The sequence below is a fragment of the Rattus rattus genome, chromosome 7, assembly GCF_011064425.1.
Source record: "Rattus rattus isolate New Zealand chromosome 7, Rrattus_CSIRO_v1, whole genome shotgun sequence".
In the NCBI taxonomy this organism is placed as follows: Eukaryota; Metazoa; Chordata; class Mammalia; order Rodentia; family Muridae; genus Rattus; species Rattus rattus.
This window is the reverse complement of record NC_046160.1, coordinates 95874871-95976166: the sequence shown is the minus strand read 5'-3', so window position 1 is coordinate 95976166 and position 101296 is coordinate 95874871. Positions and strand designations below refer to the sequence as shown.

The following is a 101296-nucleotide window of genomic DNA, read 5'->3' as shown; positions in this document are numbered from 1 at the left end:
GGGAGCCACCCAATGAGGCCTCAGCTATCCTCAGGAGACGGACAGCCGCTGCGGGCCAATGGGAGGACGGAGTGGCTGTGGAGGCGGGTCCATCCCGGAGGCCCTGCCCCCGGGTCCGCAGGGCTGGGGCGGAGCCAGATTCGCGTCAGGTGGTCCCGGGCGTGCGGGAGGCGGGGCGCACGGGGCGGGGCGGGGAGGGAGCGGCCAGCGGGCGGCGGGCACGGGCGGCACGAGCAGGTGGGAGCCGCCGAGGGGCGAGGCCGCCCGCGGGGGCGCCAGGCGGCGGGCACTGCACCGCGCCCCTGTCCACGGTGCGCGCTCGCGGTGCGCACCGGGCGTCCTCGACTCTCGCGCGCCTAGCCTGCTCCGGCCCTACCTGCGGCGGCCGTCCGGGGCGCGGAGCCCCCAGCGCTGCCGAGCCGCATGAACAATAGGCGGCGGCGGCTCCCGCGGGCGGCCGCCCCGCACCCTATGGACCGGCCGCTCCATGGAGTCCTCCAGATCGCTTCTCGGCTGCCTGGCGAGCGCCGCTGCGGCCCCGCCGGGGGAGGATGCCACGGGTGCTGGGGCCGAAGAGGAGGAAGACGAAGAGGAGGCGGCGGCCGAGCTGGGATCTCATGCCACGCTGCCCTACTGGACCGCTGTGTTCGAGTACGAGGCGGCAGGCGAGGACGAGCTGACCCTGCGGCTGGGCGATGTGGTAGAGGTGCTGTCCAAGGACTCGCAGGTGTCCGGCGATGAGGGCTGGTGGACCGGACAGCTGAACCAGCGGGTGGGCATCTTCCCCAGCAACTACGTGACCCCGCGCAGCGCCTTCTCCAGCCGCTGCCAGGCGGGCACGGAGGACCCCAGCTGCTACCCGCCCATTCAGCGTAAGAAGGCGGGCACCGGTGCTCGGTGGGGACGGGAGGGTGAGGCCTAAGGGTGGGCGAGGAGCAGTCCCGGGTGGAGAGCGACTGGCCCGGGCATGGGTGGGCACCGGGACTACAGGGACTTTAGCTGGTGCTACCCAGAAGCTCTAGAGTCGCAGGCCCTGCCTGGAACACTGGGCTTCTTCACCTTCATCTGACTCGCGCAAGTAGCAACTCTTGAAACCCTAACCCGAGTCTCCTTACGTCCCAACCCCTTCCTCTCCCTCCTGTTCCCCTCCAGATCTAGAAGGGTTTTGGAGAGCAGGTGGTTACTGTCATCAGTAACCTTAGTTCCCTAATCAAGGACCCGGCGGACCTTTTCTGTCGCTTGTCTCCGCCTCTTAAAGGTATGTGTCCAGAGAGAAGTGGAGGTGTCTCCCGCCTGCCTGGGCAGGTTCACAAGTCCCGGAAGCATGTGTGAACTCAAGAGTCAGGTGCCTTTGAAATCTCGTGTTGATTTCTCGGGTTCTCATACTGTATCTCAAAGTTGTACCTGAGCAGTCTCGCCGAAGAATATGTTAGGAAAGGTGTGTAGGTGGGGGAGGGGGCAAAGTTATGAGTGGAGAAATGATTAGCGGGAGAAAGTATGTCTGTCCCTCGTGGGAGTTCAGGATCAGCAGGTACAGTGGCTAAGTCCTTGTCCCTTACAGTCATACTGTTCACACAACACATTTTTTTTCCACCCTAGATCCTTGCCTATATTTGGCATTGGCCAAATCTCAGGGGGGCCAGAACCAGGGTTCCCTCCCAGGCTCTTTCTCCCTGTGTCCTGGTTTTCACCAATTTCCCAGGAACCCTTTGTTCCATGCTCCTAAAGAAATGTTTTTCTCGTTTTTTTTTTTTTTTTTTGAGTTAAATTGCCATTGTAATTACTTAATCGCTTGTATATTCTTGGTTGTTGTAGAAGATGGGAGTCTCTCCAAGTGCAGTTGATAGCATTTAAGAGTTTCTGTAACTCCAGTTAGAAGGCCCTCATACTATATACGGTAATAGTTTATTTCTCGTCTTATGTACTTTGCATCCTACTTGATTAAAATAAGAAGCCATTACAAACGGCTGACTTTGAGTGTTTAGTTTTAAATTTTCGTCTGTGATAGTTATTTGTTACTTTTACATGAACAATTATGTTATTTTAAGATGATTTTGAAATACAACGACAGCTTCTTTTTTTTCTTCTTTGACCTTTGGGCTTTTGACTGCCAAGTTATTCAGGTCTTTAGTTCCCCTTACATATGTTCCCTTTCATTTGAGGTGTCTTGTTTTTATACATTTTGATGTTTATAATACCCAGAAATGGCAAATCACTTTAGATTGCTTTTGAGTGCTACATATTTTGGGCAATGCTGGTGAGACAGAGAGCAACGGAAGGCCCTGGCATGGTGTTTGGAATTGGCATTGGAGATGAGTTTGACCATGAGTTGAAAGACATGAATAATCTGATATATTAGGAAACATGGTGTGTTTGCTTAGTTTTGGTTTTCTGAGAAAAGGTTTCTCCATTTTAGCGCTGGCTGACCTGGAACTCACTCTGTAGACCAGGTTAGCCTCAAGCTGAGAGATGTACCTGCCTCCGACTTCCGAGCGCTGGGGTTAAAGGTGTGCACCACTACCTGGCCACAGCATCCTCCAGATGAGAGTGGGTGGAATTCTGCGATGCTGTTCTTAGGGGCAGCTACAAGTTACATGATGTTCGTGAGCAGCCTCTGTAGTTTCCTCAGCATCTTGTGCTCCTGACTGTCATAGCAGTCAGGAGCCAACATGACTTAGGTTAAAAGAACTTTTCCACTGAGTGTCAGTCATGTCAGCAGTGTGCTTCATTCAGAGCTGAATCTCCATGATGTGGCCAGGACTTGCCTGTTAGATGTCAGTACCTTGGGTAGTGTGGACTCCTGACTCTGGATCCCAGATGGGGGGACCTTGTGCTTGTGGGGAGAACGCGCTGGAGGGGCTTGGCGTTGAAAGCTCTGGTGAGTTTCTAACTTCAGTTTCCTTGTAACTGGCGTTATTCCACAGAGTTCACAAAGCTCAGGTCTAAAGCTCGCTCCTGTAGTTTCCTAGTTGGAAATAGTTGGTGAGCGGTGGCTGCTAGGGACCAAGGGATAAAGGGATTAGAAGGATGGTAGGAGCTCAGACTAGTTAAGTAAACACAGAATTTCAGCCAGCGCTCTGAAAGACAGGAGTCTTGTACCTGCTTGAGTTTGTGTGACTCAGAAAATAAAGATGATTGACAAACCTTGCCTCCCAGGACTTGGAGTAGTAAGGCCACTGACACTTCCCCAGAGCTGCCCTTTTGAACTTCCCCTCTGGGGCTTGCAACTGTGATAGGTTCAGAGCTGCGAATGGAATACCTAAGTCTAGTCAAGCAGGGAGATTCAGGCTTGGGTTTACAGAAGGTTTTGCATCAAGCTTTATTCAGAACAGAAAGGAAAACTTTTATCAAAGAAAAAAAATACTCTTTTATTTTATATTTTTTATTTACATTTAGAATGCTATTCCCTTTCCCAGTTTCCTATCCATAAACCCCATATCCCATCTCCCTTTCCCCTACTTCTATGAGGGTGCTCCCCCACCCATCCACTCACCCCTTCCACCTCCCCGCCCTGACAGTCCCCTACACTGGGGCATCGAACCTTGGCAGGACCAAGGGCTTCTTCTCCCATTAATACCCAACAAGGCCATCCTCTGCTACATATGTAGCTGGAGCCATGGGTCTGTCCATGTGTACTCTTTGGATGGTGGTTTAGTCTCTGGGAGCTCTGGTTGGTTGATATTGTTGTTCTTATCGGGTTGCAAACCCCTTTAGCTCCTTCAATCCTTTCTCTAACTCCGCCAATGGGGACCCCGGTCTCAGTTCAATGGTTGTCTGCGAGCATCCGCCTCTGTATTTGTCAGGCTCTGGCAGAGCCTCTTAGGAGACAGCTATATCAGGCTCCTGTCGGCACGCACTTCTTGGCATCAGCAATATTGGGTTTCATGGTTGCATATGGGATGGATCCCCAGGTTGGATGTCCTTTCCTTCAGTCTTTGCTCCAAACTTTGTATCAGTATTTTCTCCTGTGAATAGAAAAAAATATACTCTTGGTACCTAAGCCATTTTACATTCTGCTTTAAAGCCCCCACTGTAGGTACCAGGAGTTGGCTGTCCATGGATGACAAATCTAACCTGGGTGCTCTCTCATCCTTGGTTTCATCTTTGTAATACAAGGTGAAAAATGTAAAACCCCAGTTAGTCACCCATGGAGGCACATAACTCTTAACATGTTTCTTCTACTCTAGTGTTAGTCTGTGTGCTACACAGAATTAATGTCACTTAATTTACATTTGTTTTTCCTGAATTCCCTACAAATGTAAGGAAGTATTTTTAGATATGCCTAAGTCTTCTGTGTTTGTGTGTACACATGTTTGTGCATATTCATATATATGAATGGTGTATGCACATGTGTTTGTGCATATTCATATATACATGAATGGTGTGTGTACACATGTTTGCATATTCATATACATGAATGGTGTGTGTACATGTGTTTCTGCTTCTTCATATATATGAATGGTGTGTGTACACGTTTTTTGTGCATATTCATATATATGAATGGTGTGTACATGTGTTTGTACATATTCATATATACATGAATGGTGTGTGTACACGTGTTTGTGCATATTCATATATATGAATGGTATGTGTACATGTGTTTGTGCATATTCATATATACATGAATGGTGTGCGTACATGTGTTTTTGCTTCTTCATATATACATGAATGGTGTGTTTACATTTGTTTGTGCATATTCATATATATGAATGGTATGTGTGTTGTACTTATTCATATATGTATGAATAGTGTACATAGTTTGTGCAGATGCATGCATTCATGCATGGAGGGTGCTGGCTGTCCTCTGCCCTATTACCTTGAGAAGGTCTGTCTCACTGAACCTGGAGGATTTTCAGCAAGACTGGAAGGTCCCAGTGACCCTCCCATCTCTGTCCCCAACCCTAGCACTGAAGTTATAGGGCTTTTGGCCATGTTAGACTTTTCCTGTGGGTTCTGGGGATCTAAACTCAGATCCTTAGGTGTGCAAGGCAAGCTCTCTTTTGCACTGAACCATCTCCCTAGCCTAGGGGTTTATTAGTTGACTTTTCTTTTTAGAACAGGAACTCAGTGTGTAGCCCAAGCTGCTGTTGAACTGATAATCCTCCTGTGTCTACCTCCTGAGTGCTGGGATTGTAGCAGCATATCACACATCCGGGTCTTTATATAACACTTTGAATGGACAAAGTATATCATTCCCTTGCCCCCAAACCCTTGGGATGGGCCTTGGTATATAGTTGTATGCTCCAAACATACACTCTGGAGGAAATAACATCTTGACTCCAACATAAGGTCTTGTTGTTGATATTCCTGGAAATAGTCTACCACAGAAACATTTTCAAAAAATGCATGCAAGTTGACCTGATTCTTGCTTAAATCCAGGTCTTGATTGGAGCAGAGGAGGACAGGAGAGCTGTATGCTTTCTGCAGCCGAACGTCTAGTTCCTGGAAGCCCATCTGAAGGACTTCTTAGCAGGCAGAGAGAAAAGAAGTCGTTGCTCCCCCTTCCAAGTTGTTCTGTGTGTTGTAAAGCTATGTTCTATGCTTTTCTTGTAGACCAGCTTCTGTTTCTTAACTTAGCAGGGAAAAGCTGAGATCATAGCTTCTACACCAAGACAAGTCACCACTTTCCCTTGCGTTCCAAGCATTTGTCTCTGGACAACTGCTGATGAAGGAGCTGTTCTTTTCAGCACCGGAGACCAGCGTCTACAAACTCAGGCAGTTAGGTAAACGCTGGACACCTACTATGTGTTGACCACTATGCTTCAGAGCTGAGAAACAGAGAGTGAGTATAAGAGAAATATTATAGTTAAATAATTGTTGCAGAAGTAGAGTGATCAGTACAATTCATTGAAGAGTCACAGAGCTTTTCATCTCTGTAAGGGCTGGTAGGAAAACATAAGAACATTCATTGCCTCCAAAGACCAAGTAGACCTGTATTTTTCAAAGGGGTTTCTAAATCCTCTTCACTGTAGGCATGTTTCCTCATTCATGTGGATGACATCAGGCAAAAGTTAGTAATTAGTCAGGATTCATTTTTAGGACTCAGAAACATTGAAGCTATTTTAAGTAAGAAATGGATTCAGCACAGGAAATTGGGTGCTTACAGAATTGTTGGCTTGGAGAAGAGGCTCTTATGGGGAGCGCTCTGGGCAATGCCGAGCCGAGCCACCGAGAAGTTGGCGTTGTTGTCACAGAGGAGGCTCGGCATTGGAGCTGCTGCTGAAGATGGCAGCTTCAGGAACATCCTGTTTTGTCTGCAGCCTGGAGAACAGGCACCCACTTCACCGTGGAGCTTTCATTTGCACAGCCTCAGAGCTGTGACTGGACACTGGCGTGCTGCTGCAGACAGCTGTACTTGCCAGGAGAGGCAGCCAGAAAATATTTCCATCTCTATTTTGCAAATCTTGTGTGACCCTTTGCCAGAAGGGATCCTGGGATTTGTGGTTTCTTAGCTTTCAAGCCTCTCTGGTACCAAAAGGTGAGGTGCTAGAAGGGTGGGTGCTATTGGGATGGGCGCTGACTGCTATTCTCCAGCTTCTCCCATGTCCTTTGTTCTTGAGGAGGATCCCCCTCCCCAAGAGACAATAGCTTTACCCCTTCTTTATTTCATCGTATCAGGGACTAAAAGCCAGGACTTTGCAGATACTAAATGTGTGCTTTGCCTGCTGTCCTTTGAGCTGCGCTACATCCTCAAGGGGTTAATCAGCCTCATGGGACTCTGGGGTCAAGGTAGGCTCTGCTTCTTGCGTATATGAAGAGCGTTTACCTGAGTTTTCCTGAGAGTTTCTTTGGCACAGATCAACAGTTGCATTGTGTAATACAAATGAAGACCAGACCTGGAGAAGACCGGAAGTGCTATAGTGAAGCAAGAACACATGTGTGATGCCCATCAGCCTCAGCATCTAGATGAAGATAGGGCGGATGTGGCTGGCTTGGAAGGAAGGGCAGCCATCCAGTTTGCTCTTGCCAAAATCTTTGTTTTCTTAGGCTTGCCCGCCCGCCTTCCTTCCTTCCTTCCTTCCTTCCTTCCTTCCTTCCTTCCTTCCTTCCTTCTTTTTGCTCTTTCTTTTCCTGATAGAGTGTGTTATTCTCTCTTCCAGAAGTCCTACCCACTCCTTTTAAACAGACCTAACTTTGTTTATGCCTTACTGAGGTATTTTCCTTTTGCTGGTCACCCAGTAAATATTAGGCACAGTGAGCACTATGGTGACAGACAGAATCTCCATCCTGTGGTTGTCATGGTGTCACAGGTGATAGGCAGTGAATAAGTGATAACCTTTATCAGTCTTGGAGTTAGCTGCAAAGGCATTCGATAGGAGCTTGCCCTCATTTGGTCTTGAGGTTAGGAGAAATTTCTCTATGAAATTGGCTTTAAGTCTAATCAGTGAAAAGAAAATAGAGAACAGGGCTAGACATAGGAGTCAGCACTGTGCTCAGTTCTTAACATCCTGGCTAGCCTGGGAGTTAGAGTCACTGGTAGCCACTGTCATCTGGGAATGCTTTTTGCAAATGCTGCTGAAGGTGTACCAGCTACCTCAGGCTCAGAGTCTAGCTCTCAGAAGCAGAGTGAATGGCGGAGGTGACTGCCAGGACTTGACCTGAGGTACTGAGGTAAACCAGAGTGAGATGTTCCTACAAGGCTCCTTTCCTCCACTTCTCGGGAACCAGACCCCGATAGAACCAGGTCCTGGAAGTCTTTCACAAAGTCCTTCCCATGTTAGGTACCTCTGAACCCGTGCAGACCTGGATCACTGTAAGAGTCTTCTTAGTGGTTCTTTCTTTTGAGACAGGGTCTCCATTTAGACCAGGCTGGCCTCAGACTTGTTTTGGAGCTTAGGTTGATCTTGACATGATTCTCCTGTCTCCATCTCCCTAGTGTAGTATTATTGGCATACACCACCATACTGTTTTATAAAGTGCCATGGATTAAACCCTGAGCTTCATGCATGCTAGGCTTTACTGACTGAGCTGCCTCCCAGTTCCTTAGTAGCTCTGTGCTTCAGACCAGCAGTTCTCAACCTACGCGTCTTGACCCCTTTGGGGTTGAATGACCTTTCACAGTGGTTACATATCAGAAATGCTGCATATCAGGTAGTTGCATTACAATTCATAACTAGCAAAATTACAGTTATGAAGTAGCAATGAAAATAATTTTATGATTCAAGGTTAGCCCAACATGGGGAACTGAATTAGAGCGTCATAGCATTGGGAAGGCTGAGAACCAGTGCTCTGGACTTTCTTTCCATCATATTCTGCATGGCTGTTAGAGTTGGTGTCCTTTCTAAGCCACAAAACTCCTCTTCTAAAGGGTGCATAAATGGCCCCTATTGCTTCTAGAGTAACTTTAAGCCCTTCAGAATTGCTCTAAACTTACTGCCCTTTGGTCCTCCCAACAAGGCTCGAGTCTTACCTCTTATCCTGTACGTGCAGTCCAGCTGCTGTGGACTTGCTGATGCCTTTCCCGTGCCCTTCCTTCTCTCTGCCTAGATTGCCCTTTCCCACATCCCTTTCATTGTCAGATAAGATTCCTCTCTCCTCTTCTTTAGGGCCCTTCTCATGTGTCTGTTTTCCACTCACCCCTCCCCATCCCATTGAGGGAGTTAGTACCCTCATTTATCCGCTGACCATACACATTTCTACAGAAGCTGTTTGCAAACCAGACTGTAGCCACTGTGTGTGCTTACCCTGCGTTGTTGTCTGTCACCACCAAGAGCAAATGAACCCAGGCAATTTTCAGAAAAGGTTGTCCCAGAATTCCCTTGAATTAAAGTGGGGTAGCCTTGGTACAAGATTCTATCGATAATCCAAGTAGGATCACTTTATAGACCCATCGAGCGTCTGCTATTGGCCACTCACTAAGAGTAAATGCACGTGAAGTTAACCACCGTCTCTACTGCTTAGGGAGTTTACTTTTGTAGTGGGGAGACAGGGAGGTCTCGTTTACTGACCACGGCTGTGTTTGCCCATCCAGTAGAAGCGTGCTTAGGTGTATGGCATCCCAAGTATACGGCTGACTCTGTCTTCCTCTTTCAGTGTTGGAGATTGATTTTGCGGAGCTAACCCTGGAGGAGATCATCGGCATTGGAGGCTTTGGGAAAGTCTATCGTGCTTTCTGGGTAGGTGATGAGGTGGCCGTGAAAGCAGCTCGCCACGACCCTGATGAGGACATCAGCCAGACCATAGAGAATGTTCGCCAAGAGGCCAAGCTCTTTGCCATGCTGAAACACCCGAACATCATTGCCCTCAGAGGGGTGTGCCTGAAGGAACCCAACCTCTGCTTGGTCATGGAGTTCGCTCGTGGAGGGCCTTTGAACAGAGTGTTGTCTGGGAAGAGGGTTCCCCCGGACATCCTGGTGAACTGGGCCGTGCAGATCGCCAGAGGGATGAACTACCTACATGATGAGGCGATCGTGCCCGTCATCCACCGAGACCTTAAGTCCAGCAACAGTGAGTATGGAGAGCTGGGCTGGGGAGAACAGCACAGCCTCAGTCTGAGGCTTTGTAAGGGTAGGCCTGGGTTTCCTGGAGCCTCGCATCAAAGCATTTGACCATTGTTGAGTGGCGATGTGGACAAAGAGGAATGAGACACTTGGGCAGTTTGGGGTAACTGTGGTCTGATAGCAGCAGGCAGAGTTGTCAGTGTTTGAGTCTCAGATTTATTTCCTACGTGTAAGCACCAAGCAGATACCGCCTTTCTGGAGCAGCCAAGAAGGCAGGCCTCTTGTTTTACCCCCATACCTCAGCTCACTGGAAATGGAGGATCGGGAGAAGGACTGTGTGTTTAACTGAGACCCCGTGGAGAGTGTGACCTGCCTAGTGTTTTAGGCCTCCTGTTAGCCCAGGGGTGCTATTAATGAATTCTGTAACTAGTGTGTAATTGCAGGGAACAGAGAAGTAACTGTGTATTAACTACATGGGATCCATAAACTTGGCTGTGAAGTGGGTGTTAGGTATAATTAAGTGATAAGTTGGTAGAGACTCCAGTCTTGCACATGGGCTGGCAGGACAGCTAGGAATATGCTTCCTGGTGCTCTGGCTTGTCCAAACTGACTGCAGAGGGGACCCAAGTGACCGGTAGTGTGTACTTAAGATATTTTGAGGACCCAGAGAGAAGGGTATTTCAGGTGAAGGACTTTGGGGTGGTGGTGACTTAGGCCCTTGGGTCTACTCTCTGTATATGTCTGCTTTGAGCCCAGAAGTTCTTCAGACTTTGATTTTATCTGTGCTGTTCCTAACATGGCTTATTTTTCTGTGGGTGCCTTTGTGAGTCTACAATTTGTAGTTGTAGAAAATGCAAAAGAAGTGAGGCACAAGCATTTTTTATTCTTTCCTTAGTGAGAATGGGTATTTCTTTATTTCTTATCTTTGTTTGTTTGTTGTTGTTGTTGTTGTTGTTGTTTTGTTTTTTCCTTTTCTTTTTTTTTTTGGAGTTGGGAACCGAACCCAGGGCCTTGCGCTTGCTAGGCAAGCGCTCTACCACTGAACTAAATTCCCAACCCCTGTTTGTTTGTTTTGAGAGAGGGTTTCTCTTCTCTGTGTAGCCCTGACTGTCCTGGGACTTGCTTTGTAGACCAGGTTGATCTCAAGATCTACCTACCTTTTCCTTCAGAGTGCTGGCATTAAAGGATGTGCACCACTGCTTAGCTGACGACAGGTGTGTCGTTTGGCCTATCCTACCAGACATTTAAGAAGCGTGTGTGCATGTGTGTGTGTATATATAAAAATGAATCTATCTCTATGTGGATATAGATGGCTAGATTACACTTTGCAATAGCTTTAAAATGACCTTTATTTCCTTTATCCCTTTGGTCTGTACTCTCTTCTCCCTTAATAATAGAAAACTTTTTTTCTGAGGATATGAATAATTAGGTATAGACTTCAGCAGTGAGTGTGAAGATTTGAGTTAGATTTGAAATGAGGTAAAATCTCATTTCCCCCCTTCTCTTTGCTGTGATTTTATGTTTTTATCATCTTGTCGCCAAAATTTTGTTCTTTAAATACATTAACTGAATTGAAACTTTCGGTGACTGGATTCAGCCCAGAGCTTGCTTTGTGTGGTGGGATAAGAGGCAGCAGATGCACTGGTAGAAACTGAAGTCTCTCTAGCCTTTCTTACATCCTTACCATTCAGAGAGAGCTAGGCAGGGCCCAGTCATGTTATGGAATTTGGCCCACTGAGGAATCTGGGACAGGATAATGGAAGTGTAGAAGTTTACAATTTCTTTGGTCAAGTTTAAACTTTGACCACAATCTGAAGCGAGACATAGAAGGTTTTACCTTCTATAAGGTGAAAACAGCCTCTTGTGAAGAAGACCTTGCCTTGCTAAGTCGTGCTGTTTGTAGGAGAGGGCAGAGTTTGCATGCCTCTTTCCAGAAGCCAGGGTTCTAGTTCTGTCAGCCCTTGAAAGCAGAGACCTGTGGGAAGGCGTGGGCTTCTCGTAGGAGTATTTTAAAGGACTTTGTCGAGACAGAACATGGTATCTCCCTGTTGGTGCCAATGTCTGAATAGGCTGCAGATCTTACATGTGAGCAGGGGTCATGTGTGTGGTGTTTGCCTGGGATTGGGATGCAGCCAATGGCACCATCCTTGTCTCCTGTTGCCATCCTTGCAGAAATGGGATGCCACCATTTCACCCATTGTCCCCATCTTAGGAGCTGTGACGTCTTGTTTTGTAGACATGGGGCACTCTTTTGTTTTCTTTGTTAGGGTTTACAGAGCATTAGATTTTTGGCATGGTCACATGAGGGCAGGATACCAGAAAGTCTATGTTAGTTGAGTTTGAACTACTCAAGAGCAGCATGGCTGTCTGTGGTAGCCATCAACCACACTGTTATGAAGTCTCAGGAAAAGGTGGCTGGTTAGATGTTTTATTATCTCGGTCACCTGCGTCAGTCATTTGCTGTTCCTGGCAGCGGGATGTGTCTGGGGTACAGTATTCCTTGTTAGTATGCAACTGCCATTGGGTGGAGGTTGAACTCTGAATGCAGCAACTCAGAGAGACCCTCACCTGCCTTTGAAAAGGGGATTCAGGGCAGCTGCGCAGTGCGTCCAGAGCTCCAGGCTCCTAGTTCTTGTTGGTATCATTCCAGCACCTGGCTTCCATCCTCACTGGCTGCTTCTGGTCCAAGATGGCCATGAAGGGCACCCATTATTTGATTCACAAGCCTGAAGGAGGAGGAAAAGCGGAAGCACAGAAATCTGCCTCCCCCAGCTGAGTCCATGCCCAGTAGCTTCCCAGAGGCCCCTTTAAAACCCACTTTCTTACATTAATTGGCCAGAATGTGCTAGCTGAAGAAGGGGCTTGGAAAGAGAAAGGTTGCCCACTAATAATCAGGGTCTGTTAGCACAGATGAGCATAGGTTATAGAAGAAGCATCCAGCAGCCTTCTCTGTGGAGGCTTTGTAGAGGGAAAAACCCTTATCTTAGATTTTAGTATCACAGTCAAGGAAGTTAGCCAGGCCCTGAGATGGAGGACAAACATCTTTTAAAATTAATGTCTTGTGCTTCTTGTACTTGTAAAAAGTCACTGCCTATAAACGTGGGTCTGTGTCACTGGAGAGGAGACCAGCTACTTGTTACCAGAGGCACTGGAGAATGATGATCTGTTGAAGGAAGTCTTATCTTTTTTGGGTAGGTAGATGGATGTGAAGATTTTGTGTGGTAGGTGGTTTGGCATGAAGGTGTTGAACAAAGTCACAGTTGACCAGTTCCATAAAATGTCAGGGTGTGGCTGGTGAGGTGACCTAGCGGGTAGTGGCACCTGCTACAAAACTTGATGACCTGAGTTCAAGTCCTGGGACCCACGTGGTGAAAGGAGAGAACTGACTCCCAGAGGAGACAGACAGACAGACAGACACACACACACCCCACAGAGGCACAGAGACAAAGACAGAGACACACATGAACTCAGGATGTGTGTGTGGCCTGAGTTGCAAGAGAAGCAGCCAGTCAAATTACACAATGCAAACAGGGCTAATGGTACGAAGGGTTTGGTAAGTAATTCAAAGTCCATGCACACACACACACACACACACACACACACACACACCCTGTGTTCATGTGTGTTTCGTACCACTTCTCTTAAGGCTCACAAGTTAAGGGAGCTGAAGAGTCTTCTTACAGCTTGGGACCTCAACAGCTGTCTATTTCATGGCCTCACACCCGAGTGTACCCGGGCTAGACATTGGCCAAAGTCTCTGCCTGGATTTGTGTAGGACTTTGCATGGCTGACAGTTTGCTGACCCACCCACCACAGCTGACTCCAGCATTTTGTTCCTGTACTTCTGATAGGTAACATTCCTGCCTGTGGATGGAGCAGGTAAGACACAGGCATCCTGGATAGGGTCAGTGTGGCCTCACACTTGCCTGGAAGATGAAGACTCCCCTTAAATGCCTGGTAACGGTAGCACATGCCTTTATTCCAGCACTTGGTGGGCAGAAGCAGGTGGATCTCTGAGTTCAAGGCTAACCTGCTCTACTAGAGAGAGTTCTAGAACAGCCAAAGCTACACAGAGAAACCCTGTCTTGAAACAAACAAACAAACAAACAAAGCAGAATCCTTGTAGGAGAGTCACTAAGAAACCATACAGCCTTGCAGAGTGGATATGGGATTCAGCGAAGGATCATGTGCAGAACCAGCCCCTCCTCTTTCTCGGGAGGTAGGCAGACACCCCTTGTATAGGGTGTTTGCTTCCAGAATGGATATACATGCAGGCAAGATAGCTCAGCATGAAATGTTCTTGCGACCCACACCTAACCTGAGTTCTGCCATGTGAAGGTGGAAAATGAGAAGCAACTCTGTGCGCTTTGCCTTTGCTCTCTCTATGCATAGGTGGTGTGCACACGAGTGTGCACCCACACATACACATACCGTATACATGCAAGTACATAATAATGAAGTCTTAAACAAAACCAAAGAACACACGTGCACTAAGACGCCCCAGGCCTGATCTCTCTCAGGCCTTCTAACTGGGGTTCATCACTACACTCAACCCCCTCTTAAGGAGTCAGAAAATACCAGATTTTTATGATTTTATTGGGAAAAAGTATACAAATAGTAACAAAACTTAGGCTTATCTTTTGGTCTCAGGAGGCTGTACTGAAGTTTAGCTAGTGGCTCCTAGGCATGTTCCAGAGCACTGTGTTTGGTTGATGGGAGGTACTTGCCGCAGCCAAAATATGTATGCACTCGAGTAAAGCTGAGTGAGGCAGGTAAGAAGCCGGATGACCGCGACTGCTGGAGAAAGCAGTGTGGCCAGTGGCCTGCCTTGCAGGGGTGCTGGTTTTCCCTTTCCCAGTCCTTCCTGGCTCTCCTCTACAGAGCTGCCTGCTTACCTGCTCACCTGCTTACAGTCCCTCCAGCCTCCCTCCCTGTCTCTCTCTTTTGCTTTGGTAGCTCTGGAGACTGAACCCAGGGCCATGGGTAGCACTTTACCACTGAGCGACACCCGTAGGCCCTGGCTTTCTTCTGTGTTAGGAGTATGGCAGCAAGCCGGAACATAGGCTTAGGCTCTGCCCTAAGGAGTTTCATGTGGGGTCGGAGAGAAGGACCTTGATTAAACCAAACTCACACAAAAGTTTAAAGTCAAAGCTAGTGGGGACAAGAAGGTTGGTGGGGACATTAGTAGAATGGGAAAGATGATCAAGGTCGAGGCCTCACGAGGGGCATTGTGGGATTTTCTGGGGCTCTTTTGCAGGAAAGTAGTCTGAGGAGAAAAGCAGTTGGTGCCTAGAAAGTGGGGTGAGAAGGTTCTGGAAGGAGAGACCTCCACACCCATGTGAGACTGTAGCTTGGCAAGGCAATCGGTGCCATTGGCAATCCCTTTGGATTCTTTTACCTCAGTTCTTAACTGTGACCAACAGAGCTGAGGACCTACGGGGCCTCAGTGGGGACATTGAACTCTTGGGACCCTCGCCTCTGTTTCTCTAGAACCCTACTTGCCTTCCTCTTCTGCTTTCGTCCTTCAGAGGCTTAGCAGGTGTCACAGTGGGGCAGGGGGTAGTTTTAGTCGTTGGGCATCATTTAGGCACCAGTAAAGCCTGCATTGGAGGTGAGGCAGGAGGTTGCCTTGTAAGGAGGATGGTGGGAAGGATTTCTGGGCTTCAGTCGGAGACTCTGATGTCAGGTGAATCTTAAAAGCCTTTTCCTTGCCCCTCTGTCTTCAAATTTAAGCTGCCACTGCCCTGAGAGGTAAAGATACTATTTCCAGTCCCATCCCTATATTCTCTAGAAATAGAACAAGCAGTGACCGCCATTTTCAGATGACCTATGGGCTTGTCATCGCTCAAGGTCAAGATTGATTATAAGAAAAGAGCCTGCTTGACCCTTTCTCCTCTTTCCTTCACATCTCCTGGGTAGTTTTCAATCCTCAACTTGGTGCTTCAGCTTATTCTCTCTGTGATGTAGTTCACTGTTGCTTGTGGACACAAAGCCATGAGATCATCAGTCTGGTGCAATCAGAAAAATATAGCCACTTCCATAGGCCCAGAGATCTTTACACAGAGTCCCCAGTGGGACCCTGGAAGTGGTTTTCATGTAGAACTACACTCGGTTCCTCTCAGTTAAGATTGTTAACATAGGGCCTCTCTACTCTGGAACCTGTGCAGTTTTAGGGCGAGAAGGTTTAGGTTTTATTAATACAAGTATAGAGATGGTCACAAGTGCTCATCATTAGAGCGACCTTAAACTGGGCATCTGTTTTAGAGGTGGCCTGGGATGGTGGAGGAATGTGAGGGCCAGTTGCACCCTTGAGCTGACAGGCTAGGTTGAGTGCACCTTGCCATGCACCTGGAGACCCCAGCTCCTCCTCTGTGAAATGAGAGGTTTGGGTAAGACAGGGCTGAGGTCCTGCCCCGGAGTAGAGCGAATGTCGATGTCGTTGGGAGCAGGTAGTGACCTGCATCCACAGCAGACGCAGTATGTGCAGATTCGCCTGTTTCAGGGCTCCTAGCAGGGTCTGGGTCCCCTGAAAGAGACCCTTTGCTGGATGGCTTAATGGAGAAAGAGTTGACAGGGGCTTGCACATGCTCCTCTGTCCCCAATGCTTCTCAGGCTGTGACAGATGGCATTGCTGGGACAGAAGATGCTCTGGTCACATGGATCATGATGGGATTTATACCAGACCAAGGACAGTTGTCACCCTGAGCAGGGCACAGTTAGTTCACTGCCACTTCTGTCCTTGGAGCTAAGCAAGGCCTTCGGTGGCTCGGTTGGCCCTTGCTTTGATTTACGTTTGCCTCGTGCACTCTGAGTCAGCACAGCCTCCTCGCGTGGACTCAGGACCATATGCACGCTTTACTTGTGCTTTCCCGTGTTCTCGTCACCGTAGTGTCCGGAGGGCCTGGGGCCCTGTGCGGGGCACCGTGTGAGTGACAGGAATTAGATGTACTGTCAGCTGACTTGTAGCTTCCTTCCTTTTCCTACCTCCCCAGGTTTTACTCTTTGTGGGAGGTCGGAGGTTCCGATGGAAAGAACAACGGCTTTGGGGTCAGATAGATTTGGAATTGTCTTGATTGATTTTTTTTTTTTTTTTTGGTCAGCTTGACACAAGCCAGGGCTGTCTGAGAAGAGGGGACGTCAATTTAGAAAATGCCTCCAACAGATTGGCCTCTAGGCACATCTGTGGGCATTTTCTTGATTAATGACTGATGTGGGAGGGTCCAAACCACTGTGAGTGGTGCCACCCTGGGCAGGTGGCCCTGGGTTATTAAGAAAGCAGGTTGAGTGAACTGAGTATAGAGCAAGGCCTAAGTACTGCTCCTCCGTGGTCTCAGCCTCAGCTCCTGCCTTCAGGTCCCTGCTGAAGTTCCTGCTCTAAGTTCTCTTGAGGATGGACTGTGACTGGATTCGTAGCAAACAAACCCCTTTCTCCCCAAGTTACTTTTGGCTTTGATGTTTATCACAGCGACATAAAACAAATGAGGACGGAACAAACGCTTTCACATACGAACTAATGCTGTCTGGGAATTGTACCTATAAACTGTGGGCAACATAGAAGACAGTAGCCATGTGGAACAGGGTGACTGAACCAGGCACAGACATCATGTTCAGTAAATTCCTCCCCCCCCCAAAAAAAAAAGTAGAAACTCACCCACATCGGTGATCATTTAGGCTGGCCCAGGCTGTAGTTGGACCCAGGATGTAGTTTCACTGTCATACAGGCACAAGCAGGTTTGTTTCCTCAGAAGCTGCATGAAGTGCTAGATCTCACCACTTCCCGGCGATGGTCTTCTTGGGGAAGAGCCCTATGATTCTTGTTTCTTCTGGACTCAGCCTTAACCTGAGTTCTTGGTCACTCAGGTCTTGTCTGTTAGGACTGTAGTTGGTCTGATGGAGTGAGACGGCTGGCAGTTTCTGACTCTGCTGGAACCCCATCTGATGATTAACGTACTTTCACTCCAGGACAAAGGCAGGGGTCTCTCTCCCCTGCCCCCCTCCTTGGCTGCTGCAGTCTGCTGTGAGGTCACATGTACAGTGGGTTCTACAGTCCCTTAAGACTTGGAAGTCACCAGGGCAGGCTAAGCTCTGTTTCTTTCACTGTTTTTGTGGTTTATTCTAGAAGAGAGGCTAGTGTGTTTGGCTGTTTCCTTCCCTGTGTGTAACAGCTCTGTGTCATACAGTGCTCCCCAGGTCTGTGGTGCACTGTAGCTACTAGCTGCCCCAGAAATGGTCATGGTTTTAAGCACTACAGAGTCCAGGCCTCTGTTTTCCCATGTGTGCTCCATACAGGGAAATCCTTCAAACCTGATGTCTTTTTAGAGCCCCGTGTTAGGCTGTGAACCCCCCTTTCCTGTGGAGATGACTCATGAGCTGTAGCTGAGTCTGACTTTGTGTCCCCTCTGGCTCTGCTCGCTGAGGACCTTGTATGGAGGACATAGTCTGTGTGCCTTTGTTTTTGCAAATGTGAACTAGGGATAATTATAACGTCACCTGTCTAATTGCACAGGATGGGGTGAGCATTAGAAGGGACTGCCTAGGTGAGCTCATGGCAGTGCCTGACACCCCGTGAGCTCTGGCTCTCCTCCTGTGGACCATTAGGCCTGCCTTCAGCTGTGACCTCAGCTGTGACCTCAGCTGTGACCTCAGCTGTGACCTCTGCTTCACAGCATTTCCATCTCACTTCATGTTGGTGCCTTTGGAATTTTGTCTTGGACTTGGACTCTATTCTGTGCTTTGGTGTGCTCTCTCCAAGACAGCACAAAAATTGACAAGCAAAGAAATCAGTCACTATCCAGCCTAAACCCCAAGTTTACTTCTAAGAAATAAATTGGAGTAAAAATTTCTCTCTCTTTTTGATATTTTTTTCTATGAAAATGTAAGAATTTCAATAGGATTTTTTCTATTATCTTCGTTATTTTCTTCTTTTAAGAATTTTCTAATCCAAATTGTTGACAACAAATGCATTTCTGGCTCTCCTCTTCTTCTTTCCCCTTCCCTAGTATTGTGTATATTATGTAGCAATTGGCACATAGCCATCCTGGTGTTTAGCATCGTTAATCCTTAAGAAATCTTACTCCCACCTCTTTCCATAGTTCCTTTCTATCTAACTATGTCTGTCTGTCTGCCTGTCTGCCTGCCTGCCTGTCTGTCTGCTGTCTGGCTCCCTCCCTTTCTCCCCCTTTTTCTTCCTTACTTCATTTCCCTGTCCCTTTCCCCCCACCCCCCATAGTCTCTGTAGTCCTGGCTAGCCTGGAACTTACTATGTAGACCAGGCTGGCCTTGAACTCAGACATTTCCCAGCCTCAGCCTCCTGAGTGCTGGGATTAAAAGCTTGACACTGTGCCTGCCTTGCCTTTGCCTTTGGTTTCCTTTCCATAAACTTTTTGGGAGCCTGGGACTCTGAGGAAGGTGTTTCTTGGATTGCCTTGCGTAGTCACAAGCCTTAGTGTTTGCCTCTTGTCTTGCCCACAGGGCAGGATTGTTCACACATCCCTCAGAGCCATCTAGGCAGCAGGGCACCTTCAATGGCTAATCCTAATAACCGTCATCGGTGGGTCTTTGTGATGGTTTGCAAGTGAATGTGCCACAAAGCAACGGAACAGCCGAAAGTGTCCATGGGAATCCAGTGGGCAGACCCGACTGTCTGCCTCTTTACACGCAGTTCCCCTATTCCTGTATGCATGCCTCATCTCCTGTCAAGTCACAGCATACTTGCTGCCTGGATATTCAGTTGTCGGTTTCTGCATCCTGCTAATTGTAGGAGGAAGACGAAATGAACTGTGGGTAGGAAATAGTGATAAGTCTTCGTTTTCAGTCATTCTCGTGTTTATTGGTATGAGTAGTTTATAGAGCTTCTCAGCTGTGATCAGAAGCTGAGTGACACAGTCATTCAGGTGGTGTTTCTTAGTCCCATGGTGACACTTTAAATTCTTCTAATTAATTGTTCGTGTGAGTGTGTGTGTGTGTGTGTGTGTGTGCGCGTGCGTGCACGTGTATTTTTCATTTTTCCTGCACACATGGCTACCTGTGCCTGCCTTGCCTTGTCCAGGAACTGGACCCAGATGTTTGTGAGCCTTTGGGAAACTGAACCTGAGTCCTGTGCAAGAGCAATAGGGCTTTTCACCGCTGGGCTTCTCCCCAGCCCCACTCTTTCAGTCCTTATGTTGCCTAGAGCACAGCTAGGTCCAAAGCGTTGCTGCTGACGGTGGGAAGAGGAATCAGGAAGGGTGAGCCTCATACGGCCAAGGTCAGTGTGGGGACTAAAGTGTGTGGGTTGGGAACACAGAGGTCAGCGCCTTCTTTACTGCGCTCTGTGGAAGGGTCAGATGCTCATTGCTCTTGTGGGTAGAACGATTTTTATGAAAAAAGGTTTTAATTGTTCAGACCGTAGACTCCTGGCTCCTGTACATAGGGACAGGAGTGCAGGGGTAGAGGAGTGATTGTCTCAGCTGTCTCACATCCCCTTCTGCCCAGGCCCCTTGCCCCAGGTCTGGCCAAAAGCACAATAGTGAATCTCAGTTTCCATTTCTCCTGGACCAAAGTTGCTTTTACATATGGCTCTCCAAAAGCTGGGCTAATGTTTCTGGTTACCATGCTACTTCTGTCCTTACTTTATTAGGCTTTTGTTTTCACTTGAGTTTGTGTTGTAGTTTTGTTTTTTATTTAGTCCAAGATAGGTTTCAGATAATTGTTTATGGAGTTAAAAAAAAAAACAAAACCTGAAAAGTAATGTAAACACTGAATGGAGTTTGGCCACCTTTCTTAGAGACTGGGGTCATGGGAGCAGTGTCTTCTCAGACCAGTGTGGCTGTGCCTCAGGGAGGAGAGCCAGCCGATGCCCTGCAGTGCCCACTCGTGTTTGGATTAATGCCGTGAGAGAAAACTTTGACTTCAGCATTCATTCCTAATGCTTCCATTTGGGCTGTTGCTGTTGTATCTGGGACCATGAGGTCTGAAGGTGGCAGAGGTGCCTGGGTGGGTGGGTGGGGTACTCCTGTAGTTCAGAGACCCCCAAGACAGGTTTAAATTCCAGGTCAAACGACATCATACTGGATTCTGGGTCAAAGATGTGTCCTGCAACTACAAAGCCTCCTACTGCACCTTACCCCAGAGCATAATGAACTCCATCCAGGCATGAAAGAGCTCCGGACTCAGGCTCTGACATTGTCTTGCTGTCTGCTCTTAGGCAAAGCATTCAAAGCCCTGAGCTCAGTTTTCTCTAATCTAAAACGAGGAAACTGCCGTCAGTCTCAGTGTGGGTACCTCAGGTAGATACTGTGTCACGTAAGAATATTTTGTTGTTGCTGTTGCTTTGCAATGTGGCCCCGGGTCGCCCAGGCTGATCTGGGACTCACTAGGCTGCTGAGGATGGCCTGGGCTCTGCCTCTGCCTCAAGTACTGAGATCTCATGCATGTGCCACCACACCTGACTGATGAGGTGAAATCCTAAAGAACCAAATACAGAATATGCTTATTCCTCACCTTGATCTCTCAACTATCCTGCTTAATGTTGTCTGTGTGATGGTAAGTTGAGGGAAATGGGCATAGTGTCACATTTGAAGGAAACACCTCTGGGGAAACCTGCCTCTGCAGTAGGAGTCCCACTGACACCCTCTCCGTGTGTCAGGTCTCTTCCCTTTTTGCCAACTGCTGTGAAGAGGTAAAGGCAAACTAGTCTTATTATTAACTGTAATTAGAAGGTCTCCAATGGCACCCATCGGTCAGCCATTTCTCAGGCTTACCTGGCTCAGTTCATGGTGAGAATCTTGGCCTCCATGCTCTGCAACTTTTGAACTTCTATGGTGGAAGAAAAGGTGACGGGGCAGTGACTAGGGACAGTCCTGTGAAATTGGCGAGGCAGAGGCTCTGCATGCATGACTGTGCATGTCTGGGCTTTGAACCCAGGGCCTCACGGGTACTGTGTCCATAGCCAGCCCCAGAGACAGTCTTTTAAGAAGGACTTTGAGTTGACAGTGAAGGACACTGAATGGGATTTAAAGGGATCATTGGAAGCTGTGCTGCCCTGGATGCTGAGGAAAAATGAGAGTCAGGCAAACTTAGTTTAAAATGTCTTCCCTTTCCTCCTGACTGGACACAGCTCTGCCCTGGGGTTCTTCCGTGTGAGTTTTTAATTTAGGTGAGACCAGGCTGTACAGGCTATGAATCTGGCCAACCACAGGTTCCTTGTAAGCCTTTTGGTGCTTTATTTGGTGTGTAGTGTGTTGGAGAAGAGGCTGAAGAGTAAAGGTGTCCCTTCTTGGGGAAAAAGGGGACGTCATGCACCTTCTTTTTCAGTTAATTACATTTATTTGTTGACAGTTTTATACACATATGTAAAGTGTTCTGATTACTGTCTTTTCCCAATATTTTTATTCCCCACCCATCACTATCTAGATTCATATCTTGTTTTTTTGTTTTTGTTTTGTTTTGTTTATTTTGTGACCCATTGATTTTAACCAGGACTGTGTTAAAATCCACTTGGAACTATGCCTCAGTGGTAGGGACACAACTGAAGACAGTAAATGCCCATATCCCAGAATCTGTTCTTAGCCAATAGTGTATCCTTAAGGGGATAAGTTTCTAGAGCTCCTCCTGGACCCATTCCTGACTGTTGGTGAGCCCAGTCTGGTGCAGACCCAATGAAACAACTAGAGATGGTGTCAGTTCACAATTGCCCAGAAGATGGAGTCTCACCGCCCTTCTCATATCTTCTAGCTCTTTCGATTCTGTTTGTCTGCCGTCTCTTCTGCAGTGTTCCCTAGCCTTAGAAGGGATGGTGTAAATGTCTTGCTTAGGACTGAGCAGTCACCATTGACTGGTGAGCTCCTCGAGCAGCTGTGTCTTTGCAGTCCCTGTAAGTCTTTTGGAAAGAAGGGTTTACTGCTTAAGGCTGAGAGTAACTCTTGTCTGGGAGCATACATAGCTGGTAGGCAGTTCTTGTTTGTTTGTTTGTTTTATACTGCATTTACAAATCTAAGCATGGGTTTACAACCCACAGCTAGGCCTTAAATCCAGTCAGAGAGGGAATGGTTATGCTAAGAATGCTGGTTGGCAGAGTTGTTCAGTTGGGTACACTTCGCTGTCTGTTTGCTGCTGTCGTTGGTAAGGTTCATAGCTGGTCTGACTGGTGATACCTTTTCTCTCTCAGCAACCTGCTGATATCTTCTGCCACTATGACAGCCAGCCAGCAGGAAGAAGCTTCTGTGCCTTCTAGCTTGGCTTCCTTATCCTTATAATTAAGGTGTATAGGTCTGAGGCAATAGGATCTAATTGTCTAGTCTTGATGGTAACCAAGAGGGGTGGCAGGAGTCTCTAAGACTTCTTCAGCCATACCTGGAACTGAAATTTTTGTTTAATTATCAATGGCTTATAGAAGCAGCATTATTAATAGAACTTTTCAGGGTATCTGTGTGTGTGTGTGTGTGTGTGTGTGTGTGTGTGTGTGTGTGTGTGTGCGTGTGTGTGTGTATCTTTTGAAATTGGGTTATAAGATATTACATTTTGCTAAATTAAATATTTATCATTCCCCTCTCCCTGTTCTTCCTCCAGCTTCTCTCATGCCCTACCTCAAATTTTTGACCTCATATATACATGCACACACATATGCATACACCTATAAATATATAAATAAAGCCTGCTGAGTCTGATTAGTGTTGCTTGCATGTGTATTTCATGGATGACCACTTGGTATTGGATAACCAACTAGGGGCCTCATCCTTGGAAAAACTAATTCATTCATTCATTCTCTCTCTCTCTCTCTCTCTCTCTCTCTCTCTCTCTCTCTCTCTCTTTCTCCTCCCTCTCCCCCTCTCCCCCACACACACACACACACACACACACACACACACACACACACACACACACACACACAGAACAGTCACTGGTTGCCTATAGTTCTTTTGTTTAGAATGGAAGTCTGTGAGGTTTCCTCTTTCCACATTGGCATGTCCATTGGTGTGGTCTTTGGGTCTTGTTTAGGCAGCCATATTGTTTAGATATTAAAGGTACAACTTCCCTGTTCTGCCAGATTGCCTCTCTCTCTCTCTCTCTTTCTTTCTTTCTTTCTTTCTTTCTTTCTTTCTTTCTTTCTTTCTTTCTTTCTTCCTTCCTTCCTTCCTTCCTTTTCCTTCCTTTCTCTCTCTCTCTCTCTCTCTCTCTCTCTCTCTCTTTCTTTCTTTCTTTCTTTCATGTATATGAGTACACTGTAGCTGTCTTCAGACACACCAGAAGAGGGCATCGGATCCCATTACAGATGGTTGTGAGCCATTATGTGTTTGCTGGGATTTGAACTCAGGACCTCAGGAAGAGCAGTCAGTGCTCTTAACCACTGAGCCTTCCCTGTTATTTCCAGGAGACATAGACTCACAGCAGATTTCTTGGTCCTCTGTCTCTTACAATCTTCCTACCTCTTTTTCCTAGATATCCTTGAGCTTCAGGTGCCGGTGTTGTGTTGTATCACCAGGTCCGGGCACCCCATGGCCAGTGAGTTTGATCTTTATGCTCTGAGCAGTTGTGGGTTCCTGAAATGTTCTCCATAAACTGTAAAGAAAACCTTCTTGATGACTGGTTGAGAGCTTTCCTTGCCCATGAGCGTAGGATAGATATGGAGATTGCAGTTCTAAATCATACTGGGTTAGTAAAGTGGTAACAGGAGGTTCTCCTCAAAGACCCATGACCTCACTAGCCCCCGGGTAGTAAACCAGGTTTTTAGTACCAGGCATGATGTATTTCCCTTTTATTGAGTGGGTTTTAAATCCAGTTAACTTCTGTTAGCTACTAACAAGTTAAGGGTTCCACTACTGCACCCTAGGAATCTCTTGTGGTTTTTTTTTTTTGTTGTTGTTGTTCTTTTTTTTGGAGCTGGGGACCGAACCCAGGGCCTTGCGCTTCCTAGGCAAGCGCTCTACCACTGAGCTAAATCCCCAACCCCCTTAGGAATCTCTTAATGCTGCTATTGTTCCCCGTACCCCTTAGATACTCACTCTTTCTTTCTTTCTTTCTTTCTTTCTTTCTTTCTTTCTTTCTTTCTTTCTTTCTTTCTTTCTCTCTTTCTTTTCTTTCTGGTTTTTGTTTGTTTTGTTTTTTTGTTTTGTTTTTTTGTTTTTTTGACTTTCCTCCATGACTCATCTCCTTACTACTAAAAGAAATATTTTAAGATCCTTCTTTTCACCTGAGAGTTTGTTTGTGGACAGGGAGTAAGAACATTAGAACATTTCCTTAGCAGTTTTGAGTCTGTTTGTTAAGCCTAGCTGCATTCCCACATGGAGTAAAACATAGACTATCCTCTTCTGCCCTGGATACTCTACCTAAAGAATCAGTATGATTTTGAGTTTGCCTAACATGCTAGTTGGACATTTTGGTTACTTGTGGTAGGGCTCCAATAAGGAAGCAGATTGCTCCTCTGGAGCTGGGCTAAGCCATCACACTCAGTGCCTATCCTGCCCACACCCAGGGACTGCCTCTTGGGAAACAGGGCTTGTCATAGAGATGTCATGGAGATTCCACAGCATAATGTGAAGGACAGTGAGTGAGGAAAGCTTGCGGCTGGTCTCCCTGCTCTTGGACAGAGAGGATAAGGAGGATTCGTAGGAAAGCTTACTCTGTGTGCTACAAACTTCCACAGCCATTAAAGACACACAGTGGTTCAGAATGGTACCTCCCAGTGTTTTGAACCTTTGGATCTGGGCCTCCTTGCTCCTGAGGTCTGTGGTATCTGTGGTATATGGCACCGCTTCCACAGCCTTCAGATCCTTTCTCTTCTCCATCTCCTGGATGATGTGCAGGTGACAGCCTGGAGCGTTTGCCTTGTGTGTGAGCTATGGTTCTTAACCAGTTTGGTTACCTGACAAGTCTTCATGAACAAGGGGTGTGCTTGCTATTGTGTTGCTATTGTAGGAAATATAGTGTGTCACCTGTCATCTGCATAGGCATTCCTTCCTCCCACTCTTTCTGTCCTCTGGAGGCAGACTGGGTCAACACACCCAGACACCCAGACAACTATGTGGCACAGAACAAAATAGTTTTCTAAAGGCGTATAGCTTTACAGTCGGCAGGAGGAGAATTCAAAGCAAGGCCTTGGTTGGGGAATTAGGTCTTAAAAAATGGGATGAGATTTAGGTGCTATTGGTAATAGGGAGGGTGGGTAACAGGGACAGGGGCTTGGCCCAACCGTGGCATTCATTGATGTTATGCTGCAAAACAGGACATTCCCAAACATGAAACATTGAGCGAGAACATATACTTCCACATAGGTAAGTTTTTTATGTAGACATCTTGTCTTCATGTAGCCCATTTCAGTGCTGTGGGTTTTGTATCAAGTAGTCTGGCCTTGGACGAAATCCTCAACGTCTGAACCCTTTTTTTCTGTAATGAGGACAGCCCAGCATTAGCTGGTCAGCTCAGCATTGTAACGAGGAGTGAGTGAAGTTGTGGGTGTAAGTTATTAACGTAATACCTGACACCAAGCAAATGCTCCTTTACCACAGATTTTGTTTCGAGGAGTAGCTGCTTCTCTAGCAGCAGCAGACAGAACTAAATTTTCAGTCGTCGTCTACTGTTTTCATTACCATTGCCAGCCAGCCGGAGTGAGGGCCGTTTATTATGTTTGCTGGGCCCTGGGTCAGAGATTTGTAAGGCTCAGTAGAATGTCTTGTCCCTACGTCCTTGACTTTAGCTGCAAAGACTTAGAGTGAGGCCACAGGTAGAGAAACTGTTCCCTGTCAGTGTGGGGCCTCGGCCAGGAGGTTTTGAAGGCTAGGATCATGGCCGTGGCCTTCTCAAGGCCTTCATCTTCTATGGCAGCTCAAGGTTGTAAGCAAAAGTACTCACAGACAAGGTAGAGACTGCACCGTCTTCTCTGGACAGAACTTAGAAGCTGTGAACCATTTCTATGGACTCCATGGTTATGAGGAGAGTCCAGCCCTCAGCAGAAGTGCTGAAGTCATACTGGAGAGAAGCACAGGCGGTGGGGAACTCGGGTGAGCATGAACGTGCACTCTTCTGTGCTCACCAAGGAAGCAGAGCTTGGAGTTGCAAGATCTTGGGGAGTCTGTGCATCAGCCACACTGTGTGTCATCGTGCCAGGAAAGAGGAACATGCTGACAAAACCACGGGGGTCCAGTTTGCTTCCTCTTTCATAGTTATTCTTATCCTGTTTATAGCTGGGTGTGTCAGGTCTGAAAGAGTAGGGCTGCCCCTCCTCAGTCCGAGCCAGGAGCGTGGGAGAAGGAAGCAGGGCAGGAAGGTGTGTGAGGTGATTCTTTCCCTCCATTAAGACAGCGGCTGCTGGGAGCCCTGCTCCTTCTCCCCACTAGTGATGTCTGTGTCTAGCTGGGCTCACAGTGCAAGCCTCAGCTGTGTTGTCTGGACTTAATTTACACAGAATAGCAATGACTGTAGATGTCTAAACTGACATCTTTTGGAGCAGTTATATTTTAGGATGAGAGGGAGGGAGGGAGGAGATCCATGCTGGGAGACAGAGCTGGGGAGCTGACTGAGCTGGGAGACCGGGAGCTGGCACTGCTTTTCTGTTTGGATCACAAGCAGCTTCTTCTCAGCAGGGTGGGAGCCACAGGAAGGGCTACAGTGGCCAAGGAGATGAAAGTAAAGCCCCCACGGGAAACCGGGGCTGGCCAGAGCCACTTTTCAGAGCTGATGAATTTCAACCTATAAATACATCAGTTCCCCATGCTGTCTCCTGCCCTCCAGCTCAGTAAGGCTGTGAAAATCCACACTACGCTGTTGAGTCGGGCGGCAAGCCCAGGTGTGGCACGTGATGAAGGTGCACTCTTTCTTCATTTCTCATGCTCGGTCCACACGTGTATGCTCTCCATGGCACATGCCAGACCTGAGTTGGGAGCTGTGGATGAAAAAAATGCAATAAAAGGGGAAGGACATGACTACTCCTAAAGTATGGAGGAGATTTGCATTGTAGACACAGGGAGAAAGCAGACAGACACAAGAGTCTAGGCTGAACTTGGCCAGCAGACTGAACCAGACCATGAGAAGAGAGAGGAGCCACCAACCAAGAGGGGCAACCTGGGGCCATGAGGCCAAGAAGGCTGCATAGCTAAAATGGCCGGGTTACACAGGGATCAGATTAAGGGAAGGAAGTGGAAACCCAGCTCCTGGGAGGGAGAGGTTTAGGATGGGGGTGGGAGGGGGTGAGGGGGTGGGATCAGAAGTGCTGGGAGAGCCACAAATACTGAGGGATGCTGGGAAAGCTGGGCAGCATCAGCTTTGACACATTAATAGGCACCTGAGCCATTGGTCCTAGGTTTCTAACAGGATGGAAGGATGGAGTAAGGAAATCTGTTTTTTGTGAATGGTGTATAAATGGATGGCATGACTGCTCCATGGCTCTAAGGGAAGGTTTTATTGTAGACAAGAGAGGAGGGGGAGGGAGGGAGGGAGGGGGAGGGAGGAGAGAGAGAGAGAGAGAGAGAGAGAGAGAGAGAGAGAGAGAGAATGAATGAATATTTGTCACTACTCTCTAGAGGCCCCCCCTGTCCTAGGTTAGAGTCACTGGGTAAGACAATATTTTAGAAAAGAGAACAGGTAATTTGATGGTGATTTGTCATGGGTGGAAGGCAGTGGATCTTGATGGGAAAGGGTAGTGAGATAGGAATTGACAAAGCCACGGGACCTTAGAGGTCAGTAGGGAATGAGCGATGGGTCAGTCTTGTAGCCTGTCGACTGAAGAACTGATGGGAGAAGATTGTGGAAGTCAAGATGGAGGAGGTCCTGGATTGACAATGTATGTTTTGATCCTTAGCTGTGTTGGGCCTGCAGGTTGCACATTCCCATCATGAGAGTAACCTTCTCGGGGGTGGGGGTGAGGAAGCAGGCCTTCTGCACGGTTCCTTCTTATGCTTGCATCTGTGAGCATCTTAGACTTGGCAGCCAGTACAACACTGACGTGTTGATGGTTTGCCTAGTTTGCCAGGTAGAGCATGTTGTGTAGGTTTTCTGGATCTGGTATACTACTCACAGCAGACTCAAACCTTCTCCGATGGTTTCACGCCTGGCGTTGAGAACCTTGTTTGTCCTGCCCATCAGCACTGTTCTAACTCTCAAGCAAACGTCTTGTCTTGACCCTAGTGCTTTTAACGTTTTTTTTTTTTTAAAGATTTATTTATTTATTATATAAGTACACTGTAGCTGTTCAGACACACCAGAAGAGAGCATCAGATCTCACTACAGATGGTTGTGAGCCACCATGTGGTTGCTGGGATTTGAACTCAGGACCTTTGGAAGAGCAGTCAGTGCTCTTAACCACTGAGCCATCTCTCCAGCCCCTTTTAACATATTCTTGTCCTGAATTGTGCCTGGATGGCTGGAGAAATGTCTGCCAGTGAGCATTTTCCACCACCCCTGGGCAGACTTATGAGATTCACAAACACTTGCTTTTAACCCAGGTATGAAAGGCTGGCACGGAAGGTATTCAAGTACTTTGCTTTTACGCTCACACCCTCAGAGTTCCGGTAGAAGGGTCTTTGCCCTCAGGAGCAGAATTAGGGTCAGTAATAACTTTGTTTCTCTGTTAATTCTCTCCCTTTCTAAACACAAGTTTTCTTTCTTCACCACATCAATGAGAATCACCTGTCACCTGGACAGTGCCATGCAGAAAGCCACCTGCAGGGATGGTGTGTCCAGCAGGGTTGTGAGCACTCGTTTGTTTAATCCCAAACTTCAGGTTTAGAGGAGGTTTCTGCCCAGTTTTATGTAACCCGAGACTGCCCTACGAGAATGAGAGGGTCCCAGTGCTGTAGATAAGCAGCGGGTATTGTAGAGGCGAACTGCTCAGTGACTGACCTGTGATGAGGAGCTTTGTAGGGCTCTAGGGAAGCACAGCCGCGGTGCAGAGTAACACCAGGCCTGGCTCTCCCTAGAGGTGAAAAAGACTTCACTTTGAGTCCCGGCTTTCTCGTGGGCTGCTATGCAGCCTGCAGGGATACCAGAAAGTGTGGGTCAGGCACCATGTACAGGAGTGCTTCTAGTGTACCTGGGATTCAGAAGCTGTGCAAGACAGTAGCCACTGCTCTCATCGAGTGACTTAAAGCTTGGCGTTAGTATAGCTACATGTGAAATGCGATGCGTTAGGCTGTGTGGGTAAACATAGTGGACTCCATCACACAGAGCTCTCCAGGGTACGCATCTCACAGTACGTCTTTCAGATGCTTTATCCACGACAGAAGACAGACAGAATAGTCAGAATTTAAACTGAACTATTTATTTTTACATTCTCCTCTTTTATTATAATGTAGTTATAATTAGTATTAAATTGCTGACTATTGTGTGAATGAGTGTGTGTGTGTGTGTGTAAGTGTGTGTGTGCATGTGTGTGTGTGAGAATGAGTGAGTGTGAGTGTGAGTGTGTATGTGAGTGTGTGTGTGTGAGTGTGTGTGTGTGTGTCTTTTCTGGGTTTGTATGTGCACATGCATATCACGGTGCACACGTGTGTGTCAGAGGCTAACCTCAGGTGTTAGTCCTCCCTTCCACCATATTTGAGATAGAGTCTCTTGTCAGCTGGCCTGTGAGCTCCTAGGGATCCTCCTGGCTCTCCTCCCATCTTCCCCAGGAGCCCTGGGATTACACATGCTTGCTCCATGCGCCTTCCCTTGGCACGGCTTCTGGGGGTTCAGACTCAGACACTCTTACTTTCAAGGCAAGTGCATTCACTCATGGAGCCATTCCCTCAGCCCCTATGTCTTTTGCACATAATTTTTGTTGTTGCTTAGTTGGGGTTAAACTTAGGGCCCGTGCACACTAACAAGTGCTGTACTACTGAGATGCGTGTCTAATTTTGAGTAGCACACGGGTAATGATGGTAAAAAGACAAAGCAAGTCACTGTTGCTTAGGTATCTGTTTCACATTAATAACATAATTAATTAAATGTAAAGTTTAATATTGCAACGTCTCTTTAAGGCCAAACAGAACTGTAGCTAGACACAGTGGCATGTACTGTATTCCCAGCTACTTGGGTGTCTGAGGCAGGAGGATGTCAAGAGCTGAGGAGTTAAAGGCTAGCTAGTGTTCACTGGTTGACAGTAAATGGCCTCCAAAAAGCATGACAGAGACTGAGCAGATCGATTCCTGCCTGTAGTCCCAGTACTTAAGAGGCAGAAGCAGAAGTATCAGGAGATCAAGGCCATCCTTGGCTCATAGTGTGAGGTGACGGCCAGCCAGGGACACATTGGGTTTCTTTTTAAACCAAAACCAAAACCAAAACACACTAACAAACGAGAAACGAGGAAAGTAAGAAAGAACTAAACCATGTATGTGGCTTATAAGAGATAGCGAAGGTCTCAGGCTCTCTCTTGCTAGGGAAACATCTTCCTTTTCAACTCACAGGGCGTAGCATGGTGCCTGATTCACTTGGACTTTCAGTATACAGACGTTTTTATACAAAAAGGTTTATACCAAAACTTATTATAGATTGTGACATAATACTTTAAAAATATACACTGAAGCATATGTTTCCAGTTGGTTCACTTCACAGCAGCACAGAGGGCTCTGCGTGTCTCTACTAAGATTTCGTTTGCCAGGATGTTGCTTTTGCTTAGACGTGGAACTTTAATCCACATATGCTGTGCTTTGAATGTGAAATGTCCCTCGCAGGCTCGTGTGTCCGAACAGTCAGGCCTCAGCTGCGGTGCTGTTTGGGGAGGCTCTGAAGCCTTTCGGACACTGAGTGTAGATGGCAGGCACTGGACCACAGGGTGGGGTTAGAGATATGTAACCTGGGCCCGGTTCCTGCCTATGCTCTGTTCTTCCTGAGTGCTGTTCCCGTGGACGCCATGTCTTGTACTCCCGCGGTCATGGACTGCTTCCCCTGAGCCAGGAGCCAGAGTAGACCTTCCCCATGACGTTGTTTCTGTCCAGTGTCCTGCCACCGCAGTGAGAACAGCCATGACCCAGAACGTTAGTCTCGAGAAATGAAGTCGTAAATGATGAGCCTCACTGTTTAGGTCAAGCCCCCTAGAATTGACTTGCTGAGGGATGTGGGAGAGTTTGAAGTTGTCGATGCAGATGCCATGGAGCTCTGTAAGCAGAGCTTAACGGGCTGTTCCGGTGGAAGGTCCGAAGAGCAGAGTTTCTATAGAAATGCAGACAGCAGGCCGGTCCCATGTTTTAGAGGGGGAAAGACTACTTTTGTGGTTAGTGTTTTTGTCAACTTGGCACAAACTTGAGCTATCTGAGAAGAGGGAATGTCAGTTGAGAAAATGCCTCCATCAAATTAGTTGGTAGAGGGCTTGGTCCTCTGTGGGTGGTGTCACCCAGGGGCAAGTGGTCCTGGATTGTGTAAGGAAGCAGGTTGAGCAAGCCATGAGAAGCAATCCAGTAAGCAGCACACCTCCATGGTCTCTGTTTCATGCCTCTATGGTCCTGTCTTGAGCTCCTGCCCTACTTGTCCTTCCTGAGGGACTGTGAACTGTAAGGTGAAGTAAGCCCTTCTTCCACTTGTTGTCTTTGGTTGTGGCGTTTGTCACCACGGTAGAAACCTAACAGGGTTGGTGCAGCATCTCTGTTCTACTCATGACTCTGCGGGCTCTGGGGTGTGGCCCTGGCCCAGTGGTCCTAGATTGCTGTCACTTTCCCCTCCCAGGCCACACAGTGTAGGGGTGAGTAAAGACCAAGGGCCAAGGGCCCTCAGCTGCATGGCATGGCTAGTTAACTGCTGGTTAACACCCATAGTTAACTGGCTTCCCTTGGACCGACTGCATCATGCTGTAAGTCACCATGCCCTTCTGGAGGTGTGCATCAGTGGTTCCTGTCACTGTGCGGGGAGAGAAAACAACTGTGGTGACCAGCAGAGGTCACAGATGTTTAGGCTCTTCCTGACATTAATCCAGGCACTCATGATAGGCTGCCAGACTGCTAGCGCCTCAGTGCGTTTCTGCTTTGATCTCAGTTTGGCTTCTCTCACCGACAGTGCTGACTCCAGCCTTCTGCTTTAACCCTCACTTTGAGCTCACTCTCAGTTGTTAGCACTGCTGGAGTTGGAGGCATAGGGACACCTGTGGACAGGAAAGGCAACAGGCAGGTAGTTGCCTCAGGGGCTGTGATATGCTACTGAATGGCTGTATGTGTCTACAGAAAGTGTGGACATTTCTCCTGGTTTTCACATGTGCATAGCTGGTGGTGTATCAGTGGACTGTGAGCTCCCTGTAACTGTTCTCTTACGGGCTGGGCATGGCAGCGGCACACACGTTTAATCCCAACACTTGGGACACAGGCAGGCAGAGATCTGTGAGTTCCAGGATGGCCAGGGCTGCACAGAGAAACCCTGTCTCCAAAACCCAAAACCACCACCACCACCACCACCACCACCACCACCAACAACAACAACAACAAAAGAGTGTCCTATTAGGGCCGCACACTTTACCATGGTAACCTGGAGCCTTGACTGAGAACTCTGTTATGTCTGGCTTCTGCTTTTCCTGTGGACCAGCCTGTGTGAATTCCAGGCTCCATTTTTGAAAGTAGGCTTAGTAATACACCTGCCTTCCTGTTCATTGAGAGGATTAAAGATGATGATAGGTGTAAATCACTTAGTGCAGAACCTGGCACTGAGGCCCCATAACCCTTAGCTGGGCTGTTTTCTCTTCTAAGTCATTGTACACTCTAAGTTTAAGTAGCATCATAAAGACATTTTTTTCTAAACAGAAAGGACATAATGTAAAAAGTTAGAAACCATTAGTATAGCTTCTTCAGTGCCTGAGGAGATTTAAAAGAAGTATTTCATGATACTCTGATTGTGTTGACTCAGTCAAGAACACTTTTATCCAGTACCCTGTCTGTGGTCCATGCTGGAGAGGCCATTACACTTCAGCTCTGCTCCATCTGAGACCCAGGGAAAGATCATTGCATCGAGCACTCTTGGCTTTGTTCTTATCTGTTTGTCTGTCTGTTCCAAGAAGGGGTGGACCCTTAGTGCCCAAAGACTCCATTTTCTCCACCCCCGCCCCCCAGGTCTGGATGCTTGTGGGGAAGCCTGGCTTTGCTGGCTATGCAGGTGGGACTCGGTGAGACTCTGCTGACATGAACTGGACTAGGGCCTCAGCCGCTGCTGGCCTCTCCCTGCTGTGCTCAGGCAGGACCACACCTCTGCTGGAGCCTGGAGTCAGGGAGTCTAGGCAGTGAATCATTTGCCCAGTAAGCAAGTCTGCTCTCTCTTGGCCATGCCTAAAGGGATAGAGTGGGCAGAGGGCCAGGACCGGGAGAGGCTGGGGGATGTGCCCTGGCTGTACTGTTGTGCCTGGTGGTGGGCCCTGGCCAGGCTCTCTTGTTGGGCTTTTGCTGAGTCAGTGCAGACAGGTCGCTCCATGTTAGCAGCTGCGCTGTGGGTACTCACGGCTTTGGGGTGTGGCTGGTGCTCTAGCTTACCCCTCTTCTTCCTTTGGAGACTTTGTGGTGCAGGAATGAAATGTCTCAGATGTCAACTTGGGTGCCCTAAAGGCTGCAGAGGTGAGGGCATGGGCTTTTTGCTTTTCCTCCAGCATAGAGTCACTGATACTCCCAGCCCACCCCCAACTCATCTTTACCCTTGAGTTTTGGATTTTATCTTTCTTACCTCAAGACAGTTGGCAGAGCTTGACTGAGTCCTGGGAGACTGATGAAGCTTTTAGGGAATTTTAGGGAATTTAGACTTTGAGAAATGGAGTCTTGGAGAGAATTTTGCAGGGGGAACTAGGACCCACATCCTGGTTCATGTCTGTCACTGTTTTCTTTTTCTACCTTGCTATGCTCAGAGACTGTTCTCCTGTAGGTAGAAGGGGCATTGATGCTGTGAAGGGTCCTCCTTCCTCCTTCTCTCTCTCCCTCTCCCTCCCTCTCCTTTCCTGCCCCTCCCTCTCCCTCTCTCTTCCCTTCTTCCTCTTCCTGTGGCAGACATGAGCCCACATGAGGAAAATGGCATCGTGGATCCTCTTCTGCCTCTTCAGGTACCAGCTCACAGCTCTCCTTTCTTCTGTAACACTGCCATTCCCACCATTCATTATTTTGAAGGAAATCACCAACGTCCTGGCAGTGCACGTGTAAGCATTTCCGCGTGTACATTTAAACTTGAGTAGTGCACATCTGAACACAAGCACAGCTTCGTGCTGAATCACAGCGGGTGCACCCGACTCAGCAAGAGAGGCCACAGCGCAGGCCAAGAAGCCCTCCAGGAAAAGGGAAGCGGCAGAGAACAGACAGGAGCAGGAGCAGCTGCCCAGGAGCTTGGACTTCTCACCTCAGAACAAAGGAGAAAATGAGGAAGAGGCTTAGAGCTTAGAAAACCATGACAGGCAGAAGACACCGAGCATTGATTGGCTCAGGAGACAGGCCACAGAGCTCATCAAGGAAGAGCAAAGAGTATGAAAAGAGTAACTGAGGGAAGAGAAGGAATTGGAGACGCCATTGAGAGGACTTAGACCTGGAAGGGGCCTGCCAGGAAGACTGATGGCCAGAGCTTGAGCTCCAGGACCAACATGGAAGGAGAGAGCTGAGTCCTGCAGCTGACCTTTAACTTGCACTTGCATGCTGTAGCAAGAGTACATCTGCACACGCTTACGCACATGCACACACATGCACACACACACATGCACACACTGAGCACATTTACACACATGCACACACACGTGCACACGCATGCACACACATGCACACACATACATGCGCACACACATGCACACACTGAGCACATCTGCACACACACACACACACACACACACACACACAAATACAAATTTTTATTTTTTTAAAACTGGGAGAGCTACTCCATGAAGCCCATTACAAAGTAATAGGTTGTAATCTCTGGGGTGTGAGGCCTGACTATCATAAGTAGGGCTAAGAGCAGGAGTTGAAAAGTTGTAGCTCAGTTTCAGGGCTGTGACGTGAGGATGCACTGCAGTCCACTCTGTCCACTGCAGTAAGCACTGTGCCCTCCCCACTGTGGTGGACTGAGGTGGATCCTCTGAAATAGAGAACATGAATAAGTTTTTCTTCCATAGGTGGGTTCTGTCAGGTATCATGGCCACAGGGTGCCAAAGTAACCGGTGCAGACATTCTAGGCCAAATCTCCAAATTATCCCTTCTGTAGCCCACAGCACCATGGATGTCAGTCACTGGGGAACCCCGTCTGAGGTGTTACTTTCTCTGACTCTGCTCCCCTCTGCATAATTATTCCCAATATTTTTTAAAATTAACATTTTTAAAACATAGTCCGAGACAGTGCACAGGTAGACCTCAGTCAATAACTGGCGAGGCAGGAAGGAGTTCTTGCCAAGGCCCTGTGCATGGCTCCTGGAGCAGGTGTCACGGATTCTAGAAGAGAGCGAGGGTTTTACCTTCCAGGGGTTGGCCTCTGTGGCATCCTAGAGAAGAAGATAGACACGTATGTGCTCCAGCAGGAAGTGTGCAGATGTGTGAGCAGTTGGATTGTGTGCAGTGGGGTTGGCGCTGAGGAAGAACTAGCAGTGGGGCAGCAGAGAGGACGAGCTAATGGGCTACAGCACTGAGGAAACCGGGTTGAGCCTGAAAGCCAGAATGTCTTCCTGGGTCTGGATCACTTAGCACCGAGAGGGAAAGCAAGACTGTGTGGTGAGGGATGTGGACTCTGTGCCCGTCCCCTTTACATCTCTTTGACATGGATAGAACAGGGACTGTCATCCTCCTACTTCTTAGAGACAACTAAAGGACTCCAAAAGATGACGTCAGCTAGCAGCCAAGTTCAGTCACACAGTATTTGATCCAAACCGAGCCGCTGTGCTTCTGTGTAGTGTACAGCAGGAATATTATTAGCCATGAAAAGGAATGTGGTACTAATAAAAGCTATAACGTGACAAACCTGGAAACATGAAGGGAAGCGAATCAAATCTCATATTGTAGCATTTTATTTTATGACATATTAACCATGGGGTCAAAGCAGGTTGGGCTTAGGGCCTGGGAGAAGAGAAGAGTGGGGGGATATTGCTTAGTGGTTACAGGACTTCCTTTGGGGTAATGCAAATGGCCCGGAACAGGTAGAGGTGGTCTACTGGATGTTAGCTGTACACACTTGATCGTTTCATAGTTCGTCTCAACTAACTCGAGCATAGCCGCAAAGGAAAGGAAAGCTCTGTGCTGGGTAGATCAGGACTTCAGGGCACCATGGTCTGCTTCTGCCTGCTGGGGTGGTGGCTGGTTTCAGGTGATAGTCCCTCTTTGTTGGTGAGGGTTGGTCTCTAGTCGTGGAGTGCACAAGGGGCAAGGGCGGCTGAGTCTGGGGTGGGTGGGTCAGTGGTGAGCGGGTGAGCCCGACCTGTAGTTGGCTGTCTCTCTGTGCAGACAGACAGTCCGTGGCTGATTCTTACCCTGTCAGCCTTGCATCTGGTTTAAGTATCCACTGACTAATATGAAACGTCATCTCTCTCCTGGTTGCACCCTATCCCAGCCACCTAGGCCTTTGGGTGAATGGATCCCACTCAGTGTCTATTTAGGGAGACACTCCCTGCCTCTGGAGTGGGATGGGCAATTTCCTTAGTGCTATTTGCCTGACTCTTTGAATGCTGTCCTGTTGTTTCTGCCTCTGAAGATTCTGGAAGGGTTTTTGTTGTTGTTTGTTTGTTTGTTTGTTTGTTTGTTTTTGTCACTAGATAGAGAGGGAGGGTTTTTTTTCTTCTCTTGTTTTGTATCTGCTCAGGCACCTGGGTAGGGAAGCTAGGATGGGGAGGGATGTGTCTAGAGTAGAGAGGGTGTGGAGGAGGAGGGAGGGTTATCCCATTAGGTCTATGGCGGGGTTGTTTGCTTTCAGACTCCATCTCAGAAGCCACTGATAATCCTGGGGCACATCCCTTCAGCATGTGACAGTTCAGTGGATGTGAGCAGGAGTGGAGAGAAGGGGTGTGGCTGTGTCGTGAAGCTCCTGGTCTTTCACTGCAGAGGGTCTTTGCTGTCAGGGTCTGCGGTGTAAGACATTCTATGTCAGGTAGGTACATGGATAGTGGGAAGCCTCTAGGTTTTCCTGGCACAAAGGACTAAGAGTTAACTTGTATCGTTTTTACTGTTTTCCTGGACCTAGCTGAATCCCTTTTCCCATTTAATTGCTACACTGTTTGTAGCAGGTTTCTTACAGGGGTAAAGAGGGAACCTTCCTTCTTGCTCTGAGTCTCATTAACACAGCTTCAGGCAAGGCTGTGTCCGGCTAGCACAAAGCCTTTGAACCATGCCACTTGGGATAATGGGTGTCCTGCATTTATCTGACAGCTTCTTAATTCTCCACTCAGCAAAGTCCTGTGGTTTATAGTATGGCATCTTAGTCAGCGAGGTTTGGGGGTGACTTTTAGCCAGATTATTTTCCACTAGGTTACATTTATGGCTGTGACCACCATATGGGTGTTGAGGCCACCACGGCTGCCATCCTAGGGGAGGCAGTGCTTTGGAGTCATCTCTACAGCAGCTCCTTTTCCTTGACCATGCTCACCGAGGATATCATGAGTGTGTGCACATGTGTGTCTTTGATCTCCCCCATCCCCAGCTTGTCAGCCATTTATCAGGCTAGGGGACTTGCCTGCATTATGATAAAATCTTGAGAGCACACAGACAGGCTTTCTTAAGAATGCTAGTGGCTCTGGGTGTGGTGGCACACACCTTTAATCTCAGCACTTGGGAGGCAGAGGCCGGTCTCTGGGAGTTCCAGGCCACCCAGTCTAGGAGTCGAGTCCAGCCAGAGAAACCCTATCTGGGAAAAACAAAACAAAAATAAAAGGATGTCAGTGGTGTCCAACCCACACAGCATATGGGCCTTGTGTGTCTCTTAGGTGGCCATGAATGATCTCCAACATATATATATATATATATATATATATATATATATATATATATATATATATATATGAAAGCTCAGTTGTATGGTTCTTGAACGGAACTCTGTAGATGTCAGTGTCATGGTGTCAGAAGGTGGGTAGGATGTACCTGTAAGAGGGTCACAGAGCTGGCAGACAGTAAGCATTTTGATGATCCAGAATGTATCTCCAGTCCCTGTGATCTGGGGCGGGGGGGAGGTAAACCTTGCTGTGCTTTGATGCAGGAAGCCCAGGTGGCCGCTCCTCAGAAGGGCAAGCATAGCTCACAGTTTCTGTCACCCTGCAGTAGAAAAGCTGGCTCACATCAGCTGCCTGGAGTCCAGCCCTGCATTGTGACACCAAGGAGGCAGTGCAAGCTGCGTACCCTGCATCCCACATGTGTGGGACCAGAAGAGTTCACCGTTATAGACTTGACCTCTGAATAGTTTCTGGATAGGGATGTTGGGCCTGGATATCTACCTTGTTAGGGGCATTGCAGAGACTTGAGATGATGCCAACAAAGATACGTGCTGCAGAATAAACACGGTGGTGGAGGTGGTGGTGGAGGTGGTGGAGGTGGAGGTGGTGGTGGAGGTGGTGGTGGTGGTGGTGGGGGTGGTGGAGGTGGTGGTGGTGGTGGTGGTGGTGGTGGTGGTGGTGGTGGTGGTGGTGGTGGTGGGGGTGGTGGTGGGGGTGGGGGTGGTGGTGGTGGTGGTGGGGGTGGTGGTGGTGGTGGTGGTGGTGGCGGTGGTGGTGGTGGTGGTGGTGGTGGTGATGGTGGTGGTGATGGTGGTGATGGTGGTGGTGGTGGTGGTGGTGGTGATGATGGTGGTGAGGTGAAATTGTGTTTCTGCCATCAGTGCGCTGTGGCAGATCCTGCAGGAGATGGCGGGTGGATGCGAGGCCCTGTGACTACTGCTTATCTGGTTTCCTCTGTATGATTTCCTTCACTCAGTACTGATCCTGCAGAAAGTGGAGAATGGTGACCTGAGTAACAAGACTCTGAAGATCACTGACTTCGGGCTGGCGCGGGAATGGCACCGGACCACCAAGATGAGTGCGGCGGGGACATACGCTTGGATGGCGCCTGAAGTCATCCGTGCTTCCATGTTTTCCAAGGGCAGCGATGTGTGGAGGTGAGGTGCAGCATCAAGTTCCCAGGCCTGTTTTCCTGGTACATTTCAGGACTTAGAACTGAGGTTACAGGACCCACGGCACTCCAAGTAGGTCTGTGTGACCTCTCAGAGCACTCTCCTGATTTCCGTATTGCTAGGGGATGCTGTGGTAACTGCAGGCACTTCATGGTTCCTTAGAAAAGCTACTTCCACCTCTGACCTGCAGGGTGGGGAATCACCCTACTTCAAGCAGCAGCTTGATGGCTCAGAGGCTGGGTTTCAAGGGCTGCTGCTGCCACCCCCTGGGAGGACTTACCCAGTGTCCTCCCTATAAACACGCGAGCTAATGGGTACCCTCTGTGCAGTCTTTTTCTTGATTATTTGGAGATTTTCCTTTCCAGTTACCTGGTTACCAGGCTCTGTGTGCTGGATATTTATCTAGGAGAGGGAATAGATGGGTTCTCAGGTGGCCCTATGAACTGTGAAGTTACAGACCAGATACAGCCAGCTGTCTCTACTAGAAGGATTAGTCCACGAGGTCACAAGGACATAGATCTAAAAAAAAAAAAAAAAAAAAAAAACCATCTTGCTATTGAAGGAAGATGAGCAACTGTAGGATAGACTTTGTCCTGTCTGAAGGACAGCAGTGATGCTTCACATAAAGAAGAGGTCATCAGTGCACCTCAGTCCAAGATCAGAGCTTCCTGGCATGTGGCAGAGTGTGTGTGCATGTCCCTGTGTGCACATGTGCGTGGGCATGCGTGCGTCTGTGTGTTTCTTTAGTTGTGTGTTTTCTTTAAGTTAACTTTGTTGAGGTACTATTCACATATCATAAAGCACACCCTTTACAGTATGTAAATCAGAACTTTTTAGCATCTATAAAACTGCCCTTAGGACTGGGATGTGGCTCAGTGGGTAGAGTACCTGCCTGTGTGCACAGGACCCTGGATGCAGAAAATTAGGTGTGATGGTGTGGGTATGTCATCCTGGTATTCAAGACGTGGAGGCAGGAGGATCAGAGGTTCAGCTGGTCAAGGCCAGCCTGGATTACATGAGACCCTGTCTCACAGAAACAAAAACAAAGCCCAGGAAAACCTAACCAAACGTCAGTAAATTAGTGAGTGAGTGAGCACCACTCACCACATTTATTGGCTACCGCGCTGCTGTGACATGTTTCCACACACCGGAGGGCTGAAAGAGATAGAGCTTTACACTTTCACAGCTCTGGAGGCCAAAAGTGGGAAATAGGTACAAGCAGGGCCCCATCAGGAAGATCCTAGAGGAGACCCAGTCCACATAATCTAAATTCTAGAACACCAGCAGGTATCTTTAGAGCCGTCATTGACCCACTGCAAGCACTATTTCTACAGGACTTTCCTAACCTCAGAGAAAGCTCGTGCCTCATGCTTGTCACTCCCAGCCTGACCTTCTCTGCCTCTGGATCAGCTGCTCATTGCTGTCACGGCAGTGGAGCCCCTGGACCGACGCCTGTCCCTCTGTCCCTCGTGTCTTACATGTCACAGAATGTTGACAGGCCCATCCATATTGTGGCTTCAGTAGAAATTCATTCTTTGATGGCTTTTTAGTATTCCGTGCTACAGGCAGGCCATGAGTGCTTAGTCAGCCGTTCGCTGTGTGATGGCGAGCGGTCTTCACTTCGGGGAATGTTAGGAATAAGACTGCTGTGGGCATGGACACACAGATTCTTTTGTGACCATACATTTCATTCACTTGGGCACGTACCTTAATTGCATGAAGTCAAGCAACTGAGTATATGTGTAGCTTTTGAGGCCCGGGAAACTGTTCTGGTGACTGATGCTCCGTGTAAATTCTCTTGGCCCAAGACTAACTCCAGTATCCCGTTCACCGCTTGCACTGTTGTCTTAGTCACAGCCATGCTTGTCTGTGAAGCAGGGTTTCACTGGATTGTTAATCCGCACTTCCTGAATAACTGTTCACCACAAAGTGCAAGTCTCCCTAGGAGATGTGTCTGTTCAACTCTTTTGCCAATTAAAAGCTGGATAGTTTTTAAGTTTTAAAATATTTCAATATTACATAGAAATTTAATAGTGATTTAAAAATATTTTCCACTCTGTGTTTTGGATAATTCTCAGTGGCATTCTTTGAACTCCTCGTGGTTTTGGTTTTCTCCTGTCACCTGACTTTTGATGTCATCCTAAGAATGCCTGGGCTGTGAAGTCTTAGCTCTGTTTCTGTCTAAGAATTGTGTAATATTGGTTCTCAGCCTTGGGTTTCTGATCCATGTTGATTTGATTTTCCATATGGTGTGATGCAGAGACCAACCTTTTCATTTCCATGTCTGCTCCTTTGTATTGGGACCATGCACTGAAGAGACTCTTCTCTCCCCATTGAAACACTCGGTGATCTCTGCCTGAAACAGCTCGTGAGGAATGCGAGGGTTTATTCTGGGTTCCCAGTTCTCTGTTAACATGTCTGTGTCTGCACACAAGGCAACGTCACCCTCTCTTGATTAATATGCAGCTTTGTAGTGAATCTCGATGTTAGGATAGGAGAGTCCTCCAATTTTGCCTTTTTAAAGTTGTTCTGACCCTGCTGGGTCCTCTGCCACTCTTCATGTCCTAACATCAGTTTGTTAGTTTTGCAAAATGAGCAACTGCGACTTTTTTTCTTGTTTTAAAACTGGTTTCACACACTCAGGCTGGCTTCAGACTCGACATACCAGCCAGGGTGCTTTTGACCTACTGGTCCTCCTGCTTTTGTGTCCCCCAAGTACTGGAATTATAGGTGCCACCATCTAGGATGACACTTAAGATTTTCAGAAGAATTGTGCTCACTCTGAATTATTCTGTGTGTGTGGACATTGTAGTATCTGTGTTTTCCAACCCATAAATGTGAGATACTCTTATTCATTTAATCTCCTTCAGTGTTGGCTTGTCTATACACCTCCCACCATGTTGGGTGCAGGATGAAGTAGCTGCGGGGAATACGTTTTCCTCCGTGTACAGTGTTTGACCTGACAGCCCATTACAGCTGACCCTTGCAGTGTCCTGCCATACACCAGTGAGGCTGATGCTAATTAGGCCTTGTTTGATATATTAATTAACCTGGTATCACTATGAAACCAACTGATGCGGACACTTACATAAAAGAACTGTATTTCTGCTTCAAGGAGTAGTCCAGGCGGCCCAAGCTGGCAGAATGGCCGTGAGACCCAGGTTCTCCAGGTTCCCTCGTTGTCCTTGTCCCAGTGGTTTAATGTGAGCTGCAGTTACTTGTGCATTACAGTGTGCGGGGAAGGAGACCAGGCCTTCTCGTGCCCACAGCTGCCCTTTGCTTTGGAGACCGTCTGCACACATGCTGCACACATGCTGCACACATGCTGCACACATGCTGCACACAGCGTCTCTGTCCCATGGTCTGCACTTGCCTGTATCCACTTGGCCCTGAGGAGACGCCAAGTGTGGCGTTAGCTACTGTGTGTCCAGCTAAAAGCTCTCGGAAATAGGGAGACAGTGACTGGGAGAGATATCCCTGCCCCACGCCTTAGTCACAGCCACCGGCACTCTTTCGGCTTCCTGACCTCTCCTCAGGTCTCGGTTCTCGCAGGTTCTGTTCTTTGCTTGTGCCGGTGATAGGATGTGTATAGAATCTTACCAGGATCCACGCCTGTTCTTAGTAGGAAGGGAGTGTGAACACCTAGTTTAGGGTGCTGCAGGGCTTTTCTTCAATGGGGGAATAGATGAAACTCTTCCAGCTTTTACTGAATACCCTGTTACAAGTCTAGTGTTTTGTTCTAAAATCACAGCTGTTAAAAACCAGTTGTAGGAGCTGAGGTGAGAGGCAGCTGACGAAATCACTCAGTTCCCTCACAGGGACCGCTTGTTACACAGTCTACCAGTGTCTTAGTGAGGGTCACTACTGTGGTGTTGAAACACCATGACCAAGGCAACTTGGGAGGAAAGGGTTTACTTGGCTTAAGCTCCCACATCACTGTTCACCACTGAAGGAAGTCAGGGCAGGAACTCAAACAGGGCAGGAACCTGGAGGCAGGAGCTGAGGCAGAGGTCATGGAGGAGTGTTGCTTCCTGGCCTGGCTTGCTCAGTCCCTTCCTTAAAGAACCCAGAACCACCCACTCCAGGATGGCACCACCCACAATGGGCTGGGGCCTCCCCAGTCAGTCACTAATTAAGAAATGTTCTGCAGCTTACTTACAGCTGCATCCTATGGAGGCCTTTCCTCAACTGAGGCTCCTCCCTTCAGATGACTCTGGCTTGTGTCAAGTTGACACAAAACCATCCAGCACGATTAGTGACTCTCTAGCTCCCATTGTTCCCGGTGAGGCTGGAGAGAGACGCTCAGTGGTTAAGAGTGCACATTGCTCCTGCCAAAGATCCAACTGTAGTTTGCAGCATCAACGGTGGGCAACTTACAGCCCAGTAACTAACTGGGTCTGATGCTGCCCTGCACTCTGGAGGCACCTTCCCCTGTAATTCAACAAATGAAGTAGGAATTCTTTTAAATAATGAAATTGTCCCTAGGACTTAAGCCCCTTGTCCCAATTTGGTTGATGACTGCTTGAAAACATAATGTGCCTGCCTTTTCCCAGCATTCTTAGCTCTTATGATGTGAGATTTTCTTGAAGACATGGTTTACTGACTTTTTTATGTGGGCCCTCACACATCTCCATTAAAGCACACTTTGGCTCCAAAAGATCTCTCCTCTTTACCAGAGGAAAACACCCATTCCTCACTGTTTGTACGCTCACACACTGGAGACATATGGGCAGCCGTGCACCCCTGCCCCTGTGCTTTAGACAGCCTCTTTTAGAATGATTGGCTCACTATGGCTCAGATCCAGCAGGGGTTCCAGGGAGGGTAGCCACACGAGTAGGAACTTATAGAAAGCTGGTCCTAGACTGATTTGTTACTCCTTTACTCCAGTAAGCGCCATTTATTGAAGCTTTACTGTAAGGCATGCACAGGCCTCAGTCCTCCTCCTCATTTCTTCCTCCTCTTCCTCCTCCTTCTCAACTCTTAAGTCTCTAGGTGGAGCAGATCACAGATGGCACAAGAAGCCCAATGTGGCCGAGCTTCCCTCACTGATGTCCTGGAGGTAGAGCCCTGACTTCTCCCTCTTGCAGGAGGCCTGAGACATCTTCACAGGCCTAGTGGGAAACCATCAGAGAAGGGATGCCAGGGCTGAGATACTGATCATCATTGCCTAGAAGGAGCACGGGGTCTGTGGGACCACTAGGCATTGTACTTAACACAGTCAACTGAGGATGGAGTAGCTCTAACCTAGGAGTCTGGCTGCGGTTGCCAAGGGCTCTTTGAGTGGCTTGGTAAAAACTTCCAGGTGTGACTGATGTCTAGGTAGATCCCAATCAAGGTTTGGTAGAAGCATAGTTTCTCTTTATTTCCCACCCTGTCCTCTTCCTCCTTCAGTCACTCTCCCTGCTGGGCGTGGAAGCCACAGCCACAGACACAGCCTGTGTATGCTAGGCAGATACTTCACCGCGGAACCACATGCTCAACTCTAATGGTGTCATTTTGGCAGCGTTCAGGGATTATGGTAGCACGCTTAGTGTAGCCTCTAGGAGCATCTAACCAAGTGTGCACTGACCACATATGCACTCACTCCCACAGCGGCCCATCAACTTGTGCCTTTTTCCTCCGAGAGTTTCAAACATGAATGCTGTAGCTACATCCTTTCTATCCCTCCCTCTCCTTGTTCAACTCCTCCCGTGTCCCTCCTGCTCCCTCTCAAATTTATGACCTTTATTAAAGTTATTATTGGCTTTTGCACACCATCTGCTGAGTTCATTAGTGTGGCTTATATGTGCATGTGTTAGGGCTGACCACTGGGCCAGGAGAACCTATCTGGGGACTCATCCCTGAAGAAAACCAGTTTCCCCTCATTTGGCAGACTTTGATTGACTGCAGTTCTTCATCTAGGAGTGGGGTCCAGGAGGCTCTCTCCATCTACTCAGGCACATCAACTGGTGTCACTATGCAGGTCTTGGAAGCAGCCATATTGTTGGGACGTCACAGTGTGGTTTCCCTGTCATGTCTAGAACACACTAGCAGCAGGGTTCCTGGTCCCTTGACTTAGAGTTTTCCTACCTCCTTCTTCACAGTCTCCTAGGAGTCTTAGATGCAGGATTCTATTGGGGTGCACGTGGGGTTGGACATTCCACAGTCACTACTCTTCATTTCTGTAATAATCTCCACCTATTGCGAAGACAGATTCTTTGATGACAGTCGAGAGCTGCGGTTATCCGTCTATGGACACCCACTAACCCGAGTGAGAGGCCCCGAGGACGTGAGGACCAAAAGCTGTATCACTCTCTTTAGGAACGAGCAACTTGACTGCACGGCAGAGTTACCAAGTATCAGATGTTCTCACCAGCTACCAACTAAAATCCAGCTCCCAGAGAGACAAGACAAGTCCTACAGCTGGCATGCCCTGTCAAGATTCATAAAGAAAGTGACAGCATCTAGACGCCTTAATAGACTAAAGCTAGGATGGCCGGGTTGCCCCCAAGGGGCCATTTGTAGGCCCCCAAGCCCAAGGCCCTGCACACAGGCTGGCGCAGTGTTTGGAGTCAGCTGGGTAATTGGGAGTGTACTTGAGGCAGACTACGTCTTTACGTGCTGACCCTTAGCCTCAGAGCTCCGGCTCCTCTTTCCCATTGTGACAGGAATTAGCTCAAAGACTGCTAGCTCTTCCCTCTCTGGTCTGCTTTAGGGTTCCTTCTTTGTGCTTTAATATGTCTGTCGTGGCTCATTCTGTCTTGCCTTTTCTGTGCCTCTCACTAATTTCTGTGTGGAGGATTTATGTCTTTTACCCCGTTTTCCAGTGTCCAGAGCTTGGGGTTTATATAGACCACCAAACCCAGCCAAGTCTCCACTCTCTGTACTTGCCAAGAGCTGCTCATACCTGCCTACATCCTTGTGTGGGTTCAGGATGATGCTGTAAAATGTTGCACTCCCTGCATATGCCAAGTGTCCTGAGGGGTCTGAGGGTGGTGGTGAATGCCTTTAATCTCAGCACTCAGGAAGCAGAGGCAGGTGAATTCTTGAATTTGAGGCCAGCCTGGTCTGCAGAGCAAGATCCAGGAAAAACAAGGGCTGTACAGAGACAACAAAGAAACATGAGATAACAGTGCGATAGGTTTGGCAGAGGAGCACAGAGGCAGAGTATGTGCCTAGCGTGTACAGAAACCTAGGTTTAGTCTGCAGCATTGTGAAAATACAAATATGTGCTGGCACAAACCATAACCCAGAAGATTGCAGCAGGATGGGACTTTGAAGCAGCCTGGGCAACATAGCAAGGCCCTTTAAACAAACAAGCTATCCTGATAAATACATTACTATTATTTTGCCTTTAAAAACATTTTAAATTAAGATTAATTATTTTAGTGTGTGTGTGTGTATGTGTGTGTGTGTGTGTGTGTGTACGCGCGCGCGCGCACGCACTTGTCTGGATATATGTATATGTGTGTACCACATATATGTATATGTGCATGCCTGGTGCCCACAGAGGTGAGAAGTGGGTGTCGGATCCCTGGGAACCAGAGCTACAGTTTCAGAGTCCTCTGCAAGAGTAACACGTGCTCATAGCCACTGAGAAGTCCTTCCAGGTCCCCTCCTCCATCATCACCACCACCGTCTCCATCATCACCGTCTAATTAATATGGCCTGGATACTGCTGAGGGTGTTACAATAAATTTGAGATCTGTGTGCCTTCCTTCTGGGCGTTCAGAGCTTTATGTTTTCTTGGCCTAACTTATTTCTGGAAGGATAGAACGCCATGTGGTTCTTCCTGGTTTTGATTGCAGATCCATAGACGAATTCTTCCATTAAGCTTTGTGCTTCATATTTCCTGACTCGTAGGAGATGAGGAATTGTTTTTATGAACTTGGTAGGTGGGGAGACACAGAGGTTCTCAGAGCAAATGTGCTGCTCTTCTTTGCTGACCCAGTCTACCCTGTGGTACTTCCCCCACAGCTGGACAAAGGCCTCCGTGGAGGTCCAACTTGTACCATCTAGAGTCAGAAATGTATTTAACCTAGCAGACACTTAAAGAAAACCTTTGCAGGAGCAAAACCAATGTTGAGTAGATGCTCACTGTTTTCTTCTAAAGCAAAAAATAAAATGTATCTGTGACAAAAATCTTTCTAAAAATAGAAAGATTCTGTTTCGGAGAGTCTCTTCTATGGTCTCATTTCATTCACTATTAGCCATGATGGTGCGCCTATCACCCTAGCTTTAGGGAGGCTGGGACGGGGATTAGGAGGTCCAGGCCAAGGCTAAGCTACAGAGTGAGACCTTGTTTTAAAACAAGAAAATTGCTGTGGTCCCTGAGTACTTATTTCCTCTCCTAAAGGCTCATTGGACTTCAGGATAACTTGTGAGACTAATGGTGTTGCTCTCCACAGAGGAGAGATTAGAGGCTCAGAGCAATGTAGCGATTTGCCCCTGGATTCATGGTAGGGCCTAATGTGACAGGAGTGAGGCCAGATGTACCCAGCTCCAGAGCCTTGGCTTTTGCCTAGTAGGCATTGTAGCTCCCCTCTACACCAACGTGTCCATTTCATTAGTTTTTTTTCTATGGTTGGAAGATGGAGCTACTTTGGTGAGGTAGTCACTGTTGTTTCTTACAGTTTCTGTCCTGCTTCTCTCTCCAGCTATGGAGTACTGCTTTGGGAACTGTTGACTGGCGAGGTGCCCTTCCGGGGCATTGATGGCTTAGCAGTGGCTTATGGTGTGGCAATGAACAAGCTCGCCCTCCCTATCCCTTCTACCTGTCCAGAGCCTTTTGCCAAACTCATGGAAGGTAAGTAACTCCTGGCCTGAGGAAGGCTGGTGGCTGTTAACCTTCACACAGCACCTGGCCAGTGTCATGAGATCTGCTGTAGGGAAAGGAGATGAAGTGTTAGCCGCCCAGGGGAAGAGTTGGGAGAGCTGTTTCTAGACAGTGGCCACACCCTGCTAAAGCAGGTTCCTTTTCGCAGTGACTACAGAAATTCGTAACTGAAACCTGCTACCTTGCATTCCAGAGTCGTATTGTGTAATACCAAATAAGCCATCGTGGCCACTCTTCCCACTCCTGAGAACCTCGTGCAGAGCTGAGGCTGTGGGGGAGGAAAGGGACTCTAAAGTCACTGAGTCAAAAACATGATTTTGTGAGAAATGCAGTTAGGCAAAGTGAACATGGAAAGCGCCTACTGTGTGGTGGGGGCTGATAGGCTCACTCTCCCTGACTCGCCCTGATGTTCTCCTTTGCCTTCTCCCATTGAGGTGTGGGGATGGCAGCTTGTGCACATGTAGGAATTTGGGGCACTCACCCATGGTCCACTTGAACCATACGTTGTAAGCTGGCAGCAGTGACAAACACCGGAAGCTGCATCCTCGCTTTCCTCGTGCACGCTCAACAGTGTACGGGACAGTGTGTTTGACTTCCGGTTTCCCCTCTTCATGGTTATGATGGCAGATGGTATGCTTTCCTGCTGGAGGTTCCCTAAATTCAGGACTCTGTTTTCTAGAAGGAGAAATTGAGGCTATTTCCTGGTTGAGGGGAGCATGCAGCACCACGAGGCTTCAGTTCACCTGTACCTGCTCACGCTTCCTCTTTCTTCTCGTTTCCATCCAGACTGCTGGAATCCTGACCCCCACTCACGTCCATCTTTCTCTAGTATCCTGGACCAGCTAACGACTATAGAAGAGTCTGGTTTCTTTGAGATGCCCAAGGACTCCTTCCACTGCCTGCAGGATGACTGGAAACATGAGATTCAGGAGATGTTTGACCAACTCAGGGCCAAAGAAAAGGTAGAGAGGAGGGGACGGCAGGTGCTGGCAGAGACGCTTCACTGGGGTGGGTGTCTGGATTTAGGGTGCCAACCTGACACCATTGCCTCCTTGTGGTCTGCTTGATGTCTGCACCACAGGATAGGAGCCAGAAGCTGGCATTTTCATGATTTTATGGAAAGTGTTCTGAACTCAAATCATCTGGGGAGTTCAGCACCTCTTGCTTTTTAGAGTCGGCTTTTGGACTTGGTAGTCATTCCCCAGTGGCCCTCTCTTTTTCTGTGTTATGACCCTAGCAGTCAGTGTCCACACAAATGAAACCAATTATGTACAATTGTCTGCCCTGAGTGTCTGGGCAGGGCCAAAGCTGGGGGCCTGAGATGTGGTCATGTAGTCTTGATTAAATTCTTTTTTCTCTTCTCACTCTGTACTATAGAAATTTGGGGGATTAATAGTAGTGTGATAGCCAGGTGTGGTGGCACACACCCATAATCTCGGCCCTCAGGAGACTGAGGAAGGAGGGTTGCAAGTTTGAGGCCAGGGCTATAAAGTGATTTCAAGACTAGCCTGGGCTACAGTGTGAAATCCTTCCTCAAAGGGTTAAATGAATAAGTAAATAGCAATGACATAATAATAAAATCTAAAATTGTATATGATCCATTGCTGCTTTTTTGTTTCCACTTGAAAAGTGTAATGAAGCCTTTGGTCCTGCTAGTATGGCAGCATGTGGGGCCGGTATGATTGTTCCCATCTCACAGCTGAGGGCCAAGGGTGACCATTTTCATGGAGCTAGGAAGGGTGGAAGCAGGATCTTGAGCCTGGGCCATCAGGTTCTAAGCTCTTTCTGCAGTGCCCCTACACTAATGGTTTAAAATTAATTTCTGAATCTAATTAAAAGAGATGAGTCCCCTTTGTAGCATGGTTGATCCTAAGCTGTTGGGAAGTTATTGATGTGCTGTAGTGGCTGGGGTAGCAGGGTGGGAGGCTAACGGTGGGTCTCTAGAGGTCCCTCTGGGAGAGCAATTGACAGCATTGCATCACTGCTGCTCTTCCAGCTAGGAGGACCTCTACTGTGGCTGGCTTTTGTAAGGTTGCTAAGTCACCGACTCCCGGCCACCTTTCTTTCAGTCATAATGTAATTTATAAATTACACAAGGAAAAATGAAAATGGAATCTTGTCAATAAGTAGTTATAGTAAGCCACCCCCCCCCTTATAGTTTTGCTTTTTGTGGTTTGACTTAACCACTGTCAACCACAGTCCAAAAATATTAACTGGAACATTGAAGGAGTGGACGGTTTCCTGTTTTAAAGTGCATTCTGTTCTAAGCATCATGAGACAGTCTTGCTCTGCCCTTCCTGGGGACAGCCATCGTCCTCATTCTTGCACAGTACCCAAGCCACACAGTATTGATCTTGGGTTTCTCTTCGGCTGTTGTGATATGGCAGCTCTGTTCAAGTAACCCTTATTTTATCTAATAAGTGTTCCAAAGGACAAGAGTAGTAATGCTGGTGACTTTACTGTAGTATATTATCATACTATATATTAACATACTATATATTAATCTCTTATGATGTCTAAAAGTAGATTAAATTTTATGATTGAGGTATTTTAGAGGAAGATACATAACACACAGAGAGTTCAGAGGAATCCTGGTTTCAAACATTCCCTGTTGGTCTTGGACGTACTCCCCAGGGATAAGGAGGCTCCGCTCTTGTGGGAGGAGTCCACCTGCGTCTCCAGGTTTGCTCATGGCGTTTGTCTCTCTAACTGTATTTGCAGTATGGTTGTGTTACACTTTCCTTTCACCCGGTGCTGGACATCCTCTCTCCCCTGGGCACCACAGGAGAGCTCTCCAGTTTGTCTCCTTTCTGCACTGAGACCCACCCTTCTCTCTGCTGCCTCCTGTATGTAGGAGCTTCGAACCTGGGAAGAGGAGCTGACCCGGGCTGCGCTCCAGCAGAAGAATCAGGAGGAGCTGCTTCGGCGTAGGGAGCAGGAGCTGGCTGAGCGGGAGATCGACATCCTGGAACGAGAGCTCAACATCATCATCCACCAGCTGTGCCAGGAAAAGCCCCGGGTGAAGAAGCGCAAGGGCAAGTTCAGGAAGAGCCGCCTGAAGCTCAAGGACGGCAACCGCATCAGCCTCCCCTCGGGTCAGTAGCAGGGAAGGAGCAGGGGCCGCTGTGGCAGCGTTGGTGGGAGTCAGACTGTGCTGGGACACACGGGCCATGTTGGGATGGGCCGTCCTGCTCAGTGGATGCCAGACTTTCTGGGACACTGTCATTGGAGAAGGATGTGTGTCACTGGGGTGGGGGACGCTCAGGTGTTCCTAGGTGAGAAGTCTTAATCCTGAGGAGAGATCTGTCTCGTTTCTATCACAGTTCTAATACTGGGTTAATAAGTAAACATTCCTATATAAGATTCACATACAGCCTCTCAGGAGCACATTGGCTTCATAAAGGTAAATTTTCAGTACTGTTACCTGGGGGAAATGTAAAGAAATAAGAACCTGATTTAGAACCCAGGTGGAGTGTGATGTGCCCAAGGGCACAGGTGAGGATTCCTATAGAAAACAAAGTTCTCTGTGTTCTGAATCTATAAGGCCTTGGGAAGCAAGCTTAGTAGAATGTAAGGACATGAAGTAGAGTGGCTGTGGGTGACCTTTAAACCTTGGGACGATGGCTTAGGCACTGGCAAGGGAATTGAGTCATCAAATCATGAGAATGTGCTCCTGGGAGTGAGCCCTGCTGTCCTTGTCACATCTGATTTGATTGATGTTGTTTGGTTGTGGTTTTGTTTTTTGCAAGTAGCGTGGTGCCTTTAGGTACTTGTGGAGCACCTAGGCTTCACCAGGACACCTCTGTGCATGCACTAGCAACAGGTGTGAAGCTCTGCTTCCATCGCAGGGAGAGGTTAGTGCAGTGGGGAGAGCTCAGTGCCTCTAACAGATGAGGAGGAGGCTGAAACGCAGAGCTCAAGAGCTGAGCGATTCATGTTCTTCATGCTGTATACAAACTACCTTTAAGGTGTGTGAGAAGTGGGGTCGCTCCCCCATTTCTGTTGAGTCCTCCTGTTTCTGTCACGACCTTTCTTAATACACCTGCAATTTGTGAGGAGCATTGAATACTCTTATTTGGTACCTAAAAAGTACACGCATTGCGACAGATCATCTGAAACATGATTTCAAGTAACGTTTCCTAGAATAATCCACCAAGTGGCATGCACTAGAAAGCAGCTTTCAGGGTGTAATTGTATACCTGTGTCCACTACATAGAGAGCATTATGAAGGCTGCTGTCTGTGCATTCATCTTGTCATGTGTCCCTTTGGGAAAAAGAGGTAGCTCTGGAGAAAACAAAGTTGTTCAGGAGATGAAGGCCAACCCCTCAGGCCTGCCAGGAGACATCAGAGTTCTTAAATGAATTTGACTGTGTGGTAACCCTGATGCACACGTTTTTCTCTCCCCAAGCAGATTTCCAGCACAAATTCACGGTGCAGGCCTCCCCCACCATGGATAAAAGGAAGAGTTTGATCAGCAACCGATCGAGTCCTCCTGCAAGCCCCACCATCATCCCTCGCCTTCGAGCCATTCAGTGTGAGACAGTTTCCAAAACTGAGGCCAGACATATTAGGGACACTGGTCCCCTGCTCTGCTCAGCCATTGACTAATCCAGGCTTGTTCCAGCTGTAACTTCTGCCACCTTCCCTGACAGTGTGCACACACATGCATGTACATTAGCAGACCCTCAGCCTTCCTGCTCTTTGTCCTGTTGTTCACTTCTGTGCTGTTTCCGCCACCTTTAACACGCAGTCAGACATCAGCACAGGGGCTGTGGGTATGGGGAACTCTTTAGGGAATTGCAAAGCAATTGGAAACTGGAGTGAAAGAGATACAGCTTGGTGTCCACCTGAGGACCACCATACTGTCTGCCCTACTGGGCACCACTGCTTTTCTTCCATCTGCACATCCGAAGCCGGGGCTTTCCAAAGCCAAGGTCTTAAGGAAACTTGTCAAAGCTTTATGTAGGCCAAACCCGGACTTGTTTTATTTTTACTGTAGTAATTACTTTACATAAACATGCGTGTGTGTCTCTGTGTGTGTATGTCTATGTATGTGTGTGTGTCTGTGTGTGTGTGTCTGTGTGTGCATGTGTGTATGTCTGTGTGTGTGAGTGTATGTATGTGCAGCATGTGTGTGCGTCTCTGTGTGCATGTGTGTATATGTCTGTATGTGTGTGTATGTATGTGTATGTCAGTGTGTGTGTGTGTGTCTGTGTGTCTGTGTGTCTGTGTGTGTGTGTGAGTGTATGTATGTGTGTATGTGTGTGTGTGTGTGTGTGTGTGTGTGTGTCTCATGTGTGTATGTGTGTGTGTGTGTGTGTGTGTGTGTGTGTGTGTGTGTGTGTGTGTCTGTGTGTGCATGTGTGTATATGTCTGTGTGTGTGTGTTTGTGTGTGTGTGTGTGTCTGTGTGTGTGTCTCTCTGTGTGTGTGTGTCTATGTATGTGTATGTGTGTATGTGTGTCTGTGTGTATGTATGTGTGTGTGTGTATGTGTGTGTGTGTGCATGTGTGTGTGTATGTATGTGTGTGTATGTATGTGTGTTTGTTTGTGTGTATGCGTGTGTGCGTCTGTGTGTGCATGTGTGTATAGTCTGTGTGTGTGGGGGGAGGGGTCTGTCTACCATTTTTAGAGATACTTATCTTACTCAACCTTTGCTATCCACAGTGACACCAGGTGAAAGTAGTAAAACCTGGGGCCGGAGCTCAGTTGTTCCAAAAGAGGAAGGGGAAGAAGAGGAGAAGAGGGCCCCAAAGAAGAAAGGCCGGACGTGGGGACCGGGGACGCTTGGGCAGAAGGAGCTCACGTCAGGAGATGAAGGGTAAGAGGCAGATGATGTGAATGTCTTCTCGCAGACTGGCACACTGTTTTAAAATATGACAGGATATACTTTTGTTTCTCTCGTTTATTTAATGTTTGGAACAGTATAAGGGTTCTGTTTTATTTTTTAAGACAGGCTACCCAAACTCTGTTCAAGCTCTCCATCCTCCTGCCTCTGCCTGCTGAGTGCTGGAATCATGGATGTGCACTACTGCCTCTAAGCTTCCTGACCTTTCTAGAGACTTGTCCAGTCTCCTGGACCCTGGGTTTCCTGTAGGGCAGGAATTGTCAAGTTCTTTCTATGAAAGACCAGATAACATTTTAGGTTTCTGGGTCTTCATGGTGACCAAGAAATAGAAAAGCTGCCCCAGACTCTGAGTGACATAAGTGAATGAGCTCATGTGTCTGTGTCCCACTCAAACCTCACAGGTTGCAGGCAGGATTGGATCCAGTCTGCGGCTTTGCTGCCCCCTGCAGGTGTTCTCAAAGCTGCAAAGGTCCAAAGAGGATGGGGATGGAGGACGCTGGGCTAAGTGAGCTAAGGTCTGAGTCTTCCTCATAAAACATCTGTTCAGAGGAAAGGGAGGAAGAGCAGGGTCAGAAAGGGCTTTACCCTGAAACCGAGGCAGGCACAGTACCTCAGCCCTGGCACTGCCCTGGAATGTACTGTGCCCCACTGGCCTGCCTTGCTACTCTCCCACTAACCACACGTTAGTGCCCTTCTAGGCAGAGGGTCTTGGTGACTTAGCTGTGCCGCGTCCTCATTTGTAGGCTGGAGGCCCAGGAGCAAATTCTCTGCATCTCCGTTCTCCGTAGGCTGGGCCCCTGATGTCGCACACAGGGTCTTGGACAGGGATTTAGCTCATGTTTTCTCAACTACAAAATGGGCGTAAGACTCGTACCTCGCTTAGGGGCTGGCTGAATTGCTCCTGTGAAGTGCAGCACTTAGCTGTCACGGTGGACGCTCGTCATTGTCAGCTGGGTGATGGGCCCGGCCTTCCACGCCATCTCCTTAATTCCCGCCCTGTGGACATCATGGCGTGTGTTCCTTCTAGATGCTTCCTGCTGTTCTGAGTGTGCAAATAGCAGTTCCAGCGCTGTTTTCAGGGACTCCATTGCTCTCTGAGGGGCCTCCGACCTGCCAAACTGCCTTTGGTAACTTCTGAGTACGAACGTTTATGTTCAAACTCTCTATTCTTCATGCCTGAGCTTAACGGAGACAAATACCAGTTAGAGTTATAAAAAAAAATGGATGTATACGAACTGGCCAAATGACCAAGTAGCTTTAAATAGTAAATGCACACTCGTAGGACGAGCTGTCTGCTCTGTGTGAGTGCAGCTCTTACGTCCTTCGGGATCAGCAAACCTACAGAACTCAGGAGACTCGAGCAAGGATAAGAACCTTGCAGTCTGCCCTTTATGACTCAGGAACCCAGTCACCCTGAATCGCTGGCTACTTCTGACATTCGTATACATTTTAAGGTTAACCAGGCTAGCTGTGGCTTCTGGTACTTAATTTTTTTAAACTACTTTTTCAGTGAATATACAGTGATGGTTTCATTGCAGCTCTCACAGTATAGATCATTATAGTTTTTCTTCCTTCCTTCCTCCCTCTCTCCCTCCCTCCCCTCCCCCTCCCTCCCTCCCCCACTTTTCTCTCATGACCTCTTTCTGCAGGTCCTTCCTCTCCTCAAAGAGGATTCTAATGATTTTGTTGCTTCTGCTTCACTTAAAGGTTTCTGTTTGTTTGTTTTGTTCTTGTCTTGGTAGTAAATTAACCTTCTTCTTACACTACAGAATGTTAACTTTGTACTTTTCTTTCTTCTTACATAGATCTGTCCTTGCAGACTTTTGAGACAATTAAGAAGCACATGGCTTGGTGTTTCATTATTCTCAATTCTCATTGAAGAAATCAAAGTGTATTCTAACAAGCTTGAGTCCAGGCATCTTTGATGTCAGGAATGTTAGAGATCTCTCCACAATAATATTACTAATTCTAGTGCCTATTGACTGAAGAAAGCTTATAAGGGCAAACCCTTGAATTCAGTACAGTGAATCCCTGTCTCCCACCATCAGACAGTACATATCTGTAGGAGCAGCAGCTCACTGCTGGCAGCTTGGGTGTTACTCACAGCCCCTTTGGCCCTTACAGTGGAAGGGCCTGGGCCTGAAACAGCTCCAACATGGCAGTCTTTTCTGGGGGTGGGTTTGCTGATTGGACAGGCAGAGCACAGCTGGCCACCTCGCTGGTCTAGCCTGGGCAGTTTGAGTATGGGAGAGGGTGAGCTGGCTGTGCTCTCTGCTGCATATTGCTGATTCTCTTTATCCATTGAAGATCCCCTCAGAGACGGGAAAAAGCTAATGGCTTAAGTACCCCATCAGAGTCTCCACACTTCCACTTGGGGTGAGTCTGCTCTCCACACATCCACAGCTGTACTGATAGCTTCCATTCCCTGTCCTCATTCCTCATCGCTGCAAGTGAGAGCTGGTTATTTTTTTTAAGAGCAGGGCACCTTGGGAAAATTGCCCTGTCGACCCACCCCAGTTGCTGGGCTGCTCCTTGCACATCGTGTCTAGAGAAGGCCCTGTGTAGTTTATCCTCGAGCACTGGCTTTGATTTGCTAATCTGGGCTTCCTCAGGCCCAGCACTCTAGGGGAACAGTGCAGTGGGGAGCCCCAGGCTGTGGTGGTGACCACTTCTCTCTAGCTCTGTGTCCTGTGCTTCAGTTCACCAGTGTTTCTGCCGCACAGTTCTGAGGCTTAGGAGAAAGGTGAGCCTTCTCTCTCCCTCTGGTGGCTTCAGACCCCGAGAGAGTAGGCTTTAGGTGTATGCGTCTTTAGCATTAAAAATCAAGAGTCCTCTCTGGCTGATGTGCTAGGTTTTCAATGCCACCATATCATGCAGATTCTTCAGCACTCCCTTTACTGCCCTCTAGGGGAAAGACCAGAGCGTCCAGACCCTTTGTAAGGGAGCCGAAGGGGCCTGTTCTGTCTCTGGAGAGTTACTATCAGGCCTGCCAAGTGAGCTGATAGCCGGGATTTGAAATCAAGCCTCCGTCCTTTGTCTCCATGCCCAGACAAACGGAGGCTTGAGCACTGTGTAGTGTTTCCCATAGAGGGCTACCCCACGTGAATCGTGGGTGCAGCTTTCTTGCTTGATTTTTTTTATTTTTTCCTTTTGAAGAGTGAATGGCTTTGGAAGCTTAAGCATGCGAGATAGAAGCTTGGAAGGAGAAGCTGAGAGACATTATGAGTGGAGTGGCCGGGGCCATTTCTGCTGGTTCATCTGCCCCATGCTTGCCTTGCACTGCAGGTGTCTGCATTGAAATACTTGTGATGTTCTGAGTGTGTTGTGTTTGGTTCCTATGGGGCGATTGCCTTTCCCTTAAGAATGACTCAGACCAGACCTTCCAAAGGCTCAGTCCTTACTTTCTGTCTGCTTGCCCGCCCGCCCGCTCACTCGCTCTTTCCATGATTCCATAGCATGTGAGGGCTGGGTTAAACCACCGCTTTTCATCTCCTAGAGCATGTGCACTTGTCTGTGAACTAGAAGGGCTCAGGAAGAGTTGTCTGACCCCCAAGGATTTCAGTGTGATTAAGTCGATGAACACTTTCTGAACGCCTATGGAGGCTGCACGGGAAATGGCCAGTGCTGACGAGTCTCCTCCCCCTTCCTTCAGCCTCAAGTCCTTGGTAGACGGATACAAGCAGTGGTCATCCAGTGCCCCCAACCTGGGGAAGGGCCCGAGGAGTAGCCCTGCCCTGCCCGGGTTCACCAGCCTTATGGAGATAGGTAAGTATAGCATTTGTCTTGGTCTTCTTCCGCTTTCCTTAGACAGTTAATTCTTGGCCAGACTTCCGGCATTGTTTAAGGACTCCTAATACTATTATCCATAGGGTTTGTCTCATTTTTGTTCTCAACTCTGGTCCTCTCCTTTGTCCTCTCCATTTTATCAGGTTTCCCTAAACCCCAGTCTCCGTGTATTGTGGCCGTGGAATCTGTCTTTTGCCTCGGCCCCGAGATTCCAGCAATAATCTCCTGGGGCAGTGTACAAGGATGAGGACTTGAACCGGACATATTTCCCCTTTCCTAGCCCTTCGAATGTTACTATGGCTACTGAATGGTGGCCCCCTTTCCTAGCCCTTCGAATGTTACTATGGCTACTGAATGGTGGCCGAACTCTCGAGAAGATTTTCTTTGTAGATTTCCAAGTCCTAATAGGCCCATCAATAGAACAGATTGGCCTCCAAACACGTGGAGTTTTCTGATTTCTTGTGAAGACCAACCTTAAGACGTTTTGCTAAGAATCATGCTAGAAATCCAAAGCCTTTCTAGTTTTATTAGGAAAAAATAAATAAATGTACAAAAATGTTAGAAATGTTTCTAGTTCTAGTTCTAGGAACTCATTCTGCATGTTCTTGTGAGTGTTCCGAGTGGGCGAAAGGTATTGCCCAGTGGCAGCATACTTGCCTAGCGGCCATGAGGTCGGCACAGCATTATACACACACTCAGCAGAGTCCCTAAAGGAGGCAGTGAATTAGCTGATACTCTTTTTTTGCAAGTAGAGAACTGGGCTCTGGAATGCGGGTGGATTTCCCATGTTGGTCTCAGTTGCGTGTAACAGGACAGTCCGCATTGGCTCAGTGTCCACTTTTAAGTCCTGCTTCTCTGACACTGAGCTGGGGAAGGACCAGCCCCTTCACTCCTTTTCTCTGCCATTTCTCTTGTTTTCCACAGAGGATGAGGATAGTGAAGGCCCAGGAAGCGGAGAGAATCATCTACAGCATTCACCCAACCAGTCCTACCTCTGTATCCCATTTCCTCGTGGGGAGGATGGGGATGGCCCCTCCAGTGATGGAATTCACGAGGAACCCACCCCAGTCAACTCAGCTACCAGTACCCCTCAGCTGACGCCAACCAACAGCCTCAAGCGCAGCGGGACCCACCACCGGCGCTGCGAGGTCGCTCTGCTCGGATGTGGAGCTGTTCTGGCAGCCACAGGCCTGGGGTTTGACTTGCTGGAAGCTGGCAAGTGCCAGTTGCTTCCCCCAGAGGAACCTGAGCCACCAGCCCGGGAGGAGAAGAAGAGGCGAGAGGGTCTTTTCCAAAGGGCCAGTCGCCCTCGTCGGAGTACCAGCCCGCCCTCCCGAAAGCTCTTTAAGAAGGAAGAGCCGATGACGTTGCTAGGAGACCCCTCTGCCTCCTTGACACTGCTGTCTCTCTCCTCCATCTCTGAATGCAACTCTACTCGCTCCCTACTGCGCTCTGACAGTGATGAGATCGTGGTGTATGAAATGCCAGTCAGCCCAGTTGAAGCTCCACCCCTAACCCAGTGCACCCAGAACCCCCTGGTTAATGTCCGAGTGGAGCGCTTCAAGAGAGACCCCAACCAGTCCCTGACTCCCACCCACGTCACCCTCACAGCCCCCACGCAGCCTAGTGGTCACAGGCGGACTCCTTCTGATGGGGCACTTAAACCAGCAGCAGCGCCCCCGGCCCTGGGCAGCAGAAGCCCCTCCAGCAATGGAGTGAGCCCCGGTCCTGGAGCAGGTGAGTTCTGGCCACTTCCCCTCTGTCCTCGCTCCTTATGTGACCCCAGAGTAAAGATGTTTGTAGGTGGCTCATTTTCTCTCCTTTACTTCTGGATTTGAGTAAGCCCCATTGCTTCTTCTCTTGCTCAACCATGAAAGGAATGTGCTATGGAATTGTCAGGGTGCCCAGAGCTGGCTGACTTCTCTCTGCCCTGTGCCATGGGCATCTTCTCCTGACTTGAAAGGAGACAGGCTGCTTAGGAAGAGACAGAGGAGGCAGACAAGGGCTTCAATGGTGTGCTGAAACCCTGCTCTGGGGCAGGGCGGAGGTTCTTGTTCCCTATAGATGCTGTAGCCACAATGGAGGAGTCTTCACACACCTAGGAAGGGTGTTTTCTGCCACATACTTGGGCTCCTGCCATTACAGCATTAGTTCAGACACACACCTAAGGTCAGCTGCCACCCATCCATCACAATCCCTGTCACTAGTTCCTGAGTCACTCCTGCCCCTTCACAGCTGGAGACATGTCTGGTAGGTGGCTGTCCACGTGTATGGTGTATGAACTTGTCTTTAGCAGTTGACCTTAGAAACTCTTGTGAATGGGCACTTTCACCTTAGGACTTCCCTGCCCCCATTCTTGCTCCCTAAAAGACCCAAGTCTGGCTAAGAAACACCCCCTACTTAGTCCAGCGAGAGAGCAAAGGTTCTCTCACCCTTTCAATGATATCGTCGTGTGCGTGCGTGCGTGCGTGCGTGCGTGCGTGCGTGCGTGCGTGCGTGCGTGTGTGTGTGTGAGACGGTTGTTTCCCGCCTTTGTGTGAGCCTCCTGTAGGTTTCTCTGTTATACGGGGTGTGACCTTTAATGGAGTGGAGGCACGTGAATCATCTTTACGTTTTGCTGCCTAGCTCGTTTCCTGCCATGTGACTGTGAGGTAGATGACACTGAACACAGTCATTCCCTTAAATCGGTCAGCAAACTGTTCTGGGAAAGGACAGAATGGTAAATGTTTTGGGTTTTGTGAGTTAAGTAACCTTTTCTTTTTCTTTTTTCTTTTTCTTTCTTTCTTTTCTTTTCCTTTTTCTTTCTTCTTTTTCTCATTTTTTCTTTTTGTAACTAGTCATACTGCTATACTGCTGAAGATACAAAGCAACTACAGAGTGTATCAAAAATGCGTCTCAGTTAAACTTTATTTACAAACATAAGGGACCATCTTGTGGGTCCTTTCCCAACATCTGCCTTAAATTAGTTTATTATGCACGTGACCCCCCAATATGTTAACCATTACTTGACCCAAGGCCACTTTGTTTCACCACTGAACCTTCAGCAGCTCCCAGCACACTACCTGACATGGTGTGTTCTGTAAACATTTGTTTCATTCCTTTTGTCCCAGTGCCTAAGCGTGTGGAAGTATGGGGAAGGTGCATATCTCAGCTGGAAACAATGGCACTGTCATCTGATGTCTTTCCTTTTGTCTTCTGACCAGGCATGTTGAAGACCCCCAGTCCCAGCCGAGACCCAGGCGAATTCCCCCGTCTCCCTGACCCCAACGTGGTCTTTCCCCCAACTCCGAGGCGCTGGAACACACAGCGAGACTCGACCTTAGAGAGACCCAAGACGCTGGAGTTTCTGCCTCGGCCACGTCCTTCTGCCAACCGGCAGCGGCTGGACCCTTGGTGGTTTGTGTCCCCCAGCCACGCCCGCAGCGCCTCCCCAGCTAACAGCTCCAGCACAGAGACACCCAGCAACCTGGACTCCTGCTTTGCCAGCAGCAGCAGCACTGTGGAAGAGCGGCCTGGACTTCCAGCCCTGCTCCCCTTACAGGCAGGGCCACTGCCCCCTGCTGAGCGGACACTTCTGGACCTGGACGCTGAGGGACAGAGCCAGGATAGCACTGTGCCCCTGTGCAGAACTGAACTGAATGCACATGGGCCTTCCCCATATGAGATCCAACAGGAGTTCTGGTCTTAGTGAAAAAGGGGCAGGGTGGGCAAGGGAGAAGTTGGAGGAGGCAGAGGGAGCTGGCTGGCACAGCCCGGTCTCAGTTAGGCCCCCTGGGATCCAGACCTCCTCCTTGCACTGAAAATGCACTTTGAAGACGGAAGGGATAGCAGCAGGGCCACCGGAGTCTCCTGGCCTGCAGTATCTTTCCTCCATGCTCACTAGAGGGGCTGTGTCAGCTCTAGCTGTGTGCATATGTCCCCACCCTCTGGTCTTCCTCGCCTTTAGGGTGACACAGCTGCCTCTCCTCAGCCAACTAGAGTTGTCCCGGGTTCCCTTTGTCAGCCCTGAGTCCTACCTGTTCACACAGCGCTACTGATGTTCTGTGATTGATCTGACTTATCGTCCTTTCTTCCCACGACTCAGTGTCACCTTTGGTATTTGATGAGTGTCTTGTGTTCCAAGTCCTTTTGTGCCAGCTGATGGGTTTAGGTTGGCCTTATGAAGGCCAAAGGGTTTGACAGACCTGGTACTACCACCTGTGTGAATCTCAGTGAGGACTGAGGATTCAGAGATGGAGGAGAGGAGGCAGTCGGGAACAATCCAGTCAGGCTGGGTGGGGAGGCTGATAGAAGAACCATGCCTTGGTTTGGTTTGGTTTGGTTTAGGTTTGGGTTTTAGAAACAAAGGCAGACATCAGTGCCCACCACAGGGCTCCATCCACCCCCTGGTTCAGACCCGGTTGCACCAGGTTTGAATGTCAGCATATTCATCTCAGGAATGGCGTTTGGGAGGCACGCTCACTGACCCCGGGTTCCTGAAGTCAGGAACAATGCCTGCATTTGTTTGTCATGTTGGGCTTCCCTTCTTTCCTCCAGTTCCTGGAGTCAGTGGGCTTTAGGTCATGTGTGATTCGCAGATACACCTGAAGTATGTCAACATCATATGGGGTAGGGTCCTGGACCATGAGGTATGGAACTATGAGGATTCCTTCATCCGACTGTCCATTTTGTGATGTCCTTGAAGTCAATGGAACACTTGGTAATAATGTTTGGGTGCAGGGAGGCAGCAGTGTGATACAGTTCCCAAGGCACCCAGTGGGCTACTGATGCCATCTCTGTCTCTACACAGAGAGCTTTTGTGCTGGGCCCTATACCATGAGCTGGGTAGTAGAGACAAAAAGGCTAGTGCTGATGTGTTTAGTATTTGTTTCTTAAATGTGAATATTGAGCTTCAAAGTGTTTTCACTTATTTTCATCACTGTCTACTCCCTCCGAGCCCCCTGTATTGTGTGTGCACCGTGGCCCTTATGTGGCAGTGACAGCTTGGTTGAAGTTACAGCCCCCAGTAGTGCTGGAGTCTGCAGTTCTCTGTGCTGCCGTCTGGATGCCCAGAGGGTTAGAGCAGCACACATGGTGCAGGTGACAGATTTCATCGTTGCTGTTTCTCTGGGAAGCACGTATGAGATGATGTTGGCTCCCACAAGTTCTTTATGAGCTCTTTCGCCCTTTGTCTCAACCCTGCACCCCCAGTTTCAGACAGGGGATCAGTACTGATGTTGTCTGTCAGCCGGAGTTTTGCTATAATATCCGATCTTCCCTCTTGGTTCTGTGAAGTGAGAATGGAAGAGATAACTTTGCCCCATTCTCAGATAGGCGAGGGGAGCTCGTGAGCCCTCTCAGTCCCAGCCAACCCAGCGATGATGCTCCCCTGTTCCAAGCCACAATCATCTGTACGCCAGCCCCAAAGCAGAGCTTTTTCCTGTAGCCATCTCCAGGAGAGACATTGTTAAAGATGCAGTATACACTGAGTGGCAACTGTATGCCATTGAGTGACAGGTGGGATCTAGTTCCTCTCCACCCATCAGTCAGACAGAGGAAGGCTTTGCTGAAGACATGATTGTACCTGGGAGAAGTGAACGCGGGACTATATAAACTGCTGCTGGGAGCATGAGTTACCATGGGGGTGTGTGTCTCCTTTAGCTCTTCCAAATCTATGCAGTGCTGGCCCGCTGCCTGCCACACTGCCGTGCAAGCCTGGAGATGGGATGAATGCTAAGTCGTTACCATTTGTGTGACATAGGTTCCCTTGTCTGTGGTCATGGTTAGGACCAGGCTTGGTGGGTGTGAATAAACCCACTTACGTGGCAGTGGCTTCTCCCTTTCACTTCCCTTTCCTTCCCTGTCTTCTCGGAACGCATGTCCCTACCTTCAAGATGCTAACAGGATTGGATACTGTTCCTTCCTGTGAGTCTCCTCAGTTCCTAGTGATAGCCTGGATCTATAAGGATAGCACTGGCAAGTGAAGCGAGTTCTAGGAAGCCATCGTGGATGCTCCTGGTATTCTCTGACATTTCTGTGACCTCGTAGACATCATCATTAGGATAGCCTACATTTGGACAACTCAGAATGGGGATGTTTTTCCTTCTGACCTTTTAAAGTGACATTATTTTCTTCATATATGATACACTTGTCTCAACAGGAAGACAGACAGACAGACACTGTTTGGATGGTTGGGTCTGGCCACCAGGCTCTGACACCGTACAAGTTGGCCCGCCTCCTCTGTTCTGCTTTTCTTGCATGACTCTGGTCCTGTGTCTTGAGCTCTCTCAGGTTTCCTTCTAAAAGCCTTTATCGTATGCTTCCCTTGCAAGGGCATTGAGACACTGTGGCGCCCCGCCAGCCTGAGGGCCAGCCTCTTCCCCTGCAGGGTGAATATGCTGGAGCTGGCAGCGTGCTTCTCACCAGCTTTGCCTTAGTTGTGTCCTTTGGCTTCTAGAAGGTGAGTGCTTTGGAGTTGGCTTGACACGATGAATGGGCACCCAGGCCAGGCACATGCTCCTCCAGCACATCATGTAGCCCAGGTGACTACGTAATCATTTTCTAATCTTCTCCCTACTTAACCTGTCCAGCTGGGTGTGCTCACCATTTGTGTCTTGCTGAGGGCTGGGAGCTGGGTGGCAGAATCTGGACAGCAGTTTGCTGTCTTTGCTTTTTGAGGATCATCCCTAGGGTGTGTTTGGTAAGAATTTGAAATCAGGCCAGTTCTGGAATAATCTTTGGGGAAAGGGTCCCTAGCCACGGGCCGTCATGTGTCGGGTGATGATACGCCTCCCTTTACCTCAGGCCGTTGCTCAGGAACACAGACATTGCGGGGTGTTTAGACCCGGCCCTTGCTCCACGCTTTTGCCCCATGAGAAGGGCCATTCTTAACTCACGTCTTCTGCTCATCTTCTTTCCTCTGCTACCCCACCCACCCCCATAGCTGGATCTCCCATTTGATGAGCAAGGGCCCACCAAGATCAAGCTCCTAACAGAGTAAAGAGCAGTGGGCCCTGAAGGCTGGGTGGGCGGCTGCCAGTGTCCAGTGGTGCTCACCATGGGACCCCCGACTTTTATCATGTTTATTTGATCATGTGCCTTTGGACGGGTGTGTGAGGAGTTGCGCATTCTGATAGGTCAGAAGCACACATCTCTAGAAGCCTGGGAAAGAGAGGCAGGTCCTACTGTTGGCGAAGTACTGAACTTCCTCTGAGGACTTAATAGACTGGAATTAGGGTAGAGGTAAGAGTGGCCCCCAAGGGGTTGTGGGTGGCAAGAACCTGGCAACTTAGCTGTCCATTTTCAAGTCAGAGTTTGCCAATAACCTGGTCCTCAGAAGCCCGGCTGTGAGCTGGGGATGATACTCCTCTGCTTAAAGCCCTTCTAACTTCAAAACCTACATCTTAGCTAGGTTCAGGGATCCATTCCTGGAAGCCCCGCCCCTCAGGAGACTGAGGCAGGGCAATTGTGATGTCAGTCTGGAGCAACACAGCAAAGTCCTATTTCTTAAACGTGTGATGCCAGAACCCCGGCTCCAGCACAGCAACCTTGCTTCCCTGGGAATGTCTGTGTGACTGGAGGTCAAAGGCTACAGTTGGCCACTCCATATGGCTCAGTCATGTATTACCTGTCATTGTCCTTGGCTTGGCCTGAGTATGACTTCCTGTCATGATTTAGTTATCGGAGACTCATTTCCAGATTGCAAAACAATATTTTCCTAGTTAAAAAATTGTAATAAAATCCACACGTGAAAGGAGAAAGGCCCTTCTCCTCAGACTCTGGCATGGCTGCCTGGAGGCTCACCATCTCTGGTACCTAGTTGGAGGGCAGGAATCAGGAGCTGGGATGGGTAATTAATACACATCTAACTAGTCTCACCCAGAGCTTCATGGTTAGGTTTGCAAGCCAGATTTTTTTTCATGAACTTCTAGGTATTTCCATTCACCGCCTTTGTCCATTTCTGGAGGCACCTGGGCCTCCCTAAGCTGCGGGGAGGCACTGGACTGACTTTTCAGAATACTGGGCTCTGCCCTGGCACTGACTGGTCCTCGATTTCTTACTGCCTTTGTCCCTGCATCCTCTCTAAGTCTCACGTTGGAAAAGAGAAGATCCTGGGTATGGTGGGCGCTAACCTGAGCTGTTAGCTCCTTTGGAAACAGGCCTGCCTTGCCGTGCCCTGGCTGACCCTCTAACTGCTCTGCCCAGCCCTAGGATTGTCAGATGTGAATGTGGCAGCAAGATGGTGTCTCAGGATAGGGAATGAGAACACAAATCTAGGTTTCAAAGGCCGGCCTTTCTTACTGGGTAGGAGGGGTGCAAGTCCTCTGGTCAGAATGGCTGTAAGGGAAACCCTGACCTGTGGAGACCCCTTGGAAGTGAAATGGCGTCCTTTGCACTCGATCAAGATCACGCTTCAGAATCTTCACACCACCATACCTGGACAGACAACCCTAAGGCTGAGCACCAACATGCCATGGATGTTTTATCTGGCATTTTAGAACGTTACATTGAAGTATGGTTTAGCCTTTGGTTGCTTTTTTTTTTAACCTCCCTTTGAAATTTGTATCCAATGCAAGTGCCTCACTCTCCTCACCCTGGTATGGGACAGGCCCTACCTGCCTGTCTGCTGGGGCTCCAGATGGAGTTGTGGCTTTGTGTTTTATTCTCACTACCACCTCATACCACAAGTTCTCAGTGCTGCTTGTCATCCCTGGGAGACCTTGCATTCAAACACAGTGGGGAAACACCCTGTTCCTATCATTGGCCCTGTAGCTGGGGTAACTTGTCCTTCCTTTCTTCGTGTCCTCCGTGTCCTCCGGCTGCCTTTTGGGCTCTCAGAAGCATTCCTGGAGAAGGAAAGGAGTCCTGCAGAGGGAAGCCTGGAGGTTCTCAACGTGAACTTCTCTGGGAATTCTAGAAGTAAATAGACCTCATCCATCTGTCCTGGGTCTGAGGAATGGGTGAATGGAAGCTCTCCTGCTTCCTGTGTGTTAAGCCTTGTGACCGCCCCCACACAGTAAACCTTCACACGTGCACTAGGGTTAGGCTCACTGCCATTATTTCCCCACCTTCACGATCTCGTTGCTCATGCCGTCTTTTTCTACCTCCAGCTCCAAGGCCACGTCTGCTGTGGCTTTTATTTCTTTTATGATCATTATTACTATGGACGGGGTCTCGTGTAACCCAGACAGGCCTCAAACTTGCTATATGGCTAAGGATGACCTTGTACTACGGGTCCTCCTGCCTCCACTTGCCGGAGGCTAAGATTACAGGTGTACAACACAGCTTCCCTTATTACTCTAAGAATGAGATGAGGGCTTATCCTGGCCCAGGGGTGGAACTGAGCAACACACTTTAAGAAACAACTACTAAGTCTTCCACCTAAGGAGGTTCTGTCCGGAGCTGTATGTGTGTGTATTTGTGACTCCTTACTGCACTCCCCAGAGTTGGTGGGTGTCACCTGCATCCAAGAATGTGTGGACAGACTTGGGGTGTTTGTACTGCGTACCTACAGTCACAGATCTGGAAAGCAAGTTGCTGATCTCTCTGCGCTAGCCTGTGAACGCATTTCTAGACCATGGTTGAAAAGCATTTGAGGTGAAATTAACCCATCCTGGGTCCACGTAGGTTCTGAAATCACCCTTCCCAAGGAGTTGTGTTCTCTGACTGAACTGTGATCTCCCCGAGCCCAGCAAGCCTCATTATTGCTGTGGTAGCTTTCTCCTTCACCTTTCTCAGTTCTGCAGGGATTCTGATCTCCCTGGGATGACTGCCTGCCCTGTAGATCCCTCCCTCCCAGCACCAAGAAGTTCCCGGGCCTCTGCTGTCCCACTTGGAGCTTCCTCATAGTGCTCCTCCACCCTGCTTCCTTCCCAGTTCTTGGAGCTCCTGTCTTCTAGGGAGTTGAGGATGTTGTCCTTTTGTCGCCTTGAGCCTTGGTACCCAGCTAGCAAAGCAGGGAGGCGTTGAACTCACTAATGTTCTGCTTCCTCCGGCCCCTTTTCCTCACGTTTGTCCACAGCCAGGCCGCCAGAGAGCGGTCTGAGGCTCTGTTCAAGGACTCAAGGAGAGGCATTGGATAGGCCCTACTTTTCTGAAAAGCTGTCTTTGGGGCTTTCTCCTGTAAGGGCCCTCGAGTCTACAAGGTAAGGTGAAAGTTGTTTGTTTTGTCGTTCAGTATTTAACTACAAGCTTCCTTTTCTGCGCCAGTGTCTTCTCTGTGAGTCCCTCCTTGAGCCCCTGTTTGCTTTGGAATTTAAATTATTGTGTGTTGTCAGAAGTATTTAAAGACAGAAGAGTCCTGAAGGAAGCTTATTATCAGGTTCTTTTCTTTGGCCTTTTCTCTTCATTTGTTTCAAGGTACTGTACATCGTTGATGGGATGCCAAGCGGGCTTGCTTCAGTGGCTAAGCCCCCCACTGTATTATGGTGTAATGTTGATCTCAGCCTGATCCCAACACCAGAGCTCTCAGAGACTTGAATAAAACTGTCATAATGGTCACTCCTGGTTCTATGTGGTGGTCCTGCGTAACTTGTTCTAACCTATTCTCATGTTAATTAGACCAGTCATCCCAGTAGCCAGACTGTACCCAGGGAAGTGTTACCTGTAGGAAAAGAGTATGGAGAGATAAGATTCTGTAGAAAAAAAGCCAAGGTTGAGTGCCCTCTGAGGGTGGACGATGTAGAGGAATGGCATTTGCTCTGTGTGTGCAGGGGCAGAGGTTGCGACGCAGGGGAGCAGGAAGTCTCCACTTCTTGCGCCAGGTAGGTTCTGAGGAATCAAACTTAAATCGTCAGACATGACAGTAAGTACTCTTACTACCTAAGCAGTCACCAGCCCAAAAAATCTGTTTACTTAAGTCTAGTTAGTGCTGTGATGGGTGCTGTGGGCTACAGTAGACCAGATGGTGCCTGAGCTGGTGCCTCACAGGCAACTTCATAGCGATGTCTCTCAGAGCCCTGAAGGATGGGAGGGCCCTGACAACAGCTTAGTTGGTACCTAAGGGCCTTAGATTGATCCCTGGAGCTCATAAGAAAAGGTGAACATGGTGGTGTCTGTTATAAGACCAGCGCTGGGGAGGCAGGGAAAGGCAGGACTCAGTCAGGTTAGTCAGATCCAAGTCAGTGAGAGATCCTGTCCAAACAAGGTGGAAGGGCAATGACACAGGCACCTGAAAAATAATACCCAGGCTCCTCTGGCCTACACACACACACACACACACACATGCACACACACACACACATACACACACATACACACACATACACACACACATGCACACACACATACACACACAGAGATATACACACACAAACACACACACACACACATGCACACACACACACAGACACACACACTCACACACAGACACACACACATACACACACAGAGATATACACACACACATACACACACAAATACACACACAGACACACATACACAGACACACACAGACACACACTCACACACGCACGCGCGTGTACATACATGCATAAACGGGCACACACATACATGCATACAGGCATGTGCACACACAAGGGTGGGAGGCGAGGATGGGGGAAAGGAGTGAGGGAGAGAATGATGAAGTGGCCCCCTTTCATATTAATCTGTTTTCTTTTTTGTTTGTTTGTTTGTTTGTTTGTTTGTTTTTGACACTGAGTCTCCTGTGTAGCCGACGGCTGCCTCAGACTCCTGCCCCAGCCTCTTAAGTGATGAGATTACAAGTACCATGCTTGTACCCCCTTTGTTCTGAAAGTAAGCTCTGCTTCATCCGGGCTCATAAGCCTAGTGCTACCATTGATTGGACTGTGCTATCACCACTAAGATTAGTCAAGACTAATCGAGGAAATAGGGGATGTACGTGAGAGGTTAGAGGGCAGGGCATAAGCCAGGTGTAGTAATGCACGTTTATAATCCCAGCAAATGAGGTGGAGAGGCTTAGACAGGAGGGGCGCTAGTTGGAGGCCAATCTGTGCTACGTGACAAAACTCTGTCTCAAACAAGTGAAACAAAAACATTTAAAAACTTATATACATGTAAATATATCCATTCAGATCTTTTTAAAATACACTTTTATAGGCATACCAGAGAGATTTGGAAAGAACCAATTATGGTATTTGTGGAAAGGTAACATGGATAATTTTAGAATGCTGTTAGAATTTTCTAGACTTTTTGTTTTACAATAAATATAGGCTATTTTTATATTCAACAGAGCAATAACAAAGAAAATAGCTCGGAGATAATTTTCCTGATAATTTCCCAGATATTCCAGAGAACCAAGCCACTCACTTTAAGGCTTCGTCTTGTCCTGAGTAGTAAGCTACTACTGAAAAAGCCCAGCTCATGGGGGCAAGGGGTGCCCCCATCCTGATGGAAGCCCCTCCTGCCCTTCTTTCGTTCTTCCTCCCAAAGCAGTGGTGGCTAGAACGTAAGTCGCCAGCAAACTGTAAGCAAAAACTAGGGAAGACGTGAGCAGAGAAAGTTCTAGGAGGGGAGGGGAGGAGGTAGGAATGTCAGGGCCTGGATGGGCTGCATCGAGCTCTTACAACAGACCTAGGCATACAGCCCTCCAGAGCACAGCTGGGCTGGGCCCACCTCTACCACACCTGTTTACCTGACTATGGAATGTATTTCATTCAAGAGTGATGCCTAATCCGATGAGCCCTCAGTCCCCACCCGATCTAGTCCAACCAGCTGAGGTTGGAGAACACGTTTTGGGCACAGGGAAGTGAAGTTAGGAGCATGTTTTTGCACAGGGGCGTGAGGTGGTATGCAGGGTAGGTGTCATTGGCTCTGTCCAAGTCCTCCTCTGCCACCCAATCAGGACAACCTGTTGTAGGAGGCACTGGGCACTCCTTTGGAAGAGAGGAGTGGGCCGTAAGATCAGCCCTAGGAAATATGGGACAGGTCACATCTCTTGACATAACACCCAAAGTCTGTAGGAGTGGATCATGACCTGTGGGGCTTTCCCAACCCACCTTCCCCAGTTCTCACCACAACATCTCTGTCCCTAGTCCTTTCCCCATGTCTAAAACTTACTTATGTTCCTTATAACTTGACTTTCTTGCTTGAGAATATCTGATGTGCGTTTGTGTGTTTGGGTGCGTGTGGATCCAGAGTCCCTTGTTCAGGCGTCATCCTTGAGTGTCTACTGCCTCATCCTTGCACCAACCCATACTGAAAACCCCCGATTAGAGGTGGTCGAGAAGAAAGAAAGGGCAGGCATGTGCACAGGGAATCTAGGATTAGGTGGTCTGGGCCCTGAGATGGAGAAGCCCCAGCACCCTGGAAACATAGCTAAGAGGGAATAGGGCTATTACATAGATAAACCCGGAGGCGGGGTTACTGTGTACAGCTGGAGGAGGAGGAGGAGGGGGAGGAGGAGGAGGAGGAGGAGGAGGAGGAGGAGGAGGAGGAGGAGGAGGAGGAGGAGGAGGAGGAGGAGGAGGAGGAGGAGGAGGAGGAGGAGGAGGGGGGAGGAGAAAGAGGAGGAGGGGGAGGAGGGGGGAGGAGGAGGAAGAGGGGGAGGAGGAAGAGGAGAAGGAGGGTTTAGCTAGTCTCTAGAGGATCAGTCTTCAGGCCATGAACATGGGGGTAGGGGTGGATAGTGGGCATTTTCTTCATACACTGTCAACATTTGCACTCAGACCAGAGAAAGATTTTTTGGTCCCTCTGAGCCTCCCCTGGGAGTAAGGCTTGTCTATTCCTGTAGGTCTGAGGCATTGGAACCTTGTCATGGTCATGGCCATGTCAACAATACACAATACATATTACTCACACCCTACAGTCTACCTCCTTTGAGACAGTGTCTCTCAGTGAACCTAGAGTCACCGATTAGGATAGACTGACTGACCAACAAGCCTCCTGTCTCCATTTCCCCAACACTGGGACTGCAAAGCATGTTCTACTTTTGCACATGCTTGACTATTTTGTACGTAAGTGTGGGGAGTTAAACTCCAGCCCTCATGCTTGCAAGGCACAAGCTTCACTTATACAACTCCCCAACACCCAAGAGTATCATCTTCCCACTTCCTGCTATCTGCCCAGGTGTCTGAGCAGACGGCAGCCCAATGAAACTGTCCTGAAATTAAGTGGGACCTTTTTTGTAGGAGAGGAGGCAAGGAATTGTTGTACAACAGACAAAGGAAAGAATGGAAAACAGACAACTCTGCTCTTCAGATGATGAGTCTCCCCAAGGTGCAATGAAGATGTTTACCAAACTGCAGAGGACAGTCCTGCAGGTCGGGATTAGAGACAGGTGGACAGATAAGAAACTCGTAATTTCATCCTATGTCACTCAGTCTCTGATCCTCTCATAAATAAGTACTGACACTCACTGCAGTTTGGGATGTCACGTGTGTGGAAGTTCCAACTCTGTTGCTTTTCTTCATGCTGTGACAGACTGTCTGACAGAAACAACTGGAGGGGTTATCATGACACATGGTTTCATAGGGCTCAGTCCTTAGTTGTGTGTTGAGTAGAATATGGTAGAAGCATATCGTTGAGGATCTGCTGCACCTCAGGGTGTACAAGAAGAAAGAGAGGGCAAGGGCCTGGGGCGCAGACATCACCTCCAACAACATGCCATGGCGACCAGTTACTTCTGCTTCCACTGCCTCCTGAAGTCTCCACCATCTCCAAAAACACTGGCATCTGAAACCTAAGCCTTTAGAAGACTCTTCCTATACAAACCACCACATTCTGCTGTTTGCCCCCAGGGTGATGCCCATCTCATGATGCGGAATAAATAAATGTAGTCCGTGTCTAAGAGTGCTCAGTCTTGATGATTCCAACACTGTTCAAGTATCCTAAGTGAAGGGCTCTTCTGAGACTCAAGGAATTACGTATTTCTAAGACATGGTGGGACAGAGCAACATTTCCATCCCAAAGAGAATAGGAGGGAAACATGAAAGCATCCAGTCAAAGAAAGACCAAAGACCGAGGGCATAAACATTACATTCTACAGCTCCATTTCCAGCATCCGGGGTATACAGCATCATGATAGGAACCCCAAAAGGATCAGGCAGCTCTGCTCTATGGTTTTCATTGTAGTCCATTCTTGAGCTGGCTCTATGCATTGCTTGGAGTTTCTTGCTCTGTGACTTTTCTGGGAGAGATATGAACAAACTTTTCATTACAGATAGGGAGCCAAGGACAGAGGGTACAAATGCTATATCTTTGCAGACAGCTCAACGGCCATCTTTACAGTTTGTGTACTGGAGAGGAAGGTGCTTTGTGAGTCTTATAATTCTGAGACTTGTAAGTTGTTCTTTCCTAAAACTTCAGGCGCCTTCTTTCAGGGTGGAATGTTTAATTTGGAACTTTCAGTGTCTTAACACCTCTCTCCAGGAGAGAAATGTTTCAATCTGGAAGATACCATTCCATAGACACGCACATGTTTGGGATCTCCAATACTCTGCATCCTTCACTATAGCTTTGGTTTCACCATCACAGATTCTGGCTTTACCCTCTCTCAGTGCTGCCCACAAGGGTCCTGACCTTTCCATATACATTGTTCTCCCTGCCGGGCTTTTCTTTGGAGTCTTGGTGGAAGCAGTCACGATCCCTAACTCTTAAATCCTTTATGTCTGCCAAAACCAATATCACCAGATCAGATGGTAGCTGTGCCCACTTGGACCAGAGAGGCTGAATCTGGGGGAGCTCTTACCCAGGTGACCTCGTGCAAGCAGGGAACCCTGGTTCTTGTTCCTCAAAGTTAAGTCCTTCAGGAGACTTAACACTTTACCTGGACCTTTTTTCTCTTTCTTTTTTTTAAACTTTTTATCAATTCTTTATAGATTTTACATCATGTACTCCAATTCCACTCATCTCCCCATCCTTCATATCAACCCCCTGCTCTTGCAACCTCCCCCACGAAAACAAATGAAACCAAACCACCACCACCACCATAACAAAATCTTGTTGTGGAAGCTGTAGTGTGTCACAGTGGATCCCTTTTGCCCATACATCTTTACTTGCAAATGTTCATTGCAATGAGTCATTGTAGTTAGAGGCCTCTGGCTTCTGCTACACTATTGATACTGGATCCTCACCAGAACTCCTCTCAGTTATCCTGTTGTTGCCCTGTGTCATGGAGATCCTGCAGCAGTGGATCTGCAGGACCAGTCCCTTCATGTGCTTAAGCAGTTCATAGATAGAGTAGATGTGGGGGTCGGCCAACTCAAAGCCCTAGATCCGGGCCTGGGCAGTAGCCTGCCAAGTCTCCTGTACCCTCACCACCAGGGTGAGCTCTCCAGCACTGGCCCTGACTAGTTTACCCAATGATGTCGTTGACCAGGGGCAGAGACAGTTTTTCAGCTCTCATGCCCTCAGAGCCAGCTCACCTACACCCACATCAGCAAGGCCAGCTCTACTGTGCTACCCTACCTGACCTTTTAATGGGTTGAGCCTGGCCAATTCCTGAGATGCCATTAAGGCATTTCCCCACTAGTGTTCCAATTTAAAGTACTTGACTTCCTCTTAGAGATATTAATCTAAAAACCAGGCTCTCACCTACAACTTTAAACACATGCTCCTTTTCTGACTGTACTGCACATTTTCAAGTTTTTATACTTGCAATCTGATCCCAGTTCTTACTGTAAACCTGGCTAAAAGCAGCCAGCAATAACCATGCCAAATCCTGATTGCTGTCCTGTCTTAACCATCTCTCTGCCACATTAAATGGTGCATTATTCTAAAATTCAGCCTCACTCAGAGTCTCAGAGCACAAGCAAAATACAGATTAATTATTTTCTCAGAATGTAACATACCTGGCCCCTAATTCTGATAGAATTCATGTTCCCACCTGAGAGCTCATGAGCTTGGTCTCTGTCCAGGTTTCTGTTTGTACTGTGGACTCTTGGAACGCCCACCAGAACCACTCATTAGGCTTTGCTTATAGCACTCTATGATATCTCTCGTCCTTTCTTCGAAATCCCCCAAATTCAAGCCCATGGCCAAGGGTAGAGCCACAACACCTACTGCACTTCTCTGTCCTTTTTCTGTCAGCTGCTGTCGCTGTGAACACCTAACTGAATTGTCTGAGGGGAAACATTTATTTTGGCTCACAGTTTCAGAGAGTCTGTTCTATGGTTCCTTGACCACACCGTTGGCAGTGGGAGGATGTGGTGCAGGGTCCTCTTTACCTCAAGGCAGGCAAGAAGAAGGAAGGAAATGGACCAGGAAGCAAGCATCATCTTCAAAGGTACACAGGCTCTTAGGGACCCATTTCCTTCAGCCAATCCGCATCTCCTGACATTCCTACCACAAAGCCAAAATAGCACCACTGTCTAAAAACCAAGCATTTAATATACAAGTCCGTTGCAAGGGGTGGGGAGCATTCCATATCCAAACATAAAGTAGGTTAGCAACGCGACATACAGGATAAACAGATGCCGTGATGTCAGTGCTGAGTGGAGAGGCATACCCTCATCTAAAAGCATTTGCCTGAAAACTATGATTGTAGACAGGCCATCTCTGCTTAAAGACTGTGGGAGAGTCGTGAGAATAGAGGAGGCAGAAAATAAGCACTGCTTATCATCGAGTGGGGAAGTAAGGTAAGGCAAATGATGGTACAGTGAGAATCTGAATCTAAATATCCACATTTGCATATATTTAAATTTATGTCTGTGTCTCTACCATTTATCTGAAGAGGGAGAAATTGAAGGAGTCATAAGCAGGTGGAGAGTGGTTTTAATTTAATACCTGAAAGATAAATAAGACTATTTAAGTCCCTGGATGCTGGTGACAAAGATGGCTCTAAGCACTAGGGACAGTCCTGCCCTGTAAACTGGTTTTGAATCCTCTGCCTGTGGTGCTGGGGAGAGAGAGAGCTCAGCAGTGAAGAACAAGCGCTGCTCTTATAGAAGACCCGAGTATGGTTCCCAGCACTGAGTGGTTCACAACTCCTGTAACTACAGCTCCAGAGGCTCCAATACCCTCTTCTGGACCCCATGGGCACACCCACAGGGCATGCCCACACACATAAATAAAATCTCCAACAGCAGAAAACTCCGCCTTCCTGGTATCTTGAATTCCTTGTGTAGCAAGGTTCTTTCTTTCCTTTACCGCGAGAGAATCATGGGAAAATGTGCTCAGTGAGGGACTTAGGAAATCAAACTCAGACTCGGTGGATCTTTTATTGATCTTTTACCTGATCATAACCATAAGTTATTTTGAAGTCATAACGTAACTCCACTCCCACCCCATCACTCCCACAAGCCATCTTAGGCCTTTGCCTTACAATGATACTTTCCAAGTCTGGGCTACTAATCCCTGGGATTCATAGGGCTCTCACTGCGTTCATAGCCTTGTGTACCAGTGCATGCTTGCAAGCATAGCCTTTAGGAGGCTGAGACAGGATTGCTATAACTCTGGGGCTATCTTATAACTTATAACTATCTTAGGCTACACTGGTTTCCAAGCCAGCCTAGACTGAATAACTAGACTAATTGTCTGTATTAGACACCCTTCTTCCCATAAAACTATTCTGCCAGTCACCCTCTTCAGTGTGCTGGCGTGGTAGGTGAGGTCTTAGCACACGGTACAGCTCTAAACTGGGCAGCACTCCTGTGGCGTGACCACGGGCTCACCAGGAAAGGAGGGTCAGCTCCAGCTGACAATGTCCTTGACAGAGCAGGAATCGAGTAAACTACCAAGTTACCCCGAGACCCCCAAGGACATCTCTTAAACGTTCTGTGTGATGAAAGCTCACGTCAGTGCTCAAGCTGTGCGGCGAAGTGTGAGGTGTGCTCTTATACCGGCAGGCTTGTAAACGGAGCTGGAGGCTGCTTTTAATGGGATGCTCTTTTTACTTAGAAGAACGGTTGTCAATCAAAGCGCGGGGTTTCAGGCTCCATTATTTGACAACTATTATTTTTTAAAAACAAAACAAAACCAAACAAAACAAAAAAAAAATGGAGTAAGTTGCCAGTTCGAGTCAAACAGCTACTTATTAACAGTAATAGAAGTTAGGCTTTTACATAAAAATAAGAATTTTGGAAAATGTCATGAGCTTGACAGTTAAGGTTTCTTAATCCTTACAAGGTTTTGGTTTGTTTCTTTTTTGTTTTTTTGTTTTTTGTTTTGTTTTGTTTTTTTTTTTTTGGATGAGACTGATAGCCACATCAGCGTATGTGAGTTTTTGATGTCATGTTATGAACTGTTTTAATATTAGGCTATTTATTTGTCTGATTAAATGATCCAATATTGTCCAAGTGACAGCAAATAAAGTTACAAAATCATCCCCTAAAAACTTCCCCTACAGAAGGAGCTGGGAAGGTCTCTTGGCAGAAACAGTGCTTGCCACACACGTGTGAGAAACCTGGGTTTGGATCTCCAGAAACCTACACAAAGGCTGAGTGAATGTGGCTATAATTCCTGTCTCGGAAGCATGGGGCCCCACAGAGCAAGCTAACAAGACTAGCCTGAAGTGGAAACTTAAGGGTTCTTTGAAACGTCAGTTGGATGGTGTTTTGCTGGGGCAAACTCGTGAAGGAACATTTCATTAAGGAGGACACAGGTGAAAGGGTCAGGCAGACTCATGAAGGAGCGTTTTGCTGAAGCAGACACAGGAGAGAGGATGTTCTGCTAAGGCAAGCATGTGAAAGGTCACGTGAGGGAAGATTCTTTGCTAAGGACACATATGTATTGGTCTGCCTTACATTGCATTATTGCACTGCACTTGTTGGGACTCCATAGAGAAAGGCACCAAAGCAACTTCTGCAATCTGTTGCCAATTCATTGGACTTGGGTTGACTGGATGCATGTGCTGAGACAAGACACATGGAGGACACAAGATGTTTGGAGAGTATAAGCAGGACTCCATGGAGTGACAGAGGCAGAGCTTGGCTTGCTGGTACAGCTAGTTGTGCAATGCTTGTTGGTCTTGCGTCTTTGCTGATCTTTGCCTCCCTGAGAGAGGCACAGCTGAGAACTTCTGGTGTTCCTGTTGGTCTGTCTTCTTGATCTGAGCAGAGGCTGAGGCCTGGCTGCCTCTGCTAGGTCGTGTCACCGCTGTTGCTAACTTGACTCTACCGAACTGGACTGTTGGTGCATCTGTGAAGTGTTTGTGAGTGGATCGAGCTGCTGCTACCTGCTAACCTGTGAACTTAACTGTTGATTTCCAAACAGACAGGAGTTGCTCTGAAGGACCTTTCAAAGCAGGTCGACTCCCTCCTCACCCCCCCCCCATATCTTTGCTTTTCCACTTCTTCTGGTGGGTTACAAAAAAGGTTAAGATGTTAAATGTTAAACCATCATTGAAAATAAGATTTAAAAAAGTTAGTTACACTAGCCATATCAGCAATCTCTGGGTTTGATTGAGAGACCCTGACTCAATGAGTAAGACGAAGACTGATCAAGGATGAGTTCCAACATCAACCTTCACCTGGATGTTCACACAGATGCTTGCGTGCTCCCATGTGTTGTAAACAGCCTGCGTTTCAGCAACTTGGCAGCAGCCACTTACATTCCCTCCCCAAGGTGAGGCTCATTTCTGCTGTAGTTTTGAGTTGCATAGTGACAGGCACCCCCTTGGCCACCCAACATCTCTGTCTTTGTCTCATTCTTTCTGTTTCCTGCTCTCTCTCTCTCTCTCTCTCTCTCTCTCTCTCTCTCTCTCTCTCTCTCTCTCTCTCTCTCTCATCCCCAGTCCAAGATGGCCTTTTGTTCTCCGTCTTCCCTCAATAAACCTCTTGTGCTTGATCTTCTGCATGGCGTGACTTTGTGGCATTGCTTGACTCCAGCCCGCTAAGGTACCTTTTACAGCTTTATCCTGGTACGGCATATGTGCAAAACCCATATACACACCCATATACACACATGAGAATGGGGGGCATTCCCTCACAGTTTAAGATAGTCTAGTGGCTTTTAGCATAGTATGAAAAGTTCATAGATCTGGTTTCAAATTCTGCACTTCAGCTAAACTTTGTGAAAACATACCTTCATGAGTCTGTTTATAGCACCACAGAGGAAATGCACACAATTATCTGAGAAGGCATAAAACGTTTCTGCCTTTTCCACCTTCATATCTGCATGAGGCCAAATAGAAGTTTCAACCAGAATGAGACATTGAGACAGATTGAATATAGAAACAGGTGTGAAAATTTAGGCATTGTTTTGTGAAGCCAAGTCCTCAGAGACAAGCCAAAGTTTAACGATGCAACTCTTCATAAGGCTTTGGATTGTTTTGTTTGGGAAAATACTGTTTTTTTTTTTAATTAAAATATGTTAAACATTTAATGGACTTATTATCATATTGAAACGAACTGGCAAATATTTAAAAACATTTCTGTTTTATTTTAGAGTAGGCTAGATAAAAATGAGTAGTACAAATGGTTACATTTAGGGGGACTCCAGAAATGTTTAGGAAAATTAAAATATGTGAAGTACCACTAGGTGGGGCTGATGAGAGCAAAGAACAGATTGTGTGTGTGTGTGTGTGTGTGTGTGTGTGTGTGTGTGTGTGTGTGTGTGTGTGTGTGTGTTGGGGGGAGAAGGAGGGTGGGGGCTGGAGTGAGGGAGAGGTGGGATTTGACTGATACACTTATAGTATGAGATTTCTTAATAGTAATGGTATTTGAAGACACTATAGTAAGAAAAGTGATAGACCCGAGCCTTACTCGATAGGGTTTTCATAACCTAAGAGGATAGTGTATGCACTTTGGGCTCTCTCTGTAATTCCTCCTGACAGAAGCTATGCATATTCCACAGAGAAGCTAAGTCACTAAGGAGATTAAGCAGAAGGTGCTAGAAAGAGCCCAGTCTTCTCCCCTCTGTGTGCTGAGGGACCTCTGGGGTTAGAGGTAAAGCTCTGAGGCATCTTGGTTGGAAGGAGTGCATGAGAGAGATGCCTCCTTGCAGCTGCATCTCCTGCTCAAAGCTTCCGGGAAGCCAGCTGGGAGCTGGACTAGGAAGTCAGCGGGGTGGAAGCTACTGGGTTACTTTGAGAGAGCTGACTAGGTCTCCAGGTGACGGAATAGTGTAAATACCTTCAACTTTGTGTGAGGAACTTCAAGTGGGAGCATGGGTAATGAACAAGAGCTGGAACGGGGGGTTGGCTCAATAGATGAGTTTGAGAGAAGTGGGCATCATGTGCCCCTGCCCCCGCGGGCTGGGCTTTAGTTGTGTCCTCTGATATTTATCCACTCGTTCATAGACGCTCTTGCTAGGCAACATGCCGAGGATGCAGGTGATTGCAGTGGGCATTTTCCCCGGCCTTGAGTCCTCGTTTGGCAGAAACAAAAGCCTGCCCTGATAGAAAACCTCATGCCAAGCCTCCGCCCCAGCTTTGAACGTTTGCAAACTGCACTCAGTTCATTCTCTAAGATGTCATGATTGGATCTTTGGCATGAAATAGAGGTGGGAATTATGGCTTTGCAAAGCTGAACAGAGTGACGGGGATGCTATTTAGCCATGGTTGCTCTTTCTGTTTCCTCTCTGCTCCGTCTTCTCTCCCCTGCTGCTTACTAGGCGTCTGTGAAGTGAGGGGCGCTGGGATATCAAGACTTGAGAGGATGCATGACACCAGCCTGCTCTACGAGCTGACTACACCCGTGTGAAGAGAAGGTTGTAATTGTCACTGGGAAGGACAGCAGAGGATGGGAACCAACTTTAGATCAAGATGGTCGTGATGGCTATTCCTGGTTGTCAACTTGACAGCATCTGGAATGAACTACAATCCAGAAGTAGAGGGCACATCTGTGAGCCAGATCTTGAGGCAGAGTGGACATGAAAAACTTAGGCCCAGGCTAGGTAGTATATGCCTTAGATCCTGGGAGACAGAGGCAAGCAGATCTCTGAATTCAAGGCTGGTCTGGAACAGAGCAAGTTCCACATCTAAACATGGTGGTAACACCCCTTTAATCCGTATCTTCTGCTGGAAGCTACAAAAGAACAATGGAAGAAGGAAGTGTTTATTCTTTGCTTTGCTTGCACTCACTTGCCAGCCAGAACCTACTGGAACCTGCTGGAACCTACTTCTTCAGGATTCCAGTGTCTAAGGAAGACCAGCGGAAACAACCAGCTTCGTGGGACTGAGCAACTGCTAGATTCTTGGACTTCCCATTCACAGCTGCCCATCGTTGGGTGAGTTGAACTGCGGGCTGTAAGTCATCACAATAAATTTCCTCAATATATTAGATAATCCACATGTCTGTGACTCTAGAGACCCCTGGCTAAGACAGTGGTCAACAGGGGCATTCGGAGGAAGTGAGTTCAGACCGTGGATGTTTAATCTCAGCAGGATGGATGTTTTGGGACCCACGATTCTTTGTTGCTGGGGACCATCCTGGTCACTAAGGACCCTTAGCAGCGCCACTGCCTTCTGCCCACTAATGCAATAGCCCTACACCTGTCGTGACAATCAAGGTTGGCTCCAGATGCTACCAACTATCCCTCGGGAGGCAAAGTTACTTCCAAGTGAAAACCACTGGGGAGCCCATCAAGTAGAGCGTACCGGGTTGTGTAGGTCGCAATAACTTGTTTTCACTTTAAGCAGATGTCAAATATTTTCAAACAGGGGTGACACTGTCTACTTTGCGTTTTGAAAAGATCATTCAGATTGCAGAGCCATGGCTGGAATAATGTCCATGCTCATCGTGGTTAGGGGTGCTGTGGTCACTAATGTCACAACTTTGAATTACCTGGGAAGAGAGTCCCAACAAGGAATTATCTACGTTGGATTGACCTGTGGACATTTCTGGGCGGGATTGCTCCAACTGCACCAATTGCTCTTGCAGAGGATTCTGGTACAATTTCCCCCCCACCCCCCAAATGACAGCTTACAGCTGTCCCTAACTCCCATAACTCTAGACTTAGGGGATCCAACGCCCTCCTTTGGCCTTCACTGGTACTGCAAGCACGTGGTGCCCAGACATAGACACACACAGCATAAAGTGAAGCTAAAAAGTCTAGTCACAGCCCCTGGAGAGATTGCGGGGTGGAAGGACAGTTACAACCTCAGGAAAGGAACAAGATGGCTTATTGAGTTGAATAGCATCTGGTCATGGTGACCAGTGAATCCTGACCGTGACCAAAGTTTGACAGTAACTAACAGGCACTCGGGACGGGGACTGAAGTGGTATAGCAAGAGTCTTACATGTTAGAGGAAACTGTGTGAACAGCCATGAAAACCTCTAACCAAGTATTAGAGGCACGAGTAAAGCCTGTTTGTTGGTTTTTAATTGCACAGAACATGGCTGCCAGGATTTTAAATTGTAGGTCTGTGAGGGTGTAATTAAGTGAGGGGCCCAGTTGGACCGACTGGGACACCAAGTTGTTGATGGAGCTTGTGAGAAGGGTCTTCTGATATTAAAATTCAGGTTCTGAGCTATCTGCGTCACTCGCTCTATTTGTATGTTTTACCTCTAGCTAGCCCTCTAAGTCCCAAGTATAAATAACCGGCCCCTGCAGAGTACTTTTTCTGCTGTCCGTGTGAAAAGCCCTGTCTGAGGCTTGATGGTGCTCGAAACTGAGAGGATCGGTAGGACATTTTCTTGATGCCAAACACAGGTCCCTCATCTCAGCTGCATCAGGAGCCACCCCCATCCATCCTATAAGTCTCTTCTGTAGATGGAGGTGTGAATGCAGTAACTGTGTTCTTCACTCTGTAAAAGGCTTGAGGACAACCTGGGAATGGTGGTTTAGACTTGTAACCTCAGCACTGAGGAAACTGAGACAGCACAGAGAACTCAAGGCCAGCTCGAGCTACACAGTGGGTTTGAGATCAGCCTGGCCTGCATAGCAAGACCCTGACTCAAACAAGAAAACACAAGATCGGGGGACTCAGCGTCTGGGTAGTGTAAGGAAATGAGAAACCCTAGGTGCCAGGCCCATAGTTCTTTCTGGAATAACCCCTAGGCTTCTTACTTGGCTCTAGCCTAGCTTCTTGTCTCCACACGTATTACCCTCCCCACCCCCTGCCACACACACACAGAGTTCAACAGGACTTCCTTTCTGTCAGGCGTGTGACTCGGCCATGCGTGTTTCATGGATTGGGAGGAGGGCCCTGTAGCCCAGGTAACCAACTGCCCTGTGAGAGGGCAGGTGACTGTTCACTGTTCGAGTCATAGGGAAAGCATTTTAACTTGGCAAATATACTTAGTGGACTATAATGGCCTGGAAGGGTTCTGCCTCTCCCCCAAAGTGAGCAATTTCCTCCTTCAGCTCTGCCTTCACAGGCCCATGACGTCATAACGACCCTGTGCGTTTATCTGTAATTACCTGGAGTGGCAGCCAGCCCTTTCAAGAGGTTCTTTGATCCAGTCCTAGAACACTCTCAAAGGTGGGTGGACAGATGGATGCCCTCTTCCCAGAGTACAGGAACCAAGGTAGACAGCCTTGGGGTACACAGCAGGTGGCAAAACTGACCTAAAATGAAGATCAAGTGTCTGCAGCCTTCTGGCCATCTCCTGACCCTGCGTTCTGTCAATTTGGGCTGTGCTGCTGCCCTAGCAGGTCGGGAAGTTTACATGAAGGCCAGCGAAGGGCTTTGCCAGACTCAGGTAAAGATTATTTTCTGGCTTGGGAAATCAAGAAGTATTTACCCTGGATACCTCAGGCGCCTTGGATTCAAATACTCCAGTACTCAAATACACCGCCTCTCTTTTTTGTATGAAATTAGTCTTGTTATGTAATCCAGGCTGGCCTAGAATTTAACAGTCCCCCGGCTTCCGCCTTCTCAGTTCTGTGATTATACACACGTACTACCACATCTGGCCCTCAGTGGGCTTCATTTGATCATGCACTGACATTTAAAATAAATTATATCTTACTTACATGTGCATGCGTGTGTATGTGCGCGCAGTGTACTGTGTGTATGTGTGTGTGTGTGCAGTGTACTGTGTGTATGTGTCTGTGTGTGTGTATGTCTGTGTGTGTGTGTGTGTGCAGTGTACTGTGTGTATGTCTGTGTGTGTGTGTGCAGTGTACTATGTGTATGTGTGTGTGTGCAGTGTACTGTGTGTATGTGTGTGTGTGTGCAGTGTACTGTGTGTATGTCTGTGTGTGTGTGTGTGTGCAGTGTAGTGTGTGTATGTGTGTGTGTGTGTGTGTGCAGTGTACTATGTGTGTGTGTGTGTGTGCAGTGTACTGTGTGTATGTCTGTGTGTGTGTGTGCAGTGTACTGTGTGTATGTGTCTGTGTGTGTGTGTGTGTGCAGTGTACTGTGTGTATGTGTGTGTGTGTGTGTGCAGTGTACTGTGTGTATGTCTGTGTGTGTGTGTGTGTGCAGTGTACTGTGTGTGTGTGTGTGTGTGTGTGTACCGTGTGTGTGTGTGTGTGTGTGTGTGTGTGTGTGCAGTGTACTGTGTGTGTGTGTGTGTGTGTGCAGTGTTCTGTGTGTATGTGTGTGTGTGTGTGTGCAGTGTACTATGTGTGGTGTGTGTGTGTGTTTGTGTTGTGTGTGTGTGTGTGTGTGTGTGTGTGTGTGTGCTGGGTGGTGTGTGTGTGTGTGTGTGCAGTGTATTATGTGTATGTGTGTGTGTGTGCAGTGTACTGTGTGTGTGTGTGTGTGTGTGTGTGCAGTGTACTGGGGTGTATGTGTGTGTGTGTGTGTGCAGTGTACTATGTGTGTGTGTGTGTGTGTGTGGTGTGTTGTGTGTGTGTGTGTGTGTGTGTGTGTGTGTGTGCAGTGTACTGTGTGTGTGTGTGTGTGTGCAGTGTACTGTGTGTATGTGTGTGTGTGTGTGTGTGCAGTGTACTATGTGTATGTGTGTGTGTGTGCAGTGTACTGTGTGTATGTCTGTGTGTGTCTGTGTGTGTGTGTGTGTACTGTGTGTGTGTGTGTGTGCAGTGTACTATGTGTGTGTGTGTGTGTGTGTGCAGTGTACTGTGTGTGTGTGTCTGTGTGTGTGTGTGTGTGTGTGTGCAGTGTACTGTGTGTATGTCTGTGTGTGTGTGTGTGCAGTGTACTGCTGTGTGTGTGTGTGTGTGCAGTGTGCTGTGTGTATGTCTGTGTGTGTGTGTGTGTGTACTGTGTGTGTCTGTGTGTGTGTGCAGTGTACTGTGTGTGTGTGTCTGTGTGTGTGTGTGTGTGCAGTGTGCTGTGTGTGTGTGTGTGTGTGCAGTGTACGTGTGTGTATGTCTGTGTGTGTGTGTGTGTCTGTGTGTGTGTGTGTGTGCAGTGTACTGTGTGTATGTGTGTGTGTGTGTGTGTGTGTGTGTGTGTGTGTGTGTGTGTAGGTCAGAAGATAGCTTGCAGGCTGTTTCGCCTTCCACCATGTGGCTTGAACTCAAGTTGTCAGGCGTGGCGGCAGGCACCTTCACTCACTAAATCACCCATCACATACTTTCCAGACTTATACTCCCATCTGAGGTCTGAAAATAGTTACATCCCGATTACTTACAAGTGGGACTCTTGCTTCTCTCCCGGTATCTAACTTCACGTCACTTGAAGCTTTCCTGGGTGATCTACCCAGTCACGGGGGCCTGTGGGCTTTGTGCCTGTGACGAGGCAGAACTGGAGTTAGAGCACAGCTTTTAGCACCACGATGTACAGTATGACTTTACCGCCTTGGCCCCTCCCTGTACTCTTCATCTAGCAGTGGTGACCTCTGACTGTCCAGGTACCGTTGTCCCTCTGTCAAGGTAGTCAAGAGACTGCCTTGAAGACTCCCAAATATGCAGATGCTCAAGTCCCATCATACAACGGGGTAGTGTTTGGACACAACCTATAATGTCTTTTATATCAAATCCTTTTTTTATAGTGCTTAGCCCAGGGGAAATGCTGCATGGGTAACTTGCCCTGTGCTGCATGAGAAAACAATTCTGTTCAAGTTCGGTACAGTCACGTTGTTCCCCTCATGCGTTCTTGATCCGAGCTTGTTGGGATCCATGATTGAAGGTGTAGAGCCCACCAACATGGCGACTCTGCATGGCCTTTGCACTTGGGAGTCTCTTTCTCTGGAATGTTCTTTCTTTGGAGAAAGAATGGTTTTGTGTGCTGGCACCATAGCCTTCCTGGGCCTTGGCTCAGTCTTTCCCTGACCTTTTTGAAAGACTGCAGCCATCATCTCCCGTCAAGCATCTTCTTCACTCAGGGCTCACTCCTGACTCTTTCTCTTGCATTTCACAATCATTTATACTTTCTTTTCGTTGCCTGGCATCTCCAAATTCTGTGTAAGGGCTTCGTTTTGCTTGAGTTTTTATTTTTACTTCTAGTCATGTGTGCATGTGGCATCCACAGGGGCTAGAGAAGGACACCAGATCCTCAGGAGCTGCGCAGACGTCCTGAGCTGCCAGACGTGGGTGCTAGGAGATAAACTTGGGTCCTCTATGGGAACAGCACATGCTGTCAACCTCTGAACCATTTCTGCAGGCCTAAGAACAGAGGTCTTTGTGGTTTTCTTGGCTGTGGTATCCCAGAGTTCAGAACAGAGATGGGATCCTTGGAAGGAGATGATCAAATGTGAATGGACTTAGGTTTGAACAAAGAACTTAGTTTGCATTGTCTCTTGCTTCTAAAGAGAGGGATGAAAATCACACAGGAAAGGTGCTGTGGATAAAAGCAATCACTAACACAAGCCCAGGGCTTATTCAGTGTCTATTTTGAAATAGAGCAGGCATTTTGCTTGGATTTCCTTATTTAATAGCTTTTTATCTTCATTCCATAGACAAGGAAGTTGAGGCTTAAAAAACCAGACAGAGTCACCTTTCAGGGTCAGGAAGGAGTCAGGTCCATTTTGGTCTAAGCTCAGATCCAGACTCTTTTGTTTGTTGTTTTTGAGATAGGGTTTCTCTGTGTAGCCCTGAGTGTCCCAGAACTCACTCTGTAGACCCAGGCTGGCCTCAAACTCACAGAGATCACCTTCCCCTCCTCCCTAGTTCTGGGATTAAAGGCTTTCACTACATGGCTAGATCCAGGACATTTCCTTCTCAAAACTTGCAGTTTAACCCTCAGTAATTGTCCTAAGTCATCTCGTGTGACAGATCTGCAGGGTCTGCCTTCTCTCCTCTTCTGGGAGCCCACCCTCCACTGAGAACATCCTGGCAGTGTCCCTCACCAGGGGAGGCAGGATGTGGTGGCAATGAGATGGGAAGATTGTTAGAAAAGCCTTCCTTACCCCTAATTTACTTGTTATCTGGACAACAGTTCCCCCTCCTGCAGTCTGCTGTGCTACTGAGAACCGAGCTGTCTCTAAGCTCCAACACCCTGCCACAGGACGCCTCACCTCACAGAGGACCCTGGACCTAGGTTGTGGCTTGGACCACACTGCTCTACAATGCAGTCTACCCTGACGGAAGTGTTGGGGTCCCAGAGTCATTCACAAACCACACAAACACTGATCTTAGTAAGACAGGGGTGGTTTATTGATTGTACACCCTAAGACTGATTGATAGAGCTGTAGGTCAGAATTTGGGGGCTGAGGCTATGACCCCGAACATTTCTCAGGGCCGGTTTATACAGGCAAAAACCACAATGAGTCCATATGCAGGTGCAGGAAGTGCTGCCTAGTGGTCAGCTCTGGCTAGCTAGCTAGACAGTTCTAACTGACCTTTGTTCTCGTTGGTCCAAAGTGGAGCCTACAGTTGTCAAATTTCAAAATTAACAAACTTCAGAACACACAGAACATAACAGGGTAGATAGTCAGCATGACCCTGCTCTGAGTCAAGTTATCTGTGTCAGTGACTGACAGGCTTATTACAGCAACAATATGAAATAGCTGGTGGGCATGGAACAAAATGGCTGCAGCTATGCCAGTGGGGCAGACCTTGACAGGTGTGAGCTTTCCCCTCCCACACCTCTGCAGCTTGAATTCCAGGCTGGGGAGTTGAGTGGGAGGAGGACGGAGGGGCATCTTATCCCTTCTCTAAGGTGACACCCAGAGAGTGAAATGGTATAGAGCCCCTCCCACCTGTCCAGGAGGGGCCTAGTACTCCCCAGAAACACCTCAGGAGTCTGTGAGAAGGGCCTGTGCTCACTAGCGCCCTTCCAGTCCCTGAGATGAGCCTCCTGCCAAGGGACCTAAAGACGCACTGATTTGTTGGTCCTAAAGTCATGTCACTTCAGTTACAAGCTCTAAATTGGAAAATCTTTTTCCTCCTTGGATAAACCAAACTCCCCAGAGGCTTGGATAATTTTCCTCCATCCATCCATCCATCCATCCATCCATCCATCCATCCATCCATCCATCCATTCATCCATCTGTTCAACCAGTCTGGCCAGACTCAACCATAATTAGCTAGGTCTTGACAATTTAAATTGGCAATTGACAACTCAATTTTTAAAGCTCAGGAACATTTTATATCTGGATTTAAAAAAAAGTCACACGGTAGGGCAGGCAAGCTGTAAATCCTGGCAGCTTCCTGGAGGAGGGACATGGAGAAAGGGAGATGGACAAGCAGTCACATGGCAACTGGGAGGTGGTGAAAAAGCCCCAGGAACCCAGAGGAAGTGTGATTAGGCTCTGGCTAGCCTCGGAGAGAGACAGAAAGGAAGACACAGACTCGGAAAGGTGGGGAGACTTCAAAGACCTTGCATGGTGACTGCTGGGGAAGGAAGGGCACGGTCAGGGAAAAGCACGCTTCTTTGTGACGTGTGTTAATTTAAGAGATTGTTCTCCAGGACTGGGGCAGTGCAGGAAAAGGGGAAGTCTTGCTGGAGGAAGTTCAGTGGAAACAGGCTTTGAGAGTGTGTAGTCTCTCACTCAACCTTGGGATCGAAGCTCAGCCACCTTCCTTGCTCCTGTCACCTCTCTGTGCCTTCTCCAGCCATGGTGGATATACCCCTCTAGATCCAGAAACTCTTTCTTCCTGAAGTTGCTTCTGGTCGTGGAATTTTATCGCTGTGACAGAAAAGTAACTGGCAGAGAAGCCAAAGGGCCTTCAAAAGGGCAGGAGAAGTTTCATGTCAAGTGTTCCCAAGAGGTCCCACGGACAGCAGGATGCGCAGTGTGGCTGGTCTACCTCTCTCAGGTGTCTTTTAGTCCTTACATAAGACCTGTTTTCTGAGCATCCTCACTGTGTGTTTTATGGAGGCCCCATTTACATCCAGAAACTCATATGGAGCCCTCTACAGTTTAAATGTCCCTCTCCAAGGTGTCCGCTGAAGTTTAATTGTCCTTGTGATTACAAGGTAAGCTGTTGACAGGTGACAAAGGTAGGGAGTGTCCCAGCCTCCAGAACAGATTCAGGTCATTCCTGTGGTTAGTGAGTTCCTGATTAAAACAAGAAAAGAAAAATATTGAGTCCAGCCCAGTTTCCTCTGTTTGGATGTCTCTGTTTCCTTTTGGCAAACCCTAGTTTTTCAAATCTTTTATCTCCTATACTAACAGGTAGGTGGTTGCTCTCAGGAATACATGGGGGGCGGGGTTACGATTGCGGTGCAGACTGGTTTGAACTGGACAGAGTAACAATAACCAGGGCCCTCAGGATGAAAGAACAGGTCAAGAAGAGCAGTAAGCACAGTTCTGGGTGGGGTAGGTGCTGCATGAGATCCCAGCACTCAGGAGGCTGAGGCAGAATCGGGAGGTCAAGGCTAGCCTGGGCTATAGAACAAGACCTTGTCTGGAATAAAAATGAACCAAGATGTAACATTTTTTCCCCTTGGGTTTGGTATTGGGTTATTTCTTCTATCCATTTGCTTGTTCACCATCCATGCAACATGTATGTGCTAGACTGGCCAGCACTAAGTCACTGTACTCAGGCTGAAGGAACACAGATTTTTTTTTTTCATGTTTGATGATTTACCATAGGCTGGGAATTATCTACTTCTCATAGTGGCTCCTGAGGTAGATGTTATTTAACCCTGTGTTAATATTAAGGAAGTTGCAGTTCAGAGATGTTGTATCATGTACCGAAAGGACCTCAGTAAGTGACAGAGTTGCGATCTGTATCTAGGTCAGTGGACCTTAGCCAGAGGCGATGTGGGGCCCCAGGAGACGTTTGACAATGTCTGGAGACATTTGGGGTTGTGATAGTGGGAGAGGTGGGGGAGGGGACGTGTTCCTGAGGAATAGAGCCAATGCTAAGGAATCTGTGTGTTATTCTAGACAGGGTTTACAGTGTAGAGAACAACCTCCTAGGATATCAATAGCAATGGTTTGGAGCAGTGGGTCACGAAAAAGTAACGAAGTATGAGAATGCTGTGAAGGTATTCTAGGAGGGAAAGTACAAGTGGTGAGAAAGGTGGGAGGAGAGACTGGAGTTATGCAGACAACCCAACCCTGACCCTAACCCTGACCCTGATCCTAGCCCTAACTCTAAACCTGACCTTGACCTTGACCCTAACCTCATCCCTAACTCTAACCTCGACCCTAGCCCTAACTCTGACCCTGACCCTAACCCTCATTCTGTAACCCTAACCCTAATGCTCTAACCCTAAACCTGACCCTGACCCTAGCCCTAACCCTCTAACCCTAACCCTGCCCTGACCCTCTAACCCTAACCCTGCCCTGACCCTCTAACCCTAACCCTGCCCTGACCCTCTAACCCTAACCCTGCCCTGACCCTCTAACCCTAACCCTGCCCTGACCCTCTAACCCTAACCCTGCCCTGCCCTGACCCTCTAACCCTAACCCTGCCCTGACCCTCTAACACTAACCCTGCCCTGACCCTCTAACCCTAACCCTGCCCTGACCCTCTAACACTAACCATGACTCTCTAATCCTAACCTTAACCCTACCCCTAACTCTCTAACCCTTACCCCGACTCTAAGCCTGAGTCACCGTCCAGGGGAGAGGCAGGAAGCATTCAGTCTATGGGTGGCAGGGATTCAGGAAGCAGAGACTATAAAAGCAAAGGGAAGAACCTGATGACTACACACACGCTGAGGAAGGGAGAGGCAGAGGAAGTGGACAAGTCAGGATGACTCCATTTTTCCGAGCTCCTCCTCCTCTCTTCCCTTCCCACTCACCCTGTCTCCCTCTGGGCTCCACATTCAGGCTTTCGGTCCAAGCTCCCACATCCATCAAATGTAACAAGGAAAAATCTGTGTTTCCTTTGTTTTGTTCCCAGTGTCAAGAACCAGCAGCTCCCCCTGTGCGCGTGCACACACACACACCCAGCAGCAACGGGAGTTCACACATCTTTTGAATCTTGCTTCCCTCTACATTTCCTGTTTATAGGGTCGTTTAAAAACTTCAGCCAGTGCCTAGGATCGTTCTAAAGACAGACACATGGCTCCTGAGAGAACCTCAGGGGAATTTCTAACCTGAGGGAGGAGGAAGGAAACCTTTTGTCTGTTTTCTCTGGAGTGGTTTCCAAAGGACATTGCCTTCGGGACCTTGTGGATGGCCCTCCTCTTTCCTGGCCCTTCGGGGGCGCCAGTCCAGGCATCTGCCAGAGAACCAGCTCTCTAGTTGTGCCTGAGTCCCATTGACAGGAACATGTGTTTGGTCTCCAGCTTGGCTTTCCAGTCTCTTTGCAAATTCTAGTCCCTGATAGCCTTGTTGAGAGGCCACCGGCGTCTCAACCTTTGTGGCCTCTTAAGCCTTTGGAAAAATTTGGTCAGTAAGAAGTCTGTGGAATTACAGATGTAGCTCAGTTAGTACAGTGCTTGCCTGGCCTGCAAGAAGGTGAAGCCTTGGGCTAATCTCTACAGAATTCAGGTGCACACACCAGTACTTCCAGCCCTCCAGAGGCCAAGGCAGGAAGACCCACAGTTCAAAGTCTTTCTTGGCGACACAGTGGGTTTGAGGCCAGCCTGGGATCCATGAGACCTTTATGGAAAAAATAATAATAAGTTATAAACACGAGCCAGTTGCTATTGTCATTAACAGTTTAGCCTGCAGCTGTCACGGTGGCTCTGAACACCCATCCAGAGGGAGGTGTGCACCTGAGCCCCCTGCGTGCTCTGCAGCCCCTCTCATCCATGTCTCCCATAGGCTACTCCTCATGTTCTCTCCATTCAGCCTTCCGTGTTCCTTTCCTCCAGCTACCACACCTTGCCGCCCCCCTTTTTATTTCTCCTAGTCTGCCCCCCAACCCCAACACAGCCGGGAGCATGTAGAAAAGCCAGCCTCTCCCTTGCCTTCCACCCCCGCCCCAGGGGGACTCCTCATATGTGCCTGCTCTTCCCTTTTCAGGCATCTGGTTTTACAAGCACACGCACGCACGCACGCACGCACGCACATGCGCGGTAGTCTCAAACTGTCATATAATGTTCTTGGGAAAGGATTGGACACCAGTGTGCCGGGGCAGCTTAGTGATGTAGTGTTCTGGGAGATAAAGTACTCCAGACTTCAACAGCCTGCGTTGGAATCGGGCCTTCCTCCCTACTCGAAGCTCTAGCTACATTGTTACATTCCTTTATGCTCAAGTTTCCTCAGCCTATTCATTGGCACTAAGAGGAGCGCTTACCTCACAAGGTTGAACACTTAAGTGCCATGGAGAGGATTATGGGACTGAGGTAAATAAAGAGTTTGGACAAGGCCTAGCCCTTGAGGAGTCGTGGGAATTGTTACCTACGTGAAAAGGAGTTGGACTGCTGTAGTTCTAGAAGGGGTTCTACTGAGAGAGGCAGAAAAGAGGGGGAAGACCTGAATCAGAAGGGTGGCAGAACTCTCCATGACACCACAGTGACTACCTACCCTTTCTGGGGAAGAAAAGGCTGTAGCGGCATGCTGAGTCAACAGCCACTTTTCTGTGATAAGTGGTGACCAGGAAAGGCTGAACCAGATGACCTAGTTAGCCCGTGGCTGGGACTCAGGGGCACTGTCAGCAAAGCAGCGCAGTTGAGGGAGGAAGGGAGTCCTTACTGGGTGGAGCTGCTGCCGAGCTGCAGGAGGAGCACGGGCTAGGACAGCGCTGGGCCTGTGTGGCTGTCAGAGGACCAGAGGTGAAATTGGAACCTATATGAGAGGATGCAATGTCTTCATCTGGCCTTTCCGAGTGCCAAGCACACGCATGGTGCACAGTCATACGCGCAGGTAAAACACTCATACATCAGGTAAAATGAATAAACCTAATTTGAAAGAGAAATAATATCTTCACCCAGCAAGCAAGCCAATTTGCAGATCCAGGACTTCCTTCCTGGGTTCCTGTCTCAACAGCAGGGCCATCTCTCCATCGGGAGAATACTCTGTGGTACCCAGGTAGACCTGAGGTTTGGTGAACGCCGTTCATCCCTGAGTGTCAGTTGTGTCTGTGGTCCCCAGAGTCAGACAGGTACGGACCTGCTCTGGATCCCGCTCTCCGCAGAGACTCTGCTCTGCCTTGGGGACCCTCTAGGCTCTCTTTTGTGAAGTATGGACTAGAGGAGGTAACGCCCAGAAACGGGAGCAATCAAACTGAACTGCAGGGGTGATCGAGGCTGTGGCTTGGAACAGGAAACGACACATAGAGCTGAGGCTAAACCAAGCACAGAGCTTCCTCCCCCTCACTTCGTCCGAGAGAGGAGGCACCAGAGGCATTCCTGAGCAAAAGCTGCCAAGTAGTAACTCTTACGGATTGAGTTTTGGCACCTCCTACATCATTACCAGTCAAATGACAAGACCAGGTCAACCGGATGCTAGAAGCCACAGAAAAACTAGGAACTCAAAAGAACACTCAGATGTTTACCTAACGTAGTGGCAATGTCCACGTCCCGAGGAAGACCCTTTCTCTACGGGCTCGTTTCCTCTACTGGCTCCGGAAGGACACGGACTCCCACACAACAGGCCAGTCACGTGGTCAAGCGGACTGCAGTGTCCCAGCAGGAAGAGAGTTCTTGGCAAGGAGCTTGGCCAAGCTACAGGCAAGGCTGGTGCGGACCGGCTGACTGGGTCACTGCTTACTTTTCCACACTCTATCAGGGAGGCCCTATCTGCCCTCCCCTCCCTGACCCTCATTCATTTTTCAATCTTGAGTCAAATAGTAGCAAAAGTACCATCCAGTTCCTAGCCAAAAGATACTTTTGGTCAACACGGCCAAGCATTAGTCATTTCACAGAAGGCTGTCAAGGAGGTCCTGCAGTTCAGAGTAAGAGGTCTCGGGTGGCTCAAAGAAGCACTGTTTACCGGCTTGGAAGAGAACCCTTCAGTATTCTTCGCCATCTGCATTTATACAGGAGAGGGATATGTGACAGTCTTGCTCAGTCTCCATTGTCAGTACCCAGCTGCATCAGAACTCTGGGCCTTGCCCTCGCCTGATGAACTCACTTTTCTTCCTCTCCCTGCTGTGGTTCTTCCCAAGGTGAAAGTTGCAAGAGACACTAACTGGGAGAAATACCTATGCGGTGACCAGTGTGTTTTCCGAGGCTTCATTTATTAATAGAGCAATGACTCCTTTACTAGCCCAGGCCCAATTATTTCCTCTCATCCATCTTCTTGGACCCAAAATGAAATTTCTAAACACACCCCAAACATCCCTGTCCTCATACCTCTGCTTGTGAAATTTCTCTTCTCTCCATAGGGTGTCTCTCTTTTCTTGCTGTCTCTAACTCCATCTGTTCTTTAGAGTCTATCCAAATGCCGCTGTCTCCCTGGAAGTCCCCGCCTATCCCTCTGCTCAGAAATGAGGCCCCTCTAGCACAAACCTGCAACCCCGGCATGTCTGATATGAAAGTACGAAAGCCAGAGCAGGAGACTAAGCCCCTGCCTATGCACAAAATGAATTTGTGATTCCTCTGTCTTCCAGCATCCTGGCTTTTTCTTTTTCTCTTTTGTTGTTTCCTGTTTGCTTTTTTCCAGACAGAGCTTCTCTGTGGAGCCCTGGCTGTCCTGGAGCTTACTCTACAGACCAGGCTGGTCTCGAACTCACAGAGATCTCCCTGGTTCTGCCTCCTCCAGGTGCTGGGATTAAAGGTGTGTGCCACCTCCATCACTGCTACTAACATCTAAGATCTGCTGTTAAATTATAATATAACAGGCTTTCTTCATCTTCACCACCACCACCACCACCATCATCCCCCATCATCATCATCCCCCATCATCATCCCCCATCATCATCATCTCCCATTATCATCTCCTGTCATCATCCCCCATCATCATCATGACTGTTCCGTCCTCCTCCTCCTCCTTTTCATCATCACCACCTGGTCCCTTCTGAGCATCTGCTCTGCTGTGAGAATACCCTGGGCTCTACGATCTCCTTTGCTTTTGTAGCTCGTGAGATCATTATGTATACACATTTCCTTGCATAATATTGTTTTATGTTTGCACAGTAATGTTTTCTGGGCTGCAATAATAAAAAAATGGGATGTGGACTCAAACAGCCTTGAGTCAGTATAGTGGCTCCACTATTTCATCATCATCCATAGAACTTTGGGGAGATCGGCCTGAGAATCAACCTTCCTGCTGGCCAAACGCAGATTGCAATGCCCAACACGGGACGACTGTACCACATTAAATAATCATCACCATGGTTTATCGAATGCGTATTTTGTGCTGGGCAGTACTTCAGATATCTTTCCTCCATTATCTTATTGAATAATTTAAACCCCCACCACAGCGCGATGAGGTAAGAGAACCCTTACTTTACAAAGGCCGCTTAGGGCCAAGAAGCCAGTGAGTGAGAGAACCAGAAGACGAAGACGTTTGGCTTCAGAATTGAGGGCGATGCTGACCAACTTCTGCCCAGCATGCTCGACATGTACTCTCTGTACAGCGTGAGCTGAGTGCCCAGAGAGCACTCTGTAAGCAACAGCAGCTATTCTTACTTCCATTTTTATTGCTGTGTGCCACCGGGGTCTGTCTAGCACTTCTTTGCTCCCCCACATCCCCTCCATAGTCATAGCTGGCTGCAGCTAAACCTTTTCCGTGTTCTATCCCGAGTGAAGTCTCTATTCTAGTACATGAACAAATGTACTAGAATGAATGAATTAATGAGTGAATGGGAAGTGGGGCGGGGGGAGTCCTTGAGCAGTGGGCGAAGATGATCAGAAATGAGTTCCGAGAGCTAGGCTGGAGGACGCAGGGGTGGAGGGAGGCCCCAGGGACCTGACTTACACCCGGCACTCAGGGCGTTCAGCAGTACTTTCGTTAATGACTGCAGAGGTGGAGTCGAGAGACTGCTAATTGAATTGGTGAAGCCTGTGAGGTGAAACAGAAGCCAGGCACTTAGGGGGCCAGGCTGGAGTATCAGACAGTCCTTGACAAATCGGAGAAATAAACAGAGTCAATAGACAGAGCTTCAGGAGCTGCAGCCTGTGAGTGGTTCCCAGGGAGCAGCTGCTGCCGATGAATCTGCCCAGGGAAACCTTCGACCCACTTTTCTTTTAGCCTCATCTGCCTGGATTGCATTGTTGGGCCAAGCCCGAGAGGTACAGTGCTCTTGATGAGGGACTTGATTTGGATCCAGGAATCTTATGGATAAAGCTCCCATTTAAAAGGCTAAGCTATTCCTCCAGCCTGGCCCCTTCCCCTTATTTGTCTGTCTACCTTGTCACTATGGAGATAGCTTTTGTGCTCACCCCATGGAGCCTCATTTGGACAGTCCCAGCAGGGCTAACCTCTCTCTGCACACCCCACTTCGTGCCTCCTATCCTTAGCCTTAACTGTCGAGCTGCTTTAAATGTTAGCTCGACCTCATTTTCTCTAAGAAAATGACCTGTGTGGGAAAAAATGGAAGTAGGGAATGATGTGATGGGGGAATCCCCACACGTCCCCACCAGCCTCGAGGGACAAACATCCTAGCAGGATGAACCAGCCCCAGCTTCATGCTTCTCAACCTCAGAGTCTTAGGTCAGTGTCTGTTCCCTGAACCAAGCTCCCCTGGTTACAAGTATTGGAAAGCTACTTGATTTATCTTATTCAAAACGGAGTGTTGAGGGCTGGGGATGTAGCTCAGTGGCAAAAGCTCACACGGAGCAGGTACAAGGTTTGGGGTTGATCCCAGGTATGCAAAAGAGAATCAAAGTCAGAAGTGAGCATCTCGCTGGAAGAACCAGAGGTGGCCACATCAAACCCCTGTCTTGGGCCTTAAGGGAGAAGCTCTGGGGTGGGGGTGCTGTTATGAACCACAACTGTGTCACCTTCTCTGGCATCATGAAGTGATGCTTCTGGTCATCGTAGCAATTGGAGAGGTTCTTACCCACTGGCCTGGGGTACCTTGCAGCCAGACATTGGGGCTAAGATCAAGGTGCCAGGAATGTCTCTGTTCAGGAATGTCCATATGGGTGACAGATGTCAATGACTGGGGCAAGGAGGCCTGAACCCCAGTTCCCAGCTAGGAGCAAGTCAGGGCTACTGTGTTATAGGCTTAGAGACCTAAACTCTCTTTCTTTTATTCTCTCTTTGAACATGTGTTCACTGAATACCTATCTGCTGGCCACATGCTGTCCTAGCACTAGAAACATGGAAATGCTGGTGTTCTTGTAGGAAAGACGAAGAATAAGAGAGCAAATTAATAAGTAAAACATATGTTTTCAGAAAATGGTGAGGAGAAGAAATAAAGCAGATAGGAGGCATGCAAAATGTCAGCCAGGGTGGGGGGTGGGGGGGGGGTGTGTGTGAATTTAAACATTTAAACCAGAGTAGCCAGGGAGCGTGTCACTGAAAAGAGAACGTTTGATTCAGGGCCTTGCAAGCAAAAGCCAGCCCCAAGTAACTGTTGTCCTTATAAGCGCTACCTTGGTCATGGTGTCTATCCTAAGAGAGAGGCCAACGTGGGGGTCCCAGGATAGAGCTGCCAGGCTGAGAAGTAAGGTTCTGACCCATGGTAGGCACTGACTTTGGATTCCCAGCCCTGCCCTCAGGGGTCTCAGTGGGTGATGTGACAGCCAGCCCTAACCTGGGATCACTGTGGTTTTGCCTGCCCAGAAACGAACTGCCGTATCCCAGTCATTAGAGTTCACAGAACGTGATACTCTGAATCACGCGGTGACTAAAGAAACTTTCCATTGAGCCAGGCATCCCTTCAGGGCTGTTGACCATTTGCTCTGGAATGCCTGGGAGATCCTAGTGGCCTGCAGGTGAGCTGAGAACAGGACAGAAATAGACCGTGAGGTGTGACAGCCACCTTTGCTTCTGTTAAACTCTGTCTCTGGGGGAAAGAATGAATCCATCGTTTTCTTACTCTATAGCGGGAAAGAGAGAAACAGCTGGATGAAGCCAAACAATATCCCAGCCCAGCTGTGGACTCCATGGACTGCTGTGATGCACACCTTTCAATGTCACCTTAAAATGCCCACCTTTTACCCTGCTCCCTTCTGCATGGCATGCTGTCTGACTCTACAGCTGCTGTCCTTCTGCCAACAGTAAAAAATCAATTCATGTAATCTAAATTTGAACTGAGTTTAAGTCTGGGTTTCTCTCAGTGGATTCAGTCTCCACAGCTCATGAGCACCTCAAAACCTTCCCACGCCCAGGTTTTATTATCTGGGATCTCTGCTCATCTGGGCTCCAGAGTCCTCCGCACGTTCCTTAAGTCTCCTAGATGTCCAGAGAGGTAGGTGACTTGCATTTCACCGAGATGGCGTGCTGACAGACTCCCAGACAAGGCTTGAGAATCCATCTCTCTCCTGTCCCCAGGCCTAGCTTCTGGGCTTGAGCAAAGAGACTGTTCCAGAAGCAGGGTGGGGCGAGTCAGCAGCAGTGAAGGCTGAAGTGTCAACACCGGCTGAGTCCCATGTCTCTCCCACCATCTTTACTCTCACACGTCTCTGTCATCTGGAGGGCTACAAGTGTGGCAGAGGGAAAGGCGACACTTTCTGGGAACAAAGGAACATGCCCGTTTTGGGGTATTGGCAGGTCCCCTCACTTGCACATTTTGGGATATTAACCAGGTGGAAGGAAGGGTCTGCTGAGAAACAATTTGAGCTCGCTGAGCTGTGGACTCTTTTCTGTAGAGACACAGAGCCCAGGAGCTGCTCTCTGCAAGTCAAAGACAGGACAGCTCCCATGGAGACCAGGGATGGCTCTTGAGGTTCTGAGCGAGCCAGGCGGGCAGACGATTATATTCTGGCTACTCTTCCTGGGCTCTTCAAAGGAAGCAGCATATATTTTACACTGTTTTTGTTTTACTTTTCCTCAACTGAGACTCAGGGAACGAACCATGTCGGATTTACAGCTCCAGGATTAGCACACGCTTGGGGACTTTTGCTCTTGGGTACAAAAGCGGCGATGCTCAGACGGTATGAGATGGATAAAATACACAGGCAGGGAGAGCGGCGGGGCCGTGAAGGCTGAGCTTTCATTAGGGCCACACAGGGCACAAGACCCTCTGCTTAAGCTTCAGGCAGGAGATTTGTAGGAACAGTTTTAGCTATTCAGCTTCCTCTTGCACATGAAGTGCTTATGGCTGGGGCTGGAGGGATGGCTCGGCAGTTACGAGCACTGGTTGCTTGTCCAAAGGATCTAGGTTCGAGTCCCAACATTCTCGTGGCAGCTCACAACTGTCTGTAACTCCAGTCTTAGGGACTCGGGCACCTTCTTCTGGCCTCTGTGGGTACCACAAACACATGTGGTGCACAGACATACATGCGATTGAAACATCCATACACCTAAACATAAATGAATCTCTAAAAACTGAATGCTTATTCCTAACTGATGACAGCCCTATTGGGTTTTGATCGAGGGTGCAAGAGTAAGGAAGACCCATGTACCCTTCGCCTTTGAGGGGATAAGATCATGTGCTAACCACTGCACACCCCACATGTCATTGACTAGCTGGGGAGAACATTAAGAATCCTAGATTTTATCCAGGTCACTTTTTAAATGAACGTTCTGTGGATAAAAACATGTTTCTCACCCCTAGCAGGATATTATACTGTCGTTGTTCATGTGTTTATTTTTGTTTGAGGCAAAGGCCCCAGGTTGGCCTCAGACTCACTATGAAGCCACAGATGATCCTGAACTCCTGGCACTTACTAACTAGGCCTCATCTCCAGCCCACGATGCTATAATGACATGGCTATTAAATGACTTGGCTCAAACACTTACCATACTCTTATTCCATATTTTCCTGTCTGAAAGCTTAAAATTTTACTGCTAGACAACTATGCTAGCCTCTTCTATCTTGCTCTTTCTGTGTGTAATCAGTTCATACAGCCAAGGAGCTCTGGTTCCCACTCCAAGAGCTACTGGGATGTTTCAAGTGAATGGGAAAGGATTGGCTATTTGGCTCTTACTCATTGGCCTTGCAGAGACATCTCCATCTCTATGCTTCTTCTCCCTATACTCTATTATTCTATGCTGTGCTGTGCTGTGCTATCCCATCCCATGCCATGCCATGCCTATCCCATCCCATGCTGTGCTGTGCTGTGCCATGCTATGCCATGCCATGCCATCCCATGCCATCCCATCCCATCCCATCCCATGCTAATCCCATGCCATGCCATCCCATGCCATGCCATGCCATGCCATCCCATTCCATCCCTGTGCCATCCCATCCCATCCCATCCCATCCCATCCCATGCCATGCCATGCCATGCCATGCTGTGCCATGCCATGCCATCCCATTCCCATCCCTGTGCCATCCCATCCCATCCCATCCCATGCCATGCCATGCCATGCCATGCCATCCCATTCTATCCTGTGCCATCCCATCCCATCCCATCCCATCCCATGCCATGCCATGCCATCCCATTCTCCATCCTGTGCCATCCCATCCCATCCCATCCCATCCCATGCCATGCATGCCATGCCATGCCATGCTATCCCATCCTATTCTATCCCTGTGCTATCCCATCCCATCCCATCCCATCCATCCCATGCTATCCCTATCCCTATGCTATGCTATGCTATGCTATGCTATGCTATGCTATGCTATGCTATGCTATACCATCCTCATGGCAAAATCATTAGATACGTTCAGGCTTCCCTGGGGTATAAACTTCACTCCAAAGCTCCTTTGCCATTGTCTTGCTTGCTGACTATTGGAAGAGCAAGCCATAGTTCCCATAACTCAGACCAGTAAAGGCCAGGAGAGTGGGGACAGGAAAATGAGCTGCACAGACAGTGATGGATGTAATACTGCACACACAAAGTTATGTAGCCACCACCAACTATTCTAGTTTTCTTTCTGAGCATGGTGGCTCATGCTTGTCATCCCAGCATCTGAGGACAGCCAGGGATAAACAGGGAGATTTTGTCTCTAATAAAATAAATCATCTGGGTCCTAGTTCCCATTCCTGTTTGCACACCAGGGACCAGAGTCTGAACCTCGGGGATGAGATAACATTGCCGAGAATGAGTTCTGTGAAGTTAGCCCTGTCACTGCCAAAATTACAGACGTCCTCCTCCTTCTCTCCCTCCTCCTCCTCCTTTCCCTCTTCCTCCTCCTCTCCCTCTTCCTCTCCCTCTTCCTCCTCCTCTCCTCCTCCTCCTTTGAGACAGGGCTTCGTTTGTGTAGCTCCGAACATCCTGAAACTCACTTTGTAGACCAGGCTGGCCTTGAACTCAAAGATCCATCTCCCTCTGCCTCCTGAGTGCTGGGATTAAAGATGCGAGCCAACACGACCCCACAGATTTCTCCTTTAAGTGCCATCTAGTTGAATGAGTGTTTGGCTTTAAGACTATCTAACCAAAGGTAAAAATCAACCCCATTGGGTTAAGAGAGGAAGGAAGTCACTCTAAGTTAATCATTTATTTATTTTTTTTTAAATTTGACCGTCAC

General features: G+C 48.3%; 1 protein-coding gene across 2 annotated transcripts; it reads left to right on the top strand.

Moving 5' to 3' along the window:
* The first annotated feature begins 227 nt into the window (after positions 1 to 227).
* Positions 228 to 62743, top strand: Map3k9 (mitogen-activated protein kinase kinase kinase 9). 2 transcript variants are annotated; one of them, XM_032908067.1, is made up of 12 exons: positions 228 to 872; positions 9034 to 9447; positions 39203 to 39383; positions 48035 to 48183; positions 49000 to 49175; positions 51068 to 51308; positions 52626 to 52748; positions 53881 to 54034; positions 56369 to 56437; positions 57714 to 57826; positions 58772 to 59584; positions 61051 to 62743. In XM_032908067.1, exons 1-12 carry the CDS (start codon positions 488 to 490, stop codon positions 61533 to 61535), a joined length of 3303 nt encoding a protein of 1100 aa, XP_032763958.1. In that variant the 5' UTR covers positions 228 to 487; the 3' UTR covers positions 61536 to 62743. The 2 variants fall into 2 exon arrangements, with proteins under 2 accessions (XP_032763958.1, XP_032763959.1); XM_032908068.1 differs by lacking the exon at positions 56369 to 56437.
* Positions 62744 to 101296: the final 38553 nt, after the last annotated feature.

Excerpts from the sequence above, each read along its gene's own strand:
- Map3k9 (XM_032908067.1), top strand. The coding sequence starts at position 488 with ATGGAGTCCTCCAGATCGCTTCTCGGCTGCCTGGCGAGCGCCGCTGCG. Across the intron at positions 873-9,033 it reads CTGCTACCCGCCCATTCAGC|TGTTGGAGATTGATTTTGCG; the intron begins GTAAGAAGGCGG and ends TTCCTCTTTCAG. Across the intron at positions 59,585-61,050 it reads GAGCCCCGGTCCTGGAGCAG|GCATGTTGAAGACCCCCAGT; the intron begins GTGAGTTCTGGC and ends TCTTCTGACCAG.